This window comes from Dipteris shenzhenensis, chromosome 1, assembly GCF_047967505.1.
Source record: "Dipteris shenzhenensis isolate YYH24624 ecotype China chromosome 1, Dip_SZ_1.0, whole genome shotgun sequence".
Lineage (NCBI taxonomy): Eukaryota > Viridiplantae > Streptophyta > Polypodiopsida > Gleicheniales > Dipteridaceae > Dipteris > Dipteris shenzhenensis.
This window is the reverse complement of record NC_141596.1, coordinates 21,322,068-21,466,246: the sequence shown is the minus strand read 5'-3', so window position 1 is coordinate 21,466,246 and position 144,179 is coordinate 21,322,068. Positions and strand designations below refer to the sequence as shown.

Genomic DNA, 144,179 nt, shown 5'->3' with positions numbered 1-144,179 from the left:
TGCAGCATGCCGAGCAGGTGGAGATCAATCCCACGAAACCAAGGTGGCTTGATTTCCCATGGCCTTAATTGATGAAGTGTTTGAATGGAACCTAGACCTTCTAGTGGAAGAGCGCGCCACATGGGACCTACTTCAAATAAAATTTAAATGACACTTTCAAACGAAGAGGCTACAAGATGATCCCGCTCGCCAACTAAGCAAGATCAAACAAGGTCGTCGAGAAGATGTACGCACATACCTGGGTAAGATGAAAAGATTAATCGCCAAATGTGACCCACACCCAAATGCAAAGTACCTCACGGCATGGTTCATTACAGGACTAAGAAAGAAAATCTGAAAGGATATGAAAAATATAAGCAGCTATGAAACGTTTAGTTCTGCTCATGCGGCAGCCATTGACATCGAGGATGGCATGACCAACTCAGACACTAGCAGTGATGACAGTAGATCTAGTACACGAGATAAGCACTCAAAAAAAGGCAAATCCAAGTCCACTACCGAAACATCAAATGAATATCGCCTAGAGGCCATGACTATGCAACTCAAAGAAGACATGATGCCGGCCATGGGACAAAAACTTCACTTGTCTCAGCCACCAACTCAGACATATCCACGGCGAGAAAATGTCTGGTGTCCACACTGTATGGCCAATCATATAGCAAATGAGTGCCCGGTCCTAAGAGCTAGGATCACCACACAAGCAAATCCACCACCAAGGTTGTGGTGCCATATCTGTGTCGTCGACGACCATGATGAAAATAGTTGCATCTTCAACATGCGCAACAACCTACCTCGACCTCAACAATACCAAGCGGCACCCATGCCAGTGTACAGGCAACCGGCACTTGCACAAGCACCCCCAGCTCCGAGGCTAAATCCTGTTCCTGTTCAAACACAAGTCCCACAACTTCTCAAGAATCCGAGTCCACGACCATATCCAAGAGCACCAAATCTAGCTCCTCAGGCAGTTCCAATACATCAATTACAAGCTGAGGAAGTAGACTTGTCATTTGAGTATGAAACAAAGTACCCAGTGTACTATGTAGAAGGTGCAGAGGGTCTAATACCATTTTATGCAAATCAAGTATGTCCCAACACATATCGAGCGGCACCAATCAAGTGCTACGATTGTGGCAAAAATCATCGGATCGCAGAGTGCCCTCATCATGGTAGCCGTGCTACTTTCCAACCACTCTACAGAGATTGTGGCATAGGACATGCCTGTATGGATTGTCCCATGAAAAATAAAGGCCCAGAACAAACAGAGGTTAAGCTTGACATCCCAATCGGCATCATTGGGGTGAACCATCAAAGTCTAGGTCCAACAAGCGTAATATCACAACCTATAAATGTAATTACACGCCAACAGAAAAAGGCCACCAAGGACCATAACATTCCAATCCAACCAAAGCGACTTCTTAAAAAGAAAGCACAAGTGCCTCCACCTCTGCCAAGTAATGAGCAACTGAGCTCATTTACATCAACTCTCGAGCCTCAAATAAAAGAAGCTCCATACCCAAATGCAGAGGTGGAGAAGGCTCATTTTTAGGCACTTCAACAATGGGTACAAAAGGAACAATCTCAATTTGAGGCTAAGAAACAAGCTCAATTTGAGGCTAAGAAACAAGCTCAAGACCCAATGACTTGGCCCCACAAAGTATTGATACTATACTCGAGCCTCTATTCCAACAACAGACTCCACAACATAATGTACTACCACGTCAACTTGAAGGAGCCGCACTCTCTAGCATTCTGAGTTGCCCTGAGTCAATTCCCATCGGAATCCTCCTACAGAATTGTCCCAATCTCTAGGAGAGTTTCAAAGGATGGATTGAACTCGCAAATCCCCCTCCACCTAGAAACGACATCGAAAATATCCTTGTGCAGATGGGTGAGAGAGATGACATGTGCAACATTATTGTGCCTTTGATCCACAAGGCATATAATGAAGTCCAAGCCATAGTGGATGGTGGCGCATGTGTAAATGTGCTATCAAAGGAGCTCTACGAAGAATGGAGTCTCCCACCAATGCAAAAGGCTAATTTCAACATACACCTTATCGATGATTTACGGCTAAACCCTTGGGAATAGTAAATGGCGTGTCCACAAAGATTGCAGGAGTCCGCTTTTCCCTTCAATTCACAATCTTGGATCTCCCCAAAAAATCCTATCAAATCTACTGGAATGTCCTTGGTTACGGGAAGCATCAGTCCTCCATGACTGGGGAACTGATAAACTGACAATCCAGAATCACGACTCTAGAATCATGACACACTAGTCAACAATGAATGTAGGAACAAGAGCTATAAAACCAATTGTGCCTAGAGCATTGGATGACACATCTTCCACGAATCTCAAGCAAATCATCTCCCTTGCAACAGCACGCCATAGCGGGTGACTCACAAAGCAATGTCAATAACTGGATACAAACATTGGCAACCATCGACAACTACCATTCATTAGACCCCATCTTCTCGTAGATTGATGCTAAGGTGCTAAAGGTAGATCCTCCACTCACACATGAAGAACCAATCGATCTAGAGCATTGGATGACACATCTTCCACGAATCTCAAGCAAATCATCTCCCTTGCAATAGCACGCCATAGCGGGTGACTCACAAAGCAATGTCAATAACTGGATACAAACATTGGCAACCATCGACAACTACCATTCATTAGACCCCATCTTCTCGTAGATTGATGCTAAGGTGCTAAAGGTAGATCCTCCACTCACACATGAAGAACCAATCGATCTAGAAGTGCCATTCTTTATGGCTGACCTTGAGTGGGATAATGAACCTGAAGAAGGTACCCATACCAATGATGACTCAGATTTTCCTTGGGACCTTGAAACAGAGGCTGAGAATGCTAAAATTGGAGATCAAATCTTTGATAATGACTTAGCCATTCTGCATGCCCTAATGGCAGTCAAACTCCCGAAAGTTGAACCTCCAAAGTTGAATAACAACAGAAGATCCTGCAAGAAAGCTGAAGGAGGAGAACATAGAAAAGCCATGGTCGAACATTTCAATGAATTTGAACGAGTCCAAACAAGGATCATCGAATTGTACCTGGCAAAGCCAGCTCCCTCAAAATCAAAACCACCACGTCTTGAATGGTCCCCTAAGGGACTGGAAGGAGTATGCGCAACAAATGAACCCCCTTACTTGGAAACACCTTATCAGTGGAAAAGTTACCCCACAGTTCCCAACGTAAGAAGTTTTGGAAATATAAGCCACATGTGCGAATGAAGCTCGATCAAGAGACTTCAGAAAAAGAAAGTCAAGAAGAGCCTAACAAATTGGTAAATGCAACTATGCCACCCAGTACACATGGCACATGTCAAGCTAGTTCAACACCATCAGAGGCCAATCTTTGAGATGTGCCGGAATACTTTAAGAATTACACATGGCAGTGCACCAATAGCAATGCCAAGACCACTAAGAGAATCTAAAATTCAAGAAACTAATAGTATTGGAGAAACTCCAATCTATGAGGGACTGGCAAAAACAAGCACAATAAACCTCACCCTTGAAGGGGAGGAAGAAAAACTGGTTTTCATTGGGAAACAGCTTCGACAAGAAGATGAAACCACACTCAAAGCACTCCTAGCATGGTCATACAAAGAAATGAAAGGAACTTCACCAAATGTGGCAGTACACACAATACCTATAAGGGAAGGTGCTCACCCTAAGGTATGTGGACCTTATTGCACAAATCCTAAATATGGCACCATGGTTTATGACAAACAGGAAAAACTCCTAAATGCCAGATTCATCTACGAGATAGAGCACACTGATTGGATTTCACCCATCGTCATTGTGCCTAAATGCAACAAGAAGCTCAAAATATGCGTAAACTTAAAAAATGTGAATGCCGCCACAATTAGGGATCACTATCCCCTACCCTTAACAGAAACAGTGTTGGAAAAGGTGGCAAGCTCTAAAATATGTAGCTTCTTCGATGGCTTCAGTGACTATAACCAAGTGCAAATTGCTCCTAAAGACCAATTAAAAATAGCATTTGGTACATAATGGGGTATTTTTGCATATAGAGTCATGCCATTTGGCCTTTGTAATGCCCCAGCCACATTCCAACGAGTCATGTTCATAGCTTTCAAGTCATTTCTGAATAAGTTTTTACAAGTGTTCTTGGATGATTTGTGCATCCATTCAAACAAAAAAGACCACTTCAAATGTCTTGAAGCAGTACTAATCAAATGCAGGGAGTATGGCATCTCCCTAAATCCAACAAAATGCCAGTTCATGGTCACCCATGGAGTTGTTTTGGGACACATCGTCTCTCAACATGGGATTGCAACAACTGACATGGACAAAATCAAAAGCATCATGGAATTGCCTCCTACAAATTCCAAAGGTGTACAGGTCTTTATGGGACATGCTAGCTATTATAGAAGATTTATATTGCAATATGCCATGATAGCTAGACCACTTTACAAATTATTAGTGGAATTCTTATGGACCGAAGAGTGCAACCAAGCCTTTGAGCTTTTAAAGTGGCACCTAATCACATGGGATTGCAACAACTGACATGGACAAAATCAAAAGCATCATGGAATTGCCTCCTACAAATTCCAAAGGTGTACAAGTCTTTATGGGACATGCTGGCTATTATAGAAGATTTATATTACAGTATGCCATGATAGCTAGACCACTTTACAAATTACTAGTGGAATTCTTATGAACCGAAGAGTGCAACCAAGCCTTTGAGCTTTTAAAGTGGCACCTAATCACAGCACCCATCCTTATATCTCCCAATTGGGACATTGATTTTCATGTTCATACTGGTGGATCCAAGTATGCAATTGGGAGTGTGCTTTGTCAACCTGGTGAACATAAGAAAGACTACCCATTCTACTTCACCAGTCGACAACTCAATGATGTAGAGATCAACTATACCACCACAGAAAGAGAAGCCCTAGCAATGATGTATAGTGTAAAGAAATTTTTGCACTATCTACTGGGGCAAATGATTTTGTCTTCTACACTGACCATCAAGCATTGCTTTATCTTGTGAACCGTCCGTGTACAACAAGAAGAATAACCAGATGGCTCCTCTTGCTTCAAGAATTCAACTTCAAAATAGTGGTCCGCAAGGGCGCCCAACACTACATTGCCGATCACATGTCGTGTCAAGTCGGGAGAAGAAGCCACTGGGATAGAAGACAACTTACCAGATGCCACACTATTTCAAATAGATGCTGTTCCAAAGTGGTGTGGAGATATCATTGGGTACTTGATGGTAGGAAGACCACCCCCTAAAATGAAAGCAGTAGATGCCAAAAAATTGATTCTAAAGGCTGCACCCTATCAACTCATTGCAGGACAACTGTACAAGATGGGCAAGGACTAGATATTAAGAAGATGTGTAATGCCTCATGAGATCATGCCAATCCTTAGTGAAGTCCATGAAGGCATTGCAGGAGGACACTTCCAAGGGGAAGCCACAGCAAGAAAAGTTCTCCTTATAGGCTACTGGTGGCCAACACTGTGAGCAGATGCCTATGAATATGTAAAAGGCTGTGATGTATGCCAACGGACTACTAAACCACAACACAAAGACTTCAATCCCCTAACAATAGTTGTTGCACAAAAACCATTTGAAAAATGGGGGATTGACTATGTGGGTCCCATACATCTAGCAGCAAAAGGAACATAGGCATAATGAGACCCCCGCTAAATCTCTTTCCAAGAAGATTCGATGGTAGAGTCCGCAACCTCAGCAACGAGATCTCCTCTGAAATTCATAGTCATCTACCCCTCCTTAAGAGGAGATAAGCTTCCTGACTATAGACCATAAATTGTATGGTGTAAAAGCATTACAGCAAGAATGACTCGCATGCCACAAGCTCAACAGCCACTGGGTTACGCACATGGCATCCCAACTCCGAAATCAAAATAAGACATAACCCGAGGACGGGTAATAAAATGGATCCGGGAGTATGTTGTCTCTATGCCAACATGGACTTAGGTGGAACAGAATGTGTGTATAGAGTAGCGGTGACAAAGCTCTACTTGTACTTGCATAAGGCTAGAAATAATCCCTGTTAGAAATCCAACTTGCATGTTCTACATGCAAGTTCTACATACGATTCCTACATGCAACTCCTACATGCGAGTTCTACATGCAACTCCTACATGCGAGTTCTACATGCAAGTTCTACATGCACCTCCTACATGCGAGTTCTACATACAACTCCTACATGCAACTCCTACATGCGAGTTCTACATATAGAGAGAGAATGTCTTACAATTCCTACATGCAAAGAGAGAAGCTCTCCAACTTGTATAAATACCCTATAATGGAATGAAGCCCACACTCTTTGGGGCATTGTGTTGAGTTCTACTTTGGTATTCCAAGCAATTGTCTCAAGCGTCCATGCTTCCTTGCACTCCACATCCAAAAGCATGTCCTAACCTTGCAACTCCTTCTCCCCTCTCCTCCAACCTTGCAACCCATCCTCTCCCTCTCCTCCTCCCTCCTCCTCCTCCCCTCTCCTCCTCCCTCCTTCTCCTCCTCCTCTCTCCTCCTCCCCTCTCCTCCTCTGTTCTCCTCCTTCTTCCTTCCTCCTCCTCCTCCTCCTTCCTCCTCTCTCTTCTTTCCCCGATGCTCTTACACCTTCTTCCTCTCCCACTCCTATGCTCCCCCTAAACCCTTAGTTCCTCAACCCTTAATCTCCATGATCTACAAGGGAGACGAGTTCTCCACCGTGTATAGTACTCTAAACCTTGGAACCTCTTCTAAACTCTGGAACCTCTTCTAAACTCTGGAACCTCCTTCTAAACCTTAGAACCTCCTTCTAAACCCTAAACCTCCCTCTAACCCTTGAACTCCTCCTAAACCCTACAACCCCAATGAAGACGAAAGCCTTCATTACCACAACCATGATGATACACGTCCCTTTTATACATGCGAGTTATATGTTTGCTTACCATACTTAAGCCTACGTCTCTCACCGGAACACGACTCGAGGTCCTAAGCTACATGTATACTACAAACAACAACCCTGATATATCTATAGGTGACAAAAAGCCTCGAAACCCTACATACTGAGAATACCTTGCTCTTCCTATGGAAGGCGTGGGAAAGAGCCAACAGTAAACTTATCCAATGTAGCTTTCATAAGTGGTGGCATGAACACAAGTGGTGTATTTGGGGAGGCTACACTAAACCAAATTATAAGTAAGTACCTATGACCGACACTGATGGAGGGCTTCAGCCTAAGTGGAGAATTCAATTTTTGCGGCATGCAGCATTTTGGATCACATATTGCTGCACAGGGCCTGAACGAGAATCGACCCCATATTTATGCCCCTATGCCATCACTAAAGTTGGCTCAATTTTGAAAAGATGCTCGATGCGGATCCAAAGATTGCATACAATTTTCCGCACTTTGATTTTTCCTTAATTGGCTCTTCCCTCACTCTGGCCGCCTAGATGGAAGAGTTCAACACAATATTCGGATCTATCCATGATCCAACTTTTGTAGGCCCCATGCATTTTTTTAAGCTATTGATAATATTGCTAAGGGACCTACCCGCCCAAGCCTTACTAGCAAAAGAGCTCCACCAGCAGAGAGCTACGAGCGGAGATTGGTTTTCAATCTAAACGAGGGCCCTTCATTCCCTCAGGTCATGCGGCTCTATGTATGTGTCCAAAATCTTCATAGACATCACATCCAAACATTTGAAGATATGTTCTAGACACATTTTTGGAAGCCTCTCCATCCCTTTTTTCGCATCTCCCATAGGACACTTGACCGCTATTGGACTATGAACAACACCCTCAAGTCCAACATCATGCACCAGACACAGTCCATGAATGGATTGTGAAGAGGAAGGGGGGCATCTTAACGGATCTGGCCTATCCAAATTTTTAAGGTTTTGAGGCACAAAGGGCTCCATTTCAAAGTAGTCATCAGGATTGTCCAAATTGGCTAGAATAACACAAGAACCATTTGGATCTCATATATGGATAGCACAAGAGCCATTTGTAGATAGAGTGTAGAGAGAATTAGCATATGCCTTGGCACTAGATGGGCCGAAGTGGTTGTAACGAGAGAGAGAGAGAGAGAGAGAGAGAAAGAGAGAAATTCTTGATTTCTAAAGGTTTCTATGTTATGTTTGAGTTTTTTAAAGTTTTATGTGAGAGGTTGAGGGTGAAAGCTATATCATTTTGGTAGGAGAGATTTTAAATGCCTTTGCCTCTTCTCCTCCAAGGCTTGCTAAATGCAACTCTTACATCAACTGCTAACCTACGTGCCTAGCACAACTGCAATGTAACTCAATTGTAATAACTACAAAACAATGTAACTCGATCGCCTAACTCAGTTGCAATGTAACTCAATTGCAATAACTACAAAGGAAAACAAGGACATCTACTACAACTATAACCAAGAGCAAACGAGCTATATAGAGGCAACACAAAATTGACAAGGTACATGTGACATGCCTACAACAACCAAGAGACTAGTAGTAACTATGGTGATCTACAATGACATCAACATAGAAAAGATTTGACAACCACGATAAAACTCAGATGCAAATGACGAACAAGCAAAAGAATAATAGGTAGCCACATACACTCAGCACAACAAAGAGCAAGCTAGATATGACATGTGGCGAATGATGCTTGAAGCAATAATAGAATAGCTCCAACAAATAAACACTTCGACAAAGAATGCCTCAAGCAACAATGCAATAGAGAGACTTAGAGCAAGCCTCTGATATTGTCATCTTCTTCTTGACCTGCATCTTCCTCCTGCTCCACATCACCATCTCATTGCCTTCACGCTCCATATCAAACCCTTCTCTCCATCACAAATCTTGATATGTGGTGGTAAATAGGGTCCATGTGTTATTTCCACCTCAACATTACCATCTCACGCTACCACATGTTAGCACAATCGCCATCTCATCAATAGCCAACCCACTACCATGTCATCAAACAAATGGCAATGCCACATCACAAACTATCATTATCTCCCATCATGTGCCACCTAAGTATACATTGCCACACAAGCACACTTTTGTAAATATCATGTGCACACATAGTGCCACATCATCACACAATCTCACATCATCATTTTGACCACTCGAACAAAGTTTTTTAGCAAATTTCAAATGGCAATAATTTTGTATACTTGTTAAATTTTGCAACGGTGTAAAAAGACAAATGCTCTACAAATCATGCTCTCCATGCAGAGTACATTAGATCTAGCTTTTGACTTTTCCATAGCTTACAATCATTCAATACTCATCATCAAAACCACCTCCTAATCCATTAACACCTATTCAACTCAACACATAAAATGAATGTAGATAAAGCCTTATGGTGCATTTTATGATCAATGTGTAGTCTACTTGTAGACTAGCATAGCCTTAGAGGAGATCCAACTCCACCAATCCAAAGTGAGCCATTGTGTGAACCATCCGATTAGTTTCCACTAGCACCAATCCATCTAATTCTATCACCGATGTTCACACTCATCCACACCACGTCAGTACATTTGGCATTGGACTCTTCATCACATCAGAGATTTGTGACTTTTAGCAAAGGGATCTTCCTTGGATTCAGGACACTTGCACATATTTACGCTTCATGTGCCAGCCATGTAAAGTCACATTTTGTTACTATTTTCTATCATCGGTTCCTATACATACATCAACATTGTATAGCCTCTTTGCTATTCTCAACACTTTGTTGTCATATCATGTTATAGGCTTGATCTTTGGCCTACAATTGTTCTCAATCATGACTCAATTTATAGATTTCTTGAGTACTCCTCTTACATCCACATAGTTTGGACCATTGCTATAGAACACTTTGTGTTGGGGGGGAGTATCATAGATTGACAGGTTCACATAAGCCCCATAGTGGTACCTTAGAGCATACACCCAATTGTGGTAGTTCCTCATAATGTTCTCATGGGGTAGACACTCTCAAGGATACATGGGTAAGCCTCTAGCAAAGAGTGCAAGACAGCAATCTCTAATATGAAGCTATTCACAATCAAATCATGTTGATGATATACAAGTCATGAGTTTAGATGAGATTTGTGAGTCAAGAGAGGAACTACATCAAAATTAAACATCATTACATTGGCATTTTATGACCCCCCCACCACACACACACACACACACACATGCACGCACGCATGCTCGCATGCATGCACATGCACGCTTTCCCATTTGAGATTGGTTATATTATGAAATTTTACCATGGCATGCTTCAATTGTCTTTTTCTCAATGTTTTACTAGACATACTCGTTAGTGGGACTTTGTACGTATTTATTAAGAAACCTTGATAGAGTCTCAATGGAGTATTGTATATTTATGACAAATGATGGGGCTTTTCCTCAATATTTATGTGAGAAGGTTTAGTGAGCCCATAGTTACAAGCATACTTACCACTCCTCATTTACTCTTGCCTAGCCTCTTTAGCTATAATGATTTGACCTCTAATTAAATGCTATTGGGGTGTCCGTGGTTGAATATTCCCTGATTAGTCAATCTTATTGTTCATGCTTTGAGAAGATTACAAAAGCTTGAAAATGTTGATTTTCTTTTTATAGTTTTTCCATGTTGATCTAAGTTTGCACATGTTTTATGAAAAAATCTTAGCTTTTAGATTTATAAAAAGATTTTATTCTTTGATGGAGGAAGAGTGGAGGGTTGAGGGGCGGAGCCGAGAGAGGGTAGGGTGTAGAGGGACAAGGGAGCACTGAGCTGAAGGAAAGGCAGGACAGGGGAGAGGAAGTGAAGGGAGGATGGAGCGGAGGGACAGAAGCGGAGGGAGTGGCAAGATAGAGGCGAATTAACACAGACATAGATAGATGCAAAAGGGAGCGAATTAAAATAGACATAGATAGGTTAATTGAGAGCAAAAGACGGGAGGGAACAGTGAGTAATTAATTAATAGATTCATTGCTAGAATACAGCACATGTTGCAATGCAAATCCATAGTGGAGTTGATGACTTGGCATGCTACTGTGAAACCTTGAGAGTTTCCAAGAAAGCATGCAAGTTGTAAAGGTACAAATAAAACATGATGTGATGCTACACGCTACACTAAACTTTAATAGCAATAAAGTCTTTAGATGAGAGACCTCTCTAAACACCTTACTTGGTTGTGGATTAAGGGGGGATGGGTAGAGTCACCAATAAACAATCTTGGGCTAGGAAACATTGATGATATTTACAACTTACACGAGAATCATGTTGCAAAACACATGGACATGAAGCCGATACCATGTAACTCAAGCTAGGAAATCTTTGATGCTACATAGTTTGTAGGAAAACTTGTCATGAACGATGATGAGGGAGGAGAGATCTAAATCACAACATGTGATGAGAGAATGAGAACTACAAGATCTGTTGAGAGATATGGTGCCATGAGCACATAGATTAAAGGCCAAAGGTATGTGATAAGGAATGTATTAAAGTAGCCACCCTAGGATGTGGACTACATGATGTGGAGATGTGGATTGAGGATATCCACAAGGAGAGATGTGGATGAGAGGATCCCACATGTGTTGACTAGTCTAAAGGCTCTCTCTATATAAGAAGCCTATCATGTATTGTTGATCATATAGATTGGAATAGATTGAGTGTTTCATACTTTCTTTCTCTCTCATGAAGTTTCTTCTATGGTTTGATCCTCCGTGATCTTTATGCTCATTGAGTGATAGATTAGGCTAAGTACGTTCCACACTTTGTCATGGTATCAGAGCATAGGTTTAGCTCTCCTAGTTTAGCTCATTAGTAGTTCACTAGGATTGCTCCCATTCCTAGATTAGTTTAGATTAGTTTTAGATCTAGAGAGTTCTTTACAGTGTTTTTTGAGTGGGAGAGACTCTCTCTGTGTGCAATTGAGAGAGAGAGATTCTTTGAGTTGTTCGTTCAAGTCAATGCTTCATTTTAGAGAGAGGGACTCTAGGCTACAACATATTCTGCCTCCTTCAAGCTCCTATGACCTGCAACACAAAACTCACGTTAGACCCGCAACAGCTCTTGGCGATGAGTCATAGCTTCTACATCTATGCAGATCTCCACAGCAGCTTCGAAGTCAGCCAACAATGGACGGGTAGAGCCAGGAACTCAACAGCGCCAATCGACTTCTCAACAACTCCTCTACTCAGCAGCAGCAACAAACAAAGGCTTCAAGGGAATAACGAGCACAACAACCAATGCCTCTCGACATGCAACTCTTCAATTGGATGATCGTCGTTGACCTACGAGATCTTCTGCAGTAAGCGATAGTGCCACAACTCTATGACCCAAACCAACGCTATTTGAAATCCAATCGGCACAGCGGGACTCAAACAAATCAAGCAACGTCTGGTACAACTCTTACAACATACTACGCGGCCACATCAACGAACACAAGAGGGGAGCGTCTGAAAGAGGCAGTTTCGGAGAGTTCAGATCGCGCTCTCTGAGTTGTAGTTTCTGATGAAGATAGAGAGGGAAGAGCAGGGATGATTTTGTTCAACTGCATCGGTCGTTTTTTGCTCAAAATTTGTAAGTTTGGAAATATCTTGCATGAGTCTCAACGATGGAGTTCTTGGGCCTACGCAAGGCTCACAGCTTCATAGACCAAGCAGTAATCCATAGTGATGCGAAAGGCGCTAGCTGTGATAAAAGAGTTCACACCAAAGCTCTAGCCTCCCTCCTCGACCAACGCCTTCTATCTTCGTTGCTTTCAAGGTGGCTCCAACCCCTCTTGGTCTTTACACAGCTGCAGCGCCTGTGCAGCCAGTTCTCTGCCTCACCGGGTGTGCAAACGGGTCTACAACAGCTTGACCACCCTCCTGCTTTACAAGCCTTGCAGCTAAGGCCATCCCACCGCCATCCAAGCCCATGCTTCCAAGGGCGACGCTGGATTATGAGCAACATCCGTGAGCAGCACCTGTGAGCGGTCTCCAGCCGCCTCACAATGAGTTATGCATAGGCAAACACAGCTCCTGCATTGCCAGAAGCCTGCTCCATCAAAACTAAGCAGCAAACGACCTTATCCTCCACTCTCTCATACGGTTCCCATTCATTGACATGTGGCAGTTAAAATTCAACTCGAGCTAAGCGAAGTAGAATTGTGGTTAAATAGTTGGTCTAGAAGTGGACACGTGGCACCTTATCCCAATTACCAAGGTGAAGTCACATTGACCCTAGGTTTGCTCAATGGTCAAGTAACTCACACTGAACCAGGGTTAGGTTTTGGTTCAATATTGGTTAACTGCCACATAAGCATGCACAATCAGTAGTGCCACCTAAGCACATAGCCCCTGCGAAGCGCAGTTCGGAATTGCAGCATGTGAATGCCCATTGTGCCACATCATCAAAGGCCCTCTTCTTCACAAAATCTTCAACAAGCCATAACTTGCAATCCAGGAAGAATTTGAACACGCTCCAAAAGGGAAAAGTGATCGCCTTTTCGAGCTCTATGTGCCTGTCAAGTTAGAATCATTGTATGCAATTAGACACTGCCAATATTGAAAGAAATCAATTGGTAAGACCTTTGCAACAACTGAAAAAGCAACGCATGAATGTAGAAAGCATGCCAAAAGCACAAGTGCATGAGATGACCATAGCAGAAAGCATGGCATCCACACACAAAGCATCAAGGCACATGGAAAAACAAAGCATCATGCATCAAGCGAAGAAGACAACAAGATCGTCATCAAGCCATGAGCCAAATGGTGACATCAATGGAATGTATTGAGAAACGAAAAACCTTGCCAACCTTGCCTATATGTTTGTAATCAAACCTGACCACCTGAGAGTAGCTATGAAAGCACCCAGGGGAGGTATTGACATGTAAAAGCCACACTTTACCACCTTAAGTAGCAATGCATGCACTAAGGGGAGGTGATGGAATGTAACTCACATCTGACCACCTTGCAGTAGCCAAAGGATCATGGCACCAAGGGGAGGTGTTGAGAGATATGGTGCCATGAGCACATAGATTAAAGACCAAAGGTATGTGATAAGGAATGTATTAAAGTAGCCACCCTAGGATGTGGACTACATGATGTGGAGATGTGGATTGAGGATATCCACAAGGAGAGATGTGGATGAGAGGATCCCACATGTGTTGACTAGTCTAAAGGCTCTCTCTATATAAGAAGCCTATCATGTATTGTTGATCATATAGATTGGAATAGATTGAGTGTTTCATACTTTCTTTCTCTCTCATGAAGTTTCTTCTATGGTTTGATCCTCCGTGATCTTTATGCTCATTGAGTGATAGATTAGGCTAAGTACGTTCCACACTTTGTCAAGATCAAAGCCAAAGCACAAAGCATCTGCATTAGCTATCAGCCTCACATACAAGGCTTCTTGTGATCCACACTAGATCCACAAGGTACCAACTATCTTATATCTAACACCCAATCCAAATCCTATCCATGATCTACATGGACCAACCAAGCTTATGTAGCTTTCCACCCCTCTAGACACCTTCATGTATTAATCTCAACACTCCCCCTCAATATGAAGGTAGAGTATTGCAGTAATATCAGATAATAAAAGATGGGAAAAGCCTTTACCAGTAATAGGATTTATTACAAGGCTTTGGATTATTACAAAGATATGGTGATAAGTACGATTTATCTAGAGAATACTATAGTTTGACACATAAGCTCGCTCTTTCTTAGAATTATATAGACATCTAGACATATATATATTTCTCTATTTAGTTGAAACAAAATAAAGATCTAATAACTAAATGAGACCAAGGAGACCTTTTAGTGAAAATGTATTTATCATTATGTTGCAAAATCAAAGATCATGACACAAAAGAAGAAGATATGATGATCATACTACTATATTTAGAATTTAAGCCTAATCAAACAAATAATACTATTGAACTAATAAATGATGATTGTATGAAGTTCATAGTAGGATCCTAGTCTTTTAAAACCTCCTTATTTATTGCAGCTATAGTATGATCCAAAACCACTTGGAGGATTCAAAATCTACACCACAAATCTATCTATAAATATAGGAATTAAAAGTGGCCATATGGAAATCAATCCTTGTCCCTAGAGTCATGAATTAAAAGTGGCCATATGGAAATCCTTATCCCTAGAGTCATGAGATAAACTTTCGATGAGGTCCAAAAAAGAATCTTGAAGATTCTTTAAATCTTGGGGAGGTAGCAAGCTAAGGGTGTCCACTTCCGAACCACTTTCGAGTGAGTGTGACACCCGCTCGAGTGAAAATACAAAGGTTTTGCTTCGGTGTGCAATACCTCGATCGAGGAATTATCTCCAATGAAACTCACACACGAGGACAACCAAGCCAAGCCAATACCTCGATCGAGGTCCTGGACTTTTTTTCACCGAACCGAGCCTATACCTCGATCGAGGTCTCGTGGCATGCCACCTATACCTCGTTCGAGGTATCGTGGTAAGCCAACTATACCTCGATCGAGGTATTGTGGCAAGTCCACATACCTCGATCGAGGTATCGTGGATAGATGTCTTCGATCGTGTCAAATACCTCGATCGAGGTATGTGCCATCCGACAGGGCAGTTGACATACCTCGATCGAGGTAACATGGCAAGTCTAGGAACCTCGATCCTGGTATGCTGGACCGATGACTTGGCCGCATGTCCGATACCGCAATCGAGGTATGTGGCATCCGGCTGGCAGCTGACATACCTTAATCGAGGTATCGTGGCACGTCCATACCTCGATCGAGGTAGATGGACCGATGTGTATGGGGCATGTCGAATACCTCGATCGAGGTATCGAGGTATGATGGAGCGATGTATATGTGGCATGTAAAATACCTTAATCGAGGTATCGTGGCATGTCTATACCTCAATCGAGGTATGATGGATCGATATGTATGTGGCATGTGAAATACCTCGATCGAGGTAGTGAAACCCTAAATTTTCGTATATAAAGAGAGGGACCCCCCTCATTCTTCATACCTCGATCGAGCTCCTCATCATCGAAATCGACAGATTTGCGGGAGCTCGACAGAATTGCGGTAGCGATGGAGAACGACCGATGGACAACGATGGAGATGGACGGAGCGGGAGATTCCAAGTAAGGTTTTTTTTATGTAGCTTTTTTTTTTTCAAAAATTTATTTAAATTTTAGTTTATAGGAATATCTAATTTAATTATAAAATATTTCTAAATTTCAAATCTATTTTAAAGTTTTTTTAAATTATTTTTTGAATTACGTAATTTTTTATTTAAAATGTGAAAATGTATATATTTTGTTTTTTAAAATCATCTATTTAAAAAAAAAGAGATTAAAGTTATTTTTTAAATTAGTGCTATTTTTATTTAAATAAAAAAACGTTTAAATTTTATTTTTAAAAATCATCTTTTAAAAAAAAAGAAAATAAGAGTTTAAGGTAGCTTTTATGTTATTTAAGTTATTTAAGTTAGTGAAGTTTTTATTTAAATCTCAAAAAGTATATAATTTATTTTTTTTAATCATCTATTAAAAAAAAAGAGATTAAAGTAGTTTTTATGTTATTTTTTAAATTATTGAAGTTTTGAATTAAATATAATGTTTAAATTTTATTTTTAGAAATCATCTATTAAAAAAAGAAAATAAGAGTTTAAAGTAGCTTTTATATTATTTTAGTTTATAGGAATATGTAATTTAATTATAAAATATTTCAAAATTTCAAATGCATTTTAAAGTTTTTTTAAATAATTTTTCTTTATTACATAATTTCTTATTTAAAATGTAAATATGTATATATTTTATTTTTTAAAATCATCTATTTAAAAAAAGAAAGATTAAAGTAGTTTTTATGTTATTTTTCAAATTAGTGCTATTTTTATTTAAATAAAAAAATGCTTAAATTTTAGTTTTAAAAATCATCTTTTAAAAAAAAAGAAAATAAGAGTTTAAGGTAGCTTTTATGTTATTTAAGTTAGTGAAGTTTTTATTTAAATGTCAAAAGTATATATTTTATTTTTTAAAATCATCTATTAAAAAAAAAAGAGATTAAAGTAGTTTGCATGTTATTTTTTAAATTAGTGAAGTTTTGAATTAAATATAACGTTTAAATTTTGTTTTTAGAAATCATCTATTAAAAAAAAGAAAATAAGAGTTTAAAATAATTTAATTATAAAATATTTCAAAATTTCAAATGCATTTTAAAGTTTTTTCAAATTATTTTTTTTAATTACGTAATGTTTTATTTAAAATGTGAAATGTATATATTTTGTTTTTTAAAATCATCTATTTAAAAAAAGAGAGATTAAAGTAGTTTTTATATTATTTTTCAAATTAGTGCTATTTTTATTTAAATAAAAAATATTTAAATTTTAGTTTTAAAAATCATCTTTTTTAAAAAAAAGAAAATAAGAGTTTAAGGTAGCTTTTATGTTATTTAAGTTAATGAAGTTTTTATTTAAATGTCAAAAAGTATATATTTTGTTTTTAAAATTCATCTATTAAAAAAAAAAGAGATTAAAGTAGTTTGCATGTTATTTTTTAAATTAGTGAAGTTTTGAATTAAATATAACGTTTAAATTTTATTTTTAGAAATCATCTATTAAAAAAAAGAAAATAAGAGTTTAAAGTAGCTTTGATATTATTTTAGTTTATAGGAATATCTAATTTAATTATAAAATATTTCAAAATTTCAAATGCATTTTAAAGTTTTTTTAAATTATTTTTTTTAATTACATAATTTTTTATTTAAAATGTGAAAATGTATATATTTTATTTTTTAAAATCATCTATTAAAAAAAGAGAGATTAAAGTAGTTTTCATGTTATTTTTCAAATTAGTGCTATTTTTATTTAAATAAAAATACATTTAAATTTTAGTTTTAAAAATCATCTTTAGAAAAAAAAGAAAATAAGAGTCTAAGGTAGCTTTTATGTTATTTAAGTTAGTGAAGTTTTTATTTAAATGTCAAAAAGTATATATTTTGTTTTTTAAAATCATCTATTTAAAAAAAAAGAGATTAAAGTAGTTTGCATGTTATTTTTTAAATTAGTGAAGTTTTGAATTAAATATAACGTTTAAATTTTATTTTTAGAAATCATCTATTAAAAAAAAGAAATTATTGGGGTGTGCGTTTATCTATCTTTATGTGGAATATTATAGATTATATAGTTGGTTAAGAGTTGTTTCATAATTTAGGTAGAGTAAGTAGGCTGAGTTAACAAGCTAGAGCAAGATGATCTAGTTAAGGCCTAGTCAAAAAGTTTTTTAGGGCTAGCTATTCCCAACTAGCTAGGAGCCAGTCATGCCAACCAATCATTCAACAGATGCTCCAAGTCAAGCAGTATAACTAGGGTTATCTCAATGACCATAACCTTTCTCTATCCTATAAATATTGTCATTTCCTATATATTCTATACATTTCAAGATGCTATTCTACTTTAGTTTGGCATATGTTTAGAGGTGCAATTTGACTTCCACTTGCAATTATTGAGAGGTGCATTCGTCCACCTTCATGTGGAATATTCTAGTATGCAGGTCTTGCCTTGGGTTATATCTTTCAAGTTAGCATCTATTCCTTGTTGTCCATTTTAATGTATTGTACATAACATTTTCTTTCTATCACTCAGTATCTTTACATCTCTCTTTCAAAAATACACCTCTACTACATACTTTGACATGCTAGTAGAGCCCATAGTAGTCTAGAGCCTCGAAAAATGGAGGGAGCATCTAGAACAAAAGCTATTTGCTATTAATTAAAGCAAGGGTGGGTAGTATAGACAAGGAGAATGAGCTTGAAGAAACCGACTTTCTAAAGTAAACAAGTTGTAAATAATTGTAAATACGAATTGAATTTGCAACATAGCACTGTTGTAGGCATAGCCACATATTTGGCCCATCTACCGGTAGGTGCATAGGATGATCCCAACGACATCCTACCTCATCAAGGAGTACATACAAATAGTTTTCATTACGTAAATAGATCATAAGTCATATTGAATAGAATATTATTTTCATTACCCAAATAGAATATTGATTTCCATGTGTTTTTTTGGTGCATGCGCTAGCCAGCGCACAAGTTCTGGCACCACTATTCATATGCAGATAGTGATTTTGAGAGCTGAGATGAGGGCACTGCAGGATGCTAGCGCACCCCCTCACTTGGTTGCGAGTCTAGATTCAGTCATTGATGCTCTGGGTCGATTGGACACAATTGAGGACATTGTGAATACCTTTCAGGCACAAGCTGAGGCAGAGATCACTAGTCATGGCTTGGATTGGAGAGCCATTCGAGAGTTGCTTGAGCGTGAGTCACCTCACAGGCAGGCCTTAGAGGATATGTTTTGGGATGGTCACACTGAGGCGATGTAACCACGATCAGGGCTGCCCTTTCATATTTTACGTTGTAGGCACCCCGTCATAGTAGCACACATTTATCCGAGATATCTCGCTGTGAATGGTGGTCGATTGCCTCACAACCATCAGATAGCTAGGTCATTTGCCATGCAGCTATACACCGAGTTTGTGCTTGGTCATCGGATAGACTACCTTAGTACCCGTCTAGAGGAGCAGGACATGGTAGGATGGGGCATCAAGAGCATCAGACTGCAAGTGTTCGACATCAACGCGAGACACCAAAGCTGCACACTATCCCTACACCAGCATTGCGAGCTGTTGGAGGATGGATTAGGGGGGATGTTCATTCAGTGGCATCATCCTTGCACGACATGGTCTCTACCCTATCGAGATCACTTTTGATTCCACCTCCCCCACCTCCCACATCTATGGAGCCTGCCTCAGCATGAGTTGGAGACTCGAGATGCACGGATTGCAGAGTTGGAGGCATTGTTGGCCGCGTCTAGGAATGAGGTTAGTTATTTTGATTATTTTAGTTTATTTTTTTGTTGCGTGTTTTGAACTGAAGTTTTTTAGTTAATTCTCACCATGTACGCGACATGTTTGCATTGCAGGCACATCTATTGCGATAGGATATGGAGTCTCGTGTACGACTGTTGGAGGCAGATTTGGAGGAGCAGAGGATTCGGACACGTATAGCGTACCATCGAGCGGAGCACTATATTTTGCAGTTGAGACATATTAGTCGTGATCCATCTCACCATAGGATCGACCCCAGCGTGGCCCTATACCCCGCTCCTCCTATAGATGTGCCAACTAGGACACCCATAGATGCACCAGCTTCCTACTGCCACTTGCATCCTTTGCCACGAGGAGTTTGACACCGTAGGGTGGTTTGGACTAGGGTGCGGCCACATCGCACATCTCCATTGCATGACCCGCCACATGGTGGCACGATCAGTGTGCCCTGTATGCTTTGCTGACATTGATGTGGCCACATACAGAGGACTTGGCATGGATGATCTGTATCCTGGTCATCGTCAGGCCATTGATCCATTTGCCCGTGTGGTCTTGACAGAGCACTACAAGGAGGAGGCACAAAGAGCTTTGCTGCAGCAGGAGGGTGCTGATACGTTAGTGGTTGCAGCGTGTGTTCCGTGACGCTTTTCATATGGTGATTTCATACCAGGTGACGAGGCACGAGCAGAGGAGGCACGCCGTATTGAGCGAGAGGCAGAGCTTCAGATATCATTGTAGCAGTGGGTGGAGCAGTAGCTTGGGCGGGGCCGAGACTAGCGTCTTCTACATGTAGAGACGATTACTCGCGCTGGATTTGAGGCACGAGTATTTGCAAATGCACGACTTTGGGAGCTGAGATGCGCATACATAGAGGAGGCGAGGGAGGCAGAGATGGCAGCAGTGGCTCATGCAGCATGCCCTCCTCTTCATCAGGATGAGGCTGGCCCATCTCATGCAAGAGATGAGGCTGGCCCATCTGATCCGGCTTTGCTTGAGGGCACACAACGGACGGTTGGGCAGCGGGTCATACAGGAGCCACGTCAGAGGATGACTAGAGGATCATATGTGGAGTTATCAGATTCTGATTCAGGATGATTGTTTAGGCGTCACACATATCTTGTTTAGGGATGCACTTCTGCACGATGATGATGATGATGTACACATTCATTTTGGTACTTTCATGATATTATTCTTACTTTTATGATGTATGAGCATTTTTGTACTTTCATGATGTTCTTCTTACTTTGTTTATCTCAGTTTATAGTTTGTTCAAATCTAACATAAACATTTAAAATTAGGAGTATGATTTTGAATTTCAAATATCTCAATTCACACATCTAATACATAAGGTATTTTAAAAATAATGCCATGTGAAGTAATTGTAAACATTAAGCATGAAAAAGTGTTCAAGTATAAGGTCTTCCTTTCTCTCTCTCTCTTGCTATGAACTTTATCATTTTGAATATCATATTCAATTTTGTATATATCAATGCTTGCAATTATTACACTAAACCTAAGAGCCGTGTGACGTTTCATCCCCACGTGCATATTTAAAATTAAGAGTATGATTTTGAATTTTAGATATCTCAATTCACACATCTAATACATAAGGTATTTTAAAAATAATGCCGTGTGTCGTAATTGTAAACATTAAGCATTGAAAAGGTGTTCAAGTATAAGGTCTCTCTCTCTCTCTATCTCTCTCTTTCTAGAGCTCTCTCGTGCTATGAACTTTATCATTTTGAATATCATATTGAATTTCGTATATATCAATGCTTGCCATTTTTCATACGTAGTCACTAGTAGGGATTATACCTTCCACATGGCACATACGAAATCAGTTGGAGACCCAAATCTTGCGTGGATGTATGCATTATACCTTCCACGTGGCGCATACCAAATCAGTTGGAGGCCAAATCTTGCATGGATGTACGTCTAGGGTAGCCTAAGAGCTGTGCAAAGTTTAATCCCCAACAGATAAGTCCACATGCGTATTTGGTTAGTACGTGCGCCATTTTTCATACGCAGTCACGAGTAGGGAGTGCTTGCAAAAATGTACGCATTATACCTTCCACGTGGCACATTCCAAATTAGTTGGAGACCAAATCTTGCGTGGATATACGTCTAGGGTAGCCTAAGAGCCGTGCAAAGTTTCATCCCCAACAGGGTTTAGGGTTGTTTAGGGTTTAGTCGTGCTAGTAGGGATTGTAAAAATGTATGCATTATACCTTCCACGTGGCGCATACTAAATCAGTTGGAGACCAAATCGTACATGGATGTACGTCTAGGGTAGCCTAAGAGCCGTGCAAAGTTTCATCCCCAACAGGGTTTCGGATTTAGGGTTTAGGGTTTAAGGTTTTTTAGGGTTGAGGATTTAGGGTTTTTTAGGGTTTAGGGTTTAGTCGTGCTAGTAGGGATTTGTAAAAATCTACGCATTATACCTTCCACGTGGTGCATACCAAATCAGTTGGAGACCAAATCTTGCGTGGATGTACGTCTAGGGCAGCCTAAGAGCCATGCAAAGTTTAATCCCCAATAGATAAGTCCACATTCATATTTCGTTAGTACGTGCGCCATTTTTCATACGTAGTCGTGCTAGTAGGGATTGTAAAAATGTACGCATTATATCTTCCATGTGGTGCATACCAAATCTGTTGGAGACCAAATTTTGCGTGGATGTACGTCTAGGGTAGCCTAAGAGCCGTGCAAAGTTTAATCGCCAATAGATAAGTCCACATGCCTATTTGGTTAGTACGTGCACCATTTTTCATACGTAGTCATGCTAGTAGGGATTGTAAAAATGTACGCATTATACCTTCCACATGGCACATACCAAATCAGTTGGAGACCAGATCTTCCGTGGATGTACATCTAGGGTAGCCTAAGAGCCGTGCAAAGTTTAATCCCCAACAGATAAGTCCACATGCCTATTTCGTTAGTACGTGTGCCATTTTTCTTACGTAGTCGTGCTAGTAGGGATTGTAAAAATGTACGCATTATACCTTCCACGTGGCGCATACCAAATCTTGCGTGGATGTATGTCTAGGGTAGCCTAAGAGCCATGCAAAGTTTAATCCCCAACAGATAAGTCCACATGCGTATTTCGTTAGTATGTGTGCCATTTTTCATACGTAGTCGTGCTAATAGGGATTGTAAAAATGTACGCATTATACCTTCCATGTGGCACATACCAAATCAGTTGGAGACCAAATCTTGCGTGGATGTACGTCTAGGGTAGCATAAGAGCTGTGCAAAGTTTAATCCCCAACAGATAAGTCCACATGCCTATTTGGTTAGTACATGCACCATTTTTCATACGTAGTCGTGCTAGTAGGGATTGTAAAAATGTATGCATTATACCTTCCACGTGGCGCATACCAAATCAATTGGAGACTAAATCTTGCGTGGATGTATGTCTAGGGTGGCCTAAGAGCCGTGCAAAGTTTCATCCCCAACAGATAAGTCCACATGTGTATTTCGTTAGTACGTGCGCCATTTTTCATACGTAGTCGTGCTAGTAGGGATTGTAAAAATGTACACATTATACCTTCCACGTGGCGCATACCAAATCAGTTGGAGACCAAATCTTGTGTGGATGTACGTCTAGGGTAGCCTAAGAGCCGTGCAAAGTTTAATCCCCAACAGATAAGTCCACATGCGTATTTCATTAGTACGTGCGCCATTTTTCATACGTAGTCGTGCTAGTAGGGATTGTAAAAATATACGCATTATACCTTCCACGTGGCACATACCAAATCAGTTGGAGACCAAATCTTGCGTGGATGTACGTCTAGGATAGCCTAAGAGCCATGCAAAGTTTAATCCCCAACAGATAATTCCACATGCATATTTCGTTAGTATGTGTGCCATTTTTCATACGTAGTCATGCTAGTAGGGATTGTAAAAATGTACGCATTATACCTTCCACGTGGCGTATACCAAATCGTTGGAGACCAAATCTTGCATGGATGTACGTCTAGGGTAGCCTAAGAGCCGTACAAAGTTTAATCCCCAACAGATAAGTCCACATGCCTATTTGGTTAGTACGTGCACCATTTTTTATATGTAGTCATGCTTGTAGGGATTGTAAAAATGTACGCATTATATCTTCCATGTGGCGCATACCAAATTAGTTGGAGACCAAATCTTGTGTGGATGTATGTCTAGGGTGGCCTAAGAGCCATGCGAAGTTTCATCCCCAACAGATAAGTCCACATGCATATTTCGTTAGTATGTGCACCATTTTTCATACGTAGTCGTGCTAGTAGGGACCAACAGATAAGTCCACACGCGTATTTCATTAGTACGTGCGCAAATTTTCTTAGTCACGTTTTTAAAATGTCCTAAAGCACAAAACACAATTACAATATTACTACTAATAAACAATTTTTTGTTTTACAAACACAACAAATCCCATTGAGAAGACAACGGACATCATGTATAAAATAGAATCTAATACAATGATGTGTATGAATGTGTATACAACCATCATAGTGAAATACAAAATATGAGTCCATGAAAATTACAATGGTATGGTCACACAGTGAGCCTATACATATCGAATACAAAAATATGTAATCAACTAGTGATACCCAATAAAAATCAGTCTGATCAACTGATGATCCCAAAAAATATGATATGTAATGTGCTAATCCTCAGGATCAGATCTCATGCCAATAGTTGCAAGTATGCTCTCATGATCCGCCACTGCAAGGCGCCATCGTGGAGTGGATGTCGCCTTGCGAGTGCAAACACGACTCAAAGTAATCTTGATCGCAACAACAAGATGAGAATACATGTATGCCTCCTGATCCGCCATGTACTCCTGGAACTCAATATAGCGACCACGCCTCTCTATCTGCTGAAAATAGTGGCCACCTACAATCATGCTATGAGCATTGAAGTGCATCCCATGCCCATCCACTGTATCCTCATTCAGCACACTCTTCACCATAGAGCATCGCAACAAGTAATAATCCACACCCTCCTCATTGCCCTCCGAAGCAATAACCGCGAAGATATCACCAATACGCAACATATCTATAAGCTGGTCATAATCTCTAGAGGAACTGGATCCTGCATCCTGATCATCATGTACCTCCTCCCAAGGCTGGAAGGGAGAAAGCACTCGCCGTGCCCATGGATCGGCCCATGGTATCATGGAGCACCCTCCCCAATCATCATCAATGCATGCAGAGCAAAAACATGCAAACCGTCCATGGGGTGAGACTCACCTATGCTCCTGATGGAATGGAAATCAGGAGTGCCAGACACTGAATGACAATCAAAAGGCCTAGACCAATCAAGACTCCCAATGTCCACGCACCAAAAATACCGGCTCACCACCCTATCGTCACGCGACTGAAATGAGGAGATAGCACTAGTGGATAAGTGCTGGCTGCACCACCGCACCTCCCTTACCGTGCCCTGTCTTGAAGTAGCTCCATGTGATCGGAATGCCTGTCTCACGGTGCCATCTGCAAAACCAATAAAACTGTCTAGCAGATTTGAACTAACCACCATAGCCGTCTGACCAGATCCAGTGCCGCTGCCATGTGACACCATGATCCCTCAAGAAACTATCATGCAAAGTGAAGCAATGCTGCACAAAATGGGCATCATGCGATCGATCATCACTAATGTAGAAGTGATACTCTTGCACAATGATGCGTGAGTCCATGGTGCTATCAATGCCATCCACATGAGCCTATGCATGACGATAGCTAATGTGCACAAATATAGCAACCTGCAATATGGCATTGAAAAAAAATATGACTATTGAAATAATTCAATATAATGAGGCCATAAAAAAACCAATAACTCAATCACACGTCACCTGTTCGGAGAAATAATACTCCGATTGGATCTCATGCTGTGGTGCAAAGGTATAATTCTCCACAAAGTCCACCACTGAGACAACCACCCCTATAGGAAATGTCCTCAAACATGCACGGAATTGACGATCCTCCCACTTCGCAGTGTGTGAGTGGCGTATGTAGTGGTATAGCTTCCCTCGAAAACTGTCAATGAATACAACACGTGGTGTCTCCTTCCCCACAAGCTGCAACCTCCTCGATTGTGCACCACCATCTAATGTCAAGGTACTGTACTCATACTGCTGCCAACGAACCATGTGCACATCACAAGTATCTAGTGCAACTCGTGGCACTCTAGCAAAGTCACCACACAAAGTACACCTACCTTCCACACAATCAAGGGAGTGGAATAAAGCATCACCATCTCGTGTACACAATATGGAATGAATGAAGTCACGAGGGCTAGTAGGAACCACTCCCCTATGACCATCAAGGGAACGGAATACGTCATACATCAATCCAAAATCCACATGGTAGCGACAACAGCATGTGTCACGCTCCTGAGAGCATCGCACAAACCATGGCCTGCATCGCTCAAATGACCTCTACCCAATCCTGAACTCTGGGTGTGCCTCTACAAATTGAGTGTACAACTCAGTTTGGGTACACTCCAAAAAACATGCACCATGCTCAATGTACACACCGCGTGACACCCTCTTTTGCAATGCCTTCTTGAACACCGGGGATGCTCTGCAATGCTCCTCCCAAAACTGTTGTATGAAGGACATAGTGGAATCATCCAACAATCGATCACTGCGAGATGCACGACCACTCGAAGCCCAAAGAGCATCAGTCTCACTATCCTCTAGACTCTGCCTCCTAATCATGCCTGCTCGCAATGTGCGCGGTGCAATCCTCCCAAACCTGTTGTATGAAGGACCTAGTGGAATCATCCAACAATCGATCACTACGAGGTGCACGACCACTCGAAGCCCAAAGAGCATCAGTCTCACTATCCTCTAGACTCTGCCTCCTAATCATGCCTGCTCGCAATGTGCGTGGTGTAACCCGAAGAAGACATGAAGCGGTATGCACATGGCCTATCATATGAGGTCTACTAATGGCAGCCACAATAGCATGACATGCTGCCAAGGCATCACTGGAGTTCCTATGCTTAATAGAAGCATAGGAACATCGAACACTGCTAAGGACCTTGCTACATACAACCCTATCTCTACGTGCACCAAGACCAGCAAGCCTCCTACACTCTACCAAGTCAGGGTGATCAATCAGGGACGTGAGAAGAGCAGACTGCGAAGCTGGCGTGAGGTCACTAAAAAAAGACTACACAGTCTTGCTAGTACGACGACAGATAGTGGACTTCGGCAAGTCACGTCGTGAAGCAACACTGCTGCTGCAAGGTGTGGCAAGGGGATCAATGGGAGATGGTAGGGTGGAGAGGGGAAGGGAGGCGCCAAGGGGAAGGGGGGGAGGGGGAGGGGGAGGGGGGAGGGTGGAGGGGGAAGAGGTAGAGGTGGAGGCCAGAATGTAGGTGGCTAGGGGAAGGGCGGAGGCTAGAGGTAGGGGAGCAGATGAGGATGGGGGGACAATGGAGGTGGGGGTGGGGGTGGGGGTGGAGGTGGAGTTGGAGGTGGGATGTAGAGGTGGAGGTGGATCGGTGGTTGCAGTGCGAGCTCTAGCTCTAGAGGCTCTCTTGCGCTCACGAGCCTTCCGCTTGCGCTCCTCGTCAATGAGATTTGGGGGGGGGGTTCCTACATCTTTCACGTCTACTAGCTCTACGGCTTTGAGAACCCATTGTTAATGAAAGTACAATGGAAGGTGTGACAAAGTGATGAGGAGGCAAGAATGGCTAAGAATGGGTGAAATGAACCAAAACGTGGTGTCTTATAGAGAGCCTCAACTCATCCACTAGATTGCTCTTAGATTGCTCTTGATTATTATTGGTGGAGAAGGTGCTAAGATTGAAACTAATTGGCTGGAATCCAACGTTAATTTTGAATGTTTGCATTGTTTGATTTTATTCCAGTTTTGTACCTCCAAATACCTCGATCGTGGTCATAAACCTCGATCGAGGTATGTTATGCCTAGGTCATATACCTTGATCGAGGTATTCAATGCCGCACGTCATAACCCTCGATCGAGGTACTCTATGCCCCACGGTCATATACCTCAATCGAGGTATTCTATGCCTGATGCAGGTCATAAACCTCGATCGAGGTATTCTATGCCTCACGCACATCGTGATGTGTATACATGTGGCTGATGTGGCACCATGCATGGTCATGATGTGGCAATATGGTGTGGAATATATGAGTCTCTTCCATGATGTGGAAATGTGATGTGGCATGATGAGTTGGCATTCATGAGGTGGTAGATTGACATGGCAAATTGAGGTGGAGGGATTGGTGATGTGGCAAGGTTGACGAGGTATGCCAAGTTGGCAAGGTGTGATGACATGGCTCCAAGAGTTCCTATGATGTGGAATGATGAGGTGGCACATGTGGTTGATGTGGCAGCACGTGTGGCAATGTAAGGCGACATGGCAAGGAGTGATGTCACATCTCCTTGATGACATGGCGACTCTGCTCTTTGATTATATTTGACATGTTTCACAATTCATCTACTTGTGTGTAAGAAGAAAGAAATATGTCAATATTTGTAGATGAGTTAGAACTAATTGGAAGATCTAGCATCCATCTTCGCATAGGAATTTAGGAGTTAAGCAACATGATGTAGAATGTTTTAATTAACTAAAGGCCTAAGGTGAACCAAAACTTGTTAATGTCTAACCTAATCATCCTCTCAAGGATGACTTATGGTGGTATGGGATAGTATAAGTATTGGTTAAGAGTTATTTATGCAATCTTCTAGAAGTCTCAAGACTTTGGAATGAAAACAAGATTCATTCTATTATGGAATGTATGTAAGATCTATGTAAAGAGAGAATTGCCAGCTCAAAGATAAGGGCTCCCTACTCCATTTATACAAACATAAATATCTCAAGAAGGGAAGAATGTTACATCCCTAGCTAACCATGGGTTGTCGATTAGAGAGGTCCTAGAGGATAAGGTAGTTAGCTAAGGCCTAAGGGCTAGGGTTAATACAACCATGTGGCCCTGTGCCAAGGCATGGAGGAGGGGGGCTAGGGTTAATACAATACCATTTCAGTTAGAGGCATAAGGGGTAAAAAGGATTCAAGATATATTTAGACATGGCTTGGGTTGTATATTGGCGTAAGAGCTTGGGCCATGGGCATTCACGAATCAATCCTTGGATTGTGGATCTTGTCCATAGGCATGGTAAGCTGACAAGCTAGTTGACACATGGGATGCCCGTGCTATGGGGTACAAATGCCTACTAGACTATAGACCTTTCCCATGTCCTCTATGTGCTTGGGGTTGAGTTGGAAGTGCTCTACTGTTTGGTCATGAGTTTTAGATGGTGATTCATGTAATTTGGTTTGGCTTGGTGAAGATGATCATGGTACCTGACTCCTGGGGGGAAATGATATATATACATACATACATGCATGCATACATACATACATACATACATATACATATACATACACATAAACATATTACACACACACACACACACATATATATCTAGATCTAGATCTGGATCTATATATATATATGTGTGTGTGTATGTATGTATGTATGTATGTATGTGTGTATATATATATACATATATATATATGTATGTATATATGTATATATATATGGCTTTTTAGCAAATTCTTGAACCTTGGTTAAAAATAATGAATAGTTCTTTAATATGGAATTACTCGCATCATATGATCCCCTCAGTCATAAAATAAATGCAAACCCTTCAATTCACCAACCAGGGGCTACGACTGTTGTTCTACAATCACTTGGTGTTACATAATCAACTAATTAGGGGCTAGAATTGCTGTTCTGAATTCTTTGGAGTCCACTTTTTGATGTTGAACACATTTTTAAATAGAATTATATAGCATTGAGAACGCAACTCCAAGATCCCATAAAGGAAGGGAAAGGGCGAATGAGACACCTAAAAGGTGCACCTAATGTAAAGAAATTGAAGTGAGAGAAAATAAATGTTGTGCAAATGAAAGAGTTTGAGGAGAATAGGGGCATGTAATTAAAAGAAGTAGAAAAAATTGAATGAAGCAAATGGTTGTCTCAAAATGAGTGCAGGAGCATTTGGGCTTTCCCCTTTTGCAAGCCTCACCCTCTCTTCTTTTTCTTTTCATCACCATAGCTTCACCCTCTTTCCCCTTCGTCTCCTCCACTCCCAATCCTTTCTTCCCCACCCAATGGATTCCACCGAGCTCACCGATCTCGCCAGTCTCCCTCCCGATATCAGTTCATCTGCTGCTCCTCCCAACATGAGTGCGCTTCTCCTTCTCGTCCCCTTCTTTTCCCATCGCTTCTTACCAGCCTCCTTCACTTCATGGCTCTTCATTGTTGCTCCTGCAGGCTTCCAACCTCGGAAAAAGCTGCAATTCGGAAAGACGCATGCAATTCCGCCCAAAGGCGAGCATAAGGCCACTGTCGTTTGGCTGCATGGTCTTGGGGATGTTGGTGCGAGGTACCTATACCTTTTTTCCTCTTAGAATCTTTGAGTTTTTACGTTGTCGGACCTGCTAAGCGTCGTACGTGTAGAATCTAGATCGAACCGTCAGAATGTTAGACCAAAACAATCTTGAACATATATACTTTATACCCTTTACCTTTCTAGTCACTTGTATTCCATTTATCGCATCATTGTATCGCCCTGTTGTCCTCCTATTTGGAACTTGCCCGTGATGTAACTTCTAATGAAGCAGCATTGTAGTCTATTAGGGCAATGGGACATTCAGATTGAATACAGAAGACAAACAATGTCGATGACAGGCTGTGGCCATACAAACAGGAGCTTAGAACTGTTACCTATCATGTTGACCACCGCAAACTGTACTCAAAACCTAGTGACACTTCGGATCAGCAACCTCGAAAGTGTCACCGTCATAATTGGATCTAACTGCAAGAGTAGCTGTGGTCTTTTTTTGAAGAGGAACTCTCAAGGTTGATGATAGTTCATGGCAAGATAAAACGCTTTTTTTAAATTCTTTTTGCAAAAAACAGAGAAGGTTTAGAAAAGTTGAACCTGCAAATTACCTAAAAGCAACATTGATGATCACTAGTATGATGGGCGTCATCATCTTCAAGAAATAGTTGAAAATGTTTTTTTATTGCCTGAAAAATACACTGATATCAGTCCGAGATCTACGTATTGGGTTTGCTCTTTTACACTTAACCAAGAAAAGGGCGTTGGGGGTCCGGTTCATCAGCGTTGTGACAATCACAAGGTGCTGCAATCTGATGGGTGGGCCAATTTCCTCTGCACAATATGAGAGAGATGTGAAATTTATTCCCCAACTATCTAGTAATAATTAATAAAGACACAAACGAATTTGCAGCAGGTCTTTTGTCCATCCATGTAGCCTGGAACTCTAGAACCTGAAGAAATGTTGCTTTCAGCTGACGTTGGAACTGTACAAGCATGCCTTTGTATTTCAACAGAGTGTCTGATAACCTGTTCTTCCATGTGTTTACGAGGCAAATTTGTTAGAGCTGCTATGAGTAGCAATAAGTTTTTCTCAGTGGTATTATGTTGTTGGCTGTGAAGGAGAGGCACATTCCTTGGTTCGTGATAAACAGTCAACGCTGAAACCTCTTGTATTGTTGGATCAGCTTTTGTATCACAGCTGGCTGGCCTTCAGACTGCATTTATCTTGCCGCCAAAGTATGCTGTAAGCAGTGATCATACAGGAGTTTCTATTTATGACAAATGGGGTCGGTGTTGAAAGGCCTAAACTGTATAGAAGAGAAATGGACAGGGCAACCCTTCATTTCCCAACTCAGCAAACCTTGTGTCTCTTGGGGCTCCTTTATTTAGCATGTATCGCATTTGCTTGTCATTAAGTAACATGAACATCGTCATGGTTGGAATGGCTAGGATCCAACTGAACTTGCTAGGTCCTTTCACTAAATTGGTGGGTAACTGAAGAAGATTCACTAAAAAGTTCAAAAGCCATACTATGGCTATATTTGGTGGTTTTAAATATGGTATGATTGGTTTGAGAACTATAGTAGTAAATTGAGTTGTATCAAGTAGGGAGTGCACTGATACCTACATTATGTTGGTGGTTGAAACTCTCGGAATGCATATTCTTGATAGCATTCTTATGGTATTATGGAGTATAAGCTAGTTAAAAACATAATAAAGGCTTCACCAAGAACATTTTAAACTCAAACAAGGAGGCAACAAAGAGGAATCATATGATGGAGATTTATGGTGGTTATAAAGAGGAACCATCTCATTGCAAGGGGTCCTATGTAATGGATGGGTAGTAATGGGTGGATACTCGATGCTTCTTGTTGCAAGATGCTTTGTTCTAGATTTAGATTTAGATGCTCATTGGGGAGAGACTAAAATGAAAATGTTTAGACTTCACAAGCAGTTGTAGCTTGAATGAAGAGATTTTGGACTACCTTTTGATTAGCCTTCTCCTTTAGTGCTAGCCTTCATCATGGCTGAGTCTGCCCTTCACCTCTGGAGCGCCGACAGAAACTCAGTACGAAGACTTTGTATAAATGGATGCTCAAGTATGTGTGGGTGTGTGGATTTGTATGTGTGAGAGCATATTTTTATGCTATGGTCTACACCCACTGTTGGGCGTTGATGACGTTAGTGGGGATGTCATAGTAGCTAGTCCCTGCTATGCATGATGGAGTTTATGGTTTTCAACCTTGTGAGTGACTATCATGAGATTGAAATTGTTTTAGAGGATGAGTTTGGGAATGTTCCTGGATTCATCTAGGTATATTGATTTCCTTATGTGCCTTTGATGCTTTGCGAGCATACTATGTTATGTGCTGTGATCATCTCATGCACTTGTGTTTTTGGCTGGCATAGGATAGGGCTTTGTGCATTCATGCTTTTAATGTGCTATGACCAGTGTATCCCTCCCTATCAGACCTCTAGATAGATGAGGTATTTAATGCCATTTGCAAAGTACTTACCAATTTGCCATTGCCAGATCTCAAACAAATTGGTACTTGACCTCTATGTGCTTTGTTTGAGCATGGAATATTGCATTCTTTGCAGTAGCTGGTAAAATGGTAATGAATAGTGTAAGAATTTGACATTACTAATGCATGACAACAATGAATGAAGTGCAGGCCTTCTCTAGGATTGGAGAGACTTTAAAGAGCATGAAGATAAGAGCTTATAGTTCTATCTTTTAGTCTTATAGTAGCAAGGGTTTTGCCAGAAGCAATGTTGAGGTAGAGCACGCGTGGAGATCAACCAGCTCATCCGGTTAGACCTCTTCAGACAATTACTAGCTCTACCTTGGCCTCTTGCATCCTCTGTGAGGATCTTCTCCTGTCGTGCTACCGATGTTAAATGGATGGCTTCCATCTGTAGCATTCTTATCTCCTTCTCATGTTGATAAAAGACAGTTTTGAGGCAACTGCCCATACTTGGGTGGTGCTGGCGTAGGGCCTCAGCACCAAGATGGCCTTCTACAGGGTCACCTTCTCAGGTTTACAGAGGACAGCTTTGACCTGGATACATGGAGGTCCGCATGTCACATGCCATGAGGATTGCCATCGGTAAGATCCGGACATATTATCACATAGACTTTGCATTTGAGACTGGGAGGTTTGAGGGAATAGACTGGGCGGACAGGATCTGCAGGCTTTGCCTCGCTGAGGTAGAGACAGAGAAGCACTACATATGTTGATGCACCGTGTACTACGAGATAGAGAAGCAATACGTCGCTGAGGTAGAGACAGAGAAGCACTACATATGTTGATGCACCGTGTACTATGAGATACTGGGGAGATTCCACTATATTTCAGGGAGGGATTTGGGCCACTTTTCAGGATCATGGAGTTCCCGGACTAGAGATGCCTTGGGCTGTTCTTACTTGAGATGCATCGGCAAAGGGAGATCCTCCTCAAAGATCTCCTCCCTCAACTACCGCCCCCCACGTTATAGAATTCGAAAGTAAAGTATTTCCTGCTACTGGTGTGTATCTGGGCATGCTCTTATGTGCTGCGAATTACCAGAGAGACTTTTTCTGCCTGCACATAGGTCCTGACAATTGGAAATTTGTACTTCTCTTTTTATGCTACGACCTTCGTCTAAAACCCCAACAGCTACCTCTACTGCTCCTGCGCTTGAATGATACTACTTTTTAGGAACTTTGTTGCTTAAGCTTTCACATTTCAATGCTATTTTTGTGGGAGAACTCTCTTGTTGCATATTGTTTGCCGATCTGTATGCCGTATGTTTGGGTAACTGGCAAAAGTTTTCATAGCAGGTTTATTGCTTGTTGACAAATCTGTCTTTTTTGCAGCTGGGCTGAAGAACTAGAGAAACTTCCGCTTCACAATGTAAGTTTACAGTAATCAGGCTCGTTTTTTGATATTGTGGTGCTCCGTAATTAGGGCTGAAGTATGTATCAGGAAAATTGAAAGTCAACAGAATGGTTGTTCGATTATTCACTATCTGTTATGACCCTCATAGCATCAAATTTAGTGCCATGCTGAGATTGTTTGTGGTTTTCATGGTAGATTATGCAATGCCTTTTAGTTGAAAGTCTGGCCTGATTTTATTGTGAACCTTACAGATAAAGTGGATCGTCCCTACCGCCTCTGTTCAGCCTGTAGCTGTTATGGGAGGCTTTCCCTGCACTGCTTGTAAGTTGTACTGTTATAGCTCCAAAAATATGAAGTCTTAATTTATCTGGTAAAATTTGAACAAAATCACCCTACATAACACCCTCAGATCTCAAATACCATACAAAAGGTGACATTTTTTCATGCATCTATTTAATCTGGGAAAAAGTAACAATGATATCAGGTTTTTAAAAAAGTTTTCAGATTTAGGGACATTAGCAACAGGAAACATCAGCTGGGGAGGGCCTATGGATCTAAATTAGGTCGAGGCGCAGGAAGCCAGCACTCAGGATGTAGTTTGGCCAATAGATGGATCGGTTGAATCCACATGCTTGCAGTTGTAGCCTTGATACATTTGGAAAGGCAGTGTGTCTTGCAGCACATAGTAAATTTTAAGCAAATGGCCCTTCCCTTTCCTGTGTCGAGTACTACAAAACAACATGGTAACCAACTTCTTAGTGCTTTCATTACATGAGGGAGGGATTAAGTAATCCATGTTTTTCAGATCTGCTATATTCTGTAAGTATATCTTGGACATTTGAGTGAGTATGCTAGACTGATGAAATGTGTCAGCTATACAACAGTTGTGGTCTAATGGGATTGTAAAAGTTGTGTTCAACTCCGAGGGAAGTGGCAGGAACTCAGCTGTCTTTGCATATTGAATTGTAAAGGGTAGGTTCAAAACATGTGGTTACGAACTACTTTCGAGTGTGCGTTATATGACTAAAGACTTGATATGCAGAAAGCTATCGTTGCGATTGCAAAATAAACCTACACTTGTTATAGCATAGCATAGCTAATACAACGTGTAGAGAGATTAATGTCCTTGCAATTACCGATTGTTGGAAAATACACATACGCTTGTTTGAACAGAGCAAAGCTCATGCAATGTGTAGATGAATGTCCTTGCAGTCCCCAACTGTATGGAAGATTTTGCAACACTCACGTATCTCGCTCGAGACTTTGAACTTAGAAGAAGAGATAGATAGAGAACACTTTCAGAACTGGAGAGAGAAAGAATACACATATGTACAGCCAGTAATAGATCTCTTACAGATGATGTATACCATATAGAACAAGCTTCGCCAGTGTACCTACACCTGCAGCAAGTTCTGCTGAGGTAGGGCACCATTTCAAACTCTGCGTGCTGCAGTGTCTGATGCAAATCTTCTCCAAACTGCCACGTGCCTCTCTGGGTAGGCTTCAGTATGTGTCTTGTGTTCCCCTTGTTTCTTAAGGCATGCACCAAAATCTGCCCGCTGCATTACACTGAACTAATTGCTGATCACTGGAACTGCGTCTGTTCTTCACCCTAAAAGGTGATCTGCAGACTGGAATCCCTGGAAGCCCCAAGTGCTAGCCTTCTCCTTTAGTGCTAGCCTTCGTCATGGCTGAGTTTGCCCTTCACCTCCGGAGTGCCGACAGAAACTTAGTACGAAGACTTTGTATAAATGGATGCTCAAGTATGTGTGGGTGTGTGGATTTGTATGTGTGAGAGCATACTTTTATACTATGGTCTACACCCACTGTTGGGCGCTGATGACATCAGTGGGGATGTCATAGTAGCTAGTCCCTGCTATGCGTTATGGAGTTTATGGTTTTCAATCTTATAAGTGACTCTCGATAGATTGAAACTGCACTATGTTGTGTTTTTAGAGGATGACTTTGGGAATGTTCCTGGATTCATCTAGGTATAAGCCCCAAGTGGTGCTCCTTATATAGGGGATAAATGCCAACCTGCAGTCTGCAGGCTGACCAGATCAGCCAACCTATAAGGGGCCGACCAGCCCTCTTGATCAAACCTGGGTCTGGCTGCTGTCTATCTGTTTGCAGCCATACTGGCCGACTTGAACAGGCTGACCAGGAGCTGCTCTTGGGGCCTATAAACCCCCAAATCCGGGCCTGTCTTCCCAGCCCTTTGGTCCGCCATGTGGGCTCATTACTGGGCTCTTTCCAGCCCCCACATTTACCTCTTAAACAGGGCAACCACCCAGCCCAAAATGCTGACACAGGTGGCCCATTGGGCTGTCATTAAATAGCACTAGAAGCATCTCTTTCTGCTGCCCATGTGGCAGCCATCTTGCTGCCTACATGGTAGCCTGAGTCCATCCCTGTACTGATGCTGTTAGAGTTTGACATCTCCTGGTGTACAGTAGGAGTGAGGGCTGCTTTGTGGGTGTGCCTGCCCAACAAGAGGATAGATCAGTGTAGGATAGGAAGGGGATGGACCCAAGTAAAATTGTGCAGCTTGGTGGCTGCTCCCTGCTCTTGAAGCTCCTCCTCGCCATAGCCTCCCTCCCTTCCTCCCTTCCTTCCAGCCCACCTCCGCCTCCCCCGTGCTCCTCCTGCTCTGCCTCCACCCTCACGCACCCGCCGACTGGAAAGTAGAGGATAGTATCACTCACTCCTCGGACTCCCGATCACAGCTCAAACAACACTCAAAGAGCAAGGGAGAGAAAGATAGCAAAACTCAGATATATTCTTCCACAACAATGGGCTGACAAAAGCTCAAGAGGTGAGCATACAAAACAGCAAGGAGATGCTGTACCAAACTGTGAGTCAACTCCTCTCCCTGCGCGCTTGCCGGTGCAAGGCTGGTCAGTGCAAGTGATGAAGAGAAGTGTGGGGGGGAGGGGGTTTATATAGGTGGGCAGCCAGCCCCTAGAACTGGCCGGCTTTTCAGTCAGTTCCAATCCATAGAAACCGACCCCCAGAAGGGCCAAGATGGCTGCCTTCTGGTCAGTTTCTGGGCCAACCCTTTGGCCTATATAAGGCCACATATGCAGGGCCTTTTGGGCTGCCGCTGGCTGATGCTCATGTGCTGTAGATGCCCCCGCATGGGCCCGTGATACTGGCGCAGTGTTTCACGTAGGGTGCTGCCTTCTTACAGCAAGGTGCTCTCAGCCCCCCCATCCCCTATAGTCTCCTGCCCCCTTGTCCCCTCAAATCGGGGGCTCACAGGTGGGGCAGTGACACTTCTAACACCCCCTCTCAATGACAAAACTGTGGACCGATCCCCATGCGTTGAATGAGGTGTTTCATCTGCTCCCTGGGAAGCGCCTTCGTGAAGACATCGGAGATGTTGTCTGTCTGTCGGGCAGTACATCAACTCTATGACTTCTTTGTTGATGAGTTCTTGAACAAAGTGGTAGTGGACCTCGATGTGCTTCATCTGTGCATGAAACTCGAGGTTGTTGGCTATCGCTATGCAACCGTGGTTGTCGCACATAACCACCGTCGCATCTTCTTGGGCCACATTCATGTCCTCCAAGATCCACCTGAGCCACAATGCTTCGCATCCCGCTGTACAAGCAGCCCTGTACTTCCTCTTTGTAGATGAAAGGGCGAAAATAGGTTGTTTCTTACTCAGCCATGACAGCTCTTGATGAGAGTAAGAAAAGGTATCCAGAGGTCGATCTCCGGGTATCAATATCACCTGCCCAATCACTATTGCAGAACCTCCCAACTCAATGCCTCTCTTTTAAGTGATGCCGTAGGTGCAGGTACTCGTCCCAATGGGCCTTTTTGGGTGTGGCGGAGAACTGACAGAGCAATCCAACTGCGTAGGAAATATCCGGTCTGGTATTGGTGAGGTAAAGCAAACTCCCCACCATGTGTCGATATAGTGATGAATCAACCAGCTCTGATGGATCACGCACACTTAGCCTCAGACCAGTTTCCATGGGAGAGTGTGCAACTTTGCAATTTTCCATCTAAAAGCATTTGAGTAGTTCCCTGTAATATTTCTCGTGTGAAGTAAAGATACAGCTCTTTCCCTGCTTCACTTCAATCCCAAGAAAGTAGTGAAGTATGCCTAAGTTAGTCATCTTGAACTCCTCCATGAGAAGTCTCTTGACCTGAGCAATCTTCTTCGTACAATCCCCTGTAATGATGAGGTCATCCACATATAGAATTAATACCAGCCGCAAATCCCTCTGAGCTCTCTGTGTTGAGATAAAGGTTTGCCTCTTTGCTGAAGTCCAATCTTCTGAAGAAAACATCTATCCGCTGGTTCCAAGCTCTGGGGGCTTGTTTCAGCTCGTATAAGGCCTTCTTCAGTTTGCAAACTTTTTATGGGGATCCTGGAATCTAAAATCCTGGTGGCTGTGCCACTGTCCACAGATACCTCCTCCTCCAGGGTTCCATTCAAAAATGCAGACTTGACGTCCATATGAAAGATAGGCCAACCGTGATGAGCAGCCAAGGCAATGACTATCTGAATGGTCACCATCCTAGTTGTGGGGGTGAAGGTCTCGTCGAAGTCAAGTCAAGTCCTTCGGACCGTGCATAGCCTTTCACCACCAATCTCACTTTGTACTTGTCCAAGCTCCCATCTGACTTGAACTTAAGCTTGTACACCCACTTAGTGCCAATGACCTTCAACTTCGTTGGTTTGGGCACTAAACCAGGTGTCATTTTTCAAAATGACATCCATCTCTGCCTGCATGGTTTCCTGCAGTCTAGAATATCCTTCGCTTCTTGGAAGGAACGGGGCTTCTCAAGATGACCCACCATATCGTAGTTCATGGAGGGAGTCTTCATGTTGCATTGAGACCGTCGCAGTCCAGGGACCGGAATTGTTCTCGGGAATGTCCGTGATTTGTGAGTCTGCTAAAGTCTTCAAATACCGCTGAGGTAGCTTCTTCTCTGATGGAGGTGCCTTTGCTAGAGTCGGCCTTGGGAGCAGGTTCTAGAACAGTATGCTTCTCCTCCTCCTCCTTGGGGTCTTGAGCCGTCTCCACCTCTTGGATGGTGACCTTGAGTGGGGGTAATGACGGAAGTTCAGGAACCTCTTCTGCAGGCTGTGGCTTTGACTCCTCAAAGATCACGTACTTGTTGATAAGGATCTTCTTCTTTTTCGAGTCAAAAAGGTGATAGGCCTTGGATTCTTCACTGTATCCCACAAAGATACATCTTCGGCTATGGAAATCAAGCTTCGTCCTCTCATCTTTATGCACATGAACAAATGCATTAGAACCGAAAACTCGTAAATGAGATATCGTGGGCTTTTTACCATAGTAAGCTTCATATGGTGTATTGCCATCAACAACCTTGGTCTTGGTTTTGTTGAGGATGTGAACGGCAGTGTTCACGTCTTACCCCAGTAAGCTTTTGAGAGATTCCTCCCTCGCAACATGGTCAAACTTGTCTCTGTGATGGTTTTGTGCTTCCTCTCAGCAACTCCATTTTGCTGAGATGTGCGAGTTGTAGTGAGATGTCTCTTGATCCCGTGCTTCCTACAAAAACGCGGTAGAAGTGAACTCTCCCCCTATGTCTGTGCGGAAGGCTTTGATTACCCCCTCGCTCTCCTTCTCTACCTGGGCCTTCCAGTCTTTGAATTTCTCATAAGCCTGAGACTTCATACCCATGTCATGCGACTGAAATCATCCACGAATAAAATAGAATACTCGAACCTGCGAATGAATTTGTTGACATTGGGCATGAACCAACTCGAGCGGCTTCTTGGCCCGTGATGAGGCTTCCTGTGGGAACTTGTCCATGTGTTGCTTGCCCTCCAAGCAAGCCATGTAAACACGATCATTGCCTACACAATTGGTGGAAGTCCATGCACCATCTTTGACTTCTGCATCTCAGCGAGAGTGCCATAATTGACGTGACCGAACCACTCATGCCACAATTTGGATCTGCCATGGTCCCCGTGCACCAATAGAGCATTGAGCTGATACAGCCCATGCTCCTCGACTTCTTGAGCCACCACCTTTCCATTTGCCTTGAATGTGACAATGACTATGTCGTTGTCGAATAAGACCGACATATTGTGCTTGTCCATCTGCCTGACAGACAAAAGGTTCTTGCACAAGTTCGGTACATACAGTACACCAGAAATCAGCTCCTCGTTTCCTGCAGTCGTGATGAATGGAATACTACCAACACCCTTCACAAGGCATGTCCGGTTATCCCCCACAATGACCTTGGAATCGGGATGCGTACCTTCCATGGATTTGAACCACTCCTTGTTGGACATGTGTTTTGAAGCTCCACTGTCCACGTACCAACCTTCCTTTCCTTCACTGACTGCATAGGCTGAGTAATACTCAGTGATGATGAAGAGAGCGCCGGTCGTGATGTTTGTCGATTCAGTCTTTGGCTCCTCTTTGGACTCGAACTCCTCCTTTCGCTTAAGGTCCGCCGCCTTCTTGCAGCCCTCCCTAGTAGAATGACCAAGCTTCTCACAATAGAAGCACTTCATCTGCCTCTTTTTCTCTGCATCCTCGGTCTTGTTGTTGTTTTTGGAGTCTTTGAACTTACCCTTGCCGGGCTTGTCCCTTGCCACGAGAGCCTTCTCGTCCATGTACCCAACCTTCCTCTCCTTCGCTGACTACGTAGGCTGAGCAGTACTCAGTGATGATGAAGAGAGCGCCGGTTGTGACGTTTGCCGATTTGGTCTTTGGCTCCTCTTTGGACTTGGACTCCTTCTTTCGCTTAAGGTCCGCCTTCTTCTTGCGGCACTCCTTAGCATAATGACCAAGCTTCTCACAATAGAAGCATTTCATCTGCCTCTTTTTCTCTGCATCCTCGGTCTTGTTGTTGTTGGAGTCTTTGAACTTACCCTTGCCGGGCTTGTCCCTTGCCACGAGAGCCTTCTCGTCGGATTGAGTAAATAGCTTTTCACGAGCCTCTTCCTGCAATAGTAAAGGGCCAAGTTCCTTGAAGGTGAGAGGCTTGGTTCTCTGTCCTACAGTGGCGGTAGTCACGAAACTCTTGAAACTGCGAGGTAGCTTGTGTAACGTTAGCAATGCTAGATGACTCGAGTCTACCTTTTGACCATCTGCCGCGAGCCGGTCCCTTACCACCTTGACTATTGTCAGATGGTCATGAACATTGTCCCCCCCATTCATATCCAGATTTGTACAGTTGATGTTGAAGAAGCAAGATACGAGATGTGTTGTTTGTTTCATACAGATCCTTCAGAATAGCCCATGCCTCTACAGACGTCTCGGCCATCTGGATGTGCGGAAGAACAGTCCGCCGTGGCTCCTATGATTAATGCTAGGGAGTGGGCATCTATGTCTTCCCAATTTTCAAGCTCTTCTCCATCTACTGGAATGAGAATCTTCCCTTTGCTGTCCAGCATATCTTCGGGCTTTGCCTCCATGCCCGTTGTCAGTTTCCACAACTTCCGAGCCACTAAATGACGCCGGATTTTCACCTTCCAGATTGGGTAGTTCGACCCATCTAGTTTCCCTGACTCTCCAAAGTTCGGGATGGTGAATGAGAGAAATTTGGAGGAGGAAGGAAGAGAAGGGGCTGAAGAGGCAACAATTGAATCCTTGTCCTCCATCCTTGCTGTAATAGCGAACAACAAACTGAAAAATGAATTTGCAGTAGAGAACTTGACCACGCAGCAAACCTGAGTGTTGATTGGAGTCGCCTTCTTGCTCAGGAACTCTGTTCTAGAGCTGGAAACCTTGCTTTGATACCATGTTGGAAGTAGAGTATAGAATCACTCACTCCTCACACTCCGGATGGCAGCTCAAACAACACTCAAAGAGGAGGGGAGAGAAAGATAGCAAAACTCAGATATATTATTCCACAACAGTGGGCTGACAAAAGCTCAAGAGGTGAGCATACAAAACAGCAAGGAGATGCTGTATCAAACTGTGAGTCAACTCCTCGCCCTGCGCACTTGCCGGTGCAAGCTGGTCAGTGCAAGTGATGAAAAGATGTGTGGGGGGGAGGGGGTTTATATAGTTGGGCAGCCAGCCCCTAGAACTGGCCAACTTGTCAGTCGGTTCCAGTCCGTAGAAACCGATCCCCAGAAGGGCCAAGATGGCTGCTGTAGATGCCCCCGCATGGGCCCGTGATGCTGGCGCAGTGTTCCACGCAGGGTGCTGCCTTCTTACAGCAAGGTGCTCTCAGCCCCCCATCCCCTATAGTCTCCTGCCCCCTTGTCCCCTCAAATCGGGGGTTCACAAGTGGGGCAGTGACATTTCTAACACCCTGCGCCTTCGCCTCCGCCTCCGCCTCTGCCCCACCCCGCATCCTATTCACCTACCAGCCCCGTCTTCTCCCCCCGTGCACAGGCTGCTGCCCCTCCCCCCCCCCCCCCCCCGGGACCATCTTCTACCTCCTCCGCCCATGCGCTTCTCTCTTGCCCCATTCTCTCCGGCTCCCCTCTTTTTCCCTTCACCCCCACCTCTTCCCGTAGGGCTACTTTTCCGCCCCCCTTGCGGTGGCTTTTTCTTCCTTTTCCCACCTTTTTAGCCGTGTTTGGAGCTGCTGCAGTAAGGTGGACCGTTGCCTAGGTTGGGGGCTGGGCTGAGTATCGAGGGTCTCCTTCTGGGCCGCCTTAGAGTGGGACTTGAGCCAGGTGCGCTTCTTGAGTAGCCAAGAGGTGTCGTGGCACCTCGGGCTGCTGGCACGTTGCTCGAGTTTTGCTCATTTCTCAGCCTTAGTGTCAGCCCATCTACAGTGCCGACATGGCATTCTTTCTTCTTTCTGGAGCTTTGGGTTAATTGTTGACACTTCGTAGAAAGATAACTTGGTGTAGACTTCAATCTGGCCAGAAGGGCTCAAATGGTAGCACCTTCGATCCCCCCAAGTGTCAAGGTTATTCTTTCTCCCTAGGACAAACAATAGGTCAAGCAAGCAATTCAGTCCCTCACAGATAGAGCAGTAGTAGGCCGAATAGTAGGGCTCACCCTTCCAGGAGCTAGATCTGCGACTGGTTACAGGCGAGTTTATCATTAGAGGGGGACCACATCCAGGGGGTCACCATCTTTGGACAAGGAGTCTTCCTTCTCTAGTTGCGCTCACCCGACACCACCGAGGCACTAGTTGAGCAAGGACCCATCTATCTTGGCCCGCACCTGGTTTTCCTTTTCCCCTGGTACCATGGCTTTACTATAGAGGACATGGACTTGTCCCACCATGTGCCTTGCTTCTGGGTGACGCTTCGATTTCGAGGACTTTCGAGGGAGTACACGCCCATCCCTCCCGAGTCAGCCGCATCGCTGGTGACAGATGAGGGGGTTCTTGGACCCAGATTGGTGTTAGAGAATCCAGAGTCCATCTCGGAGTGGATCCTTCTCGAGACTCTTGAGGGGGGTGAGCTATGTCAGAGGATTGAGATCTCAGGATTACTGGGTCAGTGCCTTCGATGCAGAGAGCATGGACACCTAGCCAGGGATTGCCATCGGGGCAGAGACGACCCCCCAGTAGTAGGATTGTCAGCGTGAGCCCCAAGTGGACATGCAGAGTCACCTGCGCAGGCGGTCTCAGACCCCCTGGGTGGAGCCCTCTAGTGGGAAATGGACGATCATGGAGCATAAGAAGAAACCAAACAAAGAGACTTTGAAGAATTGACGAAGGAGAGCCCGGCTTACAACAAAGGCGAAAGCGGAGCGCGAGGCAGCCTCTCAGCCTAAGGGAGACCAGACCATGGAGGAGGAGTTTGTCCCCCCGGTAGGTCTCGTTGGGAAAGGGACCCAGGACACACAGGTAGCCACTCAGTAGCCGCAAGGCCCAGGAGGCGTGCGGAGCCACGCTCTATAGACTGACCGACTCGCTTCGGTGGAAAGATTGGCTCCGTCCTCACCCCGGGCTTCTTCTTCCACGATAGGGGAGACTACCCCCCCTCCTGGCCCCTCTGCCACCACCAACCGCCCCTCTTCCCGCCCTTGTTCTCCCTCCCCCCTTGCCCACTTGTCAAGCTGTCATCACCCTCACCACCCGCCCCCCACCCCCCTCTGACCCGGCAGTCCCCCTTCCCGTCCCTTTAGCATCCCAAGTTCCATCTCAGACCATGAGTGGCTCGTCCTCTCAGTCCTCAGCTTCCCAGCTTTAGCTCGGGTGCCCTCTTTCGAGGGAGTTCTGGAGGTTGGGGCCTTGGAATTACCTAGAGATCCCGGAGTCCTATCCCTTGCCTTTGGAGGTGACACTTTTGGTCTTGTAGCCTTGAAAAGGGGTTCGATCAGTACACTGGGCTCCCACACCCCCCCCCCCCAGCGTGGAGGTTCCAGTTTGCTTCCACACGGGTGGAGAAGTGGACTCTAGTGATGTCTGATAGCATGCTGGGCGATCAATTATCGCGCATGATGGATGAGTGGATGGGTCTGCATGGTCTGGACCTATGGCTAGCCCATGGTCAGAAGTGAACTTTCAGCTGGGCTTTGCGTAGGAGAAGCCGGTCTGTGGCCTAGCAGCAGGAGTGATTAGACTACCTCCTGAGGCAAAGCTTGATCAAGCGCACTATTGGCCACTCTAGATGTCTACTGAGATGTTTGGGGTGGGCATCTCCTTTATGTTGCAATGAGCACGGAAGGTAGGTGTGGAGCTGGTTGCCACTTTAGTACGCCGGCAGAGAGATACGGACTATTCGCCTTCCAAACCCCCATTGAAGTCGTAGAAGGCAGTTTTCCTTGAGCAGGCTCCCACTCACAGGCGAGCCTTGTTTCTTGCTTCCCCCTCCCCATGAGTTGGACCATGGTGAGTTGGAACGTGCACATGCTCCACAACTTTGCTCGTAGTCAGCCACAGTACTTGATACTTAGACAAGAGTTGCAAAGGGCAGTGGTTGGCTGGACAGTGGATTTTCTAATGATTTAGGAGCATATGTTCTCAGCTGCGGACATCGTAGGGTTGGTGGCCAACCAGGTCCCCAACTTGGTTGGGTTAGCCGGCAAGATTGGTTGGGTTAATTGACTAGACCTGACCGTGTTGGGTCGGGTTAGGCCGACCTATGGGTCGACCTACATCGGCTTGAGCAGACCGATTGTAGGGTTGGGGCCTTATTTATAGGCCCCTCTCTTACCCTCTTTCAACATCTTGTACCGAGTGGTTTTTCTGAGTTTTTTTTTCCTGATTTTGGTTGTTGAAGTATCTCTCCCTCCCTCGCATTTCCTGCTTTGTGAGTTTGCTGTTTTATGCCCCATCATGTATGCCCACATGGGGTAACTAGTGCCATCAAGCATGTCCTCATCCCCAAGCATCCCAAACAAATCATTTTTTCTGCTAGTCATGGTGCTGAAATTCAAGGCAAATGCACCAACTGACAAGGCAAATGAGAGGAAAGCAACCTCTCAAAATCAAGTGGCAAAATTCTGCTCAAGCTTCAAAGCTTTTCACTGCAAAGGACTCTGCTGTCTCAAGGTGTACCTACAGCAAAAATTCTCCAAAAGGAAACACAAGGCCTTCCAAGGCAACACGAGGCCTTTCCAAAATGCAAATGAAGCAAAGAAATTAATGTTTTGCAGAAATTGGACAGAACCAATGCAAACGGGGCCTACCCAATGATGTAGCCCAAAAATACGGCAGGGAAAAGGCTCCAAATGTGAGCAGAGGGATTCACCCTTGAAGGAGAGGTGAAAAGTAAGCAAATGGCAGTGAGAGATGCGAAGAGAAGGCTAGAAATGAGAGTTACGGCAAGAGAAAGTGCTCCCACGAGGGGGAGAACTCTTTAAAATGAGAGGAGGGCGATCCAAAGGAGGGAAACTTGCAGCCTGAGGCAAAGGGAAGCCAATTGAAGAGGAATGGGCTCAAGGAGTGACCTCCAGATCATTGCGGCAGGCTCCAAAAGTCTTCTAGCACCAGCACGCTTCACGAGAAAGCATGTAATGCCTCTGAAATGCTGGCATGAACCTCAAGGCAGGTCAAAACTGCTGCAAATGCTTTGAATGAAGACTGTACAACCTTAAATGCTGATGCAGCTGATCCGTACGGCTCCGAGTCAGGCCCGTACAATCATAAATGCACTGCATGAAATCCGCATAGGTAATAAATGCAGGTGAATCTGTCTGTACAGCTTCGAAAGTGCATGAAACGCTGGTGTGAATTTTCCGTACAGCAACAAATGCTATTTTGACAGGTCCATACAGTCCGTACGGCTGTACGAATCCACACGTGTGAGGCAGCTGCAGCAGGAAATGAACCGAAACAGGAATTCCTTCGCGGTAGATGCTCCAAAATGCGATCTTCACGCGCCAAATGTAAAGTTCTCGCGACAGAATTGTTTGGAGAGGCCACAAATGCTCACGGGTGTGTAGAAAACCAGCAAACTAGCAAGAATGAGAGGTCCAGGGGTTGCCAAACAGCTTGAACAAGCTGCCAATGGCTGAGGGAATGGATCCCCAACCTGCTCTGATACCACCGTAGGCTAGGGCAAGCAATGGAAGCTCAAGAAATGATGGAGAGAAGTCAAAAACGAGTTGCTGTAATGAATTGCTGCAAAAACTGAGTGGAGGCTTAAGAGAGAGCCAATATAACAAAACCCTAGGGCAAAGTGCCCTAATTGGACTAAGTCCTATGTGGTACATGTAGTAATTGTACCAACTGACCTAACTGACTATAACTAGGCCCTACAAGGCACACATGTAGGAGGTTGAGTCGAAGGAGCACTTTGTTTTCAGATGTCCTGTGTACTATGAGTCCAAGGTGCCACCATTGTTCATTTAGAGAATGATTTAGGCCTCTCTTTTACCTCTTGATCCATCCGGATTAGTACAAGTAGTGATTTTCTTTCATGATGCCTTATGTCATAGAGATTAGGATATAAATATGAGATCATGAAGCCCTGTTGGAGTCCAAATAGAGAGTCATTATTTTAGTTAGGTGGCACAACAGATCCACCAGCGCATGACCCATACAAGGCCTGTAGATTTTCCCTCTATGTTCTTTGCTCTCTACGAGACATTTTTCTGGGATGGAAGTGGCACTTGTCCAACGATGAGCTACTACGAGGTGGCCATAGAAGAGTGCTCAAGTAGATTGCAAGCAACGCTTCATCACGGGTTATTTCTCAGCGATGCCAACCTTTGTTGAAGCTACTGTGCGTCGAGGCCCTCCTGTCCGTCTTAGCCGACCAGTGGATCTGGTCCCTTGAGCAACCTACAGAGGATCCGCCGCATAGGTAAACAACCAATTTTTGTTCAGCCTTACGCTTCCCTCCTCCTAGTAGTGAGCTCTCCACTGCTATTTATGATATGATATGATATGATACACCATGTACTTTCTCCCTCAGTGACATTACGCTTTATATATACTTTTCATGGGTTTTATAGATTAGTAATAGTATTGGGTGTGGATGCCCGCTTAATGGCTGTGGCCACACCCCTTGAGGTTTTCTCATTGTATCTAGTTTTTTCAGTCTCATAACCCTTTGGCCTTTCAAAGACTATAATAAACACACTCTCTCTCTCTCTCTCTCTCTCTCTATTTGGCTGACCACCCCTAAAAGGTGATCCACACTAAGCTAACATGACTTTCCAATTTGGTGTCTGTTTTGGAGCTGCTAGATTGTTGTGCATGCAGTTTTTTACTTCACCATAATGATTGTGGTATTTGAAAGTGTCATATGCAATAACATGCTTTATGCATTTATTTTAGTTGGGCCTATGTGCTCCAAGCAAGAAATGGGCAAAAAATAAACACTTGTAAACTCCCTCCTTATAATGGAAGTTCACAAGTGGGCATTGCAACATCAATTTTAATAGCCCCTGTGATTTGGTTGGGGCTCGATGCCCATCCGCCGTTGATGAGTAGCTTAATTTTTTATTTGAGAAGAACCTTCATGAACGCTTTTTAGGGGTCGTTTGCAGTAGTACATGCCCTTTGTCAAGTCGTCGCTAAAATGGTACTGAATCTCAATGTGATCTGTTTGAGCATGAACACCATGTTCTTTGCAAGTACAATGCATGTTTAGTCCTTGCATCTACCTATTCGCATTAATTAGTTAGTGTCTAATTCATGCAATTCTAATTAACCTATGTCTAATTTTTGCAACTCTGTCTCTCTCTCTTTCTCGCCTTGCGTTGCCTCCCCTCTTGATCTCCCTCCCTACGCAGCCCTGCACTCAGCCCTCCCTTCACTTTCCTGCACTCTCCCCTCCTCCCTCTCCAGTGTGCTCAGCCCTCCCTCTCCTACCCTCCCTCTCCCTCCACTCAGCCCTCCCCCCTCGTTCCTCCTCCTTTACTGCTGCTCTAGGAGGCTTTCACAGCTCCCCTTCTCCGCTCCTCTACCCCCCCCCCCCCCCCTCCCCTTCCCCTTAACATACTCCGTTAAGAACCTTTGGGATCTTCGAACCTTCTCGAGTTCGCTGGCAGGTTCTATTCTCAATAGCCTAATTCTCTGCGCGGCTTAGCTTAATCCTCTCTGCGCACCCCCCTAGACAAAGAACTTAATTAATAGCGAGCTTTTCTCTCGCTGGGGGCCCCTATTGAGTTAGCTTTACATCCTCTTGAAGAACGTCTAAGTCCTTCAATATCCATTCGAAACACAATCTCATGAGCTGTGCAATCCACTACGTTCATGGTTTCTATTGAAACCATTGGTTGCTATTGCTAAGTGACGAGATGGCCCCTAGCATGAACAATCACTTGTATTGGGCGAGCTCGTTTTTGGATCACAAGGCCAGAATGAATCACAATATCCATCCCAGTTGCTACTTGCTTGATAGGTGATTCCACAATTGCATCTATGTGAACCTCAATATCCTCATGCTTGCATTCTAATGACTAATCTTTGGCTTTAATGAAAACCATCTAAGCATCCCTATCGCTAAGCTGATCAAAGTACCTGCAAGTCGTTGATGCTTGGTTTCTTTGGAAGAAAGGACGAACATGCCAGTACTTTGTCATGTCAACCAACTAAGAACTATCCTCCTTACTTAGATTGGCTCAAATTTCTATCAGGTCCGCTGCCTATACCTCTGAGATACCTCTGTATCCTTATGTTTGCACTCTAGCGACTCATTTTTGGCTTTATTGAAATTGATTGAGCACCTCCACTGCAAAATTGATCAAATTACATACCAATTGGTGGTACATGGTCATGTCAACCAAATGAAAAGCATCCTCTTTCCTTAGCTTGGCTCCAACTTCCATTAGGACGATTGCCGCCCTACATTTGAAATCTCCACAGAACCTCTAGCCGGTATTTCCATTGAGAAATGAAGATCCTATTCAATTTGTGCCACACCTGTATGCCAAGGAAATAATGAAGTCCCAAATTTGTCATCTCAAATTCCTCTTGAACGAGACCTTAAGCTTCAAGATTCTTTCCCTATGTATAGAGAGCATCATAATGAACATTTGGTTATTCAAGTACATAATGATGACCATCCTCTTGTTCTCCTCCGATTAAAGATACGTGCTGGCATTGGATGGACCACAAGTGCTATCCCCATAACGCAGTCGTCAATATATTGGTCTTTGGGAGTCTGTTTCAGCATGTAGAATTGCAATTTGCAGGTAAATTCTCTCTTCTGATCTTAGGTATAGAAATCTATGCAGCTTCTCCATAGGCTTTAGAAAAATTGATTGCACATGCATCTAGTAGATGGGCCATCTATAATGTTCTGCTATTGCTATGGCCATCTAATATTTGGTCACCTTGGTTGTCAGGGAAAATGGCTCATACTATGGCTTGTACAATGCCTTGCAAAGTCTTTACACTTTCGCTTTGCAACTGCTCTCTAGTTCACTATTGAGAAATGTTAACTTTACATCCATGTCTTCTTTATTTGGTCTTTTATCCAACACCTCTAGTATCTCCACCGCATCATTCACGAACAACCGGGTCTAGTCTGGAGCTCTGGTACAATTTATGGTCAAGGTCGCGAACACTCTGGAGTCTTTAGAATCCGCAGGCACCAACAGATTCATCCAGTTATCCCCTTCAGTAGTTAGGAACATACCAAACCTTGTAAGGTACTAAAGATCTAATTGCCAATTTTGCTGTTTTCCAAGGTGATTCTTGAGGCTGCCCTAAAGTAACACCAAAGAGCATTTCTGTCCGCTGTCCATGTGGCAGCCATTGTGCTGCCCACATGACAGCCTCATCCCATCCCCTTATTGATGCATCTACCCCTATATATCGTGTGGTATCAAGTCCCTGTGCTCTCCTCATTTGGGGGCTTACAAGTATGGCATTGACCCTATTTATCCAACATGATCTGCATTGTTCCATCATTAAATGCCTAGGCTCCTTGATTCTTTGATTTGAGGGTGTAAGTCATAATCTGCTATATCTGCACGGATATGAGAATTTGACTCCTTGCTTTGCATATGACAAGATGTCCTGGCTCTCATGAATATTGTGGCCCTCGAATCCATCCTTGAAGATGCGTCCGAATGTTGCCAATGCATGTAAGAGGTGCTTGTGACTAAAAATCCAAACACTAAGCCTATCTTTGGCATTTGTGAAAGCTTGTTATTGCTGATGTGTCCAAACCTCTCATTCCACAAATGCTCTGTTTGATCCTAGACTAATTGTGATCTTATAAAGGCCGCTCTCAATCCCTGTGCTACTTCCTTTCCTTTGTAGTGGACTGAATGAAAACCTATTGGGTAGCGTTATGCTTTAGAATATCCTTGCAAAGGTTTGGAACATAAAGAAGATTGGATATCACCTCTTCTTCACCTTGACTAATTGTGATATCGTGCCAATCTCATCGACCGTACACTTCTTGTCGTCACCCACCATTGCTTCAAAGTCAAGATCTGTTGGTTTCAAAGTGTTGAACCACTCCCTTATGTTTGACATTTGCTTGGAAGAATTACTATCGGAAGATGGTTGTAGATAGCGTTGAATGTTAGTGATTGGCCCACCTACAATGATTTAAACTTTTAATGTCTACAAAAATCCACGTTCGCACACACAAAACATTATTAAATGCTTGCAAGAACTACATAACATACAAAACAAAAAAATACTAACATCATTGGAAACTTTAACATAGACTTTTGTAGCAATTAAAGTTGTTTGTTCAATGCGTTAAAGCTTGCACAGTGTTAGCTTCTCTATTCAACAATTTCCGTCAAATGATTAAAGGAGGTAGAGTGCCTCAAAGCCAGTTGAGCTAGTGTATTTGGCATTAAGTTGATACCCCAAAGTATGCTTTATGTTCTCTTTTCATTTTGATGAAAAGGCTGCAATTTAGGCAAATATGTATTTAATCCCCTCGTTCAACAATAGCTCTCTTACAGCTAGTAGTAGTACATTGAATTTAATAGAGAGTCAGAGTCGGATGGCAATAATTTACTGCTCTTTTATGAGTTTTGGGAATGTTCAAGTATGTTTGGAGTTGCTTTTTTCATTATGTAGGACATCTAATTTTGAGTAGGTTGTAGGTTTATGTGCAAGAAACTTTGTCTTTAGAATTTTGTGTTTTAAAGCTCAAGTAGTTAATTTTGTTTGATATAATGTCGCTCGTTATTTGTGCATTTATTATGCTTGCATTTGGATTTTAGGGTTTGATGTAGGAGCACTTTCTGAAGATGCCCTTGATGATTTAGAAGGCTTGGACTGCTCAGCATCCCATGTCGCTGAACTTCTCTCTAAAGAGCCATCAAATAGTGAGTCTCTCTCTCTCTCTCTCTCTCTCACATAGACACACACACTTTTTTTTTTTTGTAAAAGAAATTTTGCATTAAGAAAACATTTACATTCATCACTGTCCCAAGGTGGGACAGCTACTAGTCAAAACTAAAAACAGTAATAAAAAACTTCCAATTGGGCCTGATAGAGGTCTCCAAGGGAATGAGCATCTTGTAGAGAGCAAAGAAAATAAGCTCGAAAGTATGGAAAGACATTCACTAAAGAGTGCTCATACAATCGAATGGTATGAGCACGATACAAAGACTAAAGGGCCCAGTATCGACACTAGGAGAAGAAATGATCATACTCCAGGATGGGCGCATATCTTCCAAACAACCAAAACTACTTCCCAAAGGAAGAGGAGGGAAAACGAGCTCGAAGTTTTTTCATCAATGTGAAAAAGAAATCGCGTGCAAGAGGAAATGTCCAAAATAGATGCATGATCATCTTTCGTGAATGAGAACAAGTGGGGCAAGCCGAAGAAGCGCAGACGCACGCACATACACACGGACGTACGCATGCACGCACGTATAAAGCCCTCCCTGAAAAAAATACACACACACACACACACACAGACTAATGCACGCGCAATGCTGCTTCTATAGAAGAATGAAATTCATCCTCCTTGGTGCTCCATTTACCCTATTGAAGTTGCTTGCAAAATGATCATTAGTCGTTCTTTATATTTGGGATTGTCTTTGTATCGTTGTGTAGCTTGCTCTTTTTTATTTAAAAGAGGAACAATTGTGTTTCATGGATCAAATTTTAACGATGTGATCTCCAAAACTTTGACCATACAATCTCCAAGCAATTAGAGAGAGAGAGAGAGAGAGAGAGAGAGAGAGAGAGAGAGAGATTAACGTCTTCGGAAGGCCTCATGGGCCTATGAGACAAAGTACAATCTCAGACTGACCCATACAAGCCGTAGTGGGCTGAAGCAAGGGGTTCACTAAGACCCTTGTAGAGTACTAAGAAACCTCAAAGAAAAACATAACTTAGAACTAGTACACATAGGTAGGTTAGAGACTTTAGAAAGCATATTCAGGTGCCATGTTGGCTCTCCTATGAGATGCGAGGATATCTCGGAGCTGCATTTGCCGTGTCGTTTCACGCAGTGGCGGGGGGAAGGTGGTCTCCGAGATTTATGTATTCTGCGCACCATGTCAAGAGTGGCCCCTTGACTTGGGCGTTCACATCGAAGAAAGGCAGTGATAGGTTGGACCTTCAAGGTGCGTGGTCCAGCAACTCTCTGCTCCACCACTCCCTGCCGTCTCCTCCCACTAGTCCACTTTGCTCGCATATCATCTATCTCCTCCTCCTCCACTCTGCTGTGTCTCGGGGCTGACTCAAAGGCATAGAAATCTGTGACCCGTCGCTGGGCTGCATTCGTCTCTGGCTCAGGTAATACGTTCGGCATAGGCTATCTAATGTGTCTCAGAAGAGTCTCTCTATGTCGTCGCATCTCCATCAGATAAAGACCGACACAGACCTGGTCTTGGAAATGGATCAGGCGAGAGAGAGTTCCAAATTTTTGGTATAGGCAATGGTACTGCCCTCGAATCTCATTATATGCCAGACATATGCATAGAAAGTGCTCCTTTGTCTCCACCTCTCCTAGTATGCAAAGCTTGTTTACCCAGTGCATGTGAGACGCATCTATCCTCTAGGTACAAGGATCTCATGATCAGTTCATCCTTTGATACTCGAAAATCGTTATGATAGAATTGGATCTTGGTGGGGAACTCTTGGTCCCCCCCCAAGTGCGTGCCAAGCTGTCATAGATCTAACCATATGTACGGTTGATTTCATCTCGTGGGATCAGGGAGGACGGGGCATCCAGACTGTATTAAAAGGGCGGGAGTTGATCCATTTGGACCCCTTGGCTATCAAACCATCTAGGCAAGTCGTCGTGATGACTCTAGTGCCAATCTCGGCAATCTCCAGCTAGGTAGAGCCCAAACCCTGTGAATATATGTCATTGTCTGAAAGATAGCATCAATCTAGAGAGGTGTCATGGGTAACTCTGCTTGTATAATCTGATGGGCTTACTTTGGATCATCCAGGAATCCATAATCACCCGCGATCTCTCAAATCTCTTTCAGTCTGTCGCTGAGAGGTCACCTCCCCAGAAGAGTGCTCCATCCGTTCGTATGGGGGTCTTGGAAATGTGCTTGAAGCATTGTCGCTCTAGTCGAGCTAGAGCTCCTTGACCACGTGTGAGTCGTGCTGTGGTTGCGTGGATCGTGAAGACTGGGCTTGAGAAAACTGCTTTGAGGTATGTGCAGGACTGCACAATCTCTACGGGCTCACATCGGTAGGTGAAACTATGTTGATGAAGCGTTGCCTGTGAGGCAGTGAAAATCATAACCTTGGTCTTGCCAAGGTTGATTGTCAGGTCCCTCTCCCTGCAAAACACCTCTAGTTCCTCTAGATGTTTGTGGAGACCTGCCGCGAAGGAGGATATGCAGACTATGTCATCAGCCATAGTAGTATCCGTACCATCAGATCAGCGAGCAATGATCCCTTACCTCCTAAAATATCAATGAAGGTAGTGATCTCATTGATATAGAGTCCAAAAAGTGTCGGTGAGAGGGGGCATCCGTGCTTCACTCCAATCGTACTCTCAACCCAATCTCATAGACCTCCTGGGGTGTGTACTCTGCCTCTGACTGTCTCATATAAGCTCATCACACCCCATATCATGACTCTAGGGATCTGCATCTCTTGAAGCCTCTCGATCATGCGAGCCCGTGGGATAGTATCAAAGGCCTTCCGAAAGTCAAAAAAACAAGTGTAGACTTTATTGGACCTCGATCTTGCCTCCTCAGTGATGGCCTGTAGAGTGAAGATGTGATCTAGAGTAGAGTGTTGTCTCCTGAACCCAGCTTGTCCTAAGGTTTGTTGCCCATGTGTCTCTGTGAAGTTATTGATCTCTCTCTCTAGCATTGATCCATAGATCTTGGCGAGTGTGTGGCCAATCATGAGCGTGCGGTAATTCCTTGCATCCATGGGGTCTCCTGACTTGTGTATCGGGACAATGGTGGTAGTGCTCGAAGTGGGGGAAAATTTGTGGTAAACAGAGTGCAAGTGGTGGCTTGGGGATGGAAGACGTATCAAGTGGGGTTTGAGCCAGAGCATCATACAATGATTTCGCGTATGTGTGCCATCTACTTGGATTTGTGATGGGAATCGGTGGCTTCCCCTCAGTTAGAAGCCCCCATGCAATGGTGGGGTTATAAACTACTCGGTGCTTTCTGTCAATTCATACAACGGATTTTGCAGAGGCGTTTGAATGAAATGATTGCGAGTTGCGAAACACATATTCTTGAACTTAAGAGATTGCAATTAAGGTGGAGTTAAGACTTATATAGCTTAAACACAAAGTGACATCATTGGAAATTGCAATATGATTGAGGGGCCAAGACGGCCCCCCTCTTATCTAGGCTCACTTGAAAATGGAGATACAAGACCAAGGTGCAATGCACCTTCCAAATTGAACTCAGTGAAAGCCTAGGACCTAGATACAAGACTCAAGAGCATATTGTAGGCCATCTTCTGGTGGTTCTAGTGATGCCCTATAGGCCATGGTATGTGCCTTGTAGGCACTTGTAGTGTTAGTGCCTTTTAGGCCACATAGGCCACTTAGTCCTATGTGACACCTAGGACACTTAGTCCTAGGTCTAGGTACAAGTACCTTGTACTTCTATTTTTCATTATCCAAGATTTGACGTGACAGACTCTATCGACTCTTTGCAACCTGCACTCTCTCTTTGCCTATCGATCCTACAGTGGTATCAGAGCCACGTTAATACTTGCTTCCTGCTCCTGGACTCGCACCAGCTCCCTTCAGCCTACCTGCTCCACCCGTACAGTCCGTACGATTGTATGGACCCACGTACAAACAAGCTTGCAATCAGGACTCCCATCGTATGGAACAAGTACCTGCTACAGCCGTATGCTCTTCTCCGTACCTGTGCTTCCGTACACCAGACGTCCGCACGGCAGAAGTACTGCGCCATACACCTTTTGTACAGCTGTACAGAAGGTATCGTACTTGCTTCAGTACTTCAGTACCTGAGTTAAGTACATCATAACTGCGCGTATATCGTCCGTACTATTTCGTACATTGTACCTACGATGTGCACCGTACATTGGAGCTGCTTCATACAACCGTACACAGCAGCTGTCCGTACAGCGTACCCGTTCCGTACGTCACCGTACAGGGGTCCATACTGCTCTCCGTACAATCAGCATATCTGTCCCGTGCTGTGTTTTTGTACAATTGTACATCTCGCATCCATACAGCCGTACATTGGATTCCGTATTGTTTCGTACGTCTGTTTAGTACTTGCGCCGTACGTTGTACTTGCTTCGGGATTTGGTTCAGGACTGTCACTTTGTGCCACGCCATCACTCAGGTCAACAAAATTTGGGGTTTTTTGTGTTGGGAGCTCAATTTCAACTGGTGTTTGGTTTAGTAACTCATACTTTTGCAGCTTCAAGCCTTGAGGCTATACATTGAGTCACATTTGTAGGACATTGAGTCAAATTTTCAGACATTGAGTCACTTTTGCAGGACATTGAGTCAGATTTGCATACATTGGTTCACATTTGCAAAAATTTCAGCAAAATTTGGGGCCCTCAGACTCACACAGTTTCCAAACATGTGTGTGAGGATTGTCTTTTGGGTAAGATGCATCGATTTCCTTTTCAAAAGAATTGTCCAAAACTCTCACGAAGGAAATTGCAGCTAGTACACAGTGATGTCTGTGGCCCAATGAGGACAAATGCCATTGGGGGGTATAAGTATTTCATGACTCTCATTGATGATTTCACAAGATATTGCTGAATATATCCTTTAAAGGCCAAATCTGAAGTTTTCTTATGCTTTCAGAGATGGCTGAATATGGTTGAGAATGAATCAGGATGCAAGCTTGTCACCCTCAACATAGATAGGGGGGGAGAGTATATGTCAAAGGAGTTTGATGCATTTCTGTCTTCACGGGGCATTATTCACTCATGCACTACTCCTTACACACCTCAGTAAAATCATGTTTCTGAAAGGAAAAACATGTCCACAATGGAGATGGCCAGATGCATGCTTAAGGCCAAGTCTTTGCCCAACAAATTTTGGGCCAAGTCTTTGGCTTGATGCAGTAATGTGTGCCAACTATGTGCTGAATAGATCACCTACACGGGCATTGAAGACTATTACACCTTATGAAGCATGGAAAGGCAGGAAGCCTTCACTTTTACACATGAGAGTTTTTGGGTCTCTTGCATATGTTCATGTACCATCTCAGCTGAGACATAAGCTTGATGACAAGGCAATCAAATGCATATTTATTGGTTACAGCCAGGAGAGCAGAGGGTATCGGTTATATCAACCAAATACTAGGAAGATTATTGCTGAACATTCAGCTTCTCCTCTTGTGGACTGCAAAGCAAAGCCAGATGTTGACATGTTTGATGCCTTTGAATCTTGGTTACCTCTGCCATCATCAGAAGAGGATTTTGACCAGCAACATGAGCCTCCTGCAAGCCCTCCACTAAGCAATAATCAGCCACAACCTCATGCTGATTTGCAGGTTTCTCTTCCGGCACAAAATGATTCCACTACTCATGATGCAGTCATTGAAGAAAGAGCTGTCAATAGACAGCAAAGGCAAGTTCTCAGATGGCTTCTTGATACATTGAGGGATAGCAAACAAGATCAGCCTTTTGCTGCCCGGACAAGATCAGGGAACAGACAGCATGGTCACTTTCTTGAGTTTGCACTCCTTGCTACAGCTTGCAATGAAGAGCCTCTGTGCCATAAAGATGCTTTTGACAGCAAAGAGTGGATGGATGCAATGAGAGCTGAGTTACAATCTATTGCCAAAAATGACACATGGAAATTAGTAGATCTCCCTCCTGGCAAGCATGCCATTGGAACGCGGTGGGTCTACAAATTAAAAAGGAAATCTGATGGCAGCATAGATCGATACAAAGCTCGTCTTTGTTGCAAAAGGGTATGCCCAACAACAAGGCATTGACTTTGAGGAGACATTTGTTCCCACATCCAGGATTACTACCATTAGATGTGTCATTGCCATTGCAGCCCATCATCATTGGCAAGTGCACCAACTTGACATCAACACTGCTTTTCTTCATGGGGATCTGCAGGAAGAAGTCTATGTCACACAACCTCCTGGCTTTGAGGTTGTTAATTCTGAAAATAAGGTATGCCGGCTTAGAAAAGCCCTTTATGGTTTGAAGTAGGCACCCAGGGCATGGTATGCCAAAATTCATGCACACTTACTATCCCTTGGTTTTCAGAATAGTCCCACAAAACCCACTCTTTATGTTCGTGGGAGTGGATCTGATTTTTTAGTGCTGATTTTATATGTGGATGATATGCTCATCACGGGCCCAAATACTCAGCAAATTGCAGCTTTCAAGGCTGATTTGTAGCAGATTTTTGACATGTCCGACATGGGACGGCTCCATTATTCTTAGTCCAAGTATATTGGACAGCTACTTGATCGTTTTCAGTTTGAGGATTGCAAGCCAATCTCTACTCCAGTGGACCCTGGCTTCAAATTCTCAGCTCATGATGGGAGCCCACCATGTGATATCACTCTTTATCAGCAGGCTGTTGGATGCCTTATTTATTTATGTCACACCAGACCTGACTTGCAGTATGCAGTATCTCAGCTCAGCAGATTCATGCACATGCCTAGTTCACAGCATTGGTAGGCAGTGAAGAGAGTCTTCAGATATCTCAGAGGCACTCAGGATTTAGCCCTCTTCTATGGTGATCAGGGTTCACTTACCATGCATGCTTACACGGATAGTGATTGGGTAGGATGTTCCGACACCAGAGTGTCACATACTGGCAATTGTTTTTTGCTTGGCAATTCATGTATCTCTTGGCTCAGCAAGAAGCAACCAACAGTTGCCACGTCTAGCTGCTTTTTGAGTACAGGGCAGCTTTCACCGCTACAGTAGAGTGTGTTTGGCTTCGATAGTTACTTACAGATCTTGGTATTTGCTAGACATCCTCCACTATTGTCTACACTGACAGCCAGAGTGCTTTGGCCATTGCGCGTAACCCAGTGTTTCATGCACGTACCAAGCATATTGAAGTTCACTATCATTATGTTCGGGAGCGGTTGTCATCAGGAGACATAGCATTGTCCTATCTTCCCACAGAGGACAACATAGCATATATGTTTACAAAGGCACCTCCTCGTCCCAAGTTCGAAGTCTTCCGACAGGCTTTACACTTGGTTCCCTTTGTTACATGATCTGACATCCCTTGTACATTCATAGGTGGCTATATTCTTTTCGATGAACATGTGCCACCATGATCAGAAAATACCAGGTATTCTGATACGTTTCCAGAGTACTTCAGCCCATCCCATGGAGGGGGGTTTGTAGGCCATCTTCTGGTGGTTCTAGTAATGCCCTATAGGCCATGGTATGTGCCTTGTAGGCATAAATGTAGGCACTTGTAGTGTGAGTGTCTTTTAGGCCACATAGGACACTTAGTCCTATGTGACACCTAGGACACTTAGTCCTAGGTCTAGGTACAAGTACCTTGTACTTCTATTTTTCATTATCCAAGATTTGACGTGATAGACTCTATCGACTCTTTGCAACCTGTACTCTCTCTTTGCCTATCGATCCTACACATATGTACAAGGTAGACAACAGAAAAGAGGACTCCAAGCTCAGGTTTCAACTCTTGGCTTGCCCAATCCACAAGGAAGAAGCCTGCAACAATCACCACTTACATCCAACATTAGAGGCAAGCACTAGTTTCTAGAAAGATAGTAGAAACAACATGAAATAGTGCTGTAAATGAGATAAACTTGACAATACACTTGGCCCTTTTGTAGATGAAGTCCTTGATGCCTCTGAAGCTCCCTTGGGTGAGGAGAGTGTGGAAATTGTGAGAGAGGAGAGCACACATAAAGGAATAAGGAGACACCAAAGGTGGTGGAGCAAAAGCTACTCCAGCTTATTCCTCTTTCATATATATTGAGTGTACATGGGCACTGTACAAGTGGGTGGGCACACTGCCCTTTACCCCAACAACCTCCCACTTAAAGGCAGTGTGCCTTTAAGGGAGTATAGTACACATAATACAATCAGCCATAGGCTGAAAAACAAGATGACCACACCATCATCCTATGCCCATCGGCACTTTACAATGTGCAAAGTGCATAGAGGATAAGCTGCTAGCAGACATCAGGTTTGCAGGATAGAAAATGACAAGCTGTAGATGCGTGTCAACCAAGATCTCATGCCAGATCTCACTAGGAGAGTGAACTCTCACCACCACGTGCTCCTGTGCTAAGTCCATAGCACCTGAACTGTCACTGTGTAAAGAAAATGTCTCTGTACCACCTGTGACCATAAGCACATGCCCTACAATAGACCTCTGCTGGTCTACCCAACCTGCATCACTTGCATGCTGCTCCTGGAAGGATAAGGACCTGATGTCCACAACCGCTTCCCTACTGCCAAAATCTACCATAATCATGCTACCAACTCCCACTGCAACGGAAGCAAGAACTGGAAGTGTAGCACCAATGGCAAACATGTGAGAACCAAGTCTCAACACAGTCATGGATGCATGAAGTACTATGGCTGCCATATCAACCATAATATCTGACAAACATCATCAAGACCATGCAACTCCCACTGCAAAGCATCCCTGTCCATAAGGAACCATATGGCAAGTAACCTCAGAAGGATAGCAACCTCCTGAATACTTCTCACTGCGCATCACATCCTGAGCTCTCATAACGGTATCAAACCTATGAAGCCAAGCTCGAGGGGATTGCTTCTGGCCATGGAGGCACTTACGAAGCAAACATATCAATGATTCCTGCCCATGCGCAATATGACCCGAGTCAATAACTGCAGAAACCACATCTGTCCTGGCATAACCAGCCAATGGATCATACCGGGCATCATTAGCCAAGGTATCCTCCTCACCATGCATAGCCTCATCCTCATCTACAAGAGGCACTCCGCATCCTGGGAGTAAACTGTAACTGTCCATAGAAGATGCATCAACAATCTCCATAGGAGTATAAACCTGTGGAATACTTGAGACATCTGACCGTCTCTGACCAAAATCAGGAAGTAATTGTGGCTGTCCCAACTTTATAACCTGCTCACCGTGGGAAAAACCTCCCACTCCAAGGGATATGGGCTGCCCCTGCAAAGAATTCGGAGGTATTAGTGCACTTACACCCTCCTGGAACACCACTCTCCTGCTATCCACAGTCCTGGGCTGTCTAAACATAGCATCCTCTCTGAAATAGACATTATGGCTGCGTATCAACTCTCTAGTTGAAGAATCCCATAACCTGTAGTCCTCACTGGACTCACTGTATCCAAGGAAGATACATCTCCTCGATCGGGAACCATGAGCATAAGCCTCGCAGCCAAACACACGTAAATGCTCATAACATGGTGCCTTGCCTGTCAAGAAGTCAAATGGCACTCTACCATTCAGAGATCTCGTGGGTGACCTGTTAAGCAAGTATGCAGCTGTCTTACATGCCTCAGCCCAATAGCATTCGGTAAGACCTGCATACTGTAGCATGCTACCAATCTTGTCCAATAGAATCCGATTTATGCCTTTTGCTAAGGCATCGTGAGTAGAAAGATGAGGAGTGGTGAACACCCTCCTGATACCAAGTGTATCACATAGATGCTGAAATCTAGAAGAGGTAAACTATGCATCGCCATCAGTCATCAAGCTCAATAGCTTCTTTCCTGACTGATTTTCAGCATTACCCAAGAAGCGCTGAAATGTATCATATACATCATGCTTCTGCCGAATCGGATATACCCATATGTACTTTGTAGCAGCATCAATAAATGTCACAAAGTAAGAGGCGCCACCCAGTGAAACGGTAGGCATAGGCCCACAAACTGCACTATGAACCAACTGCAATGGCTCAAGATACCTCTCACTGACTGTCTTCCTCACAAAGGAGGATCCTGACTGCTGACCATCATCACAATCATGACATAAAATTTGAGAGACATCCATAACAGGAATGTATCTCAATATTGTAAGGGCTTCCATACCTGCAGTAGACATATGTCCAAGTCTGGCATACCATAAACTAGCTGATGGCTGCTTACTAATCATAAGCATCTTATCCTGGACACCTGATACATGCAATGCATAAAAGAATCCAACCCGTGATCCCCTAGCCATAACCAGATTGCCTCTAGCAATCTTCCATGCATGATCACCCAAAGAGACATGATAACCTGCCTCAACCAACTATCCAGTACTGATCTTGCTCGTAGCAAGTCCTGGTATATGTTTAACCCTCTGTAGAACAAGAATAGAGCCACTAGGCATAACAAGGTGGATATCCCCATAACCATAGACATCCATAGAATGATCAATGCCCATCAAACCACTCTCCACAATGCATTCCTGATATGCATTGAACCATGACCTATGAGGGGTCATATGACATGAAGCACATGGATCTAACATCCAATCACCGAGAATGGGTACATCAGTGGCCAAGAAGGAGGTGTCAGACATAGACAAAAGAATGCCTTCATCACTGCTACTGTCAGTGGAAACCCTAGCATCCACGCCTTGAAGCTCAACATGCTTCTTTTCCTTCTTCATGTCATTCTTAACCTTGCTCTTCTTCTTGTATTTTCTCAGCCATTTCCAGCAATACTTTTTCATGTGGCCATACTTTCCACAATAGAAACATCTAACACAAGTCCGAGAGCTAGACTTGCTCCTGGAATTCCCCCTTGAACATGACTTGTTTCTACCAATTGATCGATGTTTAGAGTGCATATCAAGGCTGTATTTCAGCCCATCAGGACATTTCAGCCCATCATGCTGTAACATAACACTATCATGGTCATACATCTGGCATATACGAGTATAAAACTCATATGCATGGTAGTCTACACCTTGTACACCATCCTGTATCTGCAAGTAGACTGACTTCGAGAGTGATGACTGAATGATAGAGCATGCTTGCTCATCCATGTCATCCCAATCACTTTGTTTAATGCTATTAGGCTTGACACCTTTGCATTGAATGGGCTTATGCTGCCTCTTCTGCACTAACACATCATAAATCTGCTCTTTCCAATACTTAAAGTTTGATCCATCCAACCTCTCAATATCAAAGAGGGCACTACCAGCTGTAGATGCCATATCTGTGGCACAATAGGTCACAACCAAAGAGCAGTATAGTGCAATAGGCAACCCAAATGACCAAAAAATATAGTGTTGTCCAGACCAATCAGGTCTCCAAATAAATTGGCTGATCCAATGCTCAAAAGCACTCAGCCATAAAGAGGCATAAACAAGAATATATGCAGCCCAGTAACCTGCCAATGCCTGGCAATTGAAGTAAGAAATGCACTGAACCAAATGAGCAATGCCTGCTCAACCAATGGCAGTAGGAGCCCAGCTCAACTATCCATAAACATCAGTGTGGCATCCACCAATGCAAATCCATAATGCATCGAAATGGCATTTACTGCATCACCAATGCATCACCTCAAGTGCGCAATCCTTTGGCAACAAATTCAAGCATTCACCACTTGCCAAATGTGCCAAAGTGACTTGCCAAAATGCCAATAATGCCCTTGGACTGAAGTGAGATCCCAATCACTTTATATAATTTACTGTGAGTTCCCAATTCACTGTTGTGCAAGAGAAATCCCTACAACAATACCTCACAGCCACTTTGGGCAAAATAACACGCTGTCCCTGTTTCTGAACAGCGATATCTTTTCACTGAAGGACCGGATGCCAAAGCTGTAAACAGCAAAGTTGTAGCTGGTAGAAAGATCTACAACTTGTCAGTTGACCTCAAGAGCAAAATACTTTCCACAATAGAAACATCTAACACAAGTCCGAGAGCTAGACTTGCTCCTGGAATTCCCCCTTGAACATGACTTGTTTCTACCAATTGATCGACGTTTGGAGTGCATATCAAGGCTGTATTTCAGCCCATCAGGACATTTCAGCCCATCATGCTGTAACATAACACTATCATGGTCATACATCTGGCATATACGAGTATAAAACTCATATGCATGGTAGTCTACACCCTGTACACCATCCTGTATCTGCAAGTAGACTGACTTCGAGAGTGATGACTGAATGATAGAGCATGCTTGCTCATCCATGTCATCCCAATCACTTTGTTTAATGCTATTAGGCTTGACACCTTTGCATTGAATGGGCTTATGCTGCCTCTTCTGCACTAACACATCATAAATCTGCTCTTTCCAATACTGAAAGTTTGATCCATCCAACCTCTCAATATCAAAGAGGGCACTACCAGCTGTAGATGCCATATCTGTGGCACAATAGGTCACAACCAAAGAGCAGTATAGTGCAATAGGCAACCCAAATGACCAAAAAATATAGTGTTGTCCAGACCAATCATGTAAACTACTCGGTGCTTTCTATCAATTCAAACAACGGATTTTGCAGAGGCATTTGAATGAGATGATTGCGAGTTGCCAAACACATATACTTGAACTTAAGAGTTTGCAATTAAGTTGGAATTAAGACTTATACAGCTTAAACACAAAGTGACATCATTGGAGAATGCAATATGATTGAGGGGCCAAGACGGGGCCCCCCCCTTATCCAGGCTCACTTTATTCTTGAAAATGGAGATACAAGACCAAGGTGCAATGCACCTTCCAAACTGATGAACTCAGTGAAAACCTAGGACCTAAATACAAGACTCAAGAGCATATGTACAAGGTAGACAACAAAAAGGAGGACTCCAAGCTCAGGTTTCAGCTCTTGGCTTGCCCAATCCACAAGGAAGAAGCCTGCAACAATCACCACTTACATCCAACATTAGAGACAAGCACTAGTTTCTAGAAAGATAGTAGAAACAACATGAAATAGTGCTGTAAATGTGATAAACTTGACAATACAGGCTCCCTTCGTGACTTGGCCCTTTTGTAGATGAAGTCCTTGATGCCTCTGAAGCTACCTTGGGTGAGGAGAGTGTGGAAATGGGGCTGGAATGAGAACAGCTTAGAAAAACAGCCTGTAGGCTAGAGAGAGAAAGCTTTTATGGAGTGATAGCTGTAGAGAGAGAGTGCCTATGCTGATCCCAAGGGAGGAGATGTAAGAGAGGAGCTGCTGCTGTTCCAGAGGTGCACAGAAAGGCAGATTTCTGCAAGGGAAATGGGCTGGAACAGTAGAGAGAGAAATTTTGCAGTAGAGAGAGAAAGACTGCAGCAGGAGAGAGAAAGGGGCTGTGGCTGCTCCAGGCTAGGTGAAGGAGAGAGGATGCTGCTGCTGTTCCAAAAGAGCTGAGAGGGGGGCAGATTTCTGGAGAGGAGGGGCTGGAACTGTAGAGAGAGAATGTGCTGTTGTAGAGAGAGAAAGTGCTGCTGAGGTGAGAGAATGGCCTGGGGAGAAGCTGGCTGCACCCAAGGAGCTGGAGAGGTTCTGCTGCATCATCTAAAAGGAGGGAGAAGAAAAGTGACGAAATTTTCATGTGTGGAATGAAGGGGAGAGGCCTTCTTTTATAGGCTCAGCCCCCCTCCTAGGCCTAGAGTGGAAGGTGGACACTTGTCCCAGATTTTTGGTGGGCTGCAGTCCCAAAGAGGACAGCCCACCACTTGCCCTAAATCTACCAGATTTGGGGCCAAACACTTGGCCTGCATGCCCTGCCACTTGCCATGCATGCTGCCACATGTGTGGGACAGGTGGACTGACCTGCCAGCTCAGATTCCAAGTGGCAGTCTGCCACGTCACTCCCAAAAACCCTAAAATTTCAAAGTTGTCAGAATTTAATTCTGATCGCACACACGGGTTCCTAACAGCTTAGACTATCTATTGACGTACTCTAAGGTCATAATTGAGCCATACTGAGCTCATTTGTTTGTCGTCTTATCTTGTATCTCCATTACTCTTGGCATGCTGCCAGGCCCACACCCAAAGCTCAGGGAACATTCTCTTGAATGGTTCCTAGGTCGGTATGCAATCTGTGCATTTGATTGGTCCCATGTTTGGGTACTCAGGTGGGGTGTGGTTTCTAGATGTCCCTCTCAAAGAGAGGCCATCACTCTTGTGGGTCACTAATGCCCATAACCCCAAGCAAGGGGGTCCACCCTCAAATGCTAGACCTAGTCCCCATTGTCCGTAACTGAACAGAAGGAAAACATTTCATTTCTTAATAAGCATACTATTGAAAAACAAAAAGAAATAGTACCAAGCAAGTGGATACATGTTGAAGCAGGATGACATTCCCTCCGTCTTTCATTCGGTTGTCCGCAATTGAAATGCTTCCTCATAAGCATCCAGGATTTCAAGACACTCCTGAAATGTAGCTCTGTCCACCCATTGGGCATCGGTGGATGGGAGCCCTCTGAACTTCAAAAGGTACATGTTGCGAGTCGTGCCTCGACGTCCCGTAGTGAAGTTATGCAAAATAATTTACTCTGGGATCAACAAGATCTCAGTGTCCTCTACTTCAGGTGCATCGTCCAGTGTGGGCTCTTGAGGTGGTTCCCCAATGAAGGGTTTCACCAAGCTTACGTGGAAGACATTGTGGATCTTCCAATGCTCTGGAAGTCTCAATCGGACCGAGACATCATTTATTACCTGCAACACCTGAAAAGGACCATAATATCGAAAGGATAGCTTGAAGTAGATGCGCTTTTTGCCCACTTTGGTTTTTAACCGGGCTTTCTCAAATTTCAATAAGACCCATTGGCCTTCTTTCACTGCAAACGCCCTCCGTCTTTTATTTGCAGCTGCTCTTTGTTTCTCCCGTGCGTTTTGAATGGCTGCTCGAACCGTGGCATAAGCAGAGTCATAATCCTCCACGAATTGATGAGCGGCAAAGATTTTCTCTTTTGTTTGCATGAGTGGAGTTGGTAAAGATCTACCATATACAATTTCGAAAGGAGCTTTTCCAGTGGAGGAATGAATTGTTGTTATAAGCAAACTCCACAAGAGGAAGGAATTTCTCCCAAAAGGTTTGCTGGTCATGCACATAAAATTTCAGCAAATCCAAGAGTGTACTATTCGTAACTTCAGTTTGGCCATCCGTTTGAGGATGAAAAGCTGAGGAGAAACTTAGAAGAGTTCCAAGGTTCTCAAACAAAGCCTGCCAGAAGTTACTAGTGAACTTTGAGTCTCTATCTGATACTATAGACTTGGGCATGCCGTGGTGTCTAAAGATGTGTCTAATAAATAAATGGGCAGCTTCAGGTGCCTTGAGATTCTTTCTGCAAGGAATGAAGTGGGCTTGCTTGCTGAATCGATCTACTATCACCCAAATCATGTCATGATTTTGATTGGTCCTGGGAATTCCTGTAATGAAGTCCATGGTGATGTGTTCCCATGGTCTCTCAGGAATGGGTAGGGGCTGAAGTAAACCCTTGGGTTTTCCTCTCTCATACTTAGCTTTTTGACATGCGAGACAAGCTAAAATGTAGGCAGCAGTGTCCTTTTTCATGTTAGGCCAGTAGAAAAATTTATCCATGGCTGAAAAGGTGGCCACAATACCCCTATGACCAGCATAGGGTGGGTTATGGCTTTCCTCCATCACTTTAGATCTAAGCTGCTTTGTGATACATAGTTTGTTCTCCATGAATAAATAGCCATCCCTGATGTGGTAGGCATGATGGGTGCCTCCATCTTTCAAATGTGCCCATGGCTGAGCAAAATCAGCATCTCCCTCATAGAAATACTCGAGGTCTCGGATCCAGGCCAGCAAGACCTCGGGCTTGTCCTCTCCCTTGTACTTGGTAAACTTGAAAAGCTTATCTCCAAGAGGTACCTTATGCTTTGCATACCTTCGTCTCCGTGGACGTCTCGAAGGAGATGGACTCTGATGACGCCGTCTACCTCGAGGAGGGGAAGAAGAGGATGATCTTCCCTCCTTGTTGGAGTTGGTGTTGTCCGCACGGCCTCTTCCTTGGGATTGGGGCCCTATGTCATGAGTTCCTGCTAGGCTGCTTCCCAGCACTTGAACCTGTTGAGCAATGTTTGCCAAGAGAGCACTCAACTCATGCAGGTTAGGAGGAGGGTCAGGTCCATTGGCTGCCATGATGACAAGATAACTCAATGAAGGAGAGACTCAACAAGAGAAAGCACAGAGTACAGGACCACTGCCTAAGCTCTGATACCAATGTAAACTACTCGGTGCTTTCTCTCAATTCAAACAACGGATTTTGCAGAGGCATTTGAATGAGATGATTGCGAGTTGCCAAACACATATACTTGAACTTAAGAGTTTGCAATTAAGCTGGAATTAAGACTTATACAGCTTAAACACAAAGTGACATCATTGGAGAATGCAATATGATTGAGGGGCCAAGACGGGCCCCCCCCCTTATCCAGGCTCACTTTATTCTTGAAAATGGAGATACAAGACCAAGGTGCAATGCACCTTCCAAACTGATGAACTCAGTGAAAACCTAGGACCTAAATACAAGACTCAAGAGCATATGTACAAGGTAGACAACAAAAAGGAGGACTCCAAGCTCAGGTTTCAGCTCTTGGCTTGCCCAATCCACAAGGAAGAAGCCTGCAACAATCACCACTTACATCCAATATTAGAGACAAGCACTAGTTTCTAGAAAGATAGTAGAAACAACATGAAATAGTGCTGTAAATGAGATAAACTTGACAATACAGGCTCCCTTCGTGACTTGGCCCTTTTGTAGATGAAGTCCTTGATGCCTCTGAAGCTACCTTGGGTGAGGAGAGTGTGGAAATGGGGCTGGAATGAGAACAGCTTAGAAAAACAGCCTGTAGGCTAGAGAGAGAAAGCTTTTATGGAGTGATAGCTGTAGAGAGAGAGTGCCTATGCTGATCCCAAGGGAGGAGATGTAAGAGAGGAGCTGCTGCTGTTCCAGAGGTGCACAGAAAGGCAGATTTCTGCAAGGGAAATGGGCTGGAACAGTAGAGAGAGAAATTCTGTAGTAGAGAGAGAAAGACTGCAGCAGGAGAGAGAAAGGGGCTGTGGCTGCTCCAGGCTAGGTGAAGGAGAGAGGATGCTGCTGCTGTTCCAAAAGAGCTGAGAGGGGGGCAGATTTCTGGAGAGGAGGGGCTGGAACTGTAGAGAGAGAATGTGCTGTTGTAGAGAGAGAAAGTGCTGCTGAGGTGAGAGAATGGCCTGGGGAGAAGCTGGCTGCACCCAAGGAGCTGGAGAGGTTCTGCTGCATCATCTAAAAGGAGGGAGAAGAAAAGTGACGAAATTTTCATGTGTGGAATGAAGGGGAGAGGCCTTCTTTTATAGGCTCAGCCCCCCTCCTAGGCCTAGAGTGGAAGGTGGACACTTGTCCCAGATTTTTGGTGGGCTGCAGTCCCAAAGAGGACAGCCCACCACTTGCCCTAAATCTACCAGATTTGGGGCCAAACACTTGGCCTGCATGCCCTGCCACTTGCCATGCATGCTGCCACATGTGTGGGACAGGTGGACTGACCTGCCAGCCCAGATTCCAAGTGGCAGTCTGCCACGTGTCAGCTGCCACGTCACTCCCAAAAACCCTAAAATTTCAAAGTTGTCAGAATTTAATTCTGATCGCACACACGGGTTCCTAACAGCTTAGACTATCTATTGACGTACTCTAAGGTCATAATTGAGCCATACTGAGCTCATTTGTTTGTCGTCTTATCTTGTATCTCCATTACTCTTGGCATGCTGCCAGGCCCACACCCAAAGCTCAGGGAACATTCTCTTGAATGGTTCCTAGGTCGGTATGCAATCTGTGCATTTGATTGGTCCCATGTTTGGGTACTCAGGTGGGGTGTGGTTTCTAGATGTCCCTCTCAAAGAGAGGCCATCACTCTTGTGGGTCACTAATGCCCATAACCCCAAGCAAGGGGGTCCACCCTCAAATGCTAGACCTAGTCCCCATTGTCCGTAACTGAACAGAAGGAAAACATTTCATTTCTTAATAAGCATACTATTGAAAAACAAAAAGAAATAGTACCAAGCAAGTGGATACATGTTGAAGCAGGATGACAAATCAGGTCTCCAAATAAATTGGTTGATCCAATGCTCAAAAGCACTCAGCCATAAAGAGGCATAAACAAGAATATATGCAGCTCAGTAACCTGCCAATGCCTGGCAATTGAAGTAAGAAATGCACTGAACCAAATGAGCAATGCCTGCTCAACCAATGGCAATAGGAGCCCAGCTCAACTATCCATAAACATCAGTGTGGCATCCACCAATGCAAATCCATAATGCATCGAAATGGCATTTACTGCATCACCAATGCATCACCTCAAGTGCGCAATCCTTTGGCAATAAATTCAAGCATTCACCACTTGCCAAATGTGCCAAAGTGACTTGCCAAAATGCCAATAATGCCCTTGGACTGAAGTGAGATCCCAATCACTTTATATAATTTACTGTGAGTTCCCAATTCACTGTTGTGCAAGAGAAATCCCTACAACAATACCTCACAGCCACTTTGGGCAAAATAACACGCTGTCCCTGTTTTTGAACAGCGATATCTTTTCACTGAAGGACCGGATGCCAAAGCTGTAAACAGCAAAGTTGTAGCTGGTAGAAAGATCTACAACTTGTCAGTTGACCTCAAGAGCAAAATCCTTGTGGATTCTCATATATTCTCACCTGAAAAACAGCTTCCTGCACATTGGTCACAAATAGACAGCAGACTGCAACTTTTTGTGGTTTTGCAGAGGCTGTAACTCCTGCAGCTTATACCGGATCAACTTGCTTCCAAAAGCAAAGTTGTAGTATGTTCTGTGAACTACAACTTTCCAGTTTGGCACAAAGTGCAATTCCGCACCAGGAAAGAGATATTCAGTCCTGAAAATGACTGTTTTGTCATAAAAAACAGCAACAGCAGCAATTGTAATGTCCTGACCAATGGCAAACACAATGCCATAAAATCAGCCCCGAATATGATAACAAATCAGCCCTGAAAACAGCTCCAAACAATGCTCATTTGACAGGATCTCTATACATCACCGTACCACCGTATGTATCCAACATAGGCAAATAACCATGCATCCAACAAACTGTCAATGCATCTCAACCAGGCATGTACCACTGTCAAAGCATGTGTCACTGCCACTGCCAAAGTGATGCATCTGCAAAAAAGATATGCAACCCACTGACTAACTGTAACGGAATGTTCACAAGGACTAAGATGCACCAGAGTATGTCCGTACGAGGACCCAAATGCACGGGAAAACACGAGCTAACAAAGCTCAACTGCAACCAAATGAAGCTGCATAGTGCACAAGCACATATCCCACACAATGTCCACAAGGCGTACTTCTGCAAAATGTCCCGCAAAGAGACCAAAATCAGCCAATGCTCAGCTCCAAGACCTCAAATGCAACACCGGCTATCTCCCAGGCATACAATTGCATCAAACATGCAATCCAGAGGCTCCCCAACAGCTCCCAGATGAGCTAGAGACAATGGCAAAGAACTATGCCAAGACTGGAACCTGCAAGTGCCAAGAATGGCTATGGCGCCAAAATAAGACCCAAATCTGCAGGGAGGAAACCTCGATGTGAGGTTATAGGTAGCACAATTGTAAATTTTTAGGAAGCCTGGCGTCGATGGAATCGCAATCGGAGGACTGTGCGAACTCCACCACAAGTTGCATATGCAGCTCTCCAGCGCTCCTTCACGGTCTCCTACGCCAAAGAAGTTGCTCACCAACCGACTCCTGGCTCACAGAATAGCAGCAACAATTGCTCTTGACGCCTATCTACTAGCTGCCCATGATAACCAACGCCTCCAACAAGCACACAACAGCCAGCCACTTGCTGCAAAGGATGCATCAACAGCCAACGATAGGCTCCCACGAGATAACGTCAAGACCAACGGACAGCGATCTCCTTCCAACGCTAGGTTGCTAGAGCACTGGAGCGCTGGAAGATAACCCAAAGTGATTCTTGTAGCTGCATTGTAGAGCAAACAGATTTGGATGATGTCTACCCAAAATCTCTCCGTGAATGAGAGAATCAAGCTCTCCAAAGCTCCCGGTAGATCTCTCGAAGCAGTGCCCGTTCTCCTCTCATTGAGCTCCTCGTAGATCGAACGCCATGGGCTCTGATACCAGTTGTGAGAGAGGAGAGCACACATAAAGGAATAAGGAGACACCAAAAGTGGTGGAGCAAAAGCTACTCCAGCTTATTCCTCTTTCATATATATTGAGTATACATGGGCACTGTACAAGTGGGTGGGCACACTGCCCTTTACCCCAACAGAAATGGGGCTGGAATGAGAACAGCTCAGAAAAACAGCCTGTAGGCTAGAGAGAGAGTGTCTTTATGGAGTGATGGCTGTAGAGAGAGAGTGCCAATGCTGATCCCAATGGAGGGGATGTAAGAGAGGAGCTGCTGCTGTTCCAGAGGTGCAGAGAAAGGCAGATTTGTGCAAGGGGAAGGGGCTGGAACAGTAGAGAGAGAAATTTTGCAGTAGAGAGAGAAATACTGCAGCAGGAGAGAGATGTTGTGGCTGTGGCTGTTCGAGGATAGGAGAGGATGCTGCTGCTGTTCCAGAAGAGCTGAGAGGGGGCAGATATCTAGAGAGGAGGGGCTGGAACTGTAGAGAGAGAGTGTGTTGCTGTAGAGAGAGAAAGTGCTGCTGAGGTGAGAGAATGGCCTGGGGAGAAGCTGGCTGCACCCAAGGAGCTGGAGAGGTTCTGTTGCATCAACCAAAAGGAGGGAGAAGAAAAGTGACGAATTTTTCATGTAGGGAATGAGGTGAGAGAATGGTTGCACCCAAGGAGTTGGAGAGGTTCTCCTGCATCAACCAAAAGGAGGGATAAGAAAAGTGACGAATTTTTCATGTAGGGAATGAAGGGGAGAGGCCTTCTTTTATAGGCTCAACCCCCCCCCCCCCCCCCGATCCAGAGTGGAAGGTGGACACTTGTCCCAGATTTTTGGTGGGCTACAGTCCCAAAGAGGACAGCCCACAACCTGCCCCAAATCTACCAGATTTGGGGCCAGACACTTCGCCTGCATGCTCTGCCACCTGCCATGCATGCTGCCACATGTGTGGGACAGGTGGACTGACCTACCAGCTCAGATTCCATGTGGCAGTCTGCCACATGTCAGCTCCCAAAAACCCTAAAATTTCAAAGTTGTCAGAATTCAATTCTCATCGCACCCACGGGTTCCTAACAGCTTGGACTATCTACTGAGGTACTCTAAGGTCTTAATTGAGCCATACTGAGCTCATTTGTTTGTCATCTTATCTTGTATCTCGATTACTCTTGGCATGTTGCCAGGCCCACACCCAAAGCTCAGGGAACATTCTCTTGAATGGTTCCTAGGTCAGTATGCAATCTGTGCATTTGATTGGTCCCATGTTTGGGTACTCAGGTGGGGTGTGGTTTCCAGATGTCCCTCTCAAAGAGAGGCCATTACTCTTGTGAGTCACTAATGCCCATAACCCCAAGCAAGGGGGTCCACCCTCAAATGCTAGACCTAGTCCCCATTGACCATAACTGAACAGTAGGAAAACATTTCATTTCTTAATAAGCATACTATTGAATAACAAAAAGAAATATTACCAAGCAAGTGGATACATGTTGTTGAAGCAGGATGATAGGGGTCGCCTCCTTGAAAAAAGTGGATCACCTTAGCCATCCTATGCAAGAGAAAAGCGTGTCTCTTACGTTGTGTCAGACGCCTCTAGATCTGTTGTGCCTTGATCGCGTCAAGTGCCCCTAAGCTTGTTCTTGTATGAGGTGGGATCTTAGGTCTCGTTACTCATCATGAAACCATGGGTTTTGTGGCATCTTCGTGGTGGGGGAGTGAGCTGTAGAGCGGTCGTGGGGAATGTTCTGATGGCTGCATCCTGAACTAGTGAGACAAGTGTATTTGGGGAGTGAGTAAGGTCTGCATCATTACCAAAGGGGTCTGTAGCCTGTGGGACAGGTGGCTCATGTATACTGCATGGTCAAAGTGTACTCGGACTCGGACATGGGCAAGGGGATCACGTCCTATGTCAGGCAGTGCAGTCGAGATACTGAAGGCCAAATAGGAGTGGTCAGCGCCAATTGGGAGGGGGTGAACTATGAAATCATGTACCTGCATCAAAAAAGTTGGGGAGCCCAAAAGGTAGTCCATTGGGCTACTGGGTAAGCCCTCTGGACAATGGCCATCTGTGGAGGCCATTGTTTATAATCAAGTTGTATAGCTCCCATCTCGAGTTCGTGTCTCCCATACCTTGTCACATGTGGTGCATCATATGAATATCTCGCTATCCCGAGATTTGTTGGGTCCATCTCTGGTACTCTGAGGGCGTCCGTCTCAAAGTCTAACAAACCCACTTGTCTATCTCCAGTGCATGCATTGAAGTCACTCAATAGAAGGACCTCTCCCTGTTTGTAAAATTCCATGATGTCATCATAAATAGTCTCTTATGGGTTCTCACCCTTTGCAGTGACTTCATGTGCGTAGGATGACGTATCTGGGGGAAAGATGCAGACCGCAACAGAAATTCGATTGTGCATCAGGTGGCTGAATCCGAACCAACATGTGCCGTGCATGCTCCTCCTTTCGAATAACGGATACGAGTAGTCTAAAGTGTGGTCTGAAAAGGAGAGCCACGCCTCCAGAGCCTCATGTCCCAGTATCTCTCCTCATCTCCTTTTTGTAAGCTGACTCCGAGGTGTACCCTGTAATAGTAGGCAATCTGGGCTCTCACGTGTCTGTGTTTAGAAATAATATCTCTATTTGTGTATGTCTCTAAGAAACCTCCTGGGTTGGACTAGAGGGTACCATTACAATTTCAAACAACCATGCCCAATCAGTTGTGTGTCTCTGTCTTAGAGCCCAACACCGTCATGTACTATCTGCAGCTCTCTCACCTCTTTCTGCGCTCTCCCGAATGATTACCTTACCGTCTCGATATACTGCCAATTTTCCCTCCTGACTTGCAGCTAGCACTCGAGTCATCCCTTCTCTTCTGTGCTCTTGTTGCAAGAGCGTGAGGTCATCATCCAAGTATGTCCTAGTCCCCTTCAAGGGCTTATGAGTGAAAACACTTTCCCGTGTGATTCCTGGGACGCTCTATCAGTCTTCTGTTATACCCTTCGTAGGGATTTCATTCCTAAGAAAGCCGCAAATTTGATGTAGTCTGGCTCATGCTGCCAGTTTCATCTGGAACTAGGGTCCTGTGAAAACACATCCCAGGTACACATGAATGTTGATTTGTCCACCCACAAAAGTGAATTACTTGTGCTGTAGCGAGGTATCACTAGTATTGAAGGTCATGATCTTGGTCTTCCCAGGATTGACCCTCATGTCTCGATTGTCTTAATATCATTAATAAGGTTCATGTTTTTAAAATCTTGCACCTATCATGCGATTTAGTAAATCATGCATTTAAAAAGATTTGCACTTTATTCTATTCTAGGAAGCCATATAATGGGATGTGCACATCAAGGAAAAGAATGATAGATTAGCCACTGCTGCATTGGATTTATAAAGCTACAGACTGAAATTTAATCAGGAATGTTGGCATGTGTGCATTTATTCTGAAAAATGTGACTGTTGGCCATTTTATGCTGAGGAACAAGGATCCAGCATACAAGTGGTTATACAGGATTACCTAACGTTTCTGCTTTTCACGAGTGGTTGCTTTTATTGCTCGACAAAGTGGGGTTTGGTGTTGAACCAAGAGTTTTCTTGAGAAGGGAATCTTCTTTGCAGAAGCTGTGTTTTGTGGCTATTAATGTTGATAATGCTATGACGTGCTTCACGTAGTTTTCATGATTTCTCTGGATTATGTGAAATGCAGTAAAGCTAGGAATCGGTGGTTTTAGTCAAGGTGCTGCAACCGCATTGTATACAACGACCTGCTCTATTGCTGGGAAGTACAGTGATGGAACTGTTTTTCCTTTGAAGTTTAGCATTGCTGTTGCAATTAGTGGTTGGCTTCCGTGTGCAAAGTAAGTAGTCTTTTAATCCATTGTTAAAGAAAATTGTCCTTTCATCTCAATATGTTCGAACAACTTTTCATTTATTCCTTGAAATGTTGGAAAATGCTATGATTAGCTTGGGCAGGTCCTCCATTTGAAAATTGTACCATTCAATTGTGCCATTCAAGAGTTGTTGTCTTTATTCAGAAACATAAAAAGCCGCCTAGATGAAAATATTGAAGCAATGGAACGAGCTAGAGAGCTGCCCGTGTTTCTTGGCCATGGAACAGGCAAGTAATTGCTGTAGGAACTTACAAATGATGCAACGTTTGCATGTTTGGGTATGATGCGCATTGCATTTGGACAGCCTTTCCTTCAGTAATTTGGCATACTGTCCAGGGTCCTAGTTTCTGTTTGTTCTATATATCTTTCAGCTTGTGATTCTTTCTGGATTCATAGAGCTCTCATCTCCTTTTTAGTTTGAATTTTTCCTGTTTGGCACTCTTATTTCATTTATTTTTGAAGTTTTGAATTTCAGAATAAAGTCATCTTAGAGAGATACATTTGATAACTTTTCTATGTATTTTCTGGTGTTTCAGTGGATAATATTGTATTGTACAAGTACGGGGAGAAGTCTGCTGCTGCTTTGCAGTCAGTGGGATTCAGCAACGTTACGTTCAAAACGTACAAAGGGTAATTTTTCATAGTTTCCTCGTCAAAGTTATTAGAACTGTTGGATGCATGAATATAAAATATGTACTAGTAATCAATCTCCAATTGTGTTGATGTCTTTCTTGGTTGACACAGGCTAGGGCACTTCACTTCGCCTGAAGAGATGCGTGACATTTGTACATTTTTCAAAGAGAAGCTCCAATTACAGGGCTAGACCTTAGATTTTTTAAAGTCAATTGAAATGAAGTATAATTGGTTTAAAAGAACCTTGATGTAACTATTTATTGAATAATGAAAACAAACGCTCGATGATAAAAAACCTTAAGAATTTTAGGGAAATGCAATGGTGTTGGTTTGTGTTATTTTTCAAATTGTAATTTTTTCCTTAAATGAACAAACCTTGGGATGACTAGTGGGCACCTAGTCAATTCAAAATAGTGGGTGACAAGGTAGATCAAAATATTGGGCCAGTGGTTGGTGCAAGATAAAGAGTTATTATTCTCTTGTTTCTGAATGCTAAGAAGTGATGCATCATCTGGTGGCCTTGATAGATTTTAAATGTTGGATTATGTTCCACGTAGGACCTCAAAGGCTATGATAATTGAGCCAATAGCCATACATGTTATCTAGGAGTCAAATTGATTCTATAATTGGTTAATGTGCATTGCCCTAGGTTTGTATGAACGTGCAAGACTTACGACTAATGCTTATTAAGAGATGTTAAAAAGCATCCACACGACACTCATAGGAATGCTCATAGCTTGCACGATATATTTTAACACATTTTCCAAGATCTTATTGCTTATGCCTTTAAACTTTGGTTTAAATTCCAAACACAATCTTTATTTTTAACTTAATCTACATGTAGAAATAGTAAAGACATTGATGTGAAATTGTCACCTTGAACAATCCGCAAGGTAATACACAACCATGCATTTGCAACCATTCAATTTTTAAAACTTTGGTGCTAGGACAATAAGAATATGTCTTGTGGGACTACTAGGGATTTAGGGTTGCAAGAGGCAACAAGATGTAATAAAAGTCCGACAGAGTAATTCACAGCATGATGTTGAGAATGAAAGTCTAGAAGGATCTCTAGTTGTTCCAATTTCCCATGTATGGATCCCCAAAAGATTAGCTAAACCATAGAGAAAGAGTACTTGAAGTTGGACTTTTTGATGCATCATGCTCACTCAACCACAAGAAGCTTTATGGTGCAATTTAGCTAATGTTTTTTGAAAGGTGATAACACTTCGTGCACAAAATGACTAGCCATAGCCAGGTCAATGTTCGAAACAAAATGAAATTTAAGTCTTTTCGACAAGTGCATTTTGTCAAGTCACGAACGATTTTGTTGAATGAATGATGATTACGATAGCCAAACAATGACTTATACACCATAAATTAGGCTTGATGCGGGGCTTTAACTAGCAGAGACTCCAGAAACAATAACACTTTGATTGCAAATAGTTGTGTAGATGGTGGGGTTGGTTTGATTTGAGGGTCTTATGGGCTTGAGAGTTGGTTACTAGGATGATTATGTCTTGCATATTGCATTGTAGGCAGGTATATGATGCGTTAGGGAAGGAAATTGTTATGTATGTGTCTATCTTATGGGAAATTCTGTGTAGTGTATGTGTCCATCTTCAAGGTTTTCAGGGCTTTCAATTTTTGAGGTATGCCAAAAAATATTGAGTGTAGCACAACTTTTTATGTATTATGAAGATTTGGACTAGTCGAGATTGGCATGTCATTGTTGGCACCATGTGGGGTTCTAATTCCACCACCTACCCACCTAGGTTAGAGCCCAATAACCCAAAATTTGATCCAAGGATATGGGCCTCCTTTCCTTGGAGCTATCATATGGATTCCTCATTTGTTCACCCACTTTGTATGCTTGATCTCTCTTTTCACTATGCACATACGGTAGTCACATATGGCTTGCTTGCTTGACCATATGCTTCAACACCCTTCCTCATGCCATAGTCTTCAGAGGTATTTATGTAAGGTGATTGGCTATCCTCCTATTTATGATAATGTGTCTTGCCATGTCACTCCTAGGGGCCCATCTCCATCCTTACATCGTTGTCACATGCACGTAGGTCTACCACATGGCATGCTCAGTTGCTCGTTTGTTGCATACTAGAAATCTGACATTGTTGTAGATGGTTTGTCTGCACTTGTGTCTTTTGGTCCCTATTCTATCACGACATGCATCATGATTCGCACGTGGCTTAGCTTTGAATGTATAATTGCTATCTTGTTGTGCATGTCTTCTAATCTTTGTTACTCCTACCTTTTTTTTTTGCGCGTTGATTGGTTGGTTAGCTTGGTCAATGGTCATTGTTTGACAATCAATGCAGTCCGCACCTCTTGCTTCCCTACAGCTTGTTGCGATCTCAGTTCTTACTCATTGCAACTAGTTATGAAAAAAACTTATTATGGGAGGCACTGGTTTTTTAGGTGTAACACCAATTACAGACAAGCTCACATCATAAGAACTTGTGCCAACAATCATGAGACTTGAGACCACTAAGCACATTGCCTTTATAAAAGTAAACAATACATATTTCTTTTTGGTGTAAGCCACAAGTTTACTACTAATTTCTTCTCACTATGATAATTGGTCCAATAAATATCAATTTATCCAATTTCTTGGCTTCATCCTAAGATCTTATACATAATCCAATGGTGGGATGGTACATCCAATGAAGAAACAACCAATGGTTTAGGAACCACAAAGGCACTAAGACTATCTTGTACATAAGGCTTCAAAGATTCATGTGCACTTGAAAAAACATGACATCCAATGCAAGATCGTCCTCCAATCCATGGTCTAGTGGCAAGGACTTAAGCATTGGATCATAAGCTATCAACACTTTCTAAATGGAGACTTGGTGGTTCCATGACCTATGTGTAGAAAAGTCCCTATTACACAATAAAATGACTAGAATATAAGCAATTTAATGCATAAAATATTGAAAGAAAATTAATTTTTAATTTTGCATGTTTGAAAAGAGAAAAAGTATCCTTACTCTAGGAAAAATTGCAATATTGGTAGTAAAGAATTTTAAAATCACAATAGTATCACCAGAATATAAGCATTTTAATGCCTTAAACCTTTTCAAAAATTTAGTTCTTAACTTTGCCTAAAACCTTTTTAAAGAGTTAGTTCTTAACTTTCGTATGCTTGAAAAGAGGAGAAGGTATCTCTAATCCTAGAAATGTTTGCAATATCATTAGCAAATAATTTTAAAAATAATTTTTGTTTATCATAAAAAATTTACATATTTTGGATAAAATTTATGTTTACAAAATCAAAACTCACATAAGGTACTTAGAGTGTAAATCGGTGCTATTCAATATTTTATTAATGCAAAACAATCTAGATCTAGGAACCCAACACCCTATTGCAACATAACATTAATTAATGCAGTTCAATATACTAAGACAAGTAGACTAGATTATTTCATTAAGAAATTTGTGTAATTTACTTGTATGTACATAAGCATATATCATGGATTTAATCTTTTGGGTGAAGCTCGCAAATCAACCAAAAATGGTATATATACTTGCACATATGCAACCGGTTGGACGATGCTAGCATCATATGAAGAATTAGAACAACAAGATGCCATTTTTCTATAAAAATTCTCGATCATGTAGTCAAGTGGGTGATGCTAGCATCACCTAGATTCTTTGCACATGTAATCATCTAGGTGGTGCTAGCATCCCCTACGTAAAGGAAGAAAAAGAAGCTTTGCAATAACAAGGTCAATGCTAGCATCAATCTACTATCATGAATAAAGGGTTTTGCAATCTTTAGGTCAATGCAAGCATCAAGAAAGGGATAAAGGCCCGAAATCCCCAACCCACCTCCAACATTTTTGTCTTTTTATAGCATATAATTTTAACAACCTTGTGCTCTCTTAGGCAATTCTAGCATTGCCCAGTTTCATGTAGGCAAGAATTTCTACTACCTTGTACTCTCTTGGAAAATTTGAGTATTATCTAAGAGCTTACAATGTAGTAAAAATTGTGCTCTACATAAAATTGGGTGATTCTACTTTTTATTGTAGCTAGTAGATCTCTTGCATTTTCTCAAATTAGACAAATTGTATCAAACTGTTTGAAACTAAAATATTGATGCCATCATTGTTTAAGCTTTTATATCGATGTACTATACATCAAGATTAAAGTGGTATGTAAGTAGGAGGTTGATACTAGCATAACATAAGGAACCACTTCTACTCTAGGTAGCACTAGGAGTGAGGGCATTGAGCGTGTTGGTTATTTTGACTAAGAGGAGGCGAAACTACAAAAGTAATATTTTGTATTGATATTGTACAAAAATTCACGTTTTAAAAAAATTAGACTTACTAAGTTGTTTGCCTCAAAATAAGGTAAATATTTTGAGACCATTTGCAAGCTTTTACAAAATGTCACTTTTAATGCAATTCCCAAGTTGTTGTATACAAAAAATCTTCTTACATTCAAGTTCAATTTGTTTTTGGACGCTTGTTATGCCAAAAAAAAGATACAATTTATAAGATGGTTGTTTTTTGAGAATCTATTTAAAAGATTCCTTTTAGTTACTATTTTGATGCAATCTTGCCATTTCAAATGTAATGCTATTAAAATTGAGAGTGAATGAACACTTATTTTATATTTGGGAGGGTGCAAAGTAAATGCGAGAGTAGGCTATCTTCTTGGATTCTGAAAACAAATCCATACGAAAGCTTAAATAATAGAGAGTGTAGGTTACCCTTCCATATTGCCCGTTTACTACCAGTTAGTACCTCTTAAATTCACGATGTCTTCTTAATCATAAGATTTCCCTCTTTTTTGTGGCTTTGTGTGATTTCAATGGCTCCTTCTTCCAAAAATCATGGCTATATCTCGTGCCTCCCACATCCATGATCATGTTTGTTCATGCCGTTAATCTTGATTTGATGTTAATAGTGTGCAACCAATAGGGCACTATAAAGCAACACAAGCATGCCTTCTTTGAATTTAATTTTCTTGATGTGCAATCATGCCATGCCTTCCTCCTCTTTTAGAGTATGCTTTAGGGCTAGGCTTCCCTCATCTACCATTCACTAATCTTTGATAATTTTTCTAGCCTTCTTTGCAAGGCTTTCTCTTGACCATTCATGTGCTAGACTGCTACCTTAAGCTAGGCACAAACAATTCGACCATAATGAATGCCTCAAGAACAAAGGCCGATTTGAATGGAGTGTGCTTCATAGTGACCTTGAGTTCTATGCAATAGACTCAAAGCTCAAGTTGGAGTTTGTGATCCTAGTTGTGTCCATAATTTTGCCAACTCCATGATATTCTCTTTCTACTTCAAGGCCTTGGTGATATCAATTGCCATCTTTTTCTCTTATTATAGCAAACCCTTGGATCCTTTGTCTTCTTTTGATTGGCTAACCCTTGGATCCTTTTGATTCGCTAACTCTTTTTCTAGCAAACCCTTGGATCCTTTTGATTCGTTTGCTAATACTTTTGCATTTCTTATGACCTCAAGGAAAGATATATTCCCATTTCCCCCAAACACGAATCCTGCAATTCATGCTTACTTACCCTAGTCACATGCTCTTTGCAATATATCTAGTTGCTTTTTCCATGATTTGCAGTACTTCTTATGGTGCCCTTCCTTCCTATAGAAGAAACATGCAATATTGGAATTCTTGGTTTGGTCTATTTGAAAGGGCCTTTTGCCCTCCCTTTCTATCTTATGGACCTCTATGGTCCACTTGCTTTTGTTAAACCGACATTTATTCTTTTGGTATGTCCATCCTCTTTACACTTTATGCACCAAACTCCTTTTTTAGGAGCTCCTCTGATTGTTTTATCTTTGAAAATATTTTACCTCCTTTTCTATCTTGGTTGAGCCTTTTCTAGTTATGCCCTATGAAAATAAGCATTTGTACTTACTTAACCAGTCTCTACCACTCGAGGTTCTAGGCTACTTTTGAAAAAATCTATTATCCTCAAGGAAGCTACCCTAAGGAAAATATAATGCAAGAAGGTGGCCAATACCTCGGCACATACAAGACAGAATAAGTGGAAATGATTGCTCTATATAGTTGCCAAAAGTAGACGAGAGACCCCTTTGATTATAAGAAAATTCTATCAAAGCAAAATTGTTTGTGTAATTAATAATTCTTCCATACATTTTGGTGAAAAAAGAAACAAAGCAATGCCTCCATGCATTTTGGTGGAAAAAGAAAGTAAAGTAGTGCCTTCATGCTTTCTAGTGATATCTTTCTTTAGTGACGCAAAGGTGTGTAGATTGGGAGGCATAAGGTGGTTTATGTGAAGTCATTAATGGCTACAAAGACTTGGTTTGTGACTACAAGGCCCAAAATGATGCCTCTACTTCGAAACACAAAGATGCATGTACAAAATATCCATTATTCCATCACACCCCTTTAATGGGAATGTCCTTCCTCTGCGTCAAACCAAGAGCTAGTCGATGTTTCTCGAATAGCTCTTTACCGAGTGGTTTGGTAAAGATGTATGCAACATTTTCTTTGCTATCACAATGCTGTAGTGTGATCTCAGAAGTAACACTCTTTCTCTGATGAAGTGCTCTCTGACATCAATGTGCTTTGTCCTGGAGTGATATACTAGATTTTTGGCCAGTGCTTGAGCCGATTGATTATCACAGTATATTGTTGTTGGCTTTGACTCATCAAAGTAATCTGTTTCTGACAATAGTCTTCTGAGCCATATAGCCTCACATGCACCCATAGTGAGTGCTCTATATTCTGCTTCAATCGAAGACAAAGAAACCGTTGGCTGTTTATTTGACAACCATGATATAGCACCTTGACCAAGGAAAAATGCATATCCCTGTGTCGATCTCCTGGTCTCATGATCTCCGCCATAGTCACTGTCACAGTATCCATGCAACCATGGATGACTTCCTTTGTATTCTATCCCAAACTGTCTTGTAAGTCTGATGTATCTCAAGACTCTTTTGGCTGCATTCCAGTGAGACTGTTTTGGATTTGCCATAAACTATGCTAGTGAGCTTACTACATAACAAATATTTGGCCGTGTGATTGTAAGATATATAAGAGATCCGATGAGCTGCCTGTAGTATCTGTCATTGACTGTAGGCTTTTTTGAATCTTTAGTAAGTTTCAAACTCTGTTCCATGGGAGTGGCTGCAATCTTGCAATTTGCCATATGAAACTTCTTCAGGAGACTATCAACATACTTGAGCTGACTCATGAATGTGCTATCTAAATCTCTCCAGTTTTCAATTCCAAGACAATAGTGCATAAGTCCAAGATCTTTCATGTCGAACTCTACAGATAAGTTTTATTTCAATTTTCTGATGAAGCTATCCTTGCTTCCTGTCACAATCAGATCATCTATGTGCAAAAGTACAATAGTAATGTCTTCCCCTTGAACTTTGTAGTAGAGAGTATGATCTGCATTGGACTTCATGTATCCCAGATCAGAAAAATACTTGTCGATTTTGCTGTACCAACTTCTGGGTGCTTGTTTTAAGCCGTTGAGATTTTTCTTGAGATGGCAAACCTTATTCTCCTTTTTTGGTTCAACATAAGCTACTGGTTGTTGCATGTAGACTTCCTCGTTTAGGTAACCATTGAGAAATGCATTCTTGACATCGAGCTGATACACATTCCATCTACTGAGTATCGCTAGTGATATTAAGAACCATATGGAATCCATCTTTGCTACTGGAGCATAAGTCTCATCACAGTCTTGACCATATTATTGTGCAAATCCTTTTGCAAATAATCTGGCTTTGTATCTCTGAATACTACCATTTGGATTGTACTTCACTTTGTATACCCATTTGTTTGCTATGGCCTTCTTTCCTAGTGGAAGGTCACATAATTCCCAAGTATTATTCTTATACAAAGCATCCATTTCTTCATTCATAGCAGTTTGCCATTCTGGCTTGTCTACTGCGTCTTCGAAGTACACTGGCTCTTCTGTAGCCATGATGGTAGTCATAAGAGCATAATTGGTGGTTTCAACCTGAATTGCTTTGCCTTTTTGAGCATATGTCAATTTGGATGGAGGTCTGCTTTCCCTAGTACACCATCTGAGCTACTGTGGCTCTACTTGGGGTGTTGCTGGCAATTCTTGCTCTTCTTCATCAACCTGTTCTGTAGATGACTGTGAAGTCGATGCTTCTATCTCCTGTGTAGGTGAGGTTTTCCATTCTGATTCCTTATTAAAGATTGCATCTCTAGAGATAATGACTTTGCGGTTGATGGGATCATACAATTTGTATGCTTTGCTTTCTTCACTGTAGCCAACCATGATGCATTTGCGTGACTTCGCATCCAATTTCCTGCGATGATCATCATGTATGTGAGCATATGCTATGCAACCAAATATGTAGAGATAACCAATGTGTGGCTTGTGTCTAGTGAATGCTTCATAAGGAGTCATACCTTGTATCGGTTTGGTAGGAAGCTGATTAAGTAAGTAGTTTGCTGTAGCTATTGCTTTTGCCCAATACTGATTTGGAAGATGCTTTTCACTAAGCATTGCTCTAGCACTGTCTACTAAAGTCACATTCTTCCTTTTAGCTCTTGCATTTTGCTGAGGAGTATTTGCACATGTGAATTATCTTCGAATGCCATGATTTTGGCAAAAGTTCATGAATGCTGAAGACATGTATTCACCTCCTCTATCTGATCTCATGACCCTGATCTTTCTGCCTGTTTGGTTTTCTACCATGGCTTTGAATTCTTGAAATCTAGAAAACACTTCAGATTTCTCTTTCAGAAAGTAAACCCAACAATATCTGTTGTAGTCGTCGATGAAAGTCAAGTAGTAAAGTGAACCATTGATGCTGCGGGTCTGAGCATAACCCCATACATCTATATGAATCAAATCAAGAATACCTCGTGCATGAGAGGTACTTCTGACAAAGTTGATTCGCTTTTGTTTGCCGAAGCAGCATGCTTCGTAAACTTTTCCAAGAAACTGTAGCTTCGAAATCCCAATTGCCATATTATGATTCCTAAGATCTAACAAGTACTTGAAATTGACATGACCATATCTCTTGTGCCATTTTGTAAATAGTGTCATCTGTTGCAATTGAGCTAACATGGCATGCTTATCTGGACTGTAGCTAGCATTCTGTATAAGCGTCCTTCCTTGATACCTTTTGCTACTAGCTGACATCCCTTGGATTTATCTCTGATAGTGCATTCATCACCGTCGAAGATGACTTTGTAATTGTGTTCCGTCATTTGACCTGCTGACAAAAGGTTCTTGCTGAGCTTCGGAACATAGAGCACATCTTTCACTAATCCTTTTATACTAGTGAAATTGTTCATAAGGATAACGCCTGTCCCTTGAACTGGACTCGGAGTATTGTCTGCTATGTAGATGACATGTTTCTGTCCTTCTAATGGCTTCATTTTTATGAACCATTCCTGATGATTTGTCATGTGAGATGATGCACCGCTGTCGATGTACCAAGGATCCTGTTCCACTTGGTCAACTTGATAGCTGTAATCCTCTTTGGGATTGAAATCAATGTCTAGGTACACTGTATCAGTCTGATGCATTTTCTCGCTTGCAAGAAACATATTACCATGTTCATTTGCAAAATGACTGTGAGTAGAATGTCCAACATGATGATTTCCTCTACCTCGGGAATTCCCTCGATTACTACTGGATTAATCACCTCGGTCGTATTGCTTCTTGTAGCAATCTCTTTCATAGTGTCCAAACTTGTGACAGTAGTTGCACTAGATGTTTGACACATTGGTGGATGCATTCCCTCGTCCTTGGAATCTTCCTCGGTTGGAATGATTTCCTCTTTGCTGATTTTGATGTTGCTGAGGATGATGCTGATGCTGATGTTGATGCTGACTTTGATTTTGTTGCTGATGATTACCACTTTTCAGATATGATCTACCTCTACCTCTGCCTCTACTTCTGTCTGAAGCTGTGAATGCCTGATCATTAGAATGACCTTTACATGCTTGAATGGCCTGAGTCCTGAGTTCTTCACCAAGTAGGACTGATTGAAGTTCTACCAGTGTTGAAATTTGCTGTTGGATGGCAATTCTCTAGACTAGATTCTCGTATCCCTCTCCTAGTCCATTCAGAATGACTTGAACCATTTCTGTAGGGTTCATAGTCTCTCCTGCTGCTGCAAGTTGATTGTTGTAGTCTTTTATGCGAAGTACATAAGCATGACTGGTTTCGTTGCTATTGCGAAAACTCTAGTTGATTTGGTTTCTCAAGGTGAGAATCTTGGATGTGTTCTAGGACTCTAGAGAGCTGCGAACATATCCCATGCTTCTTTCGATGTCTTGACTATGTTGAGCTCTCCTAGCATGAAATTTGCACATTCTGCTTGATCAAGTGATAAGCATACTTGTCTTTCTTATCCCATTCTACCTGAGCTCGGGCAATGGTAGGATCAGCTACTGGTGCGAAAACTATTTGTGTAGCTGTAGATGCCGTTGTAGATCCCATTGCTGGTGCTGTGACAACAGATGGAGTAGAGCTACTTGTGGCTAGATTGTTCAATGGTCTAGGTGTAGACCCATCGACATACTCCCATTTGTCCTAAAGTACAAGGATGGTCTCCATTTGGTATTTCCATGTACCATAATAAGAGTTGTCTAACTTAGCAGATGCCTCCAGATTGAGGTTGCTAGTCGTAGACATGGTGCAAGAAATGTACTCAAAAGTGTCGTGAAAATCTCTGTATGAATCAACTGTAGATACAATGACTATGCCAAGTGAAATCCTTGTACCATCGATGAAGATAGAATTGCAATATATAAAATTTGATCTGTATTACAAGGCTTGTGGCAATGATGCCAGGAATAGCCAAGAGGATGTGCACAATGCCATGAGATAGCCGAATAGGCTTTACAATGGTGGCATGTGTGTGTGAAATCAAGTGCTATTTGCCCACTGAAACAATCTGCAATGCCTCTGTACTCTCTGAAGTCTACTCATTGAACTGATGAACGTAAAGTTTCAGGTAATGTAATGATGTGAAACCGTATGTGAGCGTATGGACTAACTCCAAGTAGGTACTAGTCAGGAATTTCAGGCATGGCTTAGATTGGCAACTTGGGAAAATTCAAAGCGTCCCCTCTATGGCGATCTAGTCTACTCTGATCTAGATCCATACCAACCGTCGATAGATGAAAGAATAGCAAATGATTCCTTTTCTTTTGTTCTTTTTAAGTGTTGGGTCAGATGCGTCGATGTAGAGGCAAACGTGCATGAAGGAAGTGGTTTTGTCAGCGAGGCTCAAATGTGAGTGTAACTTGCGTTGAAATGTACAGATGATGTGACGAGCGTGTAGAGCACAAAAACCGAGCAACTTTCCTTTTTGGAATGCCCTCAAATTCTTCCTGGATCAAGAGATACGACTTGATCTAGGTGGAGGGGTAAAAGGAGTGCAAATGGTGCTCAATGATGATGTGTCACTGTGGGTTACATGCAGTGTGATGTGGCACTGTGCCCAGCAAGAGGTGTGCTAGTGGAGCCCTATGCTAAGGTGGCAGGGGTGGTCACATTAAGTGACTGTGGAGCACTGTGTGTGCCTGCAGAGGTTAGTGCTGACTAGATAGCTGAGGTGGCACTATTGAGGTGGCACAGATGATGATGTTAGCAAGGTGATGTGGTAATGATGACATGGTAGATGATGTGGCACTAATGATGTGTCCCTGATGATGTGGTAGCTGATATGTCATTGGTGATGTGGCAAATGATGTATTAGTGATGATGTGTCCTTGATGACATGGTAGGTGACATGGCAACTGAGCTGGTAGGGGGGATGTGGCAACCTCACAGGGCTACTGACATGTCAGATAAGGAGATAAGGCCACGTGGAGACCTGTTGATCATACCTTGGCTAACCTAGACTGGGTTAGGTGAATCGAGGTTTAACCTTACCTGGGTTGGCTTGAGGTTGTGGTGTGGATGAGGAAGATGCCACGTGTCACTTTGTGGGTAGTCAAAATCTTGTAGATTTTGACGGAATCTATGGAGATTCTATCAAGTGGTCTGTGGAGCTTATCGCTATGTGGGCGACTATTGTGGCTAGAGCTCCTTTGTCATGCATTGCGCTGGTTCTTTCACGGCCTCTCTTCTCCAAAATCACCTCAATGCTTTCCTTATTGCTGGCAAAGCTGATTGTTGACGATGCAGGGCTCAAGGGAATCCTGTAGGTGAAGTTGACTGTCAAGTCGTAGGCTATGGCGCCGTGGTTAGTGGCAAACGTATTGGTTGTGTAGGCTCTATCGTTGAAGCAAGATGTAGACTTTGGAGCTCTAGTCGTTTAGAGGTCATGCTATGAGCCCGCAATGCAGGAGAGGCTTGGACGCCTTTTTGCAATGGAGGCATTGCCATTTGGGATAGCCATGAAGAGTAGGAGTTTTCCCCGTCGGTCATTTGGTGATGCTTGCATTGAAAGGAGTCGGAAGCTCTTAGATGGCGCTATTGCAGCAGAAGCCTGTGATGGTCATTGTGCTAGGTGTGCTGAGGCTAGAGAAGGCAATGGAGCCCTCATTGTAGGGAAGCCTGAGTAGTCGCTTCTTTGGCAATGGACTCGAGCAGCTTGGATTCGGTAGCGCTGGAGAGGTTGAGTGGCTATAAGAGCTTGAGTATTGGAGCTAGGGTGTTATCTGCTTTGGAAAGGCTAGTTGAGAAGCTGATGCATGGCTGTTGAAGAAGTTGCTGGCTCAACGAAGACCTTGCTCTTTCTTCTACCTCTTTATTTCTCTCTCAGAGATCTCTCAAAGAAACTCTCTCTCTCAACTAAAATCAAAGAACAATACAAAGAATCACTTAATCTCACATAGACGAAAATCTCTCTTATTGGGGAGTTGAATATCTCCTATAACAAGCCAACCTAAGGGGGTGTGAATGAACTCCTAGAAGCACCTAAAGAGTGTCAATCCATCCTTCCTAGGACACTTATGAGAAGCGAGGGCCTTGAGGGCATCCAAAAGCTCCTTATCCATGAAAGGAGCCTCTACATGTCTAGTCATACTCTAGGATACCATGCCCAAGATAGGAGTATAGTTTGCCTCAATGAGTTCCAATATATGGGGGGACTCCTATTGCCAATAGAAGATGTGGTCTCAACTTTAGGGTCTCTTGAAAATTAGGGAGTATCCTAACATTGTTTACTACCCCCTATGCATTGTCTACTCTATGACATAGAACTTGTCTAGCCGGCGGCCAAGCAGACCGTCATACCTCCTCTATTCAAAGGAGAAATGATGGCTACTAGTGAACCTGGAAAACTCTACCTCTCTCCAAGGGTCCTGGTCACTGATCATGGAAATGAACTACTTCTAAGTACTTTTCTCAACCCCAAGCATAGACATGAAAAAGGATCCACATTGATTCTCCTCCTCAAACCCAATTTGTTGAAGTCCCCTCCGAGTCAACATTGGGGAGGCTCTCTATCAACCCTTGCTAGAATGATGGATGGTGTTGTCTACATGCTACATAAACATTCAAGATCACGATGCTAGTGTCTCCCATATAAAGGCCGATCCATCTTGCCCTCTCTATAATAAGCTCACCTTGATAAAAAAACATTTGGAGCCAACACTTAGGAAAATGAAATGCAAACTACTCTTCTCCTACCCGCTACCAGGGACCATACCTCTACTCCTCTCCTTAGTAGAAGTTGGTGCTATCGTCTAACATTTTATACTAAAAACATATGCGCAACCCATCCCACCACTCTACAACTTGCATCAAAGTATCATCTTCTATATTGCCTCACACAATCAAGAAGTCCATGCACATTTTGGCTCACCCCAGTCCAACTCATAAGGAAAGGAGGGGGGGACAAGGCCCTCCTATGCATGGAAGCCTGTGTGACAACTTCAAAAATTTGGGTTTTTGGGTTTAGACAATTATTAGTCCATGTTTGAGTGGTGGCATGCTAGAGGCATCATTAGCTTAACACCCACCTTTAGCACCCACTACATCAGCCAAGTATTCTGCACACCCAACCAACAAGTGCACTAGTTGAATGGCTAGTGAATTGTCTAGCTGAGCTGCACCTATGGCCTAAGCAAACTACCACTATTGTTAAGCCTAATCCTCTCTCATTAGGGTCAAAGACCAATTGAAAGGTAGCTGTATCTCCATGTGTGACCCACAACTCCCTCCCCTACTACCCCAACCACTCGTTCATCAACCTAAACATATGATCTCTCATCATCAAGTCAAAGAGAATAGGAGCCTACTGCTTCTCATCTGAGGCCATGAACTTGAATCCCAAAAAGGTAGGGTTTGGCTTCTAATAAATGTATTAGGGCTCACTTTTTGAGGATACAAATCACGAGTAAAACATCAAGATCCAAGGGGGTACTCATCTAGAATAACTAAATAGATCTAAGGTGATAGTCACCAAAACTTCGATGGAAGAGGTTGACCTTGGAAAGGCTTCAGCCCTAGGATCCTTGAGAAGGGGAAGGACTCTTGCAATGACTCTGGGGGGCCATGTCTTGTCCCTTCAAGGAAGAGGACTAGTACTAAGAAGCCACACTTTGACACAAGGGCCTGGGAAGAGGTGAGCACTATGCAATAGGCAAGGTAGGAGGAGGAGGAGGCATAAAGGCAACATGCTAACAGAGCCAAGGGGAAATGAGGGGGAAGGGACTATAAAAGTCAAAAGGAGGTTACAAGAAATGGTTGGGGTGGAAAGAGAATGGGTAGTGAGTGTAATCCTAGGACTCCTTGTGGTGGCAAGAGTGGGGTGTAGGGTGCAAGCCAAAGGCAGAGAGGAAAAAGTGGGGTAGGCAAGGGAGGGGGAGGAAGATCAAAGTGGGGGAAAAGGGGGGCTGAGAAACATGTAGGGGGATTGAGAGGGGCCTCCTTCCTAAACCTCGACCCTCATTGATGGAGGAACTAGGCTTATCAGAGGTCAAAGGAGACCTCACCCTCAAGTGTCTCAGGTTGCTGACCTGAGAGGTTTCCTCTACCTACTCCTACAAGGTAGCTATCGTAGAACCCGTGGATGTGTGTGATTCTTATGGCATGCTTCGTGCCACCTAGGTCCACTCCTCATCGAAAGGCTCAACCCATGGGGTTTAGGATGAAGGTTGTTGTCTATCCAAAGGCAAAGGTGTGGTTGCATGGTCCTCTTGCTACTTTCCTACTAGAAGCAGTGGATTAGGTGGAGGCCAAAAACCTCTACCCTCTGATGAAGGCTGATACCATCTAGGGTCTCAAGGAAGATCTCCTCAGGTAGTGACTCTAGCCACTTTACGATCACCTTGAGTTAAGATACCCATTGTCTACTAGAAACAATGCCACTAAAGGCAGTGACTATAGCACTATGCCAAAGCAAATTCCAATGGAGGACAAAGTGAATCAATATTCCTTCAAAAGGCCAAGGAACCAAAGGGTCACAGAGAAGCATGGAACATGATGTGTCGAGTCCATATCATCCACTATGAATTCCATGATACTAAGCGATAAAAACACACTAAGTGAGAGTCAAGGAAGGTTAGACTCTACTCCACAAGGACAAGAGTAACATTGGAGGGGCTCAGTTGGCGAACAAAAACATCCTCCCATAGATACTGACCTCTTGAATGTGATCACCGTCTACTGCTAAGATAATTATATCAAATCTCAAACCCGACTCCTCAAGAAAAATGGCTTGGGGAGTCAATGGTGTTGCCATGAGAGCCCCTCTTGCCAAACCAATTGGTCATCTCCAAGAATGCATTTCCACAAGTTAAGAAACCAAACATACTAAACTTCTAGTAGAGAAGAAAGGAAGGCAAGAGGAGAGGAAGGGAGGGAGAGGCTAGAAAAAGAGGAAAGAAAAGGGGGGGAATGCAAGAGGAGTAGACCTCCAAAGAAGACCCCTTGAGGGGGACAAAGTAGGCTGAATGACCTACAAAAGACCTTCGAAAAGAAAGGAAAGTTGGGATGGAAACAACTACCAAGGCCCTAAGAAGACCCAGATGAGGAATACTAGCTTCATGGATGCTGGTGCTTGCCACTATTGCATGAGACCAGTGGAGAAATTCCCTCAAATAGGCTCTAATAGGGTCCATAAAATGAATTAAACATAATCTCTATGATACCATTATATAAATGTTTTTGGAGGTAGAGAACGGGTCCTAATTAAAAGATTTAGTTTGCATGGGATTTTTTTAATGTCACTTCTCTTCTATTCCTTAGCTCCAACAACCTTTTGAGTTACCATTTTGAACACTTTCACAATCTCTTGTTCACAAAAATCAAGAAAGAACTAGCTTGGAAATAAAATTTGATAGCCATATAGAAAGGGAAAGGGTAGGTTTAGGAGTTCTAATCTACATCTTTAAAAGTACACAAAGGACCAAGTGCCCCCATAAATTTAAGTGCAAACCCAAATGTTCATTTGAAATAACCTTCACATGCATTAGTTTATCACAAAATTCATCCCTTGGATACCATTTTTGCTCCATCAAACCACAACTTTACAATTGGTCCATAGACATTGATCAAAGACTAAGCAACCTTGGCAACAATACCCCTTGCTATTGCTATTGTGATATCATTTCATGTTAGGCATTATAAGGTATTGCAAGATGTACATAATCAAAAGCTTGTGTAGTTGCAACATGTAATTCTTCTTGTAGCCCATTTTTTGACCGTAGCTATGATCCTATTGGCCCTAAGGTGATGGGAAATCTGATCCTTATGCGTGTACTCTATGATAACTGAAACCAAAATGTGAGATGAGTGCCAAACCTAAGGATTAGAGAGTACTCATAAACCAAGATCTTCATAATCCACTTCAAGAAAATCATTCTATAAATTCTTATGGCAACTAAGACTAATCTCCATACTATTATCCTTTTAAGGTTTTTAAAGGATATCTTATTGAGCTTAGATTAAGCAACTTAGTATATGTTTGAGTCTTTATATTCATGTTGATACATATGGTAAAAGTGCAATGCATAACAAATATTTCTTCATTCAAATCAAAATTTTTGAAAGGTGAATTGACACATTATTCCTTAGAAGGTTGTTGCTGATCAAGGATAGATCATTTGAAGACAACATGATTTTGGAAGCTAACAAAGATATAGTTATGCTATTTCTAGCATGTAGCAAATGAGTCCTCTTTTGACACAAGACTATTCTATGTTTCCCATTCCAAAGTGTGAATCAGTGCTTTATCCCTGAAGAAGCATTTTTTCATTTCTTGTGTGAGAAAAATGCCACTCTACATAATCATCAACTTTCTATTTTTTGAGAATTTCTTAAATGAATTTAATAAAATTAGGTCTTTTGAGGGCCAGATGATTTGAGAGGCTTTCAAAAGTGAACCTAAACTCTATGGAATGGGCAAGGAGGGATAGGGTTTTAATAGTAGGTTCTATATTGTATAAAGGATGGCTCTAAAGTCTACTTCACTAAAGTAGACTTTGAATTCATCTTTGGTACGAGATTGACAATGGTTTTTTGAGATAATAAAGACAAGCTAAAATCATACATGTTATGGGTAAAGTCATTCAATTATCCTAGTATAATTTTTGTTTTCATTTCATACACCCAAAAGAAACTATGTGGCCTCTCTCTAAAATGAATGGTACGAATCCCCAAATGCTCTAATACTTGCTCTAGTACATGCTTGTTCTTACTCACTATGATAAGTAGCATCCAAACCTCCTTTGCTTAGCTAGGAAGCATCTTTTGTAATGAGTAAGCACCAACTATAGATGAGCATTTCGGATCCATTCCCATTTGTACTTTATTAAGTATCAATTAGATGCATTAATATTTTGCTTCCATTTCATATTCCTAATAAATAGATTAACAAAACTTATTGAGTGTTGTGAAAATATAGATCTTCATCAAATCATAAACATTTTTTCCCATAGCTGTTCATGTGGTATTTATCCATTATAAAAAATTTCTATACAACCTTCTTTGTAAATAAATTATGCCTTTATTGTACAAAGATGGCCTTATCATGTTGAATTGTTGGTGTAAATGATTCCATGTGGAAATAAATTTCACTATTGTCTATTTAAAAATAGGAATCTTTTTAGTAAATCCTGCTTAAAATTTCTCTCTCGAGAAAAGAACTCTTAAAAGATGAACTTTCTTAACAAACCATAGCCACATTCTAGGAATAGTAGGGCCAATTCAAAGGTGCACAAGGAGGAATGAGGAACCAACCCAAGAGCAAGCAGTATTGTCAAGCAAGGTCGGTGGGAGCATCATGTCACTCTAGCATGGCTTATCAAAGGAAGCCATTAGTGATGGGTTGTTTCAGTCGCTCTCTCTCTCTCTCTCTCTCTCTCTCTCTCTCTTCCTCTTCTCGCCTCCCCAATAAACAAAAAGCCTAGACATGATTATCCAAGCTCTCTAGTTTTATTACCCATAAGATTTTCCTTTTTTTTTGTGAGCAAAATCTAGAAGCTACATAAAAAATTAAAAAATACAAATACGAAGACAATTTTGTTTTATCAAGTCCTAGCAAAAGTTTGAAGTGGATCCCTTGAAAGACTAAAAAATGTATATTGACTTGTATTGACATATACACCTAGTTGTTTCAGAAAAGCATTGAAGATTTTTTATTTGGTAGTCATCAAAGTATACTCTAGGCATCAAGATATATTACTTGCATCCATCCACATTAAGGCACTATTAGAGCATGCATACCTTAAAAGGATGGACTACATGCATCCTAGATCTTGAGTGTGTGTTATTGTAGTCCGGATTATACTAGGAAGCATACCAAAAATGATCTAGAAAGGTTGAATTTCCTATTTTTGTTCACAAAAGCTACTAGCATACATTTTCTAAGAAAATATTGCAAACTCATGCCTTCCTTTATAGATCCTATTTGTAAGACTAATATATTGGATCTGTTTGGTGCTATGCATAGAGACAAAAACTCTTCTCATCCTTGGATAAAAAGCTATGGGCCATAGAATTTGAAGAAGGGATATAAATAATACTTGACTCTCAGTTTGTGTGCAAAAGTATTTAACATTCAAGCATCATTGAATGTTGATTAGCCAACCTAGATAGAAATTACAAGTTACTCATGTTCAATTACCAACCAAAGGATGGTACCCATTACATTATACTATTGTAGCATTCATACATCTCTAGGCATTCATTTTTATTTAAAATGAGGGTACAAAGATTACATCAATATATATCTTCCCTAACAAGGAAAAACAGGAAGAAGTACAAAAAGACTTGATCGTCACCCTTTCCCTCTTCCTTCCAAGCAAACGTGTCAAGTTTACAAAGTAAAATAACACTTGGAATCGAAGGTAGTTTGTCAGCTTCATCCACAGTTTTTTTAGACCCAAGAACAATCCCTAAGCATTCATGCATCCCTAGGCGTTTAAACATTTAACAATGAAGAACTACTGTAAATGATAAACTGGATCACGATTCCCTTGATTAATCTACTAAATCTTATGCCAAATCAATTCCATACTCTATATGCCTCCAATAATCTAGAGTGTAGGTCTTAAAAGAAAAGGTATTCATAATGGGGAAGCAAGTGTGGAAGTTCAACAAGAGGTGTATGCAACATTGGCATACCCATACAACACAATCACCGACAACATCAAGTCAAAATCCACCCAATCTAGCAGCAGCAACACTTCAACTAATATGCTAGGACAAGGCCACAGAGGCATAGTTGATGACAACAAATGTAGCTTTGGATTCATTAATCGATAAGTAGAAGGTTGAAAGAAAGCGGAAGAAAAGAAGTTGAAAAAGAAAGGCAAAGCTATCCACAAGTAGCATATTGCTTTACATGGTGACCAATGATACATGCCAAGACATTATCGAACTAGAAACTCAAGAAGGTAGTCCAACTCAAGAGGATGGTTATGTGGAAGAGAAGGTAGTAATACTTGGCAAAGTGAATGTGGTAAATCCATAAGTAACACACCGCTTTACATTAGATACATGCCAAGAGTTATCGAGCTAGAAACTCAAGAGGAGGGTCCAACGGAAGAGGAGGTTGTGAATCCATGTCAAAATCTGGTGGAAGAGTAGGTTGAGCAGCTAATAACACAATGCTTCACATTAGATACATGCCAAGATGTTATCGAGCCAAAAACTCAAGAGGAGCGTCTAGTGGAAGAGGGGGTTGTGAAGCCATGTCAAAAGCTAATGGAAGAGGAGATTGAGAAGTTGCATAGCAGGGAAGCAAGTGTCGAAGTTGAGCATGAGGCAGAAGCAACATTGGCATCCACAGACAACACAATCACCGACAACATCAAGCCCAAATCCACTCAATCTAGCAATAACACTCTAATTAATATGCTAGGACAAGGCCACAGAAGAGTAGTTGTGATGATAATGAACGTAGCTTGGATTTGTTAATCGATAAGCACAAGGATGAAAAAAAATTGAAAGAAAAAGAAGTCAAAGAAGAAAGGCAAAGCTACAACAACAAAGAGCCCAAACATGATATGTCATGTTGAGAAGAAATTCATGCAATATGCAACATTTCTTACAAGGAAGGACATCGTTCCTACTTTCATGGCATCCTTAGTTGGATGGCTCAAAAGGTACTTGAGATTGTGATTGTGTTGTGAGTTCAACACTTGTAATTCATTCTTGATCTAGAGCTGAAACTTGATCATATGCGCTATGAAAGTTAATGTGCTTTTTGAAAGGATAATCATCCTATCCAGTTTCAATTATAGAGTATTGCAATTTTGTTCTTCTCATTGCTAAGCCTTCTTGATTCCTAACTTATGGTTGGGATAGAACTTGCACTAACATTCTAACATCTTAGTATGAACATACTGTATTTTAAATAAGGTATATATATTTTCTAAAAAAATATTTTGTATACTATATAATCATATATTTTGTGCCATAACTATAAAGGTGGCATTAGTATATAGTCTTTTAACATTGCATGCATGTTTGAGACTAAGTCTATCAACTTAAATACTCTGTTATCTCTTATCCCTTTTCTAGCAAGGTGACATCCTTTGGATTTGCACTTTATTAACCAATGATTTCCATCATGTATGGCTCTATAATTCGTTTTTGTTACTTGTGCAACTCAAAGAAAAATTTTGCTAAGTTTTGAAGCATATAGGAATGATCTTGATGTATTCTTTCTTGCCAATGTAGTTGTCCATTGAAACCCATCCTTTGCCTTGGATTAGATTGGCAATATTGCCAACAATATAAGTCACATTCTCATATAAGGTAATGCACCACTATCCACATACCATGGGTTGATACATTTTTTTTGTCCTACATCGTGTACATGATACTTGCATTCTCCATTTAAAGATTTTAGCTAACTGTGTCAAGTTGAGGTGGTTCTTCTTCTTCTTCTTCTTTGTCTTTGTCTTCTTCTTCTTCTTCTTCTTCTTCTTCTTCTTCTATGATGTATGTACATGCTTTATCTAGTATTTTTATATACTTGATTGGCATATTGGCCATGATTGTGACCACTTTCTCTCAATTGTGCTTTGGCCTTATGTTGATTGCCTTGTTCATACTATTTCTTTTTGTAATCTCTTTGAGGATGGCCAAATTTGTGACAATACTTGAAAATAATGAGCATCTGTACAAATCTGTGTTATGCAGTCTTAGCCCTAGAATGCTATTATAGCATTCTCAATCATGTTAGTGCATTTATGAACAATATTGCACATGTACACATGAGGTTTGGCTTTCATCCTCAACATGGTGTTGAAAGAGAAACAAAACCAAGTTCTAAAGAAAAATTGTCAATATGAACACTACTAGTATTAAAGAAATTTCTTAGATTATCACAAAAGCCTCACAACACAAAATGTGACTTTTCTTAAAGCTCGATGAAAACAAAGCAATAGTAGCAAGTAGAAGAAGCCTGTAGTGTATTGAGTTTGCATCCACACAAACTTGTGTGGCATTGGTATACATTTACAGACTTCTAATTCATGCGGATAACCAAATGATTGGAGATAAAGCAAAACGTTTGTAAACAAGCAAAATACTTGAAAGGGAAACCAAAAAGCTATCTATTTTCGATATCATGTTGTGGATTCTTATTCAAAACCAGTGACAATATTTTTCTCATGCATCCTTGCTTAGATTTGTAGACCCCTTTTAGTATTTGACTACTCTGAGTCAAAATATACAATGAAAATAATCCTTAGATCGAAAACATAGCTAGCTACCTTTCTCGCATGTCATACATGCAGCATATAGTGAAAGATACATTCGATATTTACATCATGAGGTACCATATTTGCTTGCTTAATGCTTAGCAAGTAGATTAGAGCAGTAGTGTGAGCCATGGAACATAGATTCAAGCTAACCTCTTGCAAACATTGAGAAAATACTACTAAAATATAGAAGATGCATAATGTTCTACTATCAAATGTAGACCATAAACTAGAAGAAAGCTGGCCATAGCACATCATGTGTGATTATTGCTACAAGTCATCAAGATACACTCCTAATTGATGTGTGGACCAAGTAAAATGAGCGTCATCAGCCCACAGCTAATTGGGTGAGACCTCCTCAACGAGAGAGCACGTTAGGACTTGCATGTGGGTAGCAAAAATTTTTACAATATAGAGTGATCTTTCAGCAAGATCTAGGAATGAACACATCAGCTTTGTGTAAAACTGGAGCAGGATGATTAGGACTACATTCCTAGAGGTAGCAATGTCTAAGATGTAGAACAAGAGGAGGGAGGTAGTCTCTAGATAAAAGTATGAAATTGTGGCCGAAATTCATTGTGAGAGATTCTAGCTTCATATGCTGAAATAAGGCTGAGCCATATACCCGCACTCCAAACCTTTAATGGGTTTGTCATCATCTTATTTACCATTATTATTTAGGTCATAGTTGCATTCATATCCTAGATCTCCCTCCAAAATGGGCAATTAAGAGTCATTAACCCTTCTTTTGTGCTATCTAACTAGGGGGATTATGCACACCCCTCTCTTATCGGGGCTATACTCCATGCCTCTTACTATTACATAGGGTTACATTGGTATTCTCAGTAGTGTTTACATTTACGTGAAGCTTAACTATAAGGGATAGGTCAAGCCCTAGTCGTGGCCCTTACCGGTTTGCTAGAAATATGTAAACATGGGATAACATATCTTTGTGAGCCAAAATTGTGTGTAGAACTATGGACAAGACAACATGTTTGTGTGCATGCATGCGTGCGTGTGTGTGTGTACCCTCCTTGACTTGGGTAGCACACCAAAATAGCAAGGGAGCGCGGGCCCAACCATTTTGCTGTAGGACCCACAAATCTGTTAAGTCGTTTATTGAGAAAAATTATCTTTAATGTATAAATTGGATGCTTCTATGAAGGCCTTTGTTTTGCAAAATCTATTTACATAAAATAGGTTAGTCAAGTTGAGAATGTCTTGGGCAACTTTGATAGGGGAGGACAAAGAATAGATAATGAGAGATTGAAATGTCACATGGTAGTCTTTTTGAATAATATAAAATAACTTTTTTTAATGTGTTTTTTTGGGTTGTGTGTATGTGTTTGGTGAATGGGTTGTGTATATGTGTTTGGTGAACATTTTTAAGAAGGAAAACTTACTTGGATTGCTTTTAATTCATAGGATCAAATGTATAGTCATGTTTCTTGGCAATTTGCATGGTTGCCATGTGTTCCAAGGACATTGTCGAGTGCGAGAGATCCCAATTCCTAGCCACATATACCTCTCTTCCCCCAAAAGGTCTAGGGAGGATGAGAGAGAGAGGGGCAATCAAGACAATATATCCAAGGCCCTTAGGGCCACATTATTGCATATGGGATTAAATCCCACAAATGCCACATGTCTTATAGTGTGATAGCCACCAATAAACCATGCTCTCCTTAGGTCAATCAAGGGGTGAAGGCCACCACCTCCAACAGCCTTGTGGAGAAACCAATTGGTCAAACTTAACAAAGACCAAACCACACAAGGTTGTGCCTATTAAACATAGGCCACCACCAAATACCACGTGGGTCACATGTTTGCCAAAGGCCACACGAGGGAACACACATGTCATGGAGTCATCAAGAGCTGTTGCTATTGCTGACACACACAAATTGAGTCACACTTCAAAGTTGCCACAAGGAATGTGACAGTCCATGCCATAGTTGTGCAATTGCCATGTGTCGCTCACACGATGGCTACACAAAACTCCACCATGATCCTATGGCAACAGGGAACACCTAATTTTGGTACCATGTTGGTAGCATGCATGGCTGCCACATGTCCCAAGGACATCACCATGACTGCGGGGGCCATCCCAATCCCCTGCCTCATAGCCACATACACCTCTATCTCCCTCAAAAAAGTCCTAGGAGGGATCAGAGAGAGAGGGGTAATCAAGCCAATATATCCAAGGCCATTCAAAGAAAGAAGAGAGAGAGAGAGAGAGAGAGAGAGAGAGAGAGAGAGAGAGAGAGAGAGAGGTGGAGGGATAGAGTCATGGAACGAGAGAGAGAGGGTGTGAAGAGAGAGGGTATGAAAGGGGAGAGAGAGAGAGAGGGACAGGAGAGGGTGTGGAGAGAGAGGGTGTGAAAGGGGATGAGGAAATAGAGGGGAGTTGAGAACAAAAGAGAGTACATGTGAGATGAAAGTGAGGGAAGTAAAAGAGAGGGGAGAGAGAGGTGTGTGGAGGGGGAGAGGGAGAGGAGGGGGCACGGGGAGGGAGGGAGGAAGCAAGAGAGAGAGAGAGAGAGAGAGAGAGAGAGAGAGAGAGAGAGAGAGAGAGAGAGAGAGAGAGAGAGAGAGAGAGAGAGAGAGAATGGGGGTGTGTGAAAGGGGGATGACTGGATAGACGGGAGTAGAGAAGAAGAGAGAGTCCATGCATGATTAGAGAGAGGGAAACATACATTTAAGAAGGAAGAAAGAGAGTATGCTCACCATTTTTGGGCAAAGCTCGCAAAAAGATGCTTGCCAAAAAACATCCCCCATAAAAGAGAAGCTAAGCTAGGGCAATATTTCCAAAACCAACCTAATATGATGCTATTAAGCTTTACTTTTGAAAGACATCCCTAAGTATTGACTTACCTGCTTCCATAATAACCCCTTTGTGAGAAACCATGTTGAACATGTGATTCAAAAATAACAAATGTGAAAAGAGTTAAACCTTTGAATCATGATTGCAAAAAACCCTTGCCATTAGGAAAAAAGATGAGCTGCATTTTCTTGCAGCAACAAATAACTACAAAAATGTGAAAAAGGAGCATTTCTTTACTACTGAGAGTACAAAATTAGATAAAAATATTCTTATGGATTTTGGCATAAGCCAATATCATAACATCTTCTATGCTTCTTGCAATATATAACTACAACAAGGTAAAAAAGAGTTTACAAAATCAGAGAATTACAAATATTCATTTAAGGCTCTTTTGGGTACATCATGATCATATAACCTTCTCATCCTTTGAATTCATCCCCTTCTTTTTCCTAATCTATAAGAAGAAATCCCCTTTCATATCCTACCCCATTTGGAGTTTTCATATCAAAGTCCTTGCCTAGTGTGGAGATTCCTCCTTTGGGTCTTTTGCCAGAGAAATCAAGTGAACCAACAGTAGGAGAAGAAATGTTAGCACCTGGCTTCAGATGCACCACAATGACTTTCAGTCCTTCATAGGAGGCAATGTTTGTAAAAAGGTACCAGATTTGCTATCTTTGAGTTCCTTAAGAGCCATTTGTGAAGATAGTGGGAGAGAAGGAAGGAGTCTCACTTGCGGCTTTCTCAGATACACAATGGGGGAATACACACAAAGGTAGAGGCTGAAAACAGTTTTTCTCTTCTTAGTTGTGAAAGCCAAAAGAACTCTAGTACAAAGAAATAGAAGAACCGTATATGTGGGTCTCAAACCAAACTCAGCTAACTAAGGTGGCATACTAACTGAGCCACGAACTAGAGTACATAAGGATAGCTATCATCTAGCTATTATTCATGGGCAGTGTACCAACCGCATCTACAGCTAACAAGTCAGTGACATAAATGCACAACTGTCACCTTGGCATATCACGAGTGGACCTCGATATCTCAACACTCCCCCTCGAGCTCAATCCCAATTCCTGCACACCAAGCAGGTCTCTGAACTTGTGCAGCTTCTCTGTGCCCAATGCCTTCGTGAATATGTCAGCTACCTAATCCTCTATGCTGACATAAACTAGATCAATAAGAGCTAGTAAAACCTTCTCCCACGCATAGTGATAATGCACCTCAATGTGCTTTGTTCTAGCATGATAGACTGGGTTATTTGCCAAGTGTATACTGCTCATGTTGTCATAATAAATGACAACTGGCCCATCTGTAGACTGATGCATATCATAAAGTAGCTTATGCAACCAAGCTACCTCACATGCAGCCATTGTTGCACCCTTGTACTCAACCTCTGTGCTCGACAAGGCAACTGTAGGCTATTTTTTGCTGCTCCAAGTGACTGCAGCACTCCCAAACAAGAACACATATCCACTGATAGATCGTCTATCAGAAATACTACCAGCCCAATCAGCATTAGTGTATCCATGCAACTGTATCTGAACCCCAGTCTCATAAAATAGTCCATACTGCAATGTGGACTTCACATACCTGAGTATGCGTCTAGCCGCATCCAAATGTGATTTCCTTGGAGCCTGCATAAACTGACTTACCAATCCAACAGCATAGCTCAAATTTGGCCTGGTAATAGTCATATAAATCAAACTTCCTACTATGCGTCTGTACATAGTAGGATCTTCTAGAAGCTCACTTGCATCTATGCTCAGATTCACATTTTGCTCCAAAGGAACTGAAATAGCTTACAGCCTATCATCCGATATTTGGATAGCATGTCTAATCCATACTGCCTCTGCAAGAGCCGTATCCCACTTGGTGATCTAATCACCTTAATACCCAAGAAATAATGCAACTCTCCCAAATCCTTCATCTCAAACTTCTGCTTCAATAGCATTTTCACATGAAGGATATCTTCATCACTATCACCTATGATGATCAAATCATCAACATAAATGACAAGCAGCATAATACCTTTCTCTCAGTTTTTCTCACATAAAGTGAGAAATCTGCCTTGGAAATCTGAAAGCCAATAGTGACAAGATACTATCCTATCTTGTCAAACCATGCTTGCTTCAAGCCATACAAGGCTTTCTTCAACCTGCAAACAAACTCAGGATGAACAGCATGAACATAACCTGGTGGCTGCTCCATAAAGACCTCTTCTTGCAAATCACCATGCAAGAAGGCATTCTTTACATCCATCTGATGTAAAGACCATCCCTTTGATGCAGCCATAGCAATGAGTGCTCTTATGGTTGCCATCCTTGCAACCGGACTGAATGTTTCTTCATAATCAATGCCATATGTCTATGCATACCCCTTGACAACTAATCTTGCCTTGTATCTGTTCACAAAACCATATGGATTGTGCTTCACCTTATAAACCCACTTACAGCCAATTGCATTCTTGTCTTTAGGTAAAGGCACCAATTCCCATGTAGCATTTGCTTCCAAGGCATCCATTTCTTCATCCATGGCTTTCTTCCATTTTTCTTTTCCCATGGCTTGCTCAAAAGAAGTGGGTTCTGGTTCCTGTATCACTTTGACCATATAGGCATAGTGAATGGCTATAAATCCATCATATTTCAGCCTTATCCACAAGATACCTAGCTCTGGTAGACTTGCGTAAAATAGGCTCACTTCCAGGTGCTCTCAAAACATCCCTGGTCTTCCTTACTCTAGGTGTAACAATAGAAGGAATACCCAACTCATCATCAATGCTCTATTCTGAGCCACTGGATTCACCATCCACATAAGAATGACCTACATTCACATCAAACATGGGTTGATCTACCTTCTCTTTTCCTTTTCGTGATACTTGCATACCACTATCTGCATTGCTTTGAGGAGATTCTCCTGATCTCAATTTGCCTGTCCATGGCAAAGTATGTGAACCACTGCTAGAGGACACTCCAGGTCCATTAATATTTTGTGATTGCTGCTGTGGATTCTATGCAGCATTACCATTTTGTGCATCTACATCATCAATCACATTTATTGGCTTATACCAGCTGCTCATCTCATAAAAAACATCTTTGCTCACTGTAAACTTACGAGTAGAAGGGTTATAGCATCTATACCCTTTCTATTACAGAGAATAACCAATAAAGATGCACTTCTAAGCTTTTGGATCCAACTTGGACCTCTACTCATATGGCACATGAACATAGGCAATGCAACAAAAAATTTTCAAATGAGAAATCTCTGGTTTCCTACTAGTATACATCTCCTCTGGCATCATGCCATGTATTGCTGTAGTGGGAGTCTTGTTCATTATGTAAACTGTTGTAGCAACTGCTTCAGCCCAATAATAATCTGGTAGGTGTTTTTCATTGAGCATGGCCCGAGATACCTCTCCAATATGCCTGTTTTTCCTTTCTGCAAGTCCATTTTGCTGTGGGGTATGACTGCATGAATATTGTTGCTTTATGCCATGCTCCTGCAGGAACCTTGCAAACTCATTTGAGAGGTACTCTCCCCCTCCATCTGACCTTAAGAATTTTATTTGCAGGCCTGTTTCTTTTTCAACCATAGCTTTAAAAGCTTTGAAATGCCCAAACACTTCACTTTTCTTTTTCATAAAATACACCCAAACTTTTCTGCTGTAGTCATCAATAAAAGTGACAAAATAATGATAGCCTCCAATAGATGCAGTTTTAGTAGTCCACACATCAGAGTGGATTAATTCCAATGGCTTCTTACTGTCTTGAACATGTCTAGGAAATGGTTTCCTTGCCTGTTTTCCAAATTGACAAGCTTCACATACCTTATGCATTTCTACAACCTTGAATTTAGGCAGTCTTGTAACAATATTTTGGGCCTGCATTGATTTAAGTCACTATACATTAACATGACCAATGCGTTTATGCAAGATATCAATATCTGCAACTACACCGGTCCCATGTGCAAACATTGTTGCACTCAATTTAGGCATGTCCGCATCTAACGTAAACATCCTGCCCTTCTTCTTTCCTTTTGCTATCAAGCGACCATTATTTTTCATATCCTCAACAAAGCACCCATGAGGATTAAATCTGACGTGCAAGCCCTGCTCAACCATTTGACCAACAGAAACCAGGTTCTTGGTGATATTCGGGACATGAAATACATCAGACAAGTATTTCTTTTTCCCATCCTGCATAGACAAAGGAATTTTACCAATCTGCACAATAGGATGTGCAGTATCATCACCAGTCTCCACAAATCCTGGTCTTTCCATTTTCCTTGCATCCTGCATCCATTCTGCATGACCTGTCATGTGGTTTGATGCACCTAAGTCAACATACCACACATCATTTCTTTCTTCTGCACTTGTCACAAAATTGGTCATGTGCTCCACCATAAACAGATGCTCATTTCTGTCATCACCCTGTCTACTAGAAGATGCATAATTTCCTTGCTGCGATTTGCCATTCAAAATGTCATTCTACTTTTTATAGTAGTCTTCAGCCATATGACCCATTTTACCATAGTAGTAGCATTCAACATTGCTATTTGCATTTTGGCCTCTCTGCCATCCACCACGACCTCTTTGGCTCCCCCTACCTCTAGAGTTACCACGTCCTCCTCCATAGGACTAGTTTTCTTGAGTTCGATGCATATTCTGATTTCTACCATGACCTCCAGATCAGCCTGCTCTACCTCTACCTCTACCTCTACCTCTACCTCTTCTAGGATTTGAGTAGAAGACAATTTCTTTTGAAGTTCCTCCTGAAGAAGATGCACCACCATTTCTCTGCTCTTCAGAAATTAGAAGAGCAAACAACTCCTCAAAATCAGGAAATTTTTCACGGACGGCAATGGATGTCCGGAACTGTGCATAATCCTTTCCTAGACCATTCAATGTCACAGAAACTAAATCATCATCTTCCACTGGTGACCTAATGGAAGCAAGTGCATCTGCAATTTTCTTCACCTTCATGTGGTAGTCATTGATGCTCATATTTTCTCTCTGCACATTGTGCAACTCTTGCTTGAGTTGCATTTTCTTGGCTTGCGTATTTGTGCTACATTTTTGCTAAAGTATCCCATGCCTCCTTTGGCGCACTTGCATCCTGAATATGCACAATCATAGAATCTGAAATACTGATAGACAGCCAGTACATAACTTTTCTGGCTCTCTCATGCCATCCTTTAAATGCCTGCATTTCCTATTGGTTGGGAACATTAGGAAGAACTGGTTCTTCTTCATTTCCTGTAATGAACTCCCCATAGCCTTTTCCCATAAGGATATTCGTCATTCTAAACTTCCATGCTTGGAAGTTGTTCTTATCAATCTTTTCAGTGACAATCTGTGAAAGAGAATTAGATGCCATTACAAAACACTACAAAATATATTCTCACTGGAAAAACACAAGGGCAAATCTGCAAAACTGACGAAAGTGGTATTTGACCACACAGTCACTTCCTAGTGACGATTTTGCATCAACAGGCAATAAGGATGATTCTGTAACTCCCAATATCTCTGTGCACAGGCACACGATGCAATTTCTGCGGCAACTTTTCACCGGCCTACAGAGTAGTGGTCGCACAACAAAAATAGGGCCTTTTTCTCAGTGCTTGCGGAGAACTTCCGCCTCTAAAATGGGCCCTGAAATGGCCTCGCCCTTTCCTGTGGCATATATTGCCCTCTCGCCACACTGCAAAGGGCGTCTCAATCTGAGACAATGGACTCTTGCACTTTTCGGCTATGCTACCTGCAGAGATTTGCTCCCAAACTCGAAAAAGAAAAGCAACACTGGTCCTTTTACCAGGACACTACAAACTTGGTTTGCTTTCTTGAGCTCCTTACCACGAACCAGGCTCTGATACGATGTGAAGATAGTGGCAGAGAAGGAAGGAGTCTCACTTGCGGCTTTCTCACATACACAATGGGGGAATACACACAAAGGTGGAGGCTGAAAACAATTTTTCTCTTCTTAGTTGTGAAAGCCAAAAGAACTCTAGTACAAAGAAATAGAAGAACCCTATATGTGGGTCTCAAACCAAACTCAGCTAACTAAGGTGGCATACTAATTGAGCCACGGTTAGAGTACATAAGGATAGCTGTCATCCAGCTATTATTCATGGGCGGTGTACCAACCACATCTGCAGCTAACAAGTCGGTGACATAAATGCACAATGGTCACCTTGGCATATCACGAGTGGAGCTCGATATCTCAACACCATTAGCATGAATTCCTTGATGTAAGGGTGTAATGTGGGGCATAACCTAGTTTCTAGCCTGTCTACCTGGCCAAGACTAAAACAAGGCTAGTTGCACCATTCGTTTCTTCTTAGGGAATAATTTCTCCAAGTGGTGAAGCCAAAACCATATGCAGTGGTCAAACCACATAATGCTCTGCTCACATGGTGTCGTCCTTTCTCTCGAAGATTGGGCAATTTGCAAGCACACTTTATGTAAGGTCTAAACAAGTTCCAAACATTCTTGGCATGGTATACGTCATTCTCATTAGACTCCATAGCTCCCTTTGTTCATGCATAAATGCCAAACAACTAGTGTGGGGCAATTTGAGCCATCCATCTCACTTAACATGAAAAAATTATGTGTCGTAATGACTTCATTGTTTGGTATTAATTGAACCCCATTAAGGGCATTAAGTTGGAAAATCTCCAAAGTTGAGGGGGATAGATTAGCAATGAATAGCCAAGAATTGTGAGACGTGGGAGCACAAGTAGACAAGTTTCAAAGTTTCCACATTTGAAAGTTAACTAGACCACAGTCAATTTCTACTTGTGCAGGTGACAAAAGGGGAAATATTCTGGAAAGTCTGGTCAGGGCCTCCAAATGGAATGACGTGGTTGAACCACCCAAACTTGCTTGGAAATCGTTAACAGTCTTCGTGACTTCTTCATCATCATCGAAAAAGGGTTTGATATTTTCCTCAGCTGGGCCAACAACAGAGGTGTGACAAAGTTTTCTTGGCCGCATAATGTTCTTAGAAAATTAAAAAGAACCAGACCTTCATTGGCAAAGGATTCTAGATCCTTCAAGTCTTGAGACATAATGCAACCACATTATCCTAATAGCATCCTTCAAAGTGCTGAGAATCTTCACCCAATCATCAAAATCTAGGATAGCTATCAAGGAGTGTGATGATTGGATATCACAAGCCTAGGAGTAGTTTATACTGTCATGTAGGGACTGGTCCTTAATATTAGCATGCAATTATGGTCTAAAGAGCTGGAGAGGGCATAGGTACATTAGTTGAGTAACCCTTGGGAGTGAGCAAGGGGTTCCATCCCTATAACATAGAAACAAGTAGTGTGATGTTTCATAAGGCAGATGGTATGGAGATGGTGTAATTACTGAAACTAGGCAGCAAACACGATCTACTTTCCTATTGAAAGTGGAAGTGTGAGAAAGCTTATGTAAGAGTGTGTGTTTCAATTCCTAGATTATACATCCTGCATGCAGGTGGTGCTACTGCAACTGCTTTAGGATGTAAACAACATAATGCAAAGGTTTGTATTAGATCCTTTGAAAGACTAAAAATATATATTGACTTGTATTGACATATACAACTAATCCTTCCAAAAAAGCACTGAAGATCTTTATTGGGTAGCCATCCAAGTATACTCCAATGTCAAGATCTGTTATCTGCATCCATCAACATTAAGGCACTACTAGAACATGCATACCTTAAAATGTGGGACTATAGGCATCCTAGATCCTAACTATGTGTTATTGTAGTCAAGACTATACTAGGAAGCATACTATAAAATATTTATCAAGGTTTCATTATTGAAGAAAAAGGAAGGAGAGATAATTGTGGCCCATGGTACATTATACTAAGCTCAGTACTTCACACTCGTAGTTTGTTAAGAAAACCAAACAATACCATCTTTAACAATACCCCTCCAATTGGAGTATATACTCTAAACTTGGTGGGTATAGTAAAAGATCAACAAAGGGAATAATGATGATAATAATTCAAGGCAAGAAGTGGACAGGACTGATTCACAGTGCCTACCACATTAATGCTTGCTTTGAGAAAGCTTTGCTTAATAGTCCCTATTGGGGCAAATAGACTACATAACTTAGAGAATTGCCCATTTCTGTCCATAGAAGCTACTAGCAAAAATTTTGAGCACACTTTGCTTAATTATGGCAAATAACTACATAATTTAGAGAATTTTCAATTTCTGTTCATAGCAGACTAGTGCCTTCCTTTATCGATATTGTTAGTAAGCTTCATATACTGGATTTGTTTGGTCCTATGAATAGAGTCAGAAACTCTTTTCATCCTTGGTTAGAATTCTGTGGGCCTTAGAATTTGAAGAAGGTATATAAATAATACTTGCCTATTGGTTTGTATACAAAAGTATTTAACATTCAAGCATCATTGAACATTTGTTAGCAAACCTATATAGAAATTTCAAATTACTCATGCTCCAATTACCAACCAAAGGATGGTACCATTCCTTTATACTATTGAAACATTCATACATTGCTAAGCTTTCACATTTAGTAATGAAAAATTGTTGTAAATGTTAAACTTGATCATGATTCCCTATTATTAATCTACTAAATCCTATGTTAGATTCATTCCTTACTCTATTTGCCTCTAGTAAGACAGAGTGCACGTCTTGAAAGGAAAGGTCTACTTATGCTGCCATCTAGGCACAGTACGAGACCTCAAAAAGTGGATTTCAATCAAACTTATTCACCTCCCATTGTTTGGTCCTATGAATAGAGTCAGAAACTCTTTTCATCCTTGGTTAGAATTTTGTGGGCCTTAGAATTTGAAGAAGGTATATAAATAATGCTTGCCTATCAGTTTGTGTACAAAAGTATTTAACATTCAAGCATCATTGAACATTTGTTAGCAAACCTATATAGAAATTTCAAATTACTCATGCTCCAATTACCAGCCAAAGGATGGTACCATTGCTTTATACTATTGAAACATTCATACATCGCTAAGCTTTCATGCATCCCTAGTCCTTTAAACATTTAGTAATGAAAAACTGTTGTAAATGTTAAACTTGATCATGATTCCCTATTATTAATCTACTAAATCCAATGCCAGATTCATTCCTTACTCCATTTGCCTCTTGTAAGACAGAGTGCACGTCTTGAAAGGAAAGGTCTAGATATGCTACCATCTAGGCAGAGTATGAGACCTCAAAAAGTGGATTTCAATCAAACTTATTCACCTCCCACTATATCCCAACAATAACCCAACATAGGCACTTTTAAAGAACATCAAATCAAGCTGCTTAAGAATAAGACAAAAATTTTAAGAAAGGTATAAACTATCAACCTATGGCTTGAAACTAGTTACACATATGACGTTTAAGCCATAGTGAGGAGCAAGAGCTAACATCAACTAAGACACTTCATATGCATTTGCTACAAATAGAGTCAAAATGATTATAAAATTTGAATGTTATTACATTAATCAAGATGGGGGTTTCCATTTTCCGAGCGAAAACCCCCAAACGACGAGCGGACAAAAGGTGGGAGGGGTCAAAATATATAGGCTTAAGTCATTTTTGGGAAGCACAAAATTCCAAATTATTTCAAGGAATATGTAAGTAAATATGAAATATTAATCAATAGAGATATATATAAATATACCTTTATATAATATACATATATAAAGTCCAAATGGCGACTTATTTTATGACTTTCAAATATCCTTTCTTTTCCTTTCACCATTGGTTGGATCATAAAATTTTGAGCAAATATCCTCTTTACAACTCCTTAAGATGAGCTAAGAAAAATATACAACGTCTTTTTAATAGACCCTCTAAGTGTATTTTGCTAGAGGAATATGGTTTGAAGAGCTTGTCCCAACACTATTCTGCCAGCGGAATACCCTTGGAGAGCTTACAAAGAATGGGTCATAACTTTTGCTCCTTAGCTCAAATTGAGGAGATGTACAAAGGAAAAATATTCAAAATTTCATGATCTATAAAATGGTAGGCTTAAAATTATAATTTTTATAGGTATAGAAGAGATAAATTAGAAATTTCAAGATGTAGATGAGAGTTACAACTTTTTCCTAATTCATATTATGGTAGGAAGGAGTTTAGTAGGGACCACATTTCCTTATAAGTGCTTAGGTTTGAAGAATTGGGAATATTTTAAAAATACCTCCCTTGCCTTCCCATACTTGATAATGTATTAGAGACTAATTTATGATCGATAATAATGGCTTCAATTATGAGATTTTCAATATTCTTTTCCTACTCATCCAAGGAATATGGTATACATTGTTACATGAAAGCTTCTCAATACTTCAAATATGGGATTGCTCAAGCTAAGGGAAACCCTTTTAAATCGATTGAATTACCATAATCCTAAAAAAAGAATATGGTAGGGAAGGATTTATAGGAGTTTCTTAAGTGTTCACTATTTGTTCATATATAGATAATGTTCTCTAAAATGAGGGTATATGGTTCCATAAATGAGAAATTAAGAAAGAATTGTATATTCCTTTGAGAAATATACTAGCATGATTGGTGTCAAACATTATCGCACTTTCCATAACATTACGTATTGCCTTCATATAGATGCAATTCATACAAAATCTTTATATGTACTTGATATTCTCTCTAGAGACCAATGAATCCTGATAAATCACAAAGAATCATGCTCTTCATGTGTGCAAATTCAAAAGAGTTTAGGGGGCCACAAAGAAGGTGGGATATCTATTACAAGTTCATGCATGGGTGGGAGCAAGGCACAAGGACTCATACACAACAAGTTCACATGCCTAGGATTGAAATGCCATCTCAAGGAGGCAGTCTCCTTCGAACTTTTGTCATTGCTTTTCACTCTGGGGCTAATAGGAGGCTTTATATCCTTCATGGTTTGACAAAGTCATTCAATAAAGATAACATCATGAGAATTGGAAGGGCATGGAGGCCTCTAATTGGAAAGCATTGATATAATTGGTGAATGTGGAGCCCTTCAATTTCAAGCTTCTTGGATAGCATGATTTTGTGAAATCATTCACAATTAGAGGGATTGTTTGATGGCTATAAAGGTCATGTCTTGCTCCATTGATATGTACCTAGCTAGGGATTGCCCACAATGGTGGAGGAGTACTTGTCAAGGGATTGCATCTGTCCATGTTTTAAGCACTTATCTATTTAACCCATGTTTTGCCATGTGCACCCATAGCCTCATTAAATATGAATCTGGTCCCGATCAAATAATATGCACCTTTCTCTATCTACAAGCCACAATTTACTGTTTCCTACCTTATATTGTACATACGAATTGTTAAATAGCATAAGTATGGGGTGGGTAGCATAACAATGTCATGGATGAACCTTAGAGGTGGTTTACAGGTGTAAGATGAGAATCCTTGCCCGCAGTTTTGTTGATGATGCAAGGAGTGTTGGACTAGTAGAGCACATGGTGAATTAGAATGGGGAGTGGGAACAAGGATGTCATTTGTAGAGGATGATGTGAGGTTAGATATTATTGAGATATTGTATAGGAGGGAAGGGAAGAGGGGTGGTTTACTGTGGGGTGACGATGTAAGTGAGGATTTGTGGTTGAGAGTTGTGTGTAGGAGGAAAGCATGGGGTGAAAGTCAAGGGCAATAAGGACGTACTACACTCACACAACAAAGGATGTAGCATACAAGTTGTAACAAGCACTAGTTAAACCCACTCTTGCCCTTTCAAGTAATTATTACATTTAGACTAACTATTACATTTGAGAAAAGGGGGGGGAGCCATGTGGGAGATGGGGGGGGAGGGAGTACGCTTGTTTGCTTTTGCTTTCCACTAATGAATACACATTGGAATTCTTTTGAAATGGGGGGGGCTATGTAGTTCATATGTCCTAGTTATGATAGAAAGAAGGGTACGTTTACCTGAGGAAGATCATGTGGTTGAGAAAGGAGAGGGGGAGTGTCAAAAAAGATCTAAAGAGGCCTGAGGTTGGCGATGGTACAGCGTGGCAGTGTGAGCGATATTTTTGGGGGCCACTGCCAAATCCATTTAGGCTGGCGTGTGGCCAGCGTTGGTTTAGCGGTGGAGCGCGCATGGCAGGGAAGGGCCCGGGTATTTTAAACAAGCACAAATTTCACTAAAATCGTGGACAAAAAAGAAGCCCGGATTGGGTGGAGGTGATCCGAAACCCTGAGGGGGCGAATGGGAGGGAGGCACGTGGAGGGAGAGAGCTAAGGGGGAGACACGTCAGCAAGAACATGATCCGGTAATGTGTTCTCTGTTGGAATGCTCTTCTTCTTCTTCATCTTCTTCTTCTATTTCTTTGTTTCTCTTGCCTTTAACCTTTTTCGAAGCTCTGTTGAGCTCGCCTTCCGCCATAGCCAAAAGCTTGCTTTTTTTTTTTTTTTTTCTCTCAGCTATGGCTTCCCTCCGGGCGGTCGTTACCCCTCCCTCCTCCCTCTGCTCCCCCCTCCATCGCCCCCTCTCCTTCTCCTCCCCCGTTTCCCTCCCTGGTAAGCTCCGCTTCCCTTGCCACATTTCCTGCTGCTTTCCTCCCTCCTCCCCTTCCTTTTCCCCCTTTGCAGAGTTCGTAGGGCATCGTGGACGCACTGTAGCCAGCTAGAATTGATTGTAGTGCGTACCTCAGACTGTGTAGTGTGCATTGGATTGTGTCGTGTGGTGTTCAACGAGCTCAGTTTTGAGTCTTGTAATTTGTACTGTTCTCGATTTCTACTGAGGTATGTAGGAAAGTAGTTCCTGTCTTTCTGGTGTGGTAAAGAGGTGTGCCTGTTGCTCTGTTTGTCACAATTGGAGTGTCATCAGTCCGTCGCCATTTCTGTTCTCTTCCGATGGCATTGTTCTTTTGGCTTGCTGAATTCATGGCAATGTTGGCCTCGCGCAATTTTGAATTTTGCAGGTGTGTCCCGATCCTTCGAAGGCTTGCGCCAAGCCAACCATGTCGATAATATAGCCATTTTCGTAAGTTTCTGAATTTCGTTGAAGTTGTCAGCTTGCGCGATCACGGCACAGGAGAGAATGTAGCTTGACTGATTCGGAAATCTTCTTTGGTCCAGGCCGACAATCACGGCTCGCTACTCAACACTTCAAATCAACCAGGATCAGCCTCTCGACAGGTTTGACATTTCGATTAGGACTGTAGCTGCAGCTGTAGAAAATCGCAACCTCGAGTGAAGATAGTAGAGGTGTGGAAACAGGACAGAACGAGCGTTACCTGGTTTCTTTCATCCCTCACAGTTGCTTCTCCTCACGCAGGTGACCTCTGCTGTCCTCAGCAACGGCTTATTTACCCAGACTCACCCTGATGTCCGCCGAGTTGCTCCTGAAGTCAGGAACCCCGGTGTCGCCCTTGTGAAAGTTGTATACGTTGTATTGGAGGCTCAATATCAGTCATCCCTCTCGGCCGCTGTGAAGAATATCAACAGAACTAGCAGAACTGTGAATTTTGAGCTGGTGGGTTACCTTCTAGAGGAATTGCGAGATCAGACCAACTATGAGATGTTCAAAGAGGATATGGCCGACGCGAACATTTTCATAGGCTCGCTGATTTTCGTGGAGGAGCTAGCGCAGAAAGTGAAGGTGGTAGTAGAGGCTGAAAAAGAGCGTCTTGACGCCATTCTCGTCTTCCCTTCCATGCCAGAGGTAATGAGATTGAACAAAATAGGCACATTCGACATGTCGCAGCTCGGACAGTCGAAGAAAAGCTCTCTCTTCAAGGTCCTCAAAAAGAACGGAAGGGGGCCTAACTTTGAAGAGAACATGTTGAAGGTCGTGCGTACTCTTCCCAAGCTTCTGAAGCTTCTTCCCTTGGATAGGGCGCAGGACGCTCGAAGGTATGTGATGAGCCTTCAGTTCTGGCTTGGTGGATCGTCCAGCAACTTGGAGAATTTTCTCAAGATGATAGCAGGCGCCTACATTCCTGCTTTACAGAAAGTGAAAATAGATTTCGAAGATCCGGTAAATTTCCTTGACGTAGGTATCTGGCATCCAATGGCTCCCCGAATGTTCGACGATGTTGGTGAGTTCATGAATTGGTATGGTACCAGAAAGGATGCCAACGCCAAGCTGAAAAGCCCAGATGCACCAGTGATAGGGCTCATCTGTCAGCGGAGTCACATTGTCACAGGGGATGACAGCCATTATGTGGCGGTTGTCATGGAGATGGAGGCGAGAGGTGCTAAAGTGGTGCCAATCTTCTCTGGTGGTTTGGATTTCTCCACACCCGTGCAAAGGTTTTTCTGTGATCCTGGAACGAAGAAGCCGCTCGTTCAGTCTGTTGTTTCCCTGACTGGATTTGCCCTTGTCGGAGGCCCTGCCAGTCAAGATCATCCTCGTGCAATCGAGGCACTACGCAACTTAGGGGTGCCATATCTGGTGGCTTTACCTCTAGTTTTTCAAACTACTGATGACTGGTTGAATAGCACTCTCGGTCTGCATCCAATTCAGGTGGCCTTGCAGGTTGCTTTGCCTGAACTCGACGGTGGTCTCGAGCCAATTATCTTTGCTGGTCGCGACAGTAGGACAGGTAACTCATTCTTTGGTTCTTCCCTGCATTTCTGTATTTTATTATAACGGAAAGGGACTAAGATGGAATCAGTAGTTGAATCTTTTGTCTGTAGGCTTGGGTTTATGTCGTGAAGCGAAACTTTTATGCTAATGCGTGCTTATCCTTCAGGAAAATCCCACGCTCTACATAGACGTGTTGAACAACTCTGCACCAGGGCCATCAAATGGGCTGAGCTCAAAAGGAAAACGAAGGTATGCCAATGGCTGTCGTGTACTGTTCAGGCCGCGGTCTACTCGTTTTTCAATTAGTTTACCGGTAATTGATGTTCTTGGCTGCAGGCTGAGAAGAAATTCGCAATCACAGTTTTCAGCTTCCCACCTGACAAAGGCAACGTTGGCACAGCGGCTTACCTTGATGTATTCTCCTCCATTTACAGTGTACTGAAAGAGCTTAAAAAAGATGGCTATAATGTAGAGGGCTTACCAGACACAGCAGAAGCACTGATTGAAGATATCATTCATGATAAAGAAGCGAAATTCAATAGTCCCGATCTTAACATTGCGTACCGGATGCCTGTCCGTGAATATGAGAGTCTCACCCCCTTCTCTCAAGCTCTAGAGGAGAATTGGGGCAAGCCTCCTGGCAACTTGAATTCCGATGGGCAGAATCTCCTTGTCTATGGGAAGCAGTACGGCAATGTCTTCATTGGTGTTCAACCGACATTTGGTTACGAGGGTGACCCAATGCGTCTCCTGTTTGCTAGGTCTGCCAGCCCTCACCACGGCTTTGCAGCTTACTACACGTTCTTAGATAAGATTTTTGGTGCTGATGCTCTTCTTCATTTTGGCACTCACGGCTCATTAGAGTTTATGCCTGGGAAACAGGTAGGCATGAGTGATGTTTGTTACCCTGATAGTCTGATTGGAAACATCCCAAATATTTATTACTATGCTGCCAATAACCCCTCGGAGGCTACAATTGCAAAGAGGAGGAGTTATGCAAATACGATTAGTTATCTCACCCCTCCTGCCGAGAATGCTGGGCTTTATAAGGGCTTAAAGCAACTCGGTGAATTGATTTCATCTTATCAATCCTTAAAGGACTCTGGCAGAGGTGAGCAAATTGTGAACAGCATCATTAGCACTGCCAAGCAGTGCAATTTGGACAGAGATGTAGAGTTGCCTGAGGAAGGTATGCAATTGACTGCAGATGAGAGGGATGGGGTGGTAGGGAAGGTTTATGGAAAGATCATGGAGATTGAGGCTAGATTGCTGCCTTGTGGTCTGCATGTGATTGGGGAGCCACCAACTGCAATGGAGGCAGTGGCAACACTAGTGAATATTGCTGCCTTGGACAGGCCAGACGATGGGATTTTTAGCCTGCCAACAATTCTGGCAGAGTCTGTGAATAGAGACATGGAAGAAATTTACAGAAACTATAACAAAGGGGTTTTGGAAGATGTAGAACTCTTGAAGGAGATCAATGATACTGCTAGAACTGTTGTGACTGCCTTTGTTGAGGAGACAACCAATAAGAGGGGTCAAGTAGTCGACGTTGTGGATAGGCTGGGTTCTCTGTTTGCTATTCCGAAGAAAGCTCCCTGGGTGACCGTTATTCAGAAAACTAAATTTGGGAATGCTAGCAGGGAGAAGATGAGGACTCTCTTCGAGTTCCTGGGTGAATGTTTGAAGCAGGTGGTTGCCAACAACGAAGTTTCAAGTTTGAAAGACGCTTTGGAAGGAAAGTATGTGGAACCTGGTCCTGGTGGTGATCCCATCAGGAATCCTAAGGTCTTACCCACTGGAAAGAACATTCATGCGCTTGACCCACAGGCGATTCCCACGGTAGCTGCCATGCAGAGTGCGAAGGTGGTTGTTGACAGGTTATTGGAAAGGCAGAGAGCTGAAGCTGGTGGCAGCTATCCAGAAACAATTGCTCTGGTGCTTTGGGGTACTGACAACATCAAAACGTATGGAGAGTCTCTCGCTCAGGTCCTTTGGATGATGGGAGTTGAGCCCAGACCTGATGCTCTCGGCCGAGTGAACAAAGTAGAGGCAGTTCCTTTGGACGTGCTCGGCAGGCCTAGAGTGGATGTGGTTGTCAACTGTTCAGGTGTCTTCAGGGATCTTTTCATCAACCAGGTACGGTGTAAATGTTCATCATGCATCTTGTGCTGTAATGTTGCAATTTTAGCTTGATTGATTAAATGTTTTCCCGTGCCTTGCAGATGAATTTACTGGACAGGGCAGTCAAGATCGTGGCTGAATTAGACGAACCACTAGAAATGAATTTTGTGCGGAAACATGCTCTGGAACAATCTGCAACCCTTGGGATCCCTCTGAGGGACGCTGCAACGAGGATATTCTCTAATGCCTCAGGTTCCTATTCTGCCAACATCAGTCTGGCAGTAGAAAACTCATCCTGGGAGAGTGAGCAGCAGCTCCAGGAAATGTATCTGAAGCGTAAATCTTTTGCTTTTGATTCCGATGCTCCTGGTACCGGAATGAAAGAGAGTCGGCAAGTATTTGAAATGGCCCTCGCCACAGCAGACGCCACCTTCCAGAACCTCGATTCATCTGAGATATCTCTGACTGATGTGAGCCACTACTTTGATTCAGATCCAACAAAGCTTGTGCAAGGATTGAAGAAAGACAGCAGCAAGAAAGTGAATGCTTACATAGCAGATACAACGACAGCAAATGCACAAGTCAGAACACTGTCCGAGACAGTGAGGCTGGATGCTAGGACGAAGATGCTCAACCCCAAGTGGTATGAAGGAATGCTCCGGAGTGGCTATGAGGGTGTTAGAGAGATTGAGAAGAGGTTGACAAACACTATGGGGTGGAGTGCTACTTCAGGGCAAGTTGATAATTGGGTCTATGAGGAGGCAAATTCCACATTCATCAACGACGAGGCCATGCAAAAGAGGCTTCTTGAAACGAACCCCAACTCGTTCAGAAAGCTTGTGCAGACATTCCTTGAGGCCAGTGGGCGTGGATACTGGGAGACATCAGAGGAGAATCTTGATAGGCTCAGGCAGTTGTATGCTGAGGTTGAAGACAGAATTGAAGGAGTTGATAGGTAGAGATTTGGGAGGTGGTCTCACAGTTTAATCTCAATAATGCACATAGTTCAAAGGGTCTCTTTTGTAGAAGAACTGTGTCCTTCACTCTGCAGCCTATCCTTCCAAGAAAATCCGTTGATGATTTATGTTCCTTATGAGCCCAGAACTGATCGAAACATTGATATTCTTGGACACACCCACTTGCTAGTTTTGGGAGTCGATGCTACAATCAAAGCAAATAATGCAATCAGGTAGGGTGCTTTGTAGAAGAACTCTGTGTCCATCACTCTAAGTACATCCTTCAAAGGAAATTTGTAATCACAGTTTCTGATCATCTCAAAACGGAACGACGGATCACTAATATATTGTTGAGACACTACTCAATGTACAATGCTGAGGACTATAGAGACTAGTTCTGTTGCCTATATTATATTTGTACTTTTTTAAGAAGAGCATTCATATCATGTCGTTTCTAGTATACCTGGCCCTTCTCGGATGTAAGAATACTATTCAATCCAAGCAGGTTTTGTGCGGAATGTACCCATGCACGCGACAATGCGTGTCAGCGAACAAAGGGAAAGAAAGGGCCGATTGTTCGTGCTATTTTGGAAGTGAGCAATTGTGCCGAGCACATATCGAACTATTCATACAAGTCTACAACCTACAGTCGAAACCTCGATGCAACCTATCAAGAAACCTAATACAGAAATATGAATCGTCCTTTCAGTATGCGAGCGATGAACAACCTGCTTGAGGAATTACGAGTCTGCACGGCAGTTTAAGCTATGGACAAATTTTTTGTGTGTATACGTGTGTCATCTGTGCATCATTCTTTGAAACATCTTCAACCAGGCAACCGCGTATTTTGAAGCATGGGTCTCAGATTTTAAAGAACTTGATGGTTGTCGCTATCAGAACGGTAAAGACCCCATAGGTATCCTTGATGTGCTAAAAGGTTTGCAAAACGAAATGGGCTTTCTTGCAAAAGGTTTAAATGCTGTCGTACTGAAGCCCTTTTGACATGGGAAAAAGATTTTAGTGGGATAAGTCAATTCCCCTTATGAATATCATATTCTTTGGTGGAAATGTGGAGTAGATATCATTTTCAACCTTTTAAAGCTTCACTTAATCCCATTTCCCACGAATCCCTTGAGCTCAGAAGCTCTTGGGTTCATGGGAAAAAGATCGGAAAAAAAGGTCGGAGACCACATGCTACCCAAGTTCCCATTTCCCACAAAACTCCCAACATGTCATAAGGCCTTAAATAGTTACAAGTTTGCTTCCATCGAGACTATATGCATGCAAGCCTTACTACGTGCAACATAGGTCTAGGGCGGCGTCCCTTAATAGGACCACTTCATAGACTCCATGCATGGCTCTGATGTGCAAAAAGGTTTGCTGGGTAAGGTTTGCAATTGTGAATACTGTAGCATCATAGGGGTAAGGCGTTTGCCTATCATCACAACGGCTCGTGTTTAAACCTAGCGGAGGTCTTGGGTGGGGGCCCCTCTATAAGACCATGGGTGGGTGAGTGGGTATGTGAGTTTCTATATCAAAAAAAAAAAAGATTGAATTGCCCTTTCTGCTCACTTTTATATTTATTAGTGGGTATGCTCATGTGCAAATTCCTTTTGCAACTAAATCTATTGGAGAGGTCTTCTTCAATCTCACCACTACTAAGTACTTAAACACCAATAGGGATAAAAATGATACCGTTGAGAATTGTTAAATTAATAGCTTAGGTTTCCGTAATTATAATGGGAAACACATCTATGCTTAAATGTGAATCCGTGTGTGTGTGTATGTGTATACGTGCGTGTACTATGCTTAAATGTAAACTCGTGTGTGTGTATGAGCATGCCACGCACTTGCACACACATGCTCATACACACATGTGCTTATGCACACACAATGATTTATGCCATTCTTAAATATATTTCTAGACATTTAATTGTTTTGATATTTTTAAAATATTCTTCAGGCAAATTTGGACTACATTGACTAAAGTTTGTATACTTTACTCTTTTAGTCATTTTGTCTTCCCTCATCCAACATGATTAGAGTTATAGGATTGCTATATGGGATTGACCCTCATAATTAACAAAGTTAGCATACATGGAATGTTATACTTTCGATTCAGATTTAGACGCTAAGTAATTGACTTTCACGGCATGAACATTTTAAGTCATTCATACTACTTTTAGTTTTTGGCACTTATGACCGTTAATACGAAAATGCACATTTTTAAGACTTTAATTTTACCAATCCTTATAACAGTCATCAAGGAGGATACTCACCTACTCTAGATATTAGTGCATTGTCTCTTGTTCGTCCTAACATCAACATAGCAACCTCCAAATCCACAGTAATAGGGTCTTCACACTTTTCAAAGTTCTCTACTAATGCTGAGCCAACAATAGCTAGTTCGACTTCATTAGATCATTTTACATTTCATACAACAACCATCAAGGAGGACACTCACCTACTCTAGATATTGGTGCATTGTCTCTCGTTTGTCCTAACATCAACATAGCGACCTCGAAATCCACATTAATAGGGTCTTCACACTTTTCAAAGTTCTCTACTAATGCTGAGCCAACAATAGCTAGTTTGCACATGACCATCTAGCTTTTGGTCCATCCCAAACATGGCAGACCCTTGAGGACAAGGTGGAAGCACAAACACAATGTACCCATTGTAGTTTTGTGGCAACTTTGACACTTTTTCTATTATTCAGCACTCGAAAATGTGACCTACAGAGTGGAGTACTATTAAATGGGACTCTTTCAACAAGCTTATCACACTCACAGTGTCCTTCAAAGGTGTAGTCTTCTGGGGGTTACATGAAGCTCACACTCAGACTTTGTCTCTAGCTTGAATCCAAAGTCTGCAGCTTCTAGCTGAAGGGGTCGATGAATGGTCCCAATATCCTAAAGTCCTGTCTCCTCTTGGAGAACAATGTTCATGACTTGTAGACCAAAGTTATCCCTGAGTTCCAACAGAGAAACCTCACAAACTACAATGTCATATCGAATTTCCAAAGTCTGATAACCATTCTTGATCACAAGGAAAGATGGCATTGCTAGTTGAATGACCAATCTAGAAAGACAAGGAATGCCTAGGGGAAAGAGGAAGGCAAGAGCAAGGACGGACATCAGGAAGAGAAGTAATCTACAATGACAAGGAATGGAAAGGAGCAAGACAAAAGTAAGGATGGCTAGGAGAAAGAGAAATGCACGATATGAGTAAAGGAAGCCAAAAGAGAGGATGGTCAGGAGAGAGAGAAGTAACAAGAAATCCAAAAGTGCTGAGATGTTCTAATTTTACTAGATAGTTGCAAATGGATATGGCAGCCAAATAATGACAAGATATGGCTTCTTCTCGATTCCATTCCAAAAATAAAATGGCAGCTCCTAGATACAATTATGTTGAAGCATAAACCATAAAATTCATTGATGGTGCTATCGAGGTTGTGCTACAGCTGGTTTTTAGATTCTCTTCTTCTTTTATTCTTACTTGATGGGAATAGCACCCTTCATCTTTCATCATGAGATAAGGAGAGATCATGATCACAAAGCCAATAATTGAAGACATTTGAATAGGTTTGCCATTAGTAGACAAGTTAATTGTTATGAACCCAAGCACGTCTTCTCGAAGATTATTGGATTATCCTCCACGTTAGTAAAAGGGAGTAGATAGCTAGAAGGGATTAATTAGTCTCATGTAGTAGTTAGAAGGGAGCCATTTGTCTTAGGAAGTTAGTCTAGTCTTAACTATTTGAGAAGTCTAATGTACACATATATACTTGACTAGTACTTTGCTTGAAAATAAGAAGCCACAGGTTAATGAGTAAGTCACAAGGAAAAAGTTCCTTTAGCTAATCAGAATAAATTAGTACCAATTTGTCTTAGATTATGAGCTAGTCGTAAGTGGTGTTAGTGTCTTCATTAGTCGTAATAAGTAGTGTTAGTAAGAAGTAAGCTAGTGTTAGTATCCCAAGTTAGCAGTGTAAGTTAGTAGTCTTAGTTAATATCCTAAGCTCACTACTAGAAATTAGTAGTCTTAGTTAGTAGTGTAAGTTAGTAGCCTTCCTTAGTAGTGTTAGTTTTGTAAGTTAGTCCTCTCCTCCTCCTTGCCTCCATGAACTCTTCCTTGCATATTTCCATTGCATGCCTGCCTCTACAACTCCTCTCCTTGCATATGCAACCTCTCCTCTCCTTGCTTATGAGGCCTCTCCTCTCCATCACTTGTCTCTATGGCCTTCTTCTCTCCATCACCTCTGCACCCTTTCCATTGTCCTACTCTTGCCTCACCACATCCTCTTCTCTTCTATTGTCAGGCCTCTCTGTCTTCTACTCCATCGCTTGCATTTCTCCACGACCTCCCTCTCCATCTACATGGGCTCCCCTCAGCCCCCGTTGCCTCTTCATCTCCACAACCTCTCCTCCTTGTGTGGTCCTATCAGTTTAAGGTTTTCCTTCACCTACTTTGCACCCAGGGTCATTGTTTGCATTGCTAATCAGCCATAAGTAAATCATGGCCTTGGTTGAAGCACTGAATGGTAGGCGCACTCAATTTTAGGTGTGATGGCTTGGTTTTGGTTGTATTTTTGTTTCTTAACAAGCCACAATATGGAACAATTGGGGCCTCCTTGGAGGCTGCAATACCGCGGCCTTCCAAGAGCACCTTATGCTCATATTTTTTGGCCTCCCAGAGCTACAACCCACATAATATTGCAACTTGCCAACTTGATCACCAAGAAGCCATCCTAAATACTGAATATTTTTGAAACATTCCCTAGGAACCATCATGGGCTTTAGTGAGGGTAGTAGAGTCTACCAGTCCGACTCATGTTTCACATCTACTGTCATGACTTCTCTAGCGAGTTGCAACCACAAAGAGTGTACCTTCAAGCCCATTTAGTGCGGTTATAAAAATGCACAAATAGGCCTCCCAGGAGGTCGTGACTCTACTGCTAGTTTGGCTCATGTTTCACATGTACTGTTGTGACTTCTCTGAGGAGTTGCAACCACAAAGAGTGTACCTTCAAGCCCATTTAGTATGGTCATAAAAATCACGGCTTCCTGGGAAGCCCGTTTGTGGTTTCTTCAGTATCCGATGAGATGGGAACCATTTTTCCCCTATTCCAGGCTATTCCTCATGCACATATCAACCTAGATCAATGCTCTCCAAAAACATGGCATCACATGATGAAGCTCCCTGTGTCCTTTTATTGAACATTTTGTGAAGGTAGATACCCAATCATATTTGATGGAGATGAATGCATGATCAAAGACAAATCCAAAGGATATTAGCTAGTAGGAAAAGTAGTAAAGGAAGGAAGCTTTTCAGAATGCTAGCTTCAGTACCAGATTTTTATGCCATGTCAGCTCACCCGCAACAATAGATGCCACTTTTTGCAAAATGGCACAAGAGATTTGGATATATCAATTTCAAAAGCTTGATAGAGCTCATAAATTAAAATATGGCAATTGGAATTCCTAAGCTACAGTTTCTTGGAAAAGTTTGCAAAGCATGCTGAAAGCGAACCAATTTCAATAGAAGCACCTCTCGAGCTCCTCTAAAGCTCTACGTATTCTCGATTTGATGCACACAATGTATGGGGTATGCCAAGACCCGCAGAAAGCTTTGGTGGTGCATGCTTGGAAAATGGCCATAGCCCCTTTTGCTCAAATTTTATGCCCTAGAGGGCTTAAGTAAGTATAGCTCTTAATAGAGCTTAAGCAATTCTCAAAATAGGGCTTAAGAGTCACTTCACGAGCAGTCAATATTAAATGCCAACAACGTTGGGCTTCCATCAACAATTGTGAGGCTAAAGCCTTCAAAGCATAGAGGCACCCTTTTTTTTCTTAAGCCTTTTAAAGGCTTTAGTTAATCACTACAAATGGAAAAAAATTTGAGCAAGGGGGGCTCCTAGGAGGCTGTGATATCATAGCCTCCTAGGTGTCCCCCTTTGCTCAAATTTTTTCCCCTTTTAATGAAACTAAGGCCCTTAATTCGGCTTAAACAATGCTCCACCTTGGACCCTAAAAGCTCAAATGCTTCCCTAATTTGACCTCCTCATGTCACAAAAGTTGTTGTTTCAGCCCCTTTGTTTCTAAAGAAAACACTCTTCAAAGAGCGAGCATGCATCATCAAAACCACAAGGGCAAACATAGAGTTTCCTATATACTTTACTTGCAGTTGACGATGTCTTTTAGGGAAGCAAAATAGGGATTCGATGTTTGGAGAGTAATAGGGCTTAATTTACAATCGAACTAGGGCTTTAAGTTTGTCACAAAAAGGGCCCAAGGAATGCTTTATAGGTAATACCTAGACTTCCATTAGCATCATGTCCATTAGCTATCCATGGATTTTTTATGGCCTAAAAAAAAGGTAGAGGGGGCTTCCAGGAGGCCACAATATCGCGGACTCTTGGAATCCCCCTTTGCCCTTTTTTAAACCCTTGAAGAATGTGGTTTGTGTAAGAAAAGTTATTTTTTGAGCCCACTTGTGGCTTTCATGATGCATGTTTTCGAGCTTAGAAAATGCCCGTTCATCTTGGGGCTTATGGAAAGCCCTTTGGTCATTTTTATGTTCATCTAAGTCCTTAACGGAATCCTTGTATATTGCGTAAATGAAGCCATCGTATGCTTATGAAAGGCTAGGTTAGTTTGAATAAAATGCCAAGAGGGAGTTCTTTATGCCTTTGACATGATGGGCATAACAAGTGAGCACAGGGGCCTAGTAGGAGGCCGTGACATTTCAGCCTCCTATAATCCCCATATGCTCATTTTTAATGCCCATCATAAGGGTTAAGCAAGCCCCTTTCCCATAAGGGAACGGAGAGGAGACAGAGGTTGCATTACCTCAACAACAATGAGACAATGTTGGTCACTAATGTGGAGGGAGTGTGGATGAGAAGGAGTTGGAAGATAAGCATGAATTACAATACCTCTATTAAGAAAGATGTCCTATGTGTGGGAGGGAAAGCATAGAACTACGGCCTAGATGTCAATGATTGAGGAGTATACAGAGAGACTAGGGCATGACCTATCGAGGGCATGTGCATTTTAAATGACCCACACAAGATAAGTGAAATTGCACTTCTTGCAAGCCTCAAGTGTATGAATTCATGCAAAGGGACTAGGGCATGGCATATCTTGGTCATGTGCACTTTAAATGACCCACACAATACTAGTGAAATGCACTTCTTATAAGCCTCTAGCACATGAATTCATAAGAGTTTCCTAAACATTTTCTTCTTTGTTGATGTCTTCTTTAATTTTTGTCACTCATTTTTATTTTGAAAATTTATGATTACAGTTTGAATGAGCATGCCCTAATTAAGTAGTAGCTTAAGGGACAGACTTAAATGCTAATAACATTTGTGAGTGTGATTCCCAAGCTTTCATGAGCTCCTTCTCTACCCAAGAATCTTAGTTTTAAACTATGCCAGAAATAGGGAGGTCAAAGGGAGTGTGGGTTGGTACCCTTTAAGTAGAGGATATTTGGCTTAGCTTGTATTTCAGGTGGACTCAATGTCATTTTCTTTTTTAAATTACGTTTTGTTTTATTAGAGTCTAGACTACTAAATTGGATTTCTTTGTTTGTTGGACATTGTACTTGCTATGTCTATCGCTTGCACATTGAGTTTAACTCACAGACATGAAGAAAGTACTTAAGAGGATTAAAGCTACAGTTCTAGTAGAGGAGAGAGCAATTACTGAAAAGAAAAAGATTGATGCAGCTCAAAGAAAAATATTAGATCAGAGGGTTAGGGTAAGTAAATTCTTTCTTTTACAGTTAGATATAATTGATAGTTTCAAAGTTTGAGTATGGTTACACCTAAGTTAATGTTATGTAGGTCATCAATCACCTTGACCCATAGCCATGGGATCTTGCAAATTGGAAATCAAAGTTATTTCAACTAAATTTTGAAGCTGCAAGAAAATTCATATCTCTTGAAAATATTATGTGCATTGCACTTGCAACACTTAAAATAGAGAAAAGATTCAACATCTATCTTTATTGGAGGCTAATTCTATCATGAAAAATTACATATCATACGCCTCCTGCTAATATTACCTATAAGGGTGAGTTTCGGCACTTCTTCTATATTTTGTTTCTTTTGTCTGCATTTGGAATGATGCTTGCATTAAATACATTTTTCTTATTCATTTGGTTGGCATAAATGAAGATGGCTAGCCTATGAGGGTTTCTTAAAAAATATAGAGAATCATTCCATCTTCGTGCTTGAGGAGATCAAGACTATGGCTAGTACCAGCAGGATGCTTGCACTATCTCCAAACTATACTCTTACTAAATATTATGATGATATTAAATTGGAGGGAAGAAAGCACATGTTTACATCAGTAAAGATACAAGAATCTAGTGTGTTGAGAGGTTTGGGAAAGGATGAATATCTGACTACCAAGAAGACGAAACTTGATCAGGCGTCTCATTATGTTGTCTTCAAGTAGACACTTCATCTTTTCTACTAATTTGTATTGATATTCTTCTATCATCACTAGGTGCAAAAAAATTACTCCCTTATTTCATAGGTATCTCACCTACTTGAAGATGAAGATAAGTTAGATGACCTTCCACAACATTGCAAGGGGTGGATAGAGATTTTCAACCTTCCCACATTTATGTATCCTATGTCTATGCATGGTTGCTTTCTAGTGAGAGCTGGCCAATTGTTATAGTGGTAATGAGCATGGAATAAGAACAAGAAGGACAAAAATGGTTAGCTTTTATACTACTTTATGGACATGCTATTTGGATTATGATATGTTAAAGAAAAGAAAGGTTAAAAGATCAATGACATATGGACCCATTACATGTCAGAGGGTCAGCAGACTCTTGGGCTCTCATCTTCTAGTGCACCACTTTAGGGTGCTAGGGGTGCCCTAGAATGCTCATGTGGATTTGTCTATGATTTGAGAAGGTTATCTATGCCAAGAGGTCTAGTCTTATAGATGGGTTGTGACAAAAGAGGTCATGCCAGGCTAGTGGTTCTTTTGATGTGATGCGCTCAGACTAGTGCATGCATCCTTGGCAAGTTACCTCATAAGGATGAGAAGCAGGTTGGGGAGGATGCCTTACTTAGAAGATCCCACTTCTAATCTCTTTGATGACAAGTGAGAGGACTTGCTTTTTCTTTGTTGTACTATGCACATTGGTTGCATGTACACTTCATTTTTGTTGCAATGCAACTAGTTAATAATATGTATTTTTTAATCTCACTAAATCAAGATATTTTCTTTCATGTTTGAAATTTTTCTTGTTTGCATTTTTTTTCTTGTAGTATTTTTCCATCATATGCTGAAGAAATGACTAGAGCCATGGTGAGATGGTATGACCAACAATGGAAGGAACAATCATGGTGAGAGATAAGTGGTATGACCAACAATGCAAGGAACAATCATGCATCCGTAGTCTTTTTTGGATGACGATGTTGGGGTAAAGGGCAGTGTGCCCACCCACTTGTACAGTGCCCATGTATACTCATATATATATGATAGAGGAATAAGCTGGAGTAGCTTTTGCTCCACCACTTTTGGTGTCTCCTTATTCCTTTGTGTGTGCTCTCCTCTCTCACAACTGGTATCAGAGCCCATGGCGTTTGATCTACGAGGAGCTCGGTGAGAAGAGAATGGGCACTGCTTCGAGAGATCTACCGGGAGCTTTGGAGAGCTTGATTCTCTCATTTACAGAGAGATTTTGGGTAGACATCATCCAAATCTGTTTGCTCTACAATGTAGCTGCAAGAATCACTTGGGGTTATCTTCCAGTGCTCCAGTGCTCTAGCAACCTAGCGTTGGAAGGAGACCGCTGTCCGTTGGTCTTGACGTTGTCTCGTGGGAGCCTATCGTTGGCTGTTGATGCATCCTTTGCAGCAAGTGGCTGGCTGTTGTGTGCTTGTTGGAGGCATTGGTTATCATGGGCAGCTAGTAGATAGGCATCAAGAGCAATTGTTGCTGCTATTCTGTGAGCCAGGAGTCGTGAGCCAGGAGTCGGTTGGTGAGCAACTTCTTTGGCATAGGAGACCGTGAAGGAGTGGAGAGCTGCATATGCAACTTGTGGTGGAGTTCGCACAGTCCTCCGATTGCGATTCTGTCGACGATGCCAGGCTTCCTAAAAATTTACAATTGTGCTACCTATAACCTCACATCGAGGTTTCCTCCCTGCAGATTTGGGTCTTATTTTGGCGCCATAGCCATTCTTGGCACTTGCAGGTTCCAGTCTTGGCATAGTTCTTTGCCATTGTCTCTAGCTCATCTGGGAGCTATTGGGGAGCCTCTGGATTGCATGTTTGATGTAGTCGTATGACTGGGAGATAGCTGGTGTTGCATTTGAGGTCTTGGAGCTGAGCATTGGCTGATTTTGGTCTCTTTGCGGGACATTTTGCTGAAGTACGCCTTGTGGACATTGTGTGGGATATGTGCTTGTGCACTATGCAGCTTCTTTTGGTTGCAGTTGAGCTTTGTTAGCTCGTGTTTTCCCGTGCATTTGGGTCCTTGTACAGACATACTCTAGTGCATCTTAGTCCTTGTGAACATTCCGTTACAGCTAGTCAGTGGGTTGTATATCTTTTTTGCAGATACATCACTTTGGTAGTGGCAGTGACACATGCTTTGACAGTGGTACATGCCTGGTTGAGATGCATTGACAGTTTGTTGGATGCATGATTATTTGCCTATGTTGGATACATACGGTGGTACGGTGATGTATAGAGATCCTGTCAAATGAGCATTGTTTGGAGCTGTTTTCAGGGCTGATTTGATACCGTATTCGGGGCTGATTTTATGGCATTGTGTTTGCCATTGGTCAAGACATTACAATTGCTGCTGTTGCTGTTTTTATGACAAAACGGTCATTTTCAGGACTAAATATCTCTTTTCTGGTACGGAATTGCACTTTGTGCCGAACTGGAAAGTTGTAGCTCACAGAACATACTACAACTTTGCTTTTGGAAGCAAATTGATCTGGTATAAGCTGCAGGAGTTACAGCCTCTGCAAAACTACAAAAAAGTTGCAGTCTACTGTCTATTTGTGACCAATGTGCAGGAAGCTGTTTTTCAGGTGAGAATATCTGAGAACCCACAAGGATTTGGCTCTTGAGGTCAACTGACAAATTGTAGATTTTTCTAAACCTACAACTTTGTTGTTTACAACTTTGGCATCCGCTCTTTCGGTGAAAAGATATCACTGTTCAAACACAGGGACAGCGTGTTATTTTGCCCAAAGTGGCTGTGAGGTATTGTTGTAGGGATTTCTCTTGCACAACAGTGAATTGGGAACTCACAGTAAATTACAAAAAGTGATTGGGATCTCACTTCAGTCCAAGGGCATTATTGGCATTTTGGCAAATCACTTTGGCACATTTGGCAAGTGGTGAATGCTTGATTTTGTTGCCAAAGGATTGCACACTTGAGGTGATGCATTGGTGTTGCAGTAAATGCCATTTCGATGCATTATGGATTTGCATTAATGGATGCCGCACTGATGTGTATGGATAGTTGAGCTGGGCTCCTATTGCCATTGGTTGAGCAGGCATTGCTCATTTGGTTCAGTGCATTTCTTACTTGGATTGCCAGGCATTAGCAAGTTACTGGGCTGCATATATTCTTGTTTATGCCTCTTTATGGCTGAGTGCTTTTGAGCATTGGATCAGCCAATTTATTTGGAGACCTGATTGGTCTGGAGAACACTATATTTTTTGGTCATTTGGGTTGCCTATTACACTATACTGCTCTTTGGTTGTGACCTATTGTGCCACAGATATGGCATCTACAGCTGGTAGTGCCCTCTTTGATATTGAGAGGTTGGATGGATCAAACTTTCAGTATTGGAAAGAGCAGATTTATTATGTGTTAGTGCAGAAGAGGCAGCATAAGCCCATTCAATGCAAAGGTGTCAAGCCTAATAGCATTAAACAGAGTGATTGGGATGACATGGATGAGCAAGCATGCTCTATCATTCAGTCATCACTCTCAAAGTATGTCTACTTGCAGGTACAGGATGGTGTACAGGGTGTAGATTGCCATGCATATGAGTTCTATACTCGTATATGCTGGATGTATGACCATGATAGCATTATGTTACAGCATGATGGGCTGAAATGTATTGATGGGCTGAATTACAGCCTTGATATGCACTCCAAAGGTCGATCAATTGGTAGAAACAGGTCATGTTCAAGGGGGAATTCCAGGAGCAAGTCTAGATCTCGAACTTGTGTTAGATGTTTCTATTGTGGAAAGTATGGCCACATGAAAAAGTATTGCTAGAAATGGCTGAGAAAATACAAGAAGAAGAGCAAGGTTAAGAATGACAAGAAGAAGGAGAAGAAGCATGTTGAGCTTCAAGGCATGGATGCCAGGGTTTCCACTGATAGTAGCAGTGATGAAGGCATTCTTTTGTCTATGTCTGACACCTCCTTCTTGGCCACTGATGTACCCATTCTTGGTGATTGGATGTTAGATCCATGTGCTTCATGTCATATGACCCCTCATAGGTCATGGTTCAGTGCATATCAGGAATGCATTGTGGAGAGTGGTTTGATGGGCATTGATCATTCTATGGATGTCTATGGTTATGGGGATATCCACCTTGTTATGCCTAGTGGCTCTATTCTTGTTTTACAGAGGGTTAGACATATACCAGGACTTGCTACAAGCAAGATTAGTCCTAGACAATTGGTTGAGGCAGGTTTTCATGTCTCTTTGGGTGATCGTGCATGGAAGATTGCTAGAGGCAATCTGGTTATGGCTAGGGGATCACGGGTTGGATTTTCTTATGCATTGCATGTATCAGGTGTCCAGGATAAGATGCTTATGATTAGTAAGCAACCATCGGTTAGTTTATGGAATGCTAGACTTGGACATATGTCTACTGGAGGTATGGAAGCCCTTACAACATTGAGATACATTCCTGTTATGGATGTCTCTCAAATTTTATGTCATGATTGTGATGATGATCAGCAATTAGGATCCTCTTTTGTAAGGAAGACAGTCAGTGAGAGGTATGTTGAGCCATTGCAATTGGTTCATAGTGCAGTTTGTGGGCCTATGCCTACCGTTTCACTGGGTGGTGCCTCTTACTTTGTGACATTTATTGATGCTGCTACAAAGTACATATGGGTATATCCGATTCGGTAGAAGCATGATGTATATGATACATTTCAGCGCTTCTTGGGTAATGCTGAAAATCAGTCAGGAAAGAAACTATTGAGCTTGATGGCTGATGGTGATGCAGAGTTTACCTCTTCTAGATTTTAGCATCTATGTGATACACTTGGTATCAGGAGGGTGTTGACCACTCCTCCTTTCTGCTCACGATGCCTTAGCAGAAGGCATAAATCGGATTCTATTGGACAGGATGGGTAGCATGCTACGGTATGCAGGTCTTACCGAATGCTATTGGGCTAAGGCATGTAAGACAGCTGCATACTTGCTTAACAGGTCACCTAGGAGATCTCTGAATGGTAGAGTGCCATTTGACTTCTTGACAGGCAAGGCACCATGTTATGAGCATTTACGTGTGTTTGGCTGCGAGGCTTATGCTCATGGTTCCCGATCGAGGAGGTGTAACTTCCTTGGATATAGTGAGTCTAGTAAGGACTACAGGTTATGGGATTCTTCAACTAGAGAATTGATACGCAGCCATGATGTCTATTTCAGAGAGGATGCTATGTTTAGACAGCCCAGGACTATGGATAGCAGGAGAGTGGTATTCTAGGAGGGTGTAAGTGCACTGATACCTCCGAATTCTTTGCAGGGGCAGCCCATATCCCTTGGAGTGGGAGGTTTTTCCCACGGTGAGCAGGTTATAAAGTTGGGACAGCTACGATTACTTCCTGATTTTGGTCAGAGACAATCAGATGTCTCGAGTATTCCACAGGTTTATACTCCTATGGAGATTGTTGATGCATCTTCTATGGATAGTTACAGTTTACTCCCAGTATGTGGAGTGCCTCTTGCAGATGAGGATGAGGCTATGCATGGTGAGGAGGATACCTTGGCTAATGATGCCCGGTATGATCCATTCACTGGTTATGCCAGGACAGATGTGGTGTCTGCAGTTATTGATTCGGGTCATATTGTGCATGGGCAGGAATCATTGATATGTTTGCTTCGTAAGTGCCTTCATGGCCAGCCAGAAGCAATCCCCTCGAGCTTGGCTTCATAGGTTTGATACCGTTATGAGAGCTCAGGATGTGATGTGCAGTGAGACAGGTTATGGTCTCAGTATTCAAGAGGTTGCTATCCTTCTGAGGTTACTTGCCATATGGTTCCTTATGGACAGGGATGCTTTGCAGTGGGAGCTGCATGGTCTTGATGATGTTTGTCAGATACTTGGTTGTTTTAGTATGGAGAGGGGGAAGTTACTGAGTACTCCATTGCCTGTATTGGCTTCATACTTGAAACACTGCAGGTTTGACGATCACAGATCAGTTGAGCTGCAAGTTATGGTTGATATGGCAGCCATAGTACTTCATGCATCCATGACTGTGTTGAGACTTGGTTCTCACATGTTTGCCATTGGTGCTACACTTCCAGTTCTTGCTTCCGTTGCAGTGGGAGTTGGTAGCATGATTATGGTAGATTTTGGCAGTAGGGAAGCGGTTGTGGACATCAGGTCCTTATGCTTCCAGGAGCAGCATGCAAGTGATGCAAGTTGGGTAGACCAGTAGAGGTCTATTGTAGGTTATGTGCTTATGGTCACAGGTGGTACAGAGACATTTTCTCTACACAGTGATAGTTCGGGTGCTATGGACTTAGCACAAGAGCATGTGGTGGTGAGAGTTCACTCTCCCAGTGAGATCTGGCATGAGATCTTGGTTGACAGGCATCTACAGCTTGTCATTTTCTATCCTGCAAACCTGATGTCTACTAGCAGCTTATCCTCTATGCACTTTGCACATTGTAAAGTGCCGATGGGCATAGGATGATGGTGTGGTCATCTTGTTTTTCAGCCTATGGTTGATTGTATTATATGTGTACTATACTCCCTTAAAGGCACACTGCCTTTAAGTGGGAGGTTGTTGGGGTAAAGGGCAGTGTGCCCACCCACTTGTACAGTGTCCATGTATACTCATATATATATGATAGAGGAATAAGCTGGAGTAGCTTTTGCTCCACCACTTTTGGTGTCTCCTTATTCCTTTGTGTGTGCTCTCCTCTCTCACAGATGAGTGTGAAGGTGGGGTTTAATGAATGCTTGTATATTTTGAATACTAAGTAAATGGAATATGGGTTTGGAATATTGATCTCCAATGTCATAGTGATTCGATTTGGTTCATTTCAAGGAGTATGTCCCCCCAAAAAATTGAAAAATGCATGGAACATTATTATTGCATGGAACATTTAGAGTGAATGGATAGGAGCAAATATCATATTTTGTGATTTCAATGGAATTATAATTAAAAGTATGAGTTACTCTTTTTATTTTTTTTAAAGCTAATTTAAATTTTTTGGAGTGATTGGCACTTGATCGCATCTACATAAACAAAACTATAGAGTTATAATATTCATGTGCATACATTGAATTTTGAGTGAATGGAAAGGAGCAATGATTATGATGTGTGATTTCAAGGTAATTGATCTCAATGACAGTTTTAATGTCATCAAACAACGAATAATATGTCATCCTTTGAGGCATTAGTACAATGGATGTTGGTCATATCCACCCATCAATGCAATCCAAAAATGTATTACTAGAGTACATAAAAGCATATTCTTTGGCAAGAAACCTTAAAATTTCTTTATCCAAAATCAATTGCAAGTTTAGTTTTACACAAAGTTCCTCACAAGCATTACTCGAACTTGATGCTTGCTCAAACACAGTCACTCGATGTTTTGACTTACTCATGGTGGTTCTACATCAAGTTGTTCATGTGAGCGAATAATAATATCATCACAAGGGCAAGGAATTGCAAGGGACAAGTATCCATTTCTAACTCAACAAGCTCCTTAAGTCTCCAAATAGCAAGAAATGGCTTGATTGGTGAAGCGAATCGGAGATCTCATTGTTGATTATGCAAATGCATAAAATTAAGGGTCAATATTGTCAAACAATGGCCAAAAATCAAAATCTCAAAATACACTATGAGCTTTCTAATAAAAAGAGCTTTGAAAACCCAAAAAATAATAATCAAAGCTTCACCTAAGAATATTGTTTCCACAAGAAATTATGGCTATTCAAATCTTTGGCTTTCATTTGAGAATTCAAATGGCATGAGTCAAATATGACTTGTGCCACATGTCATTTTTATATTCTTTCCACATGTGACATTGTGGGAGCCACCATGATCATCAATGTGGCTTGGAAACCACACCATTAAAACAATCCTCCCCCCACCATGCACATCACTAACGTTTGTGGGTTGAGGAAGGGGTTGATATGTGGATAGGTAAGTCTTTTGACGGGGTTATGGGTTGGAGCAAGAGAGTCATCGAGGGAAGCAAAGGTCAATGGATTGGAGTGGAGGAGACTGTTGTACAAGTGAGAAGAGAGGAGTGGAAAGGGGCATGTGAGTATTGGACTCTTGGACTTATACGCTTGAAGTTTCAACACTACAAGGTGTTTGCTAGCTACTTGTTTTTACAATGCTTCCCATCATGAGCATAGGTTTCATTACTTCTTTGGCAAATAACCCTGACACTTTTGACATTTAAGGTTCTTATAGAATCAGCTATAATGTGATTGCTGATAGAAGTTCTGGTGTCTACCAAATTTCTTGATAGTTGCAGTCATTGGTTGCCTCACCTTGACATCATGCAGTAATGGGTACCTTTGTATTCAGCATAGTGAAGACAATGTTGACTTGTGAGAAGGAGTCACCTACTTAGCCCTACCTCACTAGAACTGGTTCTTCACTCTATTGGCTGTTCTTTGCCTACTCCCTTTCCATTTGTTCTCGGCCTTTCTTAAATACCCAAACCGTCAAATTGTGGGTTCAAAATTAGCCCCAAGTGAAACATCCTCATGGCTTGGATTTTGTATTATAGTGCCATGAAACGTTAGCAGTTGCTACTTATCCATCTTGATACTAGGGTAGTTCCATTTTCATAGGAGTTGGAAACCATCTCAAACACGTGATACATCTTGTCGTATTGTCTCTTAAAAGATTGAGCAAGAAGATTGCATCGTGTTGGCTGCATGGACTTTGGAATTGCAGAACGGAGTTGAGCAGTGTTATCTAATGATTAGCTGCCCCCTCCTGAATTTCCTTTTCAATTTGGAGCTTGATTTCCCTTCGCCATGCCTACTTGAGATGCTAAGGGATATTAGAGACACTAGCCCCCTCATTTGGACTTTGTTGTATCCTGATTTATGTCCCCAACTTGGCTCACTTTGGCACTTGAAGTTTTGTTGTTGGTGGTGGCCTTAGATGATGTACTTGGATCATTGATGTAGAGGCCCCTCCTATCATACCCACTCCACCTTCACCCATCTTATCATCAAGGTTTCGGGATAATAATCTCTAGTGGGTGGGATCAACAATGGTAGGATCTCTTCTACTTTCGCTTTAATTTTTTGTGGTGGTGAAAAACTCCCTTGAATATGTTTATCCCCTCACTCATGAGTCATGTTTGTCCTTTTGCTAGTTTGGAGTTAGAGACAGGGACCTTGTTTGAGTCATTGTCAACTTGGGCTTCTAATATGCTAGCTATTGGGTCTTCAATTTAATGTTTTCTTTCTCCATCTGGACATTGTTCTCTCTATTGTCTTGGTTCTATTCTTACTTGCTCCACTGATTGAGTTTCTTGACTTTCTAATTTAATGCACTGGCCTCCTTTCAGGCTTCATCTACTTTTGGAATTGGCACTACTAGTTCCTAGACCACCTGCATTGTGTCCCTTTGTTATTGTTTTTAGTATCTCTAAAGGAAGCATAGGTTGCTCTTTACTATGCTTGTCCTTGTATCTGCCACTCTAGGAGAAGGAATTTTTCTAGGATGTGGTAGAGTATGTTCTTATTGGAACACGAAGCTATAGTTGTTGTAGTATTAGTTGACCTCTTTGTCCATGGGGACAGCCATTTTTTGAGCGAAATCTTTCAAGTATTCGAGCGAAGGAAAAAAAAAGCCTTCCAACTATGTAAAAATATGGCAAAAATGGATCGGAAGAAAACATAGTTTCACTTAGAAATATGCAAAGTATTATAGCAATTCCTATTTTATATACAAATCTTTACATGAATCTTTGGGAATGGTGAGTAACATAATGGGCATGGATGTTTTATCGAAGCTATGATTATAAATTAATATAAAATCCTGGCAAAAGTTTATTGAGCTCCCTTTTTCAGTTTCACAATATTGATAGAATGTAGTATACTATTATATATTTCCTTTTGAATTTTGAAGTAAAAAATGTAAAAACCAAGCGAAACTTTACTTTTTTTTGCATAAAAGTTTCAAATCTTGTCGAATTTTTCAAAAGTTTATTTTATTAAGGCATACAAACTTTTGACATGAATATAAAAGTTTAGCTTATTAATGAAACTAACTTGAAAAAATCATCCATGGTAATGGGATGGCGTTTGAAGAAACCCACATGTAGAGTAGACTTCTCTATTAAAATTCCCTTATGCTCCTTACAACTTTTACTTAATAGGGGGTGACGTTGAAAACCCTCTCTCAACCTATCTTCATGTAAGGTTTTCTCCAAAGAAACCTCATTGAAGCAAGCCATCAAGGTAGTTTCGCCAGCGAAACCTCTTTGAAGTAGGTCTTCCAAGGTAGTTTAGCACTTTTAAAAGTGACATAACTTTCACATCCAATGTCTAAATATAGTCATTCAGCCACTCAAATTGATCAAAAAATCCATTTGAGCACATCTATGGGGTTATATTTTGGAAAAACTTGCATATATAGTATTAAATATTACATGTATTTTATGAGAGTGATATATAAGCCCAAGTTAATACTTATTTATAGTAATTTAAACTTCTTTAGAAACATATTCATAAATATCTTGTTAATTATGCTATAAAAACACTAGAAAGGTTTTGTCATATTCATATAAATGTGTTTAATAAGTAATTATATTTGTATAATATTATTACATTGAAAGTGATTATGAGGGATGTTTCATAAAGGAATTATTTTTCAACACTTTTTTTAGGTAATAACAGGGGCACAGAGGGCTATTTATGAATAAGAAAATTTATTTTATGTAAAAATGAATGAGTGACTAGTCTCTATATTTTTATGATAAAGGGATCTAGTTCTAGTGAAAATAAAGGTGTAAAAATCATGTTTCCTAAAGAAGACAATTTTTTAAATCTCTTGAAAAACACGCTCAAATAAACCTACTCATATGTTGATTTGTTTGCCACCACCTCCTAAAATTTGTTTGCCTTTTCAATGAAAATCTTGATTGCCCTTTGCCAAGCCTACTTGATATTCAATGAGATGGTGAGGAATATTGGAGAAGCTATTCCCCTCATTTGGACTTCTCTCTATCTTGATTGATGCATGGTGAGCAAGGTTTGTTGTTAGGTTCTTAGCATAGTGGGAATTGAGGGTATATCAAACTCTATGGGTTCCTCCTTCAAGGACACCCACCACCTTCGATCCTACTCTCAAAGCTCTTGTGCCCTTACTTCTCCAATTGAACTTGGCCACAATCTCTTCTTGCCTCTGTGCCTCGTGTCCCCACCTTGGTTCATTTTGGCACTTGGAGTTTGGTGGAGGTGGCCTTAGAAATGATCCTTGGGTTGTCAATGTAGATGACCCTCTTCCTTTGATGTCATCTTATAATCCAAATTTTGGGCTAACGGGTTCCATTGGGTGGGTCAGCATTGATAGGAGCTCTTCTATCCTTGCCTAATTGTCATGGTGCCACCAAACGTCCTTGAAGATGTCTTTTCCCTTGCTCGTGAGTTTGGACCTTTGTCAGTTTGGACATGGCAACATGGACCTTGTCTGAAATAATTGTTGTCTTGGGCTTCCAATATGCCGACCTAGGCTCTTGAACTCGATATTTTCTTTCTCGACACAATTGTTGTTCGCTATGTCAACTTCACCATTGTTCATTTGATGCTTTCTTTGGTGTTTGAGCTTCTTTCCTTTTTAATGTTTTCTTTCTCCACTTGATCATTGTTCACTTTGTCAACTTTAGCACTATTCTTTTGGTGCTTGCTTTGGTGTGCTAAGCTTCTTTGGTTTTTAATGCCTTGGCCTCCTTCTTTTAGGATTTTCTTGCTTATCAGAAGTCCACTGCTCAAGCATCTAATCTTGGGAAGGTGGGACTTTTGACTTGTTGGTGTGCATCACAATCTTACAATGTTTGCAACATGTGCATAGATGGTATTTCACATAGCCCTGCTCTTAGGATTTTTTGGATTATGAATTTGGTGGGAAATTGATCTTCGACCTTGCCTTGATGCACTTCATCCATGATGATTTCTTTTTCATACAAAAAGATGCATTACTATAGGACCATGTACCCTTCTTGGGTAGAAGTGGTTGCCTCTGTCAATTTGTGGTTGTAGGATCTCTGAGTTATCCTTTGCCAATAATCTATGGCTACATCTTCAAGGAATGTTCATTGTTCCCATAGATAGATAATGCATGATCTCTTTATGCTTATCCTAATAAATTGACACCACATGCAGTTTGACAGTGGGAAGACTATTATCCATCCCTTTGTTGGGTTTCTTACCTTTGGTGCCGAACAATTAATCGGTGAGAAAAACTAGGCTTGTGGATGATTTTGAAATTTAACTTTGTAGCAATAGTGTCCATCTGATCAAGTTTGGCTTCATCATTGATTTGTTAATGAGGTATAGCAACACTTGGTAGTCTGGATTAAAGCTAGTGCTTAAGCCTTTTAACATTGTAAACCATCCCCAAGTGCTTCCCTTTCAATAGTCAAATAGTTTATCTTTTCAAAATTGTACACCATCCCAAGTGCTTCCCTTTTAATAGTTGAATAGTTCATCTTCTCCATTGAAACATTCAGCTCACACAGTACATGGGGAAATCCAAGCTCTCATTTGGTTGAGCCATAATGACCCAATTACCATCCCAAATGCATCCACATGCACATGAAATATTAGGTCCATTTTAAATTCCTAAGGATACGAGCTTTTATTTCCATCTCTTGCAAGAGTTGTGGTAGTCCTTTTTTTATTTGGATCAACTTCAATGCTTCCTACAAATGCACATTGATTTCTTTGCTAGTTTTCTCTTTCATAATCTAGCCACCCGCTGCTATCGCACTTTCCCAATTCATGTGATCTAGTAGGCTATATCTTCTTGGACTACTCTGTGTAACTCTTCATCCACTACAAAACCTTTTAGGAAGGCAATCTTGGGCTCGTTGTCTTCCACTAGCATCTTGGTGGCTACTAACATCAAGTCAATCATTGAAAAGGGGCCCAATGTTGAAAGTGACTATATAATTTTAAATGTATGAGGCATATGCATCTTTTAATTTCAATGACTCAAGATTGGATTGCTTTTGCCCATCGATGTTTAGATATATTGACCATTGTGTGCAATGATGAGGGTCCCTCCCAATCATCCAATACTTTGGCACCAATCATGCCAATTGTGTAGTACCTTGGCACATTTCAGCAATGGTCATTGCAATAGCATGGGGTATCCCTATTCACTCTACATCTTGATATGTTTGTGAAGCATGCCCTCCTAATTTTGATGCATACATCCTTGAACATGCATGTCGGCATCACCAACCTTTGATCCATCATATGAATTTTGAATAGATAAGGCTTCAAGTTTTTCAACTTGATCCTCTTTTGGACTTCCTCAAAGATGATGTTTACTTCTAGTCACCTCCACCCTTGTGGCCAATGGCTTTGTAGCAAGTCATGTCTTATTGTTGGGCATTGGAAAAACTTTGCATAGTGGCAAGAAAGTTCCAATACTTGGCTAATGGAAATCATCATGTTCAATTCTTGAAATTTCTCTTAGATTATATGGACTTGATTATACACTATTTTTCCTTCTAGTTCATCCTTTCTCTTTGATTCATTTCCATCCTCTATTTTTCTATTCTCCAATTCCTTTGATCGGTTGGTCCTTGCTTGGCGACACAATGGCTCCCCTATCTCCATGAGGGGATCTTCTTGTTTAAGGGTGTGGTTGATTTCAAATTTTATTTTCCATTTTCTTCCCTTCCTTCCAGCAATTCTTTTCTCATTTGACTTCTTTGGACTCGTTGCTTGTGATCATGGTGTATCCATTTTTGCTAGCACTCATGCCATCAATGCACAATCATATTGGTCACATGCCTTTTATAGCATGTACAAGTGCTTGTTCCACAACTGGCATTTGCTCTTGTGGTGGCCTTCCTTGCCATAGAAGTAGCATGTTGAGTTTGGCTTATTGTCCCCTTAGTAGGGTCTTCTGGTCTCTCTTTCCACTTGATGGCCATCTATAGTTATTTTGTGCTTGTTAATCCAACACACTCTGGTCGTGTGGCCCAAGCAATGGCAAATGTTGTATTACTTACCCAATCGACACTCATTCATTGTATGGGAATCCACCTTAGACTTGCAGCACCATACTTTGCCCTTTCAAGGATACCTTCAATTCTCATTCCTTTAAAGACTCTTTCATTCCTTGTTCTCAAACTTGGTATCTTCTTGTTCAGCAATTTTCCTTACTCTTCATCTTTGCTATCCACTTCTCAAAATAGCACCTTATTCTGTGGTCTGAGTCTATTGAGTCCCTTTTTTTAGTGCAAATTTTTCTTGTGGAGCCAATTTGTCATATGTCCTCCATGTGTAAGTGATCTCTATGTTGCATTGCAAACATGCGTTCATTAGAAAACAAGTTACATCCATATTTTAAATTAAAACTAAGAAAGTTGTAAATACTCGTGACACTTCAAGGCCGTCTCAAAATTGTGGAAGTGCACATATATTTATACAAGGGAGACACAAAGCTATGACAAACAAGATAATATGTTTTCAATTGAGAAACTGAAAGAAGATAAGTTGAGCAAGATAAGACCCTTTGATGGACATACATTGTCAAAAGGAAATGCTATGAATTTAAAGAAGAAGTGTTGCACAATGTAGTTCATAAAGCCTAGGGTACAATAAAGCATAGCATAGATTTGAATGCTAAAAGAGTCCAAAAGCTCACAATGGTCTAAAACACTCTTTTACATCCAAGTATTGAAGATGTAAAAGCCTAACTCCTAAGACCTTGCTCCTTAAACTTTCCACATTAATTAATTTTTATGCTTGATTGTTGAGATTTTTATCCATGTGTTTGCTACTCTATGAACTTGTTGCCTGTATGTAGAGCTCTAATTAGTAAATACAGGCCTGCCACAATGAATGTTCAAGCTTGTCAACTCTAAAGTGACTTAACCTCAATCAGAATTTCTAGCTACTAATAGCAAAGCCCTTGTTCAATACCAATGTTACACGCCCCCCTCTCCCAACAATAGCCTAGGACTCAACTTACTCCCTATGCAAATCCTCAACAACTCATGATCACATCTTCTCTTCTCATTAGCTCTAGATGTTAATTGAGTGTGTCTATCACCAAGCCTCTACAAAGCTTCATAGGCTCATGCATTATCTTAACTTATCTTTCATGCTAGGCTCTCCTATTGTTATCTCAACTTATCTTTCATGATAGGGTCTCCTATTGTTATCTCATGTGATTCTCTAGATTGTGGTAGGTTTCCCATCATGCTACCACATTATAGATTTGCAATTCCATTATTCATGTTCTCATTCATGTTTTTCATGAATCACTATGAAATACTTAGATCCATGCTGGTTTTTTGTTATAATGTGTTATGGTTGAATGTATTGAAGATCCATGTCACAACAAAAAACAGATAAGCATTATTATTTTACCCTACTCCAACTTCTAGCCCTCAAACTCTATAAATTGAAAATTGGACTTACGTGAAATTTTAGTCCCCTTTGTTTCTATGGAGCCATCACATTTTTTCCTCATAATGTAGGTTCTCATTTGAATTAATTATTCTTACCCCAGCATGTCTCCATGCCAACTTAAATGAAGGTTAAGAAACATTATTGAAATATCTATTTTGATTGAAATAATTGTGAAGATTGTGGGAGAGAGGGAAGGAGTCTCACTTGAGGCTTTCTCACATGCACAATGGGGGAATACACACGAAGGTGGAGGCTGAAAAACAGTTTTCCTCTTCTTAGTTGTGAAAGCCAAAAGAACTCTAGTACAAAGAAATAGAAGAACCCTATATGTGGGTCTCAAACCAAACTCAACTAACTAAGGTGGCATACTAACTGAGCCACAAACTATAGTAGATAAGGCTAGCTGTCATCCAGCTATTATTCGTGGGCGGTGTACCAACTGCATCTCCAGCTAACAAGTCGGTGACATAAGTACACAACGGTCACCCTGGCATATCTCGAGTGGAGCTCGATATCTCAACACTCCCCCTCGAGCTCAATCCCAAATCCTGCACACCAAGCAGGTCTCTGAACTTGCGCAGCTTCTCTGCGCCCAATGCTTTCGTGAATATGTCAGCTACCTGATCCTCTGTGCTGACATAAACTAGATCAATAAGACCTAGTAAAACCTTCTCCCGCACATAGTGATGATGCACCTCAATGTGCTTTGTTCTGGCATGAAAGACTAGGTTCTTTGCCAAGTGTATAGCCAAGTGTATACTGCTCATGTTGTCACAATAAATGACAACCGACCCATCTGTAGACTGCCTGATGCATATCATAGAGTAGCTTATGCAACCAAGCTACCTCACATGCAGCTATTGCTGCACCCCTGTACTCAGCCTCTGTGCTCGACAAGGCAACTGTAGGCTGTTTCTTGCTGCTCCAAGTGACTGCAGCACTCCCAAAAGAGAACACATATCCACTGGTAGATCGTCTATCAGAAATGCTACCAGCCCAATCAGCATCAGTGTATCCATGCAACTGTATCTGAACCCCAGCCTCATAAAATAGTCCATACTGCAATGTGGACTTCACATACCTGAGTATGCGTCTAGCCGCATCCAAATGCGGTTTCCTTGGAGCCTGCATAAACTGACTTACCAACCCAACAGCATAGCTCAAATATGGCCTGGTAATAATCATGTAAATCAAACTTCCTACTATGCGTCTGTACATAGTAGGGTCTTCCAGAAGCTCACCTGCATCTGTGCTCAGCTTCACATTCTGCTCCAAAGGAACTGAAATAGGCTTACAGCCTCTCATCCCATATTTGGACAGCATGTGCAATCCATACTGCCTCTGCAAGAGCTGTATCCCACTTGGTGATCTAATCACCTCAATGCCCAAGAAATAACGCAGCTCTCCCAAATCCTTCATCTCAAACTTCTGCC

The 144,179-nt window shown here is 42.0% G+C and overlaps 2 protein-coding genes across 2 annotated transcripts; both read left to right on the top strand.

The window, feature by feature from the left end:
* Positions 1 to 29,799: 29,799 nt before the first annotated feature.
* LOC147905533 (uncharacterized) lies at positions 29,800 to 76,793 on the top strand. The gene is made up of 9 exons (XM_087380448.1): positions 29,800 to 30,037; positions 30,125 to 30,236; positions 34,057 to 34,093; positions 34,330 to 34,399; positions 51,586 to 51,690; positions 75,508 to 75,658; positions 75,836 to 75,918; positions 76,228 to 76,321; positions 76,436 to 76,793. Exons 1-9 carry the CDS (start codon positions 29,833 to 29,835, stop codon positions 76,512 to 76,514), a joined length of 936 nt encoding a protein of 311 aa, XP_087236574.1. The 5' UTR covers positions 29,800 to 29,832; the 3' UTR covers positions 76,515 to 76,793.
* Positions 76,794 to 113,593: 36,800 nt separating this feature from the next.
* Positions 113,594 to 119,669, top strand: GUN5 (magnesium-chelatase subunit chlH, chloroplast, putative / Mg-protoporphyrin IX chelatase, putative (CHLH)). Its single transcript, XM_087373181.1, has 7 exons — positions 113,594 to 113,769; positions 114,174 to 114,235; positions 114,331 to 114,390; positions 114,530 to 115,799; positions 115,950 to 116,032; positions 116,120 to 117,922; positions 118,009 to 119,669. Exons 1-7 carry the CDS (start codon positions 113,676 to 113,678, stop codon positions 118,864 to 118,866), a joined length of 4,230 nt encoding a protein of 1,409 aa, XP_087229307.1. The 5' UTR covers positions 113,594 to 113,675; the 3' UTR covers positions 118,867 to 119,669.
* Positions 119,670 to 144,179: the final 24,510 nt, after the last annotated feature.

What these genes read in the sequence shown, in the direction of transcription:
- GUN5 (XM_087373181.1), top strand. Translation starts at nt 113,676, where the DNA reads ATGGCTTCCCTCCGGGCGGTCGTTACCCCTCCCTCCTCCCTCTGCTCC. An exon ending in AGCTCAAAAGGAAAACGAAG is followed by an intron (nt 116,033 to 116,119) that starts GTATGCCAATGG and finishes TCTTGGCTGCAG; the next exon opens with GCTGAGAAGAAATTCGCAAT. An exon ending in GGGATCTTTTCATCAACCAG is followed by an intron (nt 117,923 to 118,008) that starts GTACGGTGTAAA and finishes CGTGCCTTGCAG; the next exon opens with ATGAATTTACTGGACAGGGC.
- LOC147905533 (XM_087380448.1), top strand. Translation starts at nt 29,833, where the DNA reads ATGAGTGCAGGAGCATTTGGGCTTTCCCCTTTTGCAAGCCTCACCCTC. An exon ending in TGCTGCTCCTCCCAACATGA is followed by an intron (nt 30,038 to 30,124) that starts GTGCGCTTCTCC and finishes TTGCTCCTGCAG; the next exon opens with GCTTCCAACCTCGGAAAAAG. An exon ending in AGGCTTTCCCTGCACTGCTT is followed by an intron (nt 34,400 to 51,585) that starts GTAAGTTGTACT and finishes TTTGGATTTTAG; the next exon opens with GGTTTGATGTAGGAGCACTT.